The sequence below is a fragment of the Bactrocera neohumeralis genome, chromosome 2, assembly GCF_024586455.1.
Source record: "Bactrocera neohumeralis isolate Rockhampton chromosome 2, APGP_CSIRO_Bneo_wtdbg2-racon-allhic-juicebox.fasta_v2, whole genome shotgun sequence".
NCBI lineage: Eukaryota > Metazoa > Arthropoda > Insecta > Diptera > Tephritidae > Bactrocera > Bactrocera neohumeralis.
Genome location: NC_065919.1, coordinates 15,962,718 through 16,106,896, shown reverse-complemented (window position 1 = coordinate 16,106,896; position 144,179 = coordinate 15,962,718). Strand labels below are relative to the sequence as shown.

Below are 144,179 nucleotides of genomic sequence, written 5' to 3'. Positions count from 1 at the left end.
ATGAAATTATTATTTTTTTTTTTTCATTTTATTACTTATACCTTTGAAAATAACATATTAAAATTTCAAATCGATAACTCAAGTCTTTTTTGGACTACTGTCATTTAATAAGTAGCGACTCAGTTCAATCCGGTCCACCAGTTTATTTTTACATTTTTCGAATTTGCAGGGATAACTCGAAGACAAATGATCCAATCATCACGATCGAAATTTTCTGCCTGTTCTGTATATTATGCAACATACTGAATCGGTCTTTGGATCTGATCGAAAATCGTATTTTGCCAAGCCGAAAACTACCAAAATTTTGGGGTAAAATTCAACTTTTTTGTCAATTTTTTATCTTTTTGATTGTAGGTCATTGTAGCGAGAATATCTTCTAGTTTAACGGTTTTTATACCCTGAACAGGGCATATTAAGTTTGCCACGTTGTTTGTAACACCCAGAAGGAGCGTCGAAGACCCTATAAAATATATATCCAAATGATCAGTATGTTGAGCTGAGACGATTTAACCATGTCCGTCTGTCTGTCTGTCCGTCTGTCTGTATATATACGAATTAGTCCCTCAGTTTTTAAGATATCGTTTTGAAATTTTGCGAACATCATTTTCTCTTCAAGAAGCTGCTCATTTGTCGGAACTGCCGATATCGGATCACTATAACATATAGCTGCCATATAATCTGAACGATCGGAATCAAGTTCTTGTATGGAAAACTTTCACATTTGACGTGGTAACTTCACGAAATTTTACATGGATTACTGCTTAAGGTAATAATATAATCTCTGAAAAAATTGTTCAGATCGGATTACTATAGCATATAGCTTCCATACAAACTGAATACACATGTAGTTACTAAATGAAATGTTTCTGTGAGGGTTATATTAGCTTCGGTGTATCCGAAGTTAACGATTTTCCTTGTTTTTTTTTATTTTTAGGCCTCATCCATGAAAAAGGCCGGCGTCGCCGCAGCGTTGGAAAACCTGTTTTTCACCGCGTCGAAAATTTCGCATAACTCAGAAATATATTTTTTTTTTCATTATGATTTCCTAAAATATGAGTAAATAGTATGTATACATACATTAAAAAATTTAAAACAATCGATACAGCATTTTTTTAAAAAGTATGAAAGAGAAGTCTATCGAAATTATGTATTCCATGTTAAGACAGAATGAATACACATCCATATATGTACATACATATATTATGTGATACACTTTCACAGCACATAGCACCCTAGCAAGCGCCACGTGCTTGTTAGGCTTCATAAAATCAAAGTGCTCGTGATGGATAATTTAACGCTGATGTTGCTGGCAGCATTCGTAGCCTAAAAAAATACAAATATAAATCAAAATAGAAGCAAGCTATTGTGAAGTAGTATTGATCCCTTCATTCAGCCACTCGTGCCGCACAGTTTCGTACGACAAATCATTAGCCGTTAATGCTTGTGGCCAATTTTTGTGGGTCAACAGTTCAGAAAACAATTTCATTGTGCGCGAGCGCGTGACAGTTTGAGTGACATAACGAATAATCCCTGTTGTCTGATTTAGACTGACGCGAAGAAAAAAATAAGCGAAAGTGATAAAAGGCGGTTTGGCTTACACTCAATAGCCAGGGCTTTTTTAGATAGATAAATATGTACAAATGTGAATACAGCAAAGCCCAGCTCCCAATAACTGTCAGCTTGAAGGATGGTGGGTGCTGTTGTTAGGACGCATGCCTTGTGTGGTTTTTCAGTGATGTGAGTGTTGCTATGGAAGCATATATTCTGTTTCTGATAAACGATTTCCGTTTCTGTTGTAAACGATTTCAGTTATTTTTTATAATTTTCTGCATCAGTGATTTGCTAATCATTTACAAGACTAACTATATTCATTTGTTGTTTTTATTATGGGCTATTGTCTGATTATATTCTATGGTAAATATTTGTAAAGCGAAAAAATATTAAGCCGCTTTCCAACCATTCTTATGTATGGCTACAACGTCATTTCAGGCGCATTGAAATTCAGCGCTTTATTCACTTATCTTTCTTTTAAGCTGAACAAGTGCTAAAAGCTTAAGAATATGATATAAAGTTCCAGCTTAACTATAAGTTGCTAGCTGTTCATTAAACTGCACTTAATTATGGGCATTAGAGGAAACCTGTCTTTATAAATATACCGTTTCTTCTATTTTAAAACATACTATTGAGCATGATGTGTTAAAAAACTATTCCAACCAACCTAACTTTTCCTAACCCGATTGCTCAATTGATAAACGCCTTAAGGGGTGGGGAGGGGGATACTTAAAAAAAGTTTTATCGAAAAATAGCGAGGAATAACGGATTTATAGTCGATCTCTGCAGGCACCTCGAAAAAAAGTTTTTGTGCGGTGACCAGCCTACAGCATCACTGGATCATCCGAAACCAAAAAAATCAAAATGCTTTCTTTAGTTTAATAGTTTATCTTTCAACTGAAGTCGAGTTTTTTTTTAATTTTTCAATTTTTCAATTTTTGGTACCATTTACTTATCGACTTATGTGTTATTGTAAAATTCTTAGAAATTAAAATTTTTGAAAAAAACTCGACGTCATTCGAGAGCTATATATATGTAGAATATTTGTACAAAATTTCAAAACGATCGAACCGGTAGTTTTTTCTGTAGGCTGGTCGCCGACTTTAAAAATGACATATTTGGGAAAATCGATTCAAAGTTTTGTACACTCAGCGCAGGTAGCTGGAGGTACCGTTATTCAACCTGCTGTAACTTCGTTAGTTTTTCTCCGAATGACCTAAAACTTTAACACAATATTCTTGAGATGTTGATGGTTCAGAAAAAAAATTTAAAAAAATGTGAAAAAAAGTTGTCAAACCTTACCCCCCCCCCCTTAAACTTAAAGAATTTCACTTAACAAATATAATAAGTCAATCAAGTGAAGATGTAAAAAATCATAACAGCAGCCTGTTGATGGAGAAAAACCATTAAAGACACAATCAGTAAAAAATATTGCAACAATTCTGGCCGAGCGCTTTAAGCACGAATAAGGCTATTGACATAATGCCGCAACAAGTAAAAGAGCAAACTCAGGAAAAATGCGTAATAAAAGCGCTTTGAGCTTCCATTGAATGTGTAGATTTGTATATATGAATCAATATTTTTGCGCTACTCTGCTTATGGTTTAGCTACGTTCTAATCCCAAGCAATATGAGTACAAAACATTTTTGCCTTTTTCTCTTCACTTTCGTGTATATAAAGAAAATATATCTTTTTTATTGTGCCCTTATATGTTTTATTTAAAATATGCAGCTTTATGTAAGAAAAGGGCTTGTAGGAAAGATTACAATGTATAACCAAACCAAAAAATATCAAAATTTCTCCCGAACTACTCAACCGTTCTTAATAAAATTTCACCCATATCTTCAAGATACAACAACATTTACAAGATTTTAAACGCGGAATTATTTTGTTCAATTCCAATTATTTAAAAAATCAAAAACTTTGAGAAATACTCAACAACATTTTTTTCTTTCCGGGTACTCTCTCTCGCAACCTAAGTCTCTTGTTTTCGCCAATTCTCACTGGGTCTTCTCAATTTGTGCAAAATTTACATTTGTAATGCCATAAATTGTTGTTTGTTTGTACGCGAAATTGCCGCGTGTGATGTGTCTGTACCGACATCTATACTTAAGAGGGCGTACATTGCTCACTCAGTCGTGTAATTTTGGTTTTTTAATTTTCTTGGCAAAAGGAGATGGAGATTTTTTTGTACGAAAAAGTAAAAAATGCCGTGAACCGCAAACATGCCGTGGACTGATAAATCACGTTTTCACTTACAGCCTCGCGTTAGGCGCTTATTTATTTCCATAAATTTGACTTTTGACTTTAGGCCGCAGTTTTGAATGGCATTTCAGGCGAAAGCAAACGGTATTTTTGGAATGAATTTTTATGAATGAAAGTGAAATATGTAAATTACTTTTTTATGAAGTATGTTACTCAATCTTATGAGTATTTTTATATGTCTATATGGGCGTAAATATTTATTATGAACTTTTAAGATATTATTGCATAAATAAACAAAAAATTTTCAGTAACATAACCTCAAAGTAAACCTGTATTTCAATTTGAAGTAAGTAAAAAGGTATTTAAACGTTATTTAGTTTACGCAAAACTGTTTTGGATTTGTTAATATTCTGCGATTAATCCGAGCACCTGCTGTAGAATAATATTATTTATCTCCATACTCTTTACAGGTCAGTTGAAAAGTGCCCGGCTTGACACATAGAATGAAATCCATTTGATTTTTAGTTAGCCCTATCCTTCAACCGACGCTTATTTAAATTTAACAGCTGTCGGATCATTAGTTTGTGAATTATAATATTTTAAGTGAAGCAACTTTTGTTATTGTGAAGAAAAAAAGAAAAAATGTTAACTTCGGTTGCACCGAAGCTAAATACCCTTCACAGGTGCATTTCTGTTAGTAACTATGTGTTCAGTTTGTATGGCAGCTATATGTTATAGTGGTCCGATATCGGCCGTTCGGACAAATGAAAGGAAAATGAAAAATTTCAAAACGATATCAGTTTCGTATATATACAGACAAAACTTAAATCGGTTTAAAACGACAAACTTAATATACCCTGAGTTTTTAACGACGAGTTTCCGAACACTGCCTCAGGACAATCAACCATCAAGGATTGTTAATCTAAGTTTAGATGTGGTAAAATGAGCACCGAAGACGGTGAACGCAGTGGACGTCCAAAAAAGGTTCTTACCCAAGGAAACATCAAAAAAGTCCAGAAAATAATTTTGGATGATCGTAAAGTGAAGTTTTTCGAGATATGAGGCGCTCTAAAGATATTAACTGAACGTGTACATCATATCACTCGCGAATAATTGGGAATGAGAAAGCTCTGTGCAAAGTGTATGCCGCGCGAGCTCACTTTTGACCAAAAAACACGACGAATTGTTGATTCAGAGCATTGTTTGGAGAAGTTAAAGCGTAATAAATTCGAGTTTTTGCCTCGATATTTTAAAATGGTTGAAACATGGCTTCATTATTTCTAAACGAAGTCCAATGAACAATCATTCGAGTGGACTGCACACAATGAATCAGCTCCGAGGCGTGGAAAAACCTAACAATCGGCTAGAAAGGTTATAGCGTCTGTATTTTGGGATGCGCATGGATTTATTTTTATTGACAACCTTGAAAAAGAAACTACCTTCCATAGCGTTATTAAAGGTCGAAATGGCCGAAAAGCGAACTCATTCGAAAAAAAAAAAGAAATCGCTGTCTCTCTACGACAATGAACCGTGTCACGTTACAAGTCAGCGAAAATGATGGCAAAAACTCACGAATTGGGCTTCGAATTGCTCCCGCATCCACTGTATTCTCCAGATCTGGCATCAGTGACTCTTTCCTCTTCTCAGATGGCAAAAAATGCGCGCTGGGATGAAATTTTGGTCGAATGAAGAGGAGATCGCCGAAAGTGAGGCTTATATTGAAGTAAACAACAAATCATACTACAAACATGGCATTGAAAAGTTGGATGGTCGCTACAATCACTAAAACCCGAAATTTAAAAAAAAAATGTGTTTTACTATGATAGACCGGGGACTTTTCAATTGAACTGAATCTATTATTATACAGTAGGCAAGTATTTGTGTGAAACCTACACGCGCACATAGCCACGACTGTTATAAGCTATCGCATAGCTGGCAAAATTTAAAAGCAGCGAGTGAAAGCTTTCATAGAAAATTTAATGTGAAAAGCTGTCAGTGGCACTTGCAAATCCAGCGTAGGATATGCGGTCACGCATCTGCCAGCTTGCCAGCCAGCGGCTCAAAGTGTGCGCCGTCATCATAGCCCATAAATGTAGCGGTTTGTTTACATAAGCAGAAAATTCACATACCTGCATGTGCATATAGTATATGTATGTACAAAAGTATGTGCGTATGTGTTTTTAAATCATACTTTACCTTCGGAAGAAATTATGATAAGATTTTGTTGTAGCTTATGTAGAATTATGTTGATAGCTGGCAAAAATTGCTTAGTGATGCCCCAGATCGCAGTAACGTAAATGTAATTTTAACCATTCCAAAGAGTTACCTTATAGCTTATTTCACATTTTGTTTCTCATTTGGAGAGGAGGACATGCTATGACACATAAGTCAGTCATTGTAAGCGCGGCTATAACCGCGTCAGCGGTGTCTACGCCAATAAAGAAGAAGAATGCTATAAAATCAACAACCGCCTTAGAATTAATTTATGATACTTTGAGATATAAAGTATATTACTTGAATTACATTTTGACAAATCATTGATAAAACTCGTTTGGCCAACGGCAAACTCTTCTATGCAGAAAAGTTTGATTACCACTACACCCAAACATTAACAACAGAGTTGTATAAAAATTTACATAAAAATTATTTCACAGAATAGATGTTGTTCTGTTCAAATGAGTGAAGAAACATAGAGATCGCCACACATATTGACAAAAACATGTGTAGACTTGCCGATAGCTGCACAAATTATATGCTTGTCTCCAATTTGTTGCTTCGCTTCCAAGCTTTTGCCATAATTTTCTATCCTCCATACGTACTAATACATATGTTTTACAAATTTTGAATAACATGGTCACTTTACCCTCGTTGCGGCACGTCTTTCCATTATCCAATCGCCAAAATTTTTTGCAGAACATAATATTAGACTCTAATGCAACTTTTGGGGGGGTGTGATGCCCTGTACGCTATATTTTTTTTCTCCCGTATAGCTAAGGTGCACCCTAATATGTATACATACATACATAGTTTTGAGCACAGATATTTTACACGCTGCCACCAAGTTCACCTTTGTTTTGTGCAAGTTTGGTAGTATAAGCAATTGTGTGAGTGTCTTATATTATCTCTCTCATTAAATTTAATGAGGAAGTTTACCTTTTTTACGCGCCACTCAATTTACCCAAATTCCTTCGTACTCAACCGTTTTGTTCTCACAGATTTTCCATCATCCGGTGGCTAAATAAATGCTAACAAGTACGTTCGACGACGGAAATTATATTTATTGAAAAAACAGCAACAACAACAAATGCTGGAGCGTTGGTTTTAAGGAGATTACTTGGAAAGTTTTTGAATTATGAATTTAATAAATGATTTAGTGGATACATATATGTATATGTATATGGGCCATTCCATCAATTGGCGACATGGTTTTGTACCCGTGGTTTTCCGATTTTGACGAAGCTTTAGAATATCATAATATAGACCAAAATAAGAATATCTGTAGACTTTTTAGTGATCAAAGTTGCTCCATTGTTTTTAACGCGCAATTCAAATTGAGATCAAACAAAAAAATTACTATTTCTTTTATTTTTTAACGACCTCAAAATTGAGTGAAAAAAATTTTGCAGTTATCCAATTTTATGTAAAAAAATCTCAGCTTTCTGATAAAAATATTTTCAAAATCCAAAAAAAAATCCAAATTTTCAAAATCCATTTTTTTTTTTCAAAAATCTCGTTTTTTGTGCATTTCCCCCAATTTTTTTTCAAAATTGACTTTTTCATTCGATTCCTCGTTCAATTTTACATAAGAATCAGTGTTCAAAAATATGGGACTCTGATCCCATGAACAGCAAAAAAATGCAAAGTTGTCGCTATACGGCGCATATTTTTATGAATGAAGACACTGATTTCAAAACCATGTCGCGTCGCCAATTGATGGAATGGCCCATATGTATGTGTGTATAATCCGTGCTGAAACCAGCATTTTCAGTTCGTTCCCGGAAGTGATTGAAGTGGAAAAGTGTGAAGAGCATGGGTAGTGTAACAGATGGGTTCACAATAATTCTGCTATTCGGAGAATTTGTGGCACTGCTATTGCTTCTGAAGTCAGAGGTGTATGTGTGCTAAGCTAAGTTTGTATTACGGTAATTCAAGGAAAAATACTATTGAAAGTTTTCCGAAGTTTAAGCTTAATAATAGTATTCAGTTTAATTCTTTCATATTAAAATTGTTCAAACACATTCCACTCTAATAAGACAATATCATAAGCACAAATTTCCATTGATTTATTTGTCGATTGGGACTTATTGATATGGTTAAATACTTCTTACTACCTCTTGAATACTTGTTAATTACTAATCATACTAGGTAATTGTACATACACATATGTATGTGTGAATTTTCATGTATAAAACTATGCCATTACTTGGTAACCTACACAAGAAATTACCACAATGCACTACCAATAACGACCAATACCTATCGTACCACCCTGTTTACTTGTACATATTTGTATGTGAATATAGAAAATTATTTTATTTGTTTCCACTTAATAGCATAATAAATTTGCAATTTTTGGTAACAATTAGCATTTGATGATCCACTTATGGCAGTTAGCACCACATGGCGTATGAGCGACATTATTATAGTATGGCACACATGTTGTAACACTCACACTGATTGCGTTGCTGAATTTCATGGCTCGTTTATTCAAGGTCACAATTGTAGAAAATCACGTCAATAAATATATGCATGTAGGTATATATATTTGAAAAGCCATTTAATAAAAGTAAATTAATCAAGTTTATACGAAATTAGTGGCAATGGTTTCATAGTTCTGCAACGTGGTTAGTAAATGTTTCGAGGAAATTCTGTGAATAGAAACTAATAACCATAACATAACTAATGTATAATTAAATTATATTCTACGTATTCTACGTACAAAATAACAAAAAAATTTACATTAATTACAACTTTTTAAACAAAAAAAAACAAGTAAGGAGGGTTAAGTTTAGGTGCAACCAAATGTTTTATACTCTCGCAAGGTAAAGTGATATTTGAGATTTTCGCATATATTTTAACTAAAAGTAAAAGTAATTATTGACAACAACAGGCACCCAAATACACTGTTATTAAAAAGTATTATCTCAATTTCATTAATATTTCTTACACACTGACCGATAAAAGTCAACCGGAACTTCAAAAATATTTTCATTAAGACAAAAAAGCAATTGAAAACTGTTTTTCAATTCCCCGGGTAACTGATATTTCAAAAATGTATTTTGATAACTTGTTAAGACTGTCGTTCAATACTTTGCCAAATATGAGCGAGATCTGCCAACCCAGTTTGTTTACAGCAGCTGCTTAAGTCGGTACACCTCAGTAGTGCGTTGCTATTTTTACAATGGAAAAAATAGCGAAAAAAGATTTTATCTCAAATTTTGTATTTAAAACTAAATTTCGTGTGCGGAATGATTGCGAATATTGAAAAGAACTTACGGTTATTGAGTGTTATCAAACACAAGCCTACGAGTGGTAGAAAATCTTCAAAAACAATCGAGAGATCGTTGAAGACATGCCTCGTTCTGGACGACCTTCCACCTCTTCAACTGATGAAAATTTAAAAAAGTGAAGGATATGATGCTTGAAAATGGTCAGGCAAGTGTTAGAGAAATGGCAAGAGAGTTCGACATCTCTCACGAGTCCTTTCGAATAATTTTGGTGGATATTTTGAGTATGAAACGCATTCTTGGTCGACTCGTTCCAATAAATGCGATTTTTTTTTCAAAAAGAGTACTGTAAACTGGACTTTTTAGACATGGTTGATCGTACGTTGATTTCACATTGTTGATTTCACATTCATGGGTAGTATTATAACTACCAAAGAGACATGGGTTTATTAGTTCGACATGTAAAAAAGTAAACAAACATCGGAATGAAGAGAAAAAAGAGACAAAACCGAAAACCCACGTGAGAACATCTGTCGGAAACGGCCCATGATGTGGAAAAATAATTCATAGATTTTACACGATAATAATGCACCATTGCATCGAGGCACGATTGCGATCAACCACCATATTTCTTCTTGTACCGCAAACTGAAATCGCCGCTTCCACGGAGCCGTTTCAGTTGATAGAAGAGATACAAAAAAATTCGCTGAAGGAGCTGAAGGTCATCCCAAAAAGTGCTTATGAAAAGTATTTCAACGATTGGAAAACTGTTGGCATAAGTGTATTACATAACTAAATATTTTGCGTTTTATTTACAATTTCCGGGTACTTTTTTGTCTAAATCTATATTAGGTATATGGGCGCAAAGAAAGGCACAATTGCATGCCGTCATCACAAAAATGGACGCCACGAATTTCAACTCTAGAACTCACAGATTAACTGAACATAAAAAATCAACCAAATACACTGGGGTTCAGATATTTAGTGTCCGATTTTTGGCTATAAAATTATATATTATATGTGACCTGCTCTACAGAAAGGGGGCTTAGGTGTCAAAAAATCAATTTTCACTTTTTAGTTGATTCGGATGGAAGATGAGATGCTTTTTCACGTGATAGAATCCAAAAAGTCATAACTTGTTTGAAAGTTCCCTAAAAATGTAGAGAAAGAAGAGTAAAAATACGAAAAAATATAATTTTTTTTGTAATGAACAAAATACATTGAATTATAAGCTATAAAGACAAGATTATACACTAGAAAAACGTATTAAATATGAGCCAAAAATAATAATGCTGAGTAGTTTATGTATTTTTCTTTGTTGTCGTTTTCCTTGAGATCTTTTTACGTGTTGATCCTGAGGAAGATGGACCTGGTTCCTCGTCTGGTTTGAGAACATCTTCACTAGTTACTCATCTTCAATTCGTCATCACTGAGTGAAGAAATGTATTTTCGATAAATTGAAGACTTCGTCTCGCTGGATGGCAGTTTCATTATCCGAAAGTCCTTAAATTTTGGGAGTCGTCCGGGCAGTGGAAGAGCCATTAAATCGGCTATAGACTCGATGAATTTAACAGCTTTTTCGATGTCAGCCGGTTTAAATGACTTTGGATGTGTACTCGGTTTATTTGCCAGTCCGTGTTGGCGCACTGTTACACCCTGTGCGGCAAAATGACGTACTAAATGTTCGTAACGCTTCTTCCCACACGCATGTACAAAAAGGAAAAACGAACGACAAACAGGTACTCTGTAGAAGGTAAATGTAATTTTATGCCTCATAACTTCTGTATCCTGTCTCTGTCCATATTTCTTCCGCCCAGCGAGCTTTGCGTATACACTTTCTAGCTTTTCGTTACTCATAATTCCAGCTTCGATGTGACTTAGTATCACTAAATCAAGTTCATTTTTCGACATCTCTAAACAATTGTTCCGCGTACTCTCGATCATTTCCCGTGGTATCAGTGTATGACATTTATTATTACAACAATCTTTTGACAGAAATTTTGTTACCAGCTCCTCCTCCTTTACTTCAACAACAGACAGGTCAATCATCTTCTGCCTGAGATACACATACTTCGTCTTCATCATAATCGCTCTCTTCATTGTTTTCATCATCCTTTTCATGGAAATATTGTCCGTATACGGCACTGAACTCCTCATCAACACTCATGTTTCATTTCATGCGAAATGCGAAGACGATAATCAACAGAAACACTTACACAAATATGATAACAGAACATCCGGGAAGAGAGACGAATAAAAACAAGACAACAGCAGCTGCGCGGTATTAGAGTACACGATGAACTATAATAATATAATAATATTCCGACCAAAAACAACACTTACTGGACGTCCTTGAAGCCTCTGAAAAGGAGAACAATTAATGAGATAACGAGAAACTGACGAAACGAGTTGTTAATTTTTAACAGCTGTTTCCCAGAAAACTAGTTTTCGCACGTTAGCTCCCTTTTCGTAGACCAGGTCACATATAATTTACAATGGGGCTAGGGGAAGGTAGGCACTGCTTGCATTAACATTTGACTCAAGCATACGCGAGAACATATTTCCAAGCAATGTTGTGAGGATAACTCACACACTGACCGACATATTCGAAATAAAGTCTGCTAGAAGAACGTAAATCATTATATATGGTATAGTACTTATATATGGAAGTTGAGATAACTCGTAGACCGATTTCACACATTATCGGGCTTAAACTAGTCTAGCGTTATAACATTACTTAATTTTCCTAAGATGTCTTATATAATTAAATATAAGTGGTATAAATCCAAACAGAAGTTTGAAATTCAAGGCACATAGGCATTATAACCACTTTCGGCACCACAATGTATGTACATTTATCATGTTCTCTCCGAGGTTCATGAAGTCATATGCGCTATAAAGTCAATCAAAAGTGCGAATTTCGTTTTGTTGGGTGCTTTGGAGCTAGCAGTATAACCCGATTTTTACGCTAATGTAAACTATTACTAGAAAAAGATTCTATTTTGAGTTCAACAATATAGCTCATCGATTCGCCGATATTTTCGTTATAAATGTGATGCACATTGTGGGAGCTTGAAAATTTATGGTTAATTTTTGGATGTAGTTTGTGCAATGTCTTGTTTCGATAACGTTAGAGAATTTTGAATTATGATATTCTAAGATATAGGAACTTAAATAAAGTTTATACATATATATTTATGTACATAACACTATATTTATGCCGGTTATTTCTAGGTGTTACAACCGCTAGGTGAACAAAACTTGTACTCTGTAGCACCATGTTGCGAGCATATAAAACAGAATAGCTATCAACAGAAATGTTTACCTTCGGGCATAAATAAAGTAAACAAACTGAGTGTAATTTTGACTCAATCAGCTGTGACAGAAAGCGTAGTCGCCGCCAACCAATCACCTGTAGCTATTTTGTTACACCTACACATACGCAGTTACTAACTGAATGCCGATAAACGAAGTGCAGCTGTATGTATAGACATATATATAGTACCTACTATGTACTGGTATATATGGATATGTATGTATATACTATACATATGTATATCGAGTGAGGAGTTGCAAATTTGTTCAGCTTAACAAATGTGCGCACAAAGCCTTTCTATGAAAGCAATAAGCAAACCGCCAACCGCCAACCGCCTTCTGTGCATATTGCCAAAGTGTCTGTGAAATTCATAGTTAACGTAATATCCGCATACTCAAATATACATATATATGTATGTATGTATATGTATGTATTTACATTCATAAGTAGATGTACGCCATGCCTCGATGATGCGTCGGATCTTTATCGCTCCACCAGGTAAAATTGAGTTTTTGCTGACAAGCTGACCTTTTTTTTTTGAATATATTAATGTACTCTGTGTTTTTGCCTGTTCATATGAAAATCGCAATAGTAAGATACTTATATACGAGTCTATACGAGGGTAATGTTCACATGTTATTTGTATGAAAAAATTGTGCCTTATTTAAAAAACCTACAAGTATGATGGTAGAAATTATCCACAACTTCTTTTAGTTTCTTTTTTTTGATGCTATTTCTATGTGATAATATATTTTTCATCTTCTTTTTTAAAACTTTGTCTAAATTTTGTTGACTTGGATAGATAGGTTTTCCAAAATCAAATCGTCCTTTTATTTAAATGTTTTTTAGTAAACACAACTCTATATTTATCTCTTTTGATTGCAGTCATTTTAAATCAGTGTTAAGTGAACATACACATTTGACAGCTTATTATACCCTGAACAGGGTATATGTATTAAGTTTGTCACGAAGTTTGTAACACCCAGAAAGAAGCGTCGGAGACCCTATAAAGTATATATACATAAATGATCAGTATGTTGAGCTGAGTCGATTTAACCATGTCCGTCTGTCTGTCTGTCCGTCCGTCCGTCCGTCTGTATATATACGAACTAGTCCCTCAGTTTTCAAGATATCCTTTTGAAATTTTGCAGACGTCATTTTCTCTTCAAGAAGCTGCTCATTTGTCGGAAGGACCGATATCGGACCACTATAACATATAGCTGCCATATAAACTGAACGATCGGAATCAAGTTCTTGTATGGAAAACTTTCACATTTGACAATGTATCTTCACGAAATTTGGTATAGATTATTTTCTAAGGCAACAATGTAATCTCCGAAAAAATTGTTCAGATCGGATTACTATAGCATATAGCTTCCATACAAACTGAACACATAGTCACTAAAAGAAATGCACCTGTGAAGGGTATATTAGCTTCGGTGCAGCCTTTCTTATTTTAAGAATAATTAAGGTCTCATAGTTTTCAAAACCAATTAATTCTTACTGTCTTAAACCGGAGAAAGAGCGACTATGTTTTTCACAAGCTAACCTCCAGTAGTAGATTATCAAAGCAGAAAAACATCAATGAGTAGGGACGCTTATCAAACATTGAACTGGAGATTACTTTTTTCTAATTGAGAGGTCCCCCAGCTGTTATTTATTCTGCCAAATTTAATGATGGATGAACATGCGTCCACGGATGCATAGCCAGAAACATTCTTCATTGCCATATATGCAGTGATCTTCGATTAAAGATTTGTAGAAAATATGTGTGACACAATCAAAGCGACCAGTGAGCAAAGTTGTTGAAGCCGATAGCTTCACAGGAATTTAATAAAAATACGATTATTGTTATTTTAATTAAAAAAAGTTAAGCATCACTTTTGCTAAAATCGCAGGAATGAAATACGTTGTTGGAAAATCAAATTTATTTTCCCAAAGCAATCAATCAACAATACTACGACGTAGGGATATACTTATAGTCAAAACAATTACTTATATAAAATACATTCTGATTACTTGAGATTACGAGTACAAATTAATTATATTTCTAATAAAAACAATTACATCAATTACATTTTGATTACTTCAGATTAGGAGTACAAGTTGATTACTTGCATTACCATTACTATATTTCTAATCAAAACAATTATATATAATTACATTCTGATTACTTGAGATTACGATTATAAGTTAATTACTTGGATTACAATTACTATATTTCTAATCAAAATAAATTACATAAACTGTCTTTTGACTACTTCAAAATAGGAATACAATTTTATTACTTGATTTGCAATTACGCAAATTACATTTCAATTACTTCAGATTGCGATTATAATTGTATTACTTCCATTACAATTACTGTACTTTTAATCAAAATAATTGCATTAACTACATTTTTATTACTTCAGTTTACGATTACAATTTGATTACTTTCATTACCATTACCACATTTCTAATCAGAACAATTGCATCAATTACATTTTGATTACTTGATTTTACGATTATAAGTTAATTACTTGCATTACTATTACTATATTTCTAATCAAAATAGTTTCACTTACATTTCGATTACTAAAGTTTAGGAATAAAATTAGATTACTTGGATTACAATTACTATACTTCCAATCAGAATAATTGCATTAATTACATTTTGTTTACTTCAGATTACGATTACAATTTGATTACTTGATTACCACAACTATAATTGTAATAAAATTGAAAATTAGAATTCTTATAATGCAATCGCAGTAATTAATACAATTCAAAGTTTACAGTAATCATAAGCATGAATAGTTTGCAGTACACATAGTCAATAAGGAAAGAGTGGGAAATTCAATAAAAATGTAGTAATTCTTGTCCTTACTGTAAAAACTGTGAACTGCACGAATTCCTTTCCCTCATTTTGACGATTTTCACAAAATAAAGAGTTTTATACTGAGTTGATCTCAGATTCTACAGACAAACTTGAAGGCTGGATCCCTTAAATAATCGTTATTCCTTTATTTTAAGGGGTTACAAGTGTTTCCTCGGGTTAAAAAACAGACTTTTTTCAACAATTTTGTTCTCATGTAAAAAATTAAATATTTTAACAGAATTTTTTTAATGTTACAAATATACACTATTAACAAAAAAATTCTGAAATTTTTTGAAAAAAATATGTTCAACTCGGCCATTGCTACGCTATTTCCGGTGATCCCTCGGAAATAATATGCGCTCGCGTTGGCAGGATAACTCTTTACAGGATCATATAAAGTGAAAAAATACGAGTTTTAGTTAAAACATTAGAGCTTGGACAAAAGAAAAAAAAACTAAAAATTGGAAATTGACTTTAAAAAGACAATAAAAAATCGTTTTATGAAGCCCGTAAACCCATGTAACACTTTAAGCAAAAAATTTCGTCATCCATACTTCATCTGCTTTAATTTCATTTTCTCTAGTTCATACATACTTATGTATATCATTCTAACCTAACTCTTTCTATTGGTTTTGAATACATTATTATTGAAGTATATCAAATAATAAGTAAACATGATGTACTAACTTGAAATTGTATTGTATTTTAGGCAAAATATTCCAATATACAAATACACGTGTTCATATAAATCGCCGAAATAATGCTTTACTCCTATCACAACAATTCTCTGCATGCCTACTCCTCAATTTATGGTGTAGCAGCGGTTTTGTGTTTACATTCGCATATTACCGAAACGTGATACGGCAAAATGGCCTGCTAATACGCAATCTATAGAATGTATCAATTTGCGTACACTTGTTGTTATTGCTACTCACGCACAAACACCGACGAAAGCGTTATTCACGATCATGCCGACTACTTTTCGTTGCTATATGTACAAAGCCTTTATAATTGGAATCGCTCACATGTACATATGTGTATGTATGCATTGGCGCAACTGTAAATAGCGGGAAGGCTTTTAGTGCAGTAAACAAAATATTTCTGCTAAAGTAAGTATGTGTGAGTGTCTATCAGTATTTGTTTACATAGCCGGAGACAATATGCGCTTTTTGCACCATTCGGCTGAGCAATTAGAACGAGATTTGTTGTTGGCTCTATGGATGTGTGATTTCCTTACATTATTTGATTTGATTTTAATTTATCATATATGTATGTATTATATATATGTATATGTACATATTTTTATATGGCTTGCACTCGTGCATGCGTATTATTTACTTATGATAATTTCATTAGATAATAAATGGTTTGTGATAAGAGCAGCATTCGCCTCAATTGCCTAGGTTGGGCTGCATATTGAATGGTTGAATATGCAGGAGCATATTTGTTTCCGATTTGTTATGTATTTTATTTATTATTATAATTTTATTTGTTTACCAGATAAGTAGCTCAACACCAACAGTCGGTTTATTTACTCTTGCGAGCCATACAATTTCAAGCATAATAAAATGATAAATATGCCACACGCCACAGTTATTAGAATTGCAAATCTAATATAAGCGTAAATGCAGTTAATAATTTGAAATATGTCAACATTATGGTAAACTAGCGATTAATTAATGGACTAATCATAATTTTTTTTCTCTTGTTGCTACAGAGTATAATAGTTTTGCTCATTTAACGGTTGTCTGAGTCACCTAAAAATAATCGAGTGAGATATAGTGTTATACAAGATGCTTTCCAAAGTAAACAAGACTTTAAAAAAAAAACAGAATAAATTGTTTTTTCAGCAAAATCAATTTTTTTTTATTCAAAATAGTCTCCTTCTACTTCAATACAGCTTTTTGCACGGTCCAAAAGCATGTCGAACGAGTGTTTTGGCTCGTTGGCCGGTATGGCCGCCAGTATTCCGGTGCAAGCCTTGTGAATGGCGTCTACGTCTGCATATCGCTTTCCTTTCATGGGCAAATGCATTTTTCCGAAAAGGAAGAAGTCGCAAGGTGCCATATCAGGTGAATACGGGGAGTGATTAATGGAAAAATATACAAATCAAGAATAATTTTTTTTTGTACTTTTTGTAATTTTGTACAAATATTGCTTTTGAGCTAAGAAATCTTATAACTTAAAATTGCCCAAATCGAGCTATAACTATTCAAGCCCCAGCCTAATGTGTGAGATATACAAGTAATTTTATAAATTCGAAGAGAATTCTTTTCTAACAATAATAGGTATGCTTCTATGACAAAAATGCGTTGAATCAAATCAATAATTCTATTAATAGATTTTCGAACTTCCAGTTGGTTTAATGTATACCGTATATATCGGCAATATATGAATTATCTTAATAAAAATGAGAAAGCGTGTTTTTTTAATAACGGTTTTTCTTTGTGCCTGTAATGGATAAAATCGGGTGAAAACCTGTCCTAGACTCTGGCTCTGATCTGCGCAAGTTGCTAGAGTATAAAATGTTCCTTTCTACCCGAGCATAGCCCTTCTTTACTTGTTTGTTTTGGTTTTTGTTTATAGTGGAAATACCGTCTACCAATAGGGAACATAGATTTTGACATGCATATTTGTTTGCTTCTTTACTTGTTTGTTTTGGTTTTTGTTTATAGTGGAAATACAGCGTCTACCAATAGGGAACATATGATTTTGACAGTTCATGGCGGTCATATTTGTTTGCGGATTTGTGTCAAATTTTGTCATTTTAAACATTAAGTTTTGACATTTTGTCATGTCACGTTTCACTTGGATAATATCTAAGATTATTACGCAAATTCACTTGTCCGGTGGCTACTCTCTTTGATATTTTAATAGAAAAATCATTAACTCTGCTAACAGCCATTTCTGGCTTAATGGCTTCATAAACCAACAATATGGTCGTTATTAGGGTGGGTTCAATCCTCGTATGGTTCAGAAAACGCACTTTCATCCCCAAAAATTTAACGTTTGGCGCGGATTGTGATATGGCGGCATCAAGCTTATCTTATAATGCCTTATTTTTTTCGAAATGAAGCAGGAAATGTCGAGAAAATCGAGAATTAAAACTTGTTTTTGAGTGAATCTTTTACGGAATTTTATGAAAAGGATGCTGATGAATTAAATTTCCAAAAAATGGTCTGCCGCCACATGTTTGCGTCTAAACAAGGGCACATTCCGTGGAAAGTTTGGCAGCTCGTTAATTTCGAGAAATGGCCCAGTCAATTGGTCGCCAAGATCATGCGATTTAACGCCTTTAGATTATTTTCTCTGCGCGTATGTAATTAAAGGCTGACACCAATTGACCAGCCACGCTCGAAGAGCTGAAAGACAACATTCAGCGCTCTAAAGCCAAAATTCCAGCCGAAATGCTGCCCGGATCACCAAAAACTGGCGTAAACAGGTGAATATATGCAAACGGCGCCGTGGTGATTATTTGGCCAACATTTTGTTCAAATCGTAAATGGTATAAAATTATCTACATAACAAACAAACCAACAGAACCCATATTAACTAAATTTGAGTGTTTTTTTTTAATTTTTTCATTTTAGCTTCACGTTGTTTTTGGTGGTAGACCCCTTTTGTGTTCACATTGAGAGTAACCGTCAGTGCTCGTTAACTCAGTAAACTACCCAAAAACTTCAAGGTACTCTCTTAATATTTGAAGTATAAAAATATGCATATTCTGATAAAAAAAAACGAAAAAAGCTGGCTTATGCTGCACATCTAGTATGAAATTAAAAAACAAAAAGTAGATGTTTTTTTATTTCAATAGGTTATGTCTTTAAAAATAACAAGCCAGCATTTTAAATCGATATTTCGAATTGGTTTTGAGTAACAGCCTTCAAAAATATAGACGTTCAGTTCAATCAGCTCTACCAGCTTACCTTTAAACGCGTTTTTCTAAAAGCTCCATTTTACAAATAGCTTGAGTGACTACTCGGAGACAAATTAGCCGATCACTATCAACTTTTCTGCATGTTCCGAATATATGTAGTTCTCCATACCAGTTTTCTGCTCTAATCAAAAACCATTCAACATTTTTGGTAAAGAAGGCTGAAATCACTGCATCAGTGGAATTGGACTTCTTGGAAGCCTGATCTGTTGGTATGGACGTATAGGAGAGGTACTCAAGTTTAAAAAATTTATGTGGAAATCTATAACAACAACTAAGTGTCACTGATTTAAATCCCGATCGATGTAAAATTGAAATTATTGTGATAAATTTATATTATTTAGGAGATATTATATTTTTTAAAAAATTATCTTGATTACCTGATATGAGAAAGCTTACCAGAAAGACGCTCAGACTTCCGAAATCGGCTTCAAAATAAATTTTTTTGAATAATAAAACGTTTTTAAAGCTCCAAATTATCAATATTTCCATGAATTGAAAGCACAAAGCACAGAGATATGCCTATTGTTGGTATACTTAGTTTAAGTTGAACTCATTATGCCATTAGACTCCTTAGATTCCACCAATCCTTAATTTCAAACATTCTACTTCATATTTAAATCCTACAAAACCATTAATAATTCTTACTTCTAACCATTACTAAGAAAAACTTTCAGACCTCATAAATCAATTAAAGTTTGCGCAAAAATCCACAATTGCTACAAAAAAGTCTATTCCAACTCGGTTCATGACTTTTTCTTACAACAAATACTACAACATACATATATATGTATACTAGCTGCAACTCATATTTGGATAGCTTTTTTATTACTACAAAACATAACAATTAAACGAACAAAAATCAAATGTTGCACATGAAATATCTTATCTTACGCATGCAGTTCAGTGCTCAACATGGCGTATACGCAATATTTCACTTAACATGTGCGCGCATATCTTCGCAACGCTAGGCGTTAGACGTTGTGTAAAAATATTTAAGCTAACAATAACTTTCACATATTCGTGTATTATTTATCTTCATTTGCTTGGCGTGCGAAAAATATTATCATTACGTTCATTTACTCACATACACAAAACGCAATTGCCATAGGTCACATTTTCATCCTTAATGCAGGCGCGGAACTCTTCTCAGCCGCTGTATCACTACACTCCGCTCCAGTGGTGTTGCTTATTGGACACAAGCACTTTAATATTTAAAGATCTGGATCTGCTACGCTGGGTGTAGTGGAGCACATGTAAACTGTGAGTAGTGAAAGTCCTTTGGGTAGTATGCAGCCGCCAGCTATATTAGATTATATGTATAACTGATTGTTGTTTTCAGTTCTTTTTGTTTATGCTTTTCTTTCTTTTGCAATGTCTAGCTATGTTTTATGTATTACAATGTGTTTCTTATGACGCTCATTTATTTTGTTCGCACTTTAATTTTTTGCCTTGTCTTGGCTATTTATTTTATTATATTCTGTTTTACTTTATTTTCATTTTTGTTTATGCTGTAGTTTTTTGTTGTACCCAACTTAGAGAAAAAAACAGAGCCGGTTATTTGTTTTTGTTTTGAATGATGCGAAGAAAAAGTGGCATTCAACACATTTGACTTCTTTTCGAGTGTGTATGTGTGCGTATGCTTTTAGATGCGGACAATTAGACTACAGTAATTGTTGTTCGTGCTGGCTTTATGCACGTGACAAGAATTTAATTAAATGAAAAATAAGAAATTTTGTAACAGCAACGCATGAAATCTAGTAATTGAGACTTTTTTTCGTAAGAAGATGTGAAAATTAAGTAAATTTGAAATTATGTATTTTATTTTTTCTAAATTTTAAATTATGTGTTTTTAATTTTTTAATTATTAATTCGACTTCTTAATATTTATTTCATATTGTTAATTGTTTTATATTTATTTCTTCAATTTTTAAGTCAGTTGAATTTAATTTATTTATATTGTAAAATATTTTTCTTTTTCTTTTTAATCTTTTAATGGAAATTAACTACAGATTTTGAAATTTTCGCTTCTTTTTTATTATTGTTTTTGTTGTTTGTTTTAATTGAACAATTATTAAAGAAGAGTTGAATTTAATTTATTTATATTGTAAAATATTTTTCTTTTTCTTTTTAATCTTTTAATGGAAATTAACTACAGATTTTGAATTCTTCGCTTCTTTCTTATTATTTTTTTCTTGTTGTTTTTTTTTTTAATTAAACAATTATATTTCCTTACTTCATTCCCTAGTGGTCTATTTTATAGCTGTCACTTTATCAGTTTTATCTTAATCTTAATGCTTTATAAGTCATTTGATCTTAACATAATTTACTTTAAATTGCTGCATTTTCTTAAAAATGATTTATTAAATTCTTTTCTTATTGGTTTAATTTTATTTAAATTTTCTTTATTCGATTTAATTTTTTTTATTTTACTTCAGATAATTTTATTTTACATTATTTCATATTAATTGATTACATTTTATTTAATTTTCTTATATTTAAATTAATTTAATTTAATTTTATTATTATTTTTTACTTTTTATGGTTTTTTTTATTTTTAATTATTTTATTTTTTTTTATATTTTGTGGTAATAATCTATTTAATTTATTATGTTTTTAGTTTTGTCGTATATTCTCTTTAACTAAGCAATTATGTATGTTTTACTTTCTTTATTCCATAGTGATCTATTTTATTTCTGTCAATTTATAAAATTTTATCTTATACCTCTTGTTTTATAGAATATTAATTCTTAACACATTTTTTTTAATTACTCTATTCTTAAAATTGTTTTTACTAAATATAATTATTTTATTTTATTTTTTTTATTTTTATTTTATTTTATTTTATTTTATTTTATTTTATTTTATTTTATTTTATTTTATTTTATTTTATTTTATTTTATTTTATTTTATTTTATTTTATTTTATTTTATTTTATTTTATTTTATTTTATTTTATTTTATTTTATTTTATTTTATTTTATTTTATTTTATTTTATTCTATTTTATTTTATTTTATTTATTTTATTTTATTTTATTTTATTTTATTTTATTTTATTTTATTTTATTTTATTTTATTTTATTTTATTTTATTTTATTTTATTTTATTTTATTTTATTTTATTTTATTTTATTTTATTTTATTTTATTTTATTTTATTTTATTTTATTTTATTTTACTATTTTATTTTATTTTAATTCGTTTTATTTTTATATGAATTTAACGTTTTCAATCACTAATTAATTCCTTTCAAAATACTTTATTTCCATTTTACTAGAACCCATTTTTTTTTTATTTTTATCAAAAATTTTAACCGCATTGCAAATATTATAATATAACGCCTTAAAATATGCTTAAAATTCCACACCACAGCGCCTTAAAGTATGCTTCCACTTTCATTTTTACTAAGCTCAATTAACCGTCGATTATTTTCTTTCACACTTCAGCAACAAATTAAAGCGAGGGTATTTAATTAAAATACTTTTAAATTTGTTTGACAGACATATTGTGGAAGCGGATACGAGTGAAGCACTTAAGAAAGGTTAACTTTTCTTCGATTGCGCCACGACTTTGGCACTACCACTCACGGCGGAATCGCGCGTTCAATTAAACACCAAAGCGATGCTTAGCGAGCTGCCGACCCTTTGAGGCAAGTTGCATTACTTTCTGTGCGCATCAACCGCAGTTAGCTACTAACAAAAACACACCAGCGCACAGTTGTCAGCACAAAATCGAATTGTCTCTACTGATGCACATGCACTACATAGCTTAGAAGCTGCAGACGGAGCTTTGGTGAACCGCACACGAGCATCAACAGAAGTACACTGCAAGTGGTCTTCAGTTTTTGCCGTGGCATCAGCCGACACTGCTGCCACTGCTTGCTGATAACGTTTTTCGAATAAGGATCTTCGAAAAATAATTTTCGAAATCATCTGCTATGCGCGCACGCACACTGCCACACTTCGTGGCTGGCATAAACGGCAGTAAAAGCAAGAGCAGCAGCCAACTGTATGTAATGTGATGTAACTGTATTGATGGCGATAAAAGTGTATATGCCACCCCCAAATAAATATATGTATATGCATGTGTGTATGAGTGTAAGCATTTTCGTTGCCGTTAGAGTAGGAGGTAAGTCCACACGGCTTTGTTTGAGGCAAAGTGTTGACGCGAAAAATTTTATCACAACAAAATATGCAATAAAACGTAGATAGGTAAGAAAGCCAATGAGTAATGGGAATATTGGCATGTTGTTGCATTCATTAGAGAGTAGCTACAGCTTTTGGCATATTCACAGTGTTAAAGAATACTAAATACAGTCTAAATAATTTTTGTTTACATTTCGAAAGTTACCCTTTGTCCTGTCCTTCACAATAGGCCTCTGTTTTGGCGATTACCTCTTCATTCGACGAAAATGTCTTCGCAGAAAGCATTCTTCTGAGGTCTGGGAACAGTATATAGTCGCTGGGCGCCATATCCGGAGAATACGAGAGATTCCGAAGCAATTCGAAACCCCATTCATGGATTTTTCCAATCGTTTCCACTAATTGCGATGCGATGCATTGGCTTTGGAGCAGGTTCATCGTGCGCAGTCCACTCGGATGACAGTCGATTGGACTTCGGAGTGAAATTATGAAGCCATGTTTCATCCATTGTCGCATATCGATGCAACTCGGGTTTCTTAAACTTGAACATCTCCAAATACTGCTCCGAATCATCAACTCGTCGTTGGTTTTGGTCAACAGTGAGTTCGCGCAGCACTCACTTTCCACAGAGCTTTCACATACCCAAATATTCGTGAATGACATATGTACATGTTCAATTGATATCAATAGAGTGCTAGCTATCTTGAAAACTTCACTCACGGTCATCCAAAATTGTTTTGTGGACTTTTTTTGATATTTTTGTCGATAACAACCTCTCTTCGGCGTCCTCTGCGTTCGCCGTCTTCGGTGCTCATTTCACCATTTCTACAAATAGCATACCAATCCTTGATGGGTGATTTTCCTGTGGCAGTGTCTGGAAACTCGTCATCAAGCCAAGGTTTTGCTTCAATCGAACTTTTTGTCTTCCAAAAATAATATTTTATCAACACCCGAAATTCTATGTTATACTATGACTTATCATCTGAAAGATTGAGAGCTGGAAAACCAATTTTTTACCTCCAATATATCGAAAACTTTACAGAAAAGGTGTCATTATCGATCTTACGGGTAAAATATACATGTTAAAACATATAATGGACCTTACAAAAAAAAATCAACACTTGACTAATTTTTACAGCAAAATTGTTCACCGAAATAGGACAAATCTGTCGCCAAAAATTATTCACACAAATGGGACAAATTTTCAAATTATCCATCTTGAGGCCCAAAAGATCAGATGATGTAAGCTTTCCTAGAACAAAACATCCTTAGAAAATCTCGGCCTAAAAGCGCACATCAAGGATTATACTTATGTATGTTATTACATAAGCACGCCACAGAAACATTTCGCCGCCATATGCGCGTCAGACAGCAACAGCGTCTTTGCTGATGTTGCTTTAGTGGTTTTTATTGCCAAAGCTCGCTGGCGCAAGAGCAGACTGCTACTGAAAATCTCGCTGATAACAGCAAAATGTTAGGTATATTTGTTGCTCTTAATGTCTATTGCTTTTATTGCGAGTTACTTGAGGCGCAACAAATATGCGCACACATACAAACAGGCACACACACACACATGTGTATATGAAAATGGCGTAAAACTCCACTTGATATGCTTTCACTGACGGTGCGACAAACTTAGGAGATGTAAAAATAAACACCACGCTATCCAGCTAAATCCGAGAGTGCGGCAACAACAAAAACAAAAGCTGTGGCAGCATTAAGTTTATGTGGATCGTCAAAATATGTACATATTTCTCATGCCACTACTTCTTATTTTCATACTCTCGCAACATGCTGAGACTGAGTATAAAAGTTTTGTTCAACTAATGGTTATTTGAAAGACCTAAATTTAAATGAGAGAGATATAGAGTTACTTGTATATATATACTTATATACCATAAAATTGTTGAGTTTAGTTCTGAGTACCATAAATGACTGTCCGTCTATTGTCTGTACCCCCCATACACCATATAACAGGTCAACTGAAAAGTACCTAGCACATAGATGACGCTCTAGAATTAAATCCATACCATTTTTAGTGAAGCAACTTTTTGTTATTGTAAAAAAAGGATAAAAAGGAAAGATATAAATAAAATATTGATTTTTGAAAGGAGAAAATTCAGTTGAAGCAAAAACTTGGCTTGATAACGAGTTTTCGCACTCTGTCCCAAGAAAATCAACCATCAAGGATTGGTATGCTAAGTTTAGACGTAGTGAAATGAGCACCGAAAACGGTGCACCCAGTGGACGCCGACAGCATGTTGTTACGGACGAAAACATCAACAAAGTCCAACAAATAATTTTGAATAACCGTAAAGTCAAGTTATGTGAGATAGCAGGTACTCTAAAGATATCAACTTAATGTGTACATCATATCATTCACGAATATTTGGGTATAAGAAAGCTCTGTGCAAAGTGGCTGCCACGTGAGCTCACTTTTGATTAAAAATCAACGACGAGTTGATAATACGGAGCAATGTTTGGAGCAGTTCAAGCGTAAGAAACCGGAGTTCTTGCATCGATTTGATGAAATATGTCTCCATCATTTCACTCCGATGTCCAATTGACAGTCATCCGAGTGGACTGCATACGATAAGTCCGCTCCAAAGCTTGTAAAAACGCAACTGTCAGCTGTCAAGTTTATGGCGTGTTTAGGGATGCGCATGGAATAATTTTTATTCACTACCTTGAAAAAAGAGATACCGTCAACAACGACTATTACATAGTATTATTTGACCGAACGATGGCAAAGATCCATGAATGGTCTTCGAATTGCTTCCGTATCCACCGTATTCACCAGCAACTATTTAATATTCTCAGATCTCAAAAGAATACTCACCGAAACTGAGGTCTATTTTGAAGCAAAAATTAGTATCGAAATGCTGGAGGGTAGCAAGGGTAGCAATAATCAGTGTATCACCCTTTAAGAGAACTATTTTGAATGAAAAAACGATTTTTGCCAAAAAAATCTATTCTACTCTGGTAAGCCGGGGACTTTCCAATTGATCTCTTATGTATAATGATTTTCAAACATTCGGTTAGCTTTATACCGTATATACCTATCAATTCCTTACAAAATTAACTAAACCTATAGTATTTATTATAGCTTACCCCAGCCCCCACATACTACATATAATGAGTTTCATTACTCTAGCAGACTTTATGCCGAATATGTATATCGGTCACTGTTATCATAAAATTATGTGTATACATGTTCTCAAGTATACTTTAGTAATGTCAACAGTAATTACAATCAGTACAGACCTTCCGCTAGTCCCAACATACCCTATGTAGTATATTATAATATTATAATTATATTATTATAAAACGGCATTAAGCACTAGCATTATCTCCGTCGGATTAGTGATGGCCGCGTTGATGAATGGAAGTACCGGATTCGTTGGAATGATGAGCTGGCGAGCGGAAGAGGACTCCAAATCATATCTAAGGATGAAGTGGATGCAAACCTGGCGAAACTTGAAATCTCCGACTGGCGCTGTCGTGAAGAGACGATTGGCGAAGGCTTATCGACGCGGCAAAGACCAACACCGAGTTGTAGTGACGTCCTGATGAATATTATCATTAAATACTAATGAAACTAAGTGTTTCTTTGGCCCATAATATATTATAAACTTATATAAATAAGATACAATATTCGGCGAACAAAAAATTTTAAGTTCTTGCGCAACATTTTCTAATATAAATATGTATGTTAAAGCTTAACTCTTGAAAATTGCGAGAGTCAAAAATTGTCGGTTACACACAAACATAGCCCTTTCTTATTTTTTCCTTCTTTCCTTGCTAAGCAACAACACAACGTTAGTATTCTAGTAATGCCAGTGATTTGCATTGTTAGCACTTGTCACTCCCCGCCAACTGTCAACTATTGCCACTGTGGTTCTAGTCGCTTATTGTCGTCTCTCTTTCATACAACTTCTCCGTTTACCGTAAATAAATGTGCGTACGTATAGTGTGTCTATTTGTAATTCAATTTGTAGATAAAATGCAGTCACATTAATTTTCATTAGGCTGTGATGCATTGAGGAGTTGAGACGCTGACTTTCTTCACGAGAAACTAGATGAAAATATATTTATGTTAAACATATACCTATATATGTGTGTGTTGGTGATGCATCCTGCAAACAGGAGAACCACATCGTGTACTAGCACAGGACCACGCTACCTTGCCATCAACACTAGATATCAAAGTGGTCTAAAAATGTCATAGGATACCTTTAGTCTAACCCTGCAAAATATAGGTACTCCTACCACAGTACTTCGCTTAGTCCAACATATACTCAACTTATTTATTATTGTCTTTATCGAAGCTGAAATAACCTTCACAGTCTTTTGTGGGCCGAACTGAATCTGCCGGCTAACTCTATATAAATAAAGCAGGCATAGTGCCTGGCTAGTGATTAAGTGAATATCGCGCCGCGATGTGATGTGCTTTAAAGTCATGAGCTGAGCTCACGGAAAGCTGTCTGCCGGCTAACTCTATATAAATAAAGCAGGCATAGTGCCTGGCTAGTGATTAAGTGAATATCGCGCCGCGATGTGATGTGCTTTAAAGTCATGAGCTGAGCTCACGGAAAGCTGTCTGCCGGCTAACTCTATATAAATAAAGCAGGCATAGTGCCTGGCTAGTGATTAAGTGAATATCGCGCCGCGATGTGATGTGCTTTAAAGTCATGAGCTGAGCTCACGGAAAGCTGTCTGCCGGCTAACTCTATATAAATAAAGCAGGCATAGTGCCTGGCTAGTGATTAAGTGAATATCGCGCCGCGATGTGATGTGCTTTAAAGTCATGAGCTGAGCTCACGGAAAGCTGTCTGCCGGCTAATTCTATATAAATAAAGCAGGCATCGCGCCCGCGATGTGATGTGCTTTAAAGTCATGAGCTGAGCTCACGGAAAGCTGTCTGCCGGCTAACTCTATATAAATAAAGCAGGCATAGTGCCTGGCTAGTGATTAAGTGAATATCGCGCCGCGATGTGATGTGCTTTAAAGTCATGAGCTGAGCTCACGGAAAGCTGTCTGCCGGCTAACTCTATATAAATAAAGCAGGCATAGTGCCTGGCTAGTGATTAAGTGAATATCGCGCCGCGATGTGATGTGCTTTAAAGTCATGAGCTGAGCTCACGGAAAGCTGTCTGCCGGCTAACTCTATATAAATAAAGCAGGCATCATGCATAGCTAGTGCTTAAGTGAGGTTAGATTTGTAACCAGGTCTGCTTCCGGACCACCTGGTCCTTTAATTTTTGCAGTTCCTGTTTTCTTACCGGCATAAGCTTGTATTGTGCAAAAATATCGCACACCTTTTGATTGCATAATAAATTAGATTAAATTGTTTGTGAAAGTGTGTACCGTTGGCAAGTTGCTTTGCATAAAAATCGATTAACTTGTAGGAGTTGATGTGTGAGCAAGTTTCATACATATGTGGTGTTAGTCTCGCCGGCTTACGTTGAGCTTCTTCGACAATTTACTGTACGAGCCGTACCATGATGCAGTTTGGTTTTAAATAAAAAATACGGAAAAACCCAAAAAAGAAAAATCAAAAGCAAAAAAAAAATACACAAAAATTAATCAAGAATATACTTTTCAATTGCTGGAATGATCCGATAGAATGGATATAGATAATTAAAAAATATGTATGGCTACGATTCTCACTGCAATCAGGTCTACGCACCAGCAACAAACACGGAATTTTCTCTCTGAACTGTGATCCCTTCGTAAAATATCTCAGCGCACCTATTCTCCAACTCGTAAGGTATTTTTTAGTACAAGGTTACTGAACCGCAACTATAATCGTGATTGTATAGATACGCCATAGGGGTATGAGACAATTCTCCACTTCATGCTGGTTATATTCACTTGCATTATACCAAATATATACAGATTCCTTTATTCTATTATTGCTATAGAATTAGCAACAGGTTCTGTTCGGCTATCAAAATACGCATGTGTTGGATAACTCTATATATGTATGTATGTATATTCAAACATATATTTACTTAATCACTGCTCGCTGATCCAAATAAGATTCAATTGAATGCAACTTAGCATAATAAAGGAATACATATGTACACTTATATGTTTACACATGTACTTAATCATATATCAGTAGTCAAAATACTGATTTGTAGCGTTCAGTTAAAGGTCATTCAATTCAGAAAAGTACAGCGAGTAAATGTCCTTATCCTTATACGCAGATACATACATATATCTACTATCAGCTGTATGCTGTGCACATCCACGTAAATTGATTGTTAACAATGCGAGTTTACGAAAAATGAAATCTCTATGCTGATCATTTTTCTGCTTTCCGGTCATCTCTTAAAGGTACTTATAGCCAATAAGCCGCTTTCAACGAAAGCTCTTTAGTTGACCATTAGGCTTGTTCGAATTACCTACATACATATGTATGTATAACCAAATTGCTGTTGGTTTGAACAGAGCACGCGACAACATGAGCTGCTTTAACAAATACCCAATGACTAATTTGGATATCTCTCTTTAAAAGACCGTGTGATAGCCGTTTGGCTTTATTGTTGCTAAGAAATTTTGAGTTTGGCAAATTTCTCTTCACTATAACTATAAATCAGGTTGAAATTTAAATATGAAATAAACAATATTAAATTCGCATGTGAGGTGAATAAAGGACTACAGGACGAAGCTTATGATTAGTGAATAGAAAAAGAGCTTCCAAGAGTTTCAGTCTCAGTCTGTATAGTAGTCTGATCTAAATAATATGCTTATGGGTCATTGGCCCATAAAATGATAACAAAGGTTGTTGACTTGGCTTATTGGAGACAAAAGGATCAATGACCTCGGCAAAATGTAAACAAAAGGGTCATTGATCTCATAAAAAGTAAACAAAAGGGTCAATGACCCTTAATGGAAACAAAGGTTCTGGACTTGGCTAAATGTAAACAAACGTTGTGCACTTGGGTAAATGTAAGCAAAAGGGCCATTGACCTGATAATGTAAGCAAAGCGGTCATTGACCCCAAATATAAACAAAGGTGCTAGACTTGGCTAAATGTGAACAAAAGGATCATTAACCTAAAAAAATTTAAACAAGCAAAAGGGTCATTGACAACATAAAATGTAAACAAAGGGGTCAATGACCCTAAATACAAACAAGGATTCTGTATTTGGCCAAATGTAAACAAAGCTTCTTGACTTAGCTAAGTGTAGACAAAAGTTCTGGGCAAGCCTAAAGGAAACAAAGACGTCATTGACCATGGCAAGATATAAACAAAGGAGTTATTGACCTCAAATTGGAAACAAAGGATCGTTGACTCCCTATAATGTAATTTTGAAGAAAACTATCGATTTAATTTCAAGAAAATATCACACATTATGTAACATGGGAATGTCAGGGTAATGTCACCAATGAATTTGGATGAAATTGATTGAGTAGGTCCGAAAATATGTATTTTCACTTAAAGGTGAGCGGTTCCACGTATCTCTTCCAATTGTGATTCCAGCTTCTATTAAGCCCTCTTGTACCATTTTCGGTATAAAAATTTATGTTTGACCTATTTTCGCACTGTTACTTAACCTCATGACCATTATTGTGATGGTTATAAACTTGCATGACAAATAAAAATTGTAAGCGATGACCCTAATTATGTAACTAACCGCACGCTAGGTAGAAAAAACGGGGGTCAAAGAGAAAAGTTATATATACGTACATATGTATCGCTCATTTGCTGCAAGACCGGCATAAGTCAAAAAAATCGATTTGCCATATATTCTCTTCTCAAGCGGAGTATATAAGAGGTATTCATATGAATTTTACACTCAACATGAAGTATGATATAACGAACAATTATGCATCATTAACTCAAAAATCACGTTTTTTGATTTATGACGGTCTTGCAGCAAATGAGCGATATGTACATACATATGTACATATATATGTGCAGTTAGTGTATATGACAATATTTCATAACATTGGTCAAGAATAAAAAACATTTTTCGTGGCCGAATTTCGAAACATTGACCCTAATTACTCTCTTCTGTGCTGAATTTATTGCCAAAAGCAACGCACATCTCTTCCCATCAAAAATGTGGCAAAAATATTTTATTATTGACAATATAAGTATTTAATTTAATCGCGTGAATACACAAATACATACAGTCGTAAATATGTTTATATCGTGACAAACAAGTCGAGCAAGAACGCATTTCAAACCCAAAATATCCACCAAAGTCATTCAAAAGGACTCGCGAGAGATGTCGAGCTCTCTTATCATCTCTCTAACACTTGCCTGACGACTTTCAAGCAACATATCCTTCATTTATTTAATATTTTCATCAGTTGAAGAGGTCGGAGGTCGTTCAGAATAAGGCATGTCTTCCAACGATCTATCGACCGTCTTTGAAGGCTTTCTACCACTCGTATGTTTGTGGTTGTGATTAAACTGAATCATGAACTTAATCCTCAAATCAGATACTATGTATATGTATATTATTTCGTCCAGTAGCCAAAGGTGTCACATTGCTAAAGGGGCTGGATGCTGAGTTCACATTGGGTCCAGCTGTTCTGGAACAGATCACCAGCCGAGTGATTACTCGAAAAAATTGAGAATGGATTTATCCAGTTCCTAATTAACTTCCAAATCCACTTTCGGTAATATCTTTTTTTACCCTAAAAGGGTACATTAAGATTACCACCGTGTTTGTAAAACTCAGAAGAAAACGTCGGAGACCCTATAAGATATACATACATATGTCTAAATGATCAGCGTGACTCGTCTGCCTGTATATACGCGAACTAGTAATCTAGTTTCGAACCGAAATTTTGCAGACATTCTTCTCCCCTCAAGAAGCTGCTCATTTTTAGCACATAGCTGTCATATAAGCAGAACGTTTGGAATCAAGTTCTTGTAACGAATCTTTTGTAATTTGTGAAGGGTATTATAGCTTCGGTGCAACCGAAATTAAGGTTCTTTTCTTGTTTTATTTTTTTTTGTTCTGAGAAACCAAATGTATGTATAAGCTAAGTTAAAAGTGAAATTTAGAACTGAGATACCATTTTATAAAAAAAAAAAAAGTAATCACTGATAAGCAGTAATTAATAATAAAAATGCTAATCTATCAACCTTGTAGATTTTAATTTTTTAATTTCATAAAAAAATCTTCTTAAAAAAGTTAAACTTTAAGCTAAAATTACCTTAACCTATTGACAAAGTTTCTTGTTTCTTTTAAAGCAGTACCACAGAATAGAGCAAGCAGCACAGGAATGAGATAAATCTCACGTTTAACTACAACATCCAATCTTCTAAAGCTTCTGACTCAGGAAATAGAGTTACTACCGCCGGTACTTTCTGCGAAGTCGCCTGGTACTTGTTATCTCGTTGCACCTCTATGCATGTGGCCATGGCACGTACACTCAGTTGCGATATTTCATTGGGCATATAATAATCTGGCGATTTCGTAGGTGTTAGACAGTTCGTGGTGCGTTTGGTAGCGGCGTTTTGTACTAGCTGACGTGGACGCATTTTCAAAAAACTGGTGATCGAGGGCTGGAAATTGCGTTGCCTCTTTTTAAGGTTATCATATTTGTACCACTTTTCTGGTATCTTCGGTGTAATGCATGGATTACCCTGTCGCACGGGCACAGTACTGATCACCTCACGGGGCTTTAGATATGTTACAAATCGTTCCAACTCCGCATGACTCGAGTGTTCAGAGTACTCAATGCCTACGATATTTATTTCACCACGCAGTTGTGGTTTGCTATTCTTCTCCCAGCCGGATGGTCGAAATGCCAGCATAGCATCGTATTGCTGTTTAAATGGTCGAAAGTAATCGACCAGCGACTATTGAAAAAAGTACAAAAGTTGCATTAAAATCTTATATTCATAATGTTAGAAACATTGCTTATTTACCTGATAGCTGACTTTGGCAATCGATATCACATGCATTTCTGCTTTATTTGGATCATCAGACAGCAAATCACGCACTTCATCTAAATCCATTGATTGCAAAGCTTTCAAACGATTCTTCTCTGTCCATACTTTCAAATTAAACTCTTGCGCTATATTAGTCCAAAAACGCTCTTTTCCAATCACATATGAGCCGCAAACATACAAAACACGTGTTGTTGGACGCTTTTCGTGGAATTCTCTTATTATTCTCTTAGCGCGATCGATACTTTCATACTGTGAAGCAAAATTGTGTTTATGCGCTATATATGTGGTGTCCAGATATATTGTATCAATGTCATTATTCCAGAATGTCGGCTCGGACTCCATGTCAGGCGAGGCACGAAAGTCGCCAGTATGTAAAATACATCGGCCGGTGGACAATTTAAATATAAACATAACAGCACCTGGACAGCTAAATTAAAAAATGTCAAAATTATTCATATTTCATAATGAATGTAGATTTTACGCACTGATTTGCATCGATTGCAGTGACTTCAACATCATTTATCATCACAGGTTTGTTCAGTTCTATTTCGTTTATATACTTATTTTCCACTGATATCAACGCGCGGACCAAATTCGCTAAACATACATAAATGTTATAATACATTTGAAGTAAAGATATCAAATAACAATCTCACCAGTTATTGGGCTCACATACAATGGCATTTCGAATTTGCGCGTCAAACCTTGATAGTGGTCCGCATGAAAATGTGTAAGGAAATAGTGTGTAATGCCACTAATCTGTCCATACTGGAAAGCATCAACCGCAAAAGTAGTACCAGCTACTTTTTTATAGGGCGGACAAACGCGGAATTTCCGAACTCGTTTGCTTTTACTAGTGGAAGGTGTCTCAGTATGCGATATTTGTAAATCATTTTTTTCGTCAATTATAATAGTGTTTGAACAAGCTTTCTTATTAGTTAACTTTAAATTATTTATTTCTTTAGTTTGGTTTGATAAGGATGTCGAAGCAACAAGTTCTTCTGGTTCTTGCTTAACTTCTATTTGTTCAGATGCAACTATACTAATTTCCACTAACGACTTTGAAGACGTCTGGTCTGTGTTAATGAGTCTCCCATTTTCTTCTGTTTTTATATCCAAATTGCAGTCAGTACACTTTTGATGTGGTGTATTTACTTTTGTTTGCAACAATGTCTTACTAGTCGAACAAGTTGACGAATGCGAATCTCTGTGGTAAACTACATCCTCTTTCAAATTCGTTGTGGTGTTTTTATCGCATATTTCCTGTATTGGTATAGACACCATTGCTGCAAAGGGCATGTCGTTTTTAATACAATCACCAACTAAACGAGGAATCTCACATGTATCGGCAAACATTTCCTTATCAGCAGACTTATTTCGTTCACCGGATGCCACAAATGCTTTCTTAGTAACTGAGCAAGCAGCTAAGTCGTCATCAGAACATAAATCTATTAATTCCTCATATGAATAAGGCTTTGTTTTTCTTTTGGTCGGTTTGGTAGAGCTACGACTGGCATTCGTAGAAGAAGAGCGTTTGATAGCAGTTCTTTTTGAAGTATCGGCTGTTTTTGAAGCATCGATTTTCTTGGAAGTACTAATCGCAGTGGTAGAGCGTTTGGGATCGGTTGTTTCTGAAGTTGACATCATACCTGAGAAGCCACTGGGTGTTGAAACCGTTGTTGAGCTGCTATCGTCTTCCTCTATGAATAAACGTTTTCGACCTTTAATTTTCTTATTTCTGACTGTACGAACTTTTTGGGAAGTTTTAGTTATTTTGATTCCAGGCGCCGTTAAAAACAACTTCTCCTCCTTTACTGAAGGAGTTTCAATTTTGTATGATTTAGAGCAACTCTTGAAATAACTATCAATACGCAATTGACTTGCAGGTGGGTCTTTGAATTTTGTAGTCCTTTTCTTCGTTGTAGTTTTTATATTATCGGGAATAACTGTTACTTGAGTGATGTCCACTTTTGTTTCTTCTATGGGCTGCAATGCTCTTTTACCAATTGTTGTTGCAGCCTTCTTAGTTACTTTTCGTTGGGGACGATTTTGTGGTGTAATTATCGTGCTTTCAACCTTGCACTCAACTTTTCTTTCATCGTCAACAGAACTTTGGGAACTGCCATCCATTAAGTCTACAACCGCGTTATGCGTCATATTAATGTGTTTCAATGTGAATTATATTTTTATCATTTATGTATTTCACGGAGTGATAAAATTTAGTTTTGGAGCCCGCCTAATTTCACCTCTTGTTCTTACTTCAATATTATAAAACCATTCACAATAAAATGTTTATAAAAAGAGAAAATATCAAAAGGTTTCGTACTTGAGTATGTTACTGCACCAAATTAGCTTATTTACGTACAGATTAGTTATTTTTTTATATACTTATGTAAATTTTTCTTGTTTCATTGAAATACAATGGTGTAGAAAAACATTACACATCAATTAAACATATCTCAAAAAGTAGCAACCCTGCCTCTGACCTGTTAGTGGTAGTAAACAATCGACCGAAAGAAAAGAAAGAGCAAAGTTGCATTTCAGTTTTTCCGAGATTTTCAAAGCATTAAAAGGTGCATTCGGTTTGTAAGTTCGATTTCCTCATATATTCTGACTGGAATCGCATTTTCCAATATTTCCTAAACAGAAAGTGAAAATTTGCTTATTAGAATAAAACGTATCTAAAATATATCCATAATCAATGTGCATATATGTATGTAATTTGATTAAAAATGAGAAAATGAAAAAACTGGTATTCAAAGTTATAAATGAAACATGAAAAGAATAAATGAAAATGGAAAAATCTATAACACGAAGTGGAAATAAAGATGAAGTGTGAATGAAAATTGTGCTGCAAAGTGGAGTGTCGAGCGTGGTGGAGCGGAGTAGAACTGAAAAAGGAAATAAGCGGTGCGTGGAGTGAAACCGAAAGAACCGTGAAGTGATACTGCCTTGTAAAAGATAATTTTAATTTAAAAATAGGATATATAGATATGTAGACCATTAAAATATAGGGCGCATGTTAATATAAACAAAATTTAGATTTGAAAAATGTGAAGAAATCTGATTCTTTAGGTTCTGCTTCGTTGATTTGAATCCCTTTTGTCACTTGAGGAAGTACCTTCTATAATAAGAGTGGCTGAAAAAATAGATATGTATATAAATAAAATGCAACAAACAATGGAGTAGTAATGTAAGATGCTGTAAAACGTTTGTATTGTGTGGAAGTGAGGAGCATAGCGGCTGCAGTTACAACAATAAAAAAAGTTTACAAAGCAGAGCCACTACGTAAAAATAGGTGTGAGAGCAATAAAACGTTCAAGAAAAGAAGGGTCAACGTGTGTGGTGGTATATTACAAAGACGCTCAAAGCGAAATCTTCCGAGTGAGTATTGTGCAGATTGACCGGCTGACCGTGCCAGCAAATAACCGAAGACATACCTTGTCAATATAATAGCGAGTATATGCAGGGAAGAGGCTGCTAGATTACAAGTCTGCGAAAGCATTGAGTACCGCATAGTTGGTGATGGCGGCTGTAAAGACTTGAGCTTGTAACTGGGAGTAGAGCAGCGCACACGTAAAACCGGTGAGTTCAAGTAGAAAAGCACGCAAAAAACATAACATGTATAGTCGTTCCTACGTACGCAGACACATTCCGTGTATAAATAAATTAATTGACTACGCTGCAGCACATTCTTGTCTGTCATAATATGGAATTGGCGTACTGAGTTACAAAGATTTTTGTGTTCCATTTTATATATGTATGTATAATAAATATTAATATTTCACTATAGTAAAGTGAGTTACGAATTAAATTTTTAGTCAAGATGATAGAGATTGAAACACATTTTTGCACAGTACTTAGTTAAATCTCATTTACAAAACTTTAATTATATGTTGCTTGCATATATGTATGTACATATGTATGTGTGTGTGTATTAGTTCTCACAACAAGTTTAATTTAAATCGCTATTCATACATCCATGCGCACATAAATTATTTACCATATACTATGTGCCGAAATTTAACTCGTTGATTTAACATCACATCATTAGTAGTAATAGCTACAACGAAAGCTTCAGTATATAGTACGTCTACAACAACTCTATTAATGCTCACACGAACAATAAAATTTAATAATAAATTTTGATTTGGTTTTGTGTTATGATTTTGTACCTAACTTTATACCAGTTGTAACACTTGATGCTGTCAGCATTATTATAACAAAAAGTTAACTTTCTTAAGAATTGTTTTGATCTGAAAGCAGGAGCATTTAGTTATGTTTGTATATACATATGTAAATACGTACAATAATTTGCGTACATACATACATACATACATGCCTATTGGTGCGACGAGGACTTAACATCAGTGCTGGTGACGCCATGCTATACTAAGTTCAGCACAAATATTAAAACTTGTGTAGTTAAAGTGTTGTGTGCACGATAACTACGCTTAGGTGAGGTAATTTTATTGTAGTTTCTGAGGAAAAAAATTAGAAATTATATTTGTAAGCGTGAATGCATACTATTTACGAAAATATTTATAATATGAGGGGTCATTCATGTGATATTTGAGTATAGAAATTCTAAATATTGTTCTGAATAAAAGCTGACCTATGCGTCCGCTGAAATTTCAACTTAATACTCTTCTACGTTATGCCGATTGGGTTATATGAGTGTCGATTAAACTGAGCGTTCTAAAACTTGAACATTATTACCAAATAATATGGTTTATCATACCACTATTCTTTTAAAAATAAATATTTTAGAACAAATTTTTAATTATCATTTAATTTAAACATTTCAATTACTTGCTTCGAAATCTATGTATGTAAATGTTCTAAAAGCAAATATGTACACAAGTTAAACTAAATTATTAGAAGAAAATTTGTAGAGTGAAAATGTCTGAATTTAAATTTTTCTCTACCATCAAAAGTCACATATGTACATACATACATATGTACATAGGAAATATAAAAATATGCATGTATACAAATTTAAAATATGTTTCGCACATTTGCTTATACCCCAAAAGTTGGTGCCGCTGTTAATAAAACTTGTTTTTAGCCTCCAAAATAAAATGTGTAAACAATAAGTATTTCGGAATTTTGATTTTATATTCTCCAGAAGTTTTATGTATGTATGTATGTGTTTACATACATTAACTTCTATGTATGTATGTATGTAGCATAAGCCTAGTTGCTTTAAAAATAGTTTTTAGTACATATTTACGATTTTGTAATGTATGTATACTTATGTATATACATATATATGTATGTATGTATATGTGTACTGTAATTGTTCGAATCTATCATATTAATCAGCTCTCAATTATACTTTATATGTATATATGAATGCTTAATATTATTTTTTTTTACGCGAGTGTGGAAAAACGTGCTGCAATATTTGGCTTCTTGACCCCACCCATATTGCGCGCATCGCATTTCTCAATATTCAAACACTTGTTATTTATGTAATTTTTTATTGTCATTGCTGTTACTCGAGCAACTATCCCTCACTTGTTGTATTTGTAATTTTACAACAACGCCGCTTGATATATTATAGACAAATATGTATGTAAGTTATAAGGACAGATTTTTTAAAAATATACAGAATTTCCTGGTTTGACATGTACGAACATATGTATATACATATGTATATGTACATACATACATACATACATACTACTGAGCAAAACTGTCGTTTTTGAATTGTACATAATTCACAACTACTGTTGTTGTTGTAATATCTGGTCAAATAAAAAAAGTTTTCCATATAAGGACTTCGGTTTGACCGAAATCGGTTTCAAAAATTCAGAAAAAAAATTCGATGCAAAATTTCAGATCAATATCTTAAATACTGAACGTATACTTCCAGTATATACAGAAATAACGGCATGGCCTTTCTAAAAAATTATTTTACTGTTTTGCCGAGGAACTCAATTTTCGACCATTTTTGCAGCATTGGGGCCGAGGTCAATCCTCTCGAGCTTATCAGTGTAGACAAGCGCCTCATCTTAATCCAATAAAAAATAGGCCAAGCCAAAGGCGCTCGACGAGAGCTAATGCGCTCACCAAAAGCTGTCTTCAATAAATTGATTATTTCGTTGGCTTTATGGCATATAGCACCGTCTTATTGGAAACGAAGTTCGTCAACATCAACATCTTCCGATCCAGGCATTCAGGCATTCATCAAATCATGACTCCATCGCGACAGTGACTTTACGCCACACCAATAGCTTGGGGATAATCATCACTCCTACCATGTGAAACAAAAGTGAACTTTCTAGCGCTAAAAAAAATTTCTCGTGAAAATCGGGATCGGTGGCCATCACATTTTTGGTCTTTCTTTCTACCGCAAAATCTCCCAAAAAGTAGATGGGCACCACAGTTCCAATAGTCACGTCTAAAAACCGCACTGTACTTAACTTTCTTGTACACTTTTTAAGTAATAGAGATCTTGCGGCGATTTCGTACATTCGTGTATTTGTCTGCTTTGTATTTCACTTTCAATTTGCTGTCGGTCTTAATAGTGTTGTTGTTGCTTTTATTATTCCATCAAGAATTCCGCTTTAATAGCTTTTGATGTCTTTAATTTGGATTTATTCCAAATGCCGCAATTCCAGCGCTTGTACATACACTTGACCACCACAGCTGTTTGTTTTTATTGTTTGCTTCATTAGTATTTTCAAGCATAAGAAATCCAACGGTTAAAATCAGAAAGTATCACTGTAAAAACAAACATAGTATGAAAATACATATGTAATACTAGGGCGACCTAATAGATATCTAGACCTAACGCCCGTTGGCGCTACTTTGGTCAAATAAATTTACCATAGATTAGTATATTATAGTTGTTGTTGTTCATATTGATATTGCAGCGGCAGAAAGTTTTTTCCAACAATTTTAAAGGATACTGTTGAGTTGACAGCACATGGTCCTATTATCTAAGCCCAGCTGTGGTTTCGTAGATCCGACTTTCATTGGAACGGAGTGCATTCCCGCATGCAGCTGCTGTCAATTTAGCCGACTTACACTATGTTCAGACCGATTTCGGCTGTTGAGTGGTAATTTTATAGGATTAGTAGGATATCCTATAAATTTATCAAGTTTTCGCCATACAAAAATGACAGTTCAAAACCGCTCCATCGATGTGATTTGAAACTGATCCACTCTAAATATTTAAAAGAAGACGGCTTTTATTACAAAATACTATATGACAATGTTTTCTTTTAATAAATATTAAGCGATGTGAATTCTTGAATGGCAAAAACAGCTGTTTTATCATCTGTTCAACGGCAGTGAGAACGCGCTGATAAGTGAAGGGCTTAAATGTAATATAATCCATTTTTTTAATATTTTCCCATTTTTTGTTGGCTAAGTACCCAATGGACGGCCCTCATACATAGGGTGATCCATTTCAAGGTTCCCTACTTAAAAAATAAAATGTTGGCCGTGGTTACGTCTCAGATGGTCCATCCGTTGAGTCCAATTTTCGCTAACTCGTTCGAGTATTTCGACTAGTAACTAGTGAATGACTCCAGTCATGTTTTTCTCTAGGCCTTGGAAGCGAGATTGTCCGCATAGACTTTAGACTTTAATATACCCACAGGAAAAAACCTAACAGTATGATACTTCACGATCTTGGTGGCCAAATGACCGGCTCAAAACGTGAAAGTATCTGCTCACCGAAGTGTTCTCTCAATAAATTCATTGATTGATGTGTTGTGTGGAAGTGGCGCCGTCTTATTGAAAAAAAATGTCGCGTAACGGTTGCCATTGACGATTACGTTCTCAGCGGCACCATTGATCCAGAAATGGGACCGGTGAACAAAATCTGGCTCGAAAACGTCGAAACTGCCTGAGGTCTCTTGGGAAGGTCGCCCGGCGTCAGTTTTTGCAAAAGCTGTAAAATGCATGACTCTAACCACCGCTTTGCATGCTCAGCTAACGCTGGTCACATTTGACACTTCTCTCCCTATGGTCAGACCCCGTCGAAACAGCACGTTTCCTGGGTCTACCATTGGATGACCTCGGTGACAACTTATCTGAACCTTACCATCCTAACGGAGACTGGATAACCGTCGCAACAACAACAAAGTGATCTTAAAACGACATGAAGTGAAATAAAACCTTTAAATATGGTCAAAATATGTTATTTTTTTTTTTTTGTTTAATGAGGATAATTTTATGCCATTTATGATTTGAACAAAATGGCGGCCGTTTGCATATATACACCCCTTTGCGCAAATTTTTTATGACCACTCTGCAGTATTTCGGCTGGAGTTTCGGCTATATATCGCTGAATGTTGTCTTCGAGCTCCTCGAGCGTCGTTGTTCTATGGCGTAAACCTTTGATTTCTGACCCTGAATCTGAAGACGTTAAAGCGACCGGTGATCTTGGCGGTCAATGGGCCATTTCTCGAAATTAACGAGTCGCCAATATGGAATAGAGATCGTCCGCGTCGATTTCATCAAATTGTGAAAAAAGTCGGTCAGCATCGTTTTGGAAAGAAATAAGACCCGATTTGCCATACCACAATCCGCAACAAGCGGTATTTTTGAGGATGCAATTGCGTTTCCTGAATCACACGAGGATTGGACTCACCCCAATAGCGATAATTTTTTATACCCTGAACAGGGTATATAAAGTTTGTCACGAAGTTTGTAACACCCAGAAGGAATCGTCGGAGACCCTATAAAGTATATATATAAATGATCAGTATGTCGAGCTGAGTCGATTTAGCCATGTCCGTCCGTCTGTCCGTCTATCTGTATATATACGAACTAGTCCCTCAGTTTTTAAGATATCGTTTTGAAATTTTGCAAACGTCATTTTCTCTTCAAGAAGCTGCTCATTTGTCGGAACGGCCGATATGGGACCATTATAACATATAGCTGCCATACAAACTGAACGATCGGAATCAAATGCTTGTATGGAAAACTTTCACATTTGACAAGATATATTCACGAAATTTGGTATATGTATGTATATTATTTCCTAAAGCAACAATGTAATCTCCGAAGAAATTGATCAAATCGGTTAACTATAGCATATAGCTTCCATACAAAAACAGAAATGCACCTGTGAAGGGTATTTAGCTTCGGTGCAACCGAAGTTAACGTTTTTTCTTGTTTTGTTAGAAAAACGAAAATCATTATATGTACTATATGGGAGTTGGGGTATTATCGACCCGATTTTATCTATTTTTGCCAGTACCACATTCTATTAACATGCGACATACCAATAAAATGTTCCATGAAATTCATTAAGATACCTCACATATGTACATATAAATGTAAAGTAAGTCCCGGTAATAGTTATATGGGTAGACACAGAGATACATTGTTATGAGTAAAAAACCCTCATTTATCTTTCTGAGATAACTCACATGTTGGCCGATATATGCGGTAAAAATCACCCGGAAATTCAAAAAAAAAACTTTGTATTAGGTATAAGGGAGCTAAGAGAAGTATTGACCCGAATCAATACTTTTTTGACATACAGACATACCGTTGTCAGGAAAGGATTACCCCTCAATTTCAATTATAAATCAGCACTGGCGTATTTAGTCATTGATTTATCACAGTTTTAGTAGTTTTTAACGGTACCGTTATATGGTTAGAGGACGGGGCTATCTTCCAATTCCATTAATTTTTACCATGTCGGTAGGGATGCTTAAGAGACTTGTTCTGGGTGAATTTGGTTAATGTAGTTTAAGGGGTTACATGGATTTCCTCGGATAAAAAACAGATTTTTTCAACAAATTTTTTCTCATACAAAAAATGAAATATTTTATTAGACTATTAACAAAGAAATTCTGAAATTTTTAGAAAGACAAATTTTAATCTCGGCCATTGCGACGCCATTTCCGGTGACACCTCGGAAAAAAGATGGGCCCGCGTTGGCAGAATAACTCCTTACAGGACCATCTAACGTGAAAAAATACGTGTTTTAGCGAAACCTTAATTTAGAACTTGGACGAAGGAAAAAAACTGAAAATTAGAATTTTGGCAGACATTTTTTCAAAAAAATTAAAATTTCAGTGAAAATTTCGCGAATTTTTTTTTTCAAATAGTTGTCATCGAAAAAAATCCTTCATCCAAGTCTTTAAGAATAGTATTATATCTCAAAGTGCTGTGTAAAATTTCATGAAGATAGGTTGATTAGTTCGCAAAAAATCTTAACAGCCGACTTCAAAAACACAGTTTCGAGAAAAACGCGTTTAAAGACGGCGCACAAAGCCTAGCAAGCCTCGAGCGCACAAGTTCCCAAGGCTGTATCTCCGAAACTATTACTCGGATAAACTTGAAAATTTAGGACAATTTTCTAGAGGTGTTGTAGAATTCAATAAAACTATAAAAAATCGATTTTTTAAGCCCGTAATCCCATGTAACCGCTTAAATCATACATTTGTAACCTTGAAATTTTAATTCAAGTATACACAATAAAAAAAAATTGCTTAGCGCTATAAATGTCTATGGTCGAAAAGCAACCTCAAAGATTTGAAGAACACAATATTCCTAATTTAGCTTCCGAAAAGTTGCCCCAAGCTTAAATGAAGGGTAAGCAGCAACACATACATATGTACATTGCATATTTCTATAAATTAATAAATTAAATATTCGTTATATAATAAAGGCTTTCTTAATTTTACAGAATCAACGAATTTCACAATTCTAAATCCATGAAATCTACGCCCCAAAGCCAAAATTAATCATTCAATAACTATCGATGATGTAGCGAAATGCTGTAATAGAACATAATTTAACCGAAATCAACAAAGTCGACGACCCGCTGATAGCAGAAAAACTTTTACATCAACACATACAAACGCCAAAAAGTAGAGGCGAATAAACTCGTAAAGATTAGTGGATAAAAAAAATGTCAATGCTGCCACTAGCGGGCAGTGCCTCCGGTACACATCTACGTCCACTATCATTGACCGGCCCAGAGCGTGAACCTGTACAATTTACGGTTAATTTGGTTGGCGCACCGCCCGAAGTCGAGCAGCTGGTCGAACAAATCAAACACGTAGCCGAACAGTTTCTGTATCATTGGAAAACCTTCCCAATCGGTGAGTTTTGACACAAAATACATACACACACACACACTCACACTTATTTACGCTAAGCGTTGATGATCACACTGATTAACTTTATTGTTACTTTGTTTTGTTTTTCTTTTGCTGTTGCTGTTGCTGTTGCGACGATGTCATCGGTTTCGCAGTACTCCCGCAACCGCTATCCGCAACAACACTAGTACTGACCGTCAACAATGCAACGAACAGCGTCAGTAACCGCAACAAAACGCGACCGATTAATTTGCGCGACCTATTTATAGCGCCGCCCTTTGATGAGTTGGATGCCGTTGCATCGGATGGCAGCGGTGAACCGCGACGCCTCACCAATTCGCAGCTGAAGTCATTGCGCGAGTCTGGGTGAGCCACTTTATCGATTTTATAATCGCCTATAAGTTTGTGTTTTTTTCTCTTTCTTTCTTTTGTTATGTTTTTTCTTATTTCTGGTTTTTGTGTTTTTTGTTTTTGTTTTTGTCTTTTTTTATTTTTGTTTTTGTTATTTTCAATTGTGATTTTTGTTTGTTGTTGTGAAAAATATTTGTTTCCCTTTTTGTTTGCATTCTCTCGGTTATTATTGCTAACAATGCGGGTCAATTTATTTGTTTATGTGCTCATCTGCTAGCGCTTGGGTACTAAAGTTGAGCTAAAAACAATTATGTAATTTTATTTAAGAATATTTAATAATTTTCTATTACTCGCATTAAATTAATAATTAATTTGTATTTATTTTATCAATAAAATCACGGCTTAGCATACAGTCATCAAAGTCAGCTCACCGCTCAGGCTTGGCTTGGCAGAGATTTTCTCAAATAAACTCATAATTAGATCTTTCGCTATCAATTTGCATATTTCTTTTTATTTTACACTCTTTGCATTACACACCGTTCAGCGTTGCTGCAAATTACAAACATTTTTTCGAATCGAAATTTGGTTTTAATAAACAGCTGATTTTCGTATTTTTGCTTTTCTTCCTTAATTTATTATTCTAATTGTATGGCGCTTGATTTTTTCCTTAGTAATAATATCACTTTGCTATTTTATATTCGTTTTACAATTCTGTATTCAATATCACATCATGTTAATCTCTTTTCTGTATTTCCTAAAATCGAAAATAAAAAATTCAAAATATTTGCAATTGTTGTAAAATATACGCGTAAAGCTTGCAAAAGGATAAATACGGCAAGCCAAAGAAATTAACTTTGGCACAATTGGAAACAATACGTAAAAATGGGTAAATACCGTTCAAATAAACAAATTCAAAATATTCATACACACATACATGCATATATTTGCCTTTTTGTGTACATTTTCAATAATTTTTTTTTGTTTACAAAATAATTAATTTCGATTTCAATGTTTTGTTTATTGAGCTGCGTATCAAATACCTGCGTTACATATGTACATATGTAGAGGCCAGTTGTATGTATAGTCAAGATATACATAAATACTATCATACATATATTCATACAATTCCATATTTGCTTTTTTGTATGTGTTTATGTTAAAATGAATTTAAATTAATTCCATGTTTCAAACACTGACATTTATGGGCATCTTCAAAAATCGAGTTGTTTCAGAATGATGTGCACTTCCCCTAAAAGCTTATATTATTGTATTAAATGGCTATAATGCCGTAATTGCAAACGAGTTGTTAACGCAATATATTATATCCACTTGTGAATTTCAAAAAATTAAATATTTTTAATACTGAGTAGTCGAAAAAGTCTTTTTGTATTTCTAATCAAACTTCAACTTATTTTTTTATATTTATAATAATATATAAATAAACAAATATGTACCATTTTGGTCGACCACTTTTTGCCATTTTTCCGCTAGAGACATTATTCCATCAGTGTAAAACTTTCATGAGAGTAAGTCGAAATTTCGAAATTTCCAGTACGGAAGCGAACGAACCATTGTTGTGCTACACGAACTGATACAGCATCGTCTCCGTAAACTTCACAAATTTCATTGATGGTCGCCATAATCGCGTGATATTCTTCCCTTTTTTGTTCTCGTGCCAGTGGGACAAAAATTTCAAAATATAGCGCATTTCTTCTCTTATTTTCTCACCCATTTTTGAACAAAAATCTTGCTGACTAAGAATTTTTTGTGCTGCAACAACTTGAGCCGGATTTCCTTTGAAAAATCATTAATTTTTTGAATGGCTTAAATAAGAAAAATCTCATTGGTCAGGCTTTCCAAAAATAAATATATGGTTTATGACACAATAAGACTGGTAGCACTGAAGATATACGACTGCAACGACATCTCTAGACACAATACGAAAAGACTTTTTCGACTACTATACTATATTCTGTATATTTCGGCTATATAATCATTTTATAACTAAAACTCAAAATTTGTTTCAAGGTGACGATATACAGTATAAAAGAATTAAAATTAATCCCAAATACTGATTGAAAGATCCCAAAACTATAATTAAAAATAGAAGGTCTAATTTTTAATCTAAAATGTGGAAATTTAAAAATCGCTACCTTCACTGGAATACATTGCGATGCCTCAAAAAATTTGCTGCTTAATTCGTTCCAAACTCGTTGCTCCTCTTTTGTACAAAATAATTAAACTTGTTGAAATTTAAACCAAAATCTTGACGATTGTTTCGAAAGCTTTTCGAAAGTCCCCGTTATAATTTTGCCAAAATCACTCCATAGCATTGTCTACTTCTATTTATCTACCAATAAGCAAAATATTAGTTACTCACCAAATTCAAAAAGCACAAAAACGAAATAAAAACGCTCTTACAACAAAGCAATCGGCTCATCTGCTCCTCATCCTCACCCATTTGCTGAGCTGCCTGCTCGCTAGGCGTTTGACATTTCTTCGCTGACATTTTACGCATTCGCGGCACGCATTCCTCTTTAATTAATACGCATACAAACCACCGAACGAAATAAGAAAACAAAAGCAAACACAACAAAAATAAAAACGCAATTTCCTTTTTACCAGGAGCTGCGCAGCCACAAAGCAATTACTTAACATGTACATAGCTCGCATATGCATTTGCTTAGTAGTTTGTCAGCATGTCAAGGCACATTTCACATTGAAGCGCCGCTAACGCAATAGTACGCCCATAAACACCACACTTTAGTAGCGCACTTCGCCGGAACTGATTTGTTTTTATTGATTTCCGCATACTGCAGTTGCCCACCTTCCTTCTGCTTTGCATTTTTCCTTTTTCAAATTTCTCTTCTCTTGACTTTTTGACACAGTGAATTCGATGTGCCCAGCTTGCACTTTCCCGGCCAGGTGCACAAGTGGCGACTGTCGCAGCTGCTGCAGAAGGGCACATTGCGCGCCCATGATTCCTTCCTCAGCGACTTGGCGCTGGCCGCGCGTTTCATTGTTGTGACGGCGCGTGCGCGCATTTTTGGACATTTCTTTTCGGTAGTGCACGCCGCGCAAGCGCTGCTAGATGGTATTATCAAGCTGGTCGATATGTTTATCGGTATGTAAAGTATTACAAATAGCAAAATTAAAATAATAAATATTGCTTTTGTGTTATTTTGTAGGCGTGCCGGCATTGCTCGCGCATAACTTGGATTATAAAATCAAGGAGGAGCGCTGCCGCTTTCTAATCGCGGAGCTTGTGTGCCGCGTAAGTGTAGCAATAAATGCCAAAATACTCTTGTTACTTTGTACGTTAAATAACTTTCTTTTGAAATTTTAGCCCGAATTCGAGGACTGTCTGGATGGGCTGTGTTCGTACGTGCGCAAAATGCTGCGTCGCGCCACAATGGAAAAATTCGATTTCAATAGCTGTGAGGTAACGCAACCGGTTCCATATCTCTTTCTCACGCCCAAGGGTCAGGAGATTGATTTGCGCCTGTTCTGTCGTGACGTCATGCGCAAAGCATTGCCGGTGCTTATCGGCATATTGGAGCGCGAGACACGCGGCTGGTTTCTGCACTTTCGCGAGCGCCTCATTGCAGAGCTGCGCGCCAAAAAGCTCAGCGACAAGGAAATCGAGGAGGTGAGCAATTAATAAATTTTATTTTAATGTTAATATTAATGCTAAAAAATTTGTTGATAGGAAGTAAATGAGGCGGTTATGAAGGAATACCTGCAACGCGTCTACTCCTCCATACTATCGAATCCCAAATTGGCGGAGCTGGGTGATGGCATTCCCGAACTTCTAGTTCAACAGGCACAATCTGTTGTGTTCATGTACAAGGCGATGGATAAAGTGCAGAAGGATATTAAGCGCACTCGCGAAGATCATCAGAAATGTCTTGCCAACGATCATTCGGTTTTGTCGCGTGTCGCGCCTTGGCTACGCTCGAAATTGCGCAAAGCCGAGGAAAGCAAACTCAGCAAATCCGCCTGGTCGGCACATGAGGAGGCGCTAAAAATGTGCACCAAACATAATTTGCACCAAACTGCCTATTTTCTTAGTCGCGACTTGGCGTTCATGAAAGAGCGCGAACCAGTTCTACTCAAGGAGCTTAAGAATGCGAAAACGCCGACGCGCAGCTTCCAATGGGCTTGCCGTATATGGTCGCCGAGTGCTTGGATAATACGACGCAACTTTCAAGGTCAATCGGATGTGATACCTACAGTAATTAGTCAGCAGGCTACCTCGATCGTAACGCCACGCTCTGATCCCAGTCAGCCGGTATTCTTGGTGGAGAAGGAAATCATACGTACAACCAGCACGCGCTGGCCACTTTGGCGTCTACTAAATTTACTGCAGCGCACCTGGTGTTGGACATGGAACATGATGTTTCTGCTCGGCATATTGGTGCCCTGGTGCAGTCCATTAGGGTTGCGTGCGCTCTTCTGTGTGAAGCCGTTCATGCCGGACTTGGAGCTGTCGCAGATCAATGGCACTCTGTTTCCGCGCAAGACCAGCATTACGCAGACGATGGCCTCACGCTTGATCGAACTCTGGCGACACATATCAAAATCACGTACACACTTCGAAACGGAACCGGACACTGGTGAGTTTACACAATTCTGCATTGCTTTAGTTTACATGAAATTACCGTCCCTGTTCCTATCGATTCGTAGGCTTCATTGGCAAAGGACTGACGCGCAACTTAAATCGAGTGTGGAATTATTTCTTTAAGGGCTTTCTCGGCACTCTTATCATACTATTCGCATTTCCGTTGATTTGCTTAGCCACCAGTTTTCTCAGTATTGCATTAGCGCTGACCGCGCCGCTTTGGATTCCTATATTTACAATGCTTTTGCATCTCTATATGATACTCATTTACGATTTGGACTGTCCGGATAACTCGCGCAATCGTTACTGCATACTCTTGGAGGCTGTTATTTGGAACGTTATGATACAGGGGCTTTTACAACCGGTTGCAGCCGTTTTGGTCGCTACGTTCTGCTGTCCGCTGGCATCGAGCATAATTTTAGTTGGTAAGCGTCGCTAAGAGCGCTTGTAAATTAAATGATTTCCCGTTTTCATTCTCAAACTCTCTACATTTTTTGTTTAGTTGGTGTGGCCCGCTTCTCGCTCCGACTGCTATGGGATTCTTTGACGTTTCACTTGTTCATAAAAAAATGTGGCCGTGTACCGGCTTCCGATAGCATTGCTGTCAAGCGTATAGCTGGACCGGGCCTAGCGCTCGACTACTATTTTATCATCAAACCCGAACAAGCTTTGGCAGCGTTTGAGGCGAAAATGGAGTTGGACGAACTTCAGGCATATCAACACGCCATGGAGCGCATCATACTGCAGCCGCAAAAGGATTTCAGTCAATTCGTAGAAGCCTGCTTTGGTCCATTCTCGGCACAGCTGGCGAAGACAGGGCCGTATATGACACTGGATCGCGAGGCACACGATCTAATGAGCACCCTACACGAAAAGTTGGAAAAGCGGAGACGAGAACTGCAAACCTCGCTGACAACACAGGTGAAAACGCGCATAAAATTAAATACCAAGGAGTTAAAGGTTAGTGTGAATTAAAAAAAAAACTAAATCCGGGGCTTTCAAAGAAAGCACTTGCTGCTTTTCCAGATTGCCATACAACTGGCCGCCCATATATTAGAGAAATGTTATCCGTCACATGTTATTGCCAGGCTGTCCATTAGTGAAGATGACTTTTGGGATAATAAGGTAAATCGCAAGCAACTTTACTGCTAGTTAAACGCAAACTCACGATGTTCTTGCTTTCATTCCCATTCGCAGGGCCTTAGCGTAAACGATTGGCCCGGTCTGGCCGGTCTCATGTATACCGAAATATTTAGCTTAGATTTTCTAACGCCATTGACTGAGAACGATACACATTTTAAACTAGAACCGCATCCCTCGCTCGACTTAACACGTTACACAGAAATGGTACAAAACGCTACCGATGTGATAGGTTCCAAAGGTTTGGATTTGCTGGGTAACGTGTACGCGCCGCGTGGTAATGTGCAAGTGCATTTGCCATTCCTCGAAGTGACGGCCTTCAATCCGCGCTCCAGAATCACGCTCAACTTCAGGAAGCCAGAAAAGCGGTGAGTGTAGTTCAATTTTAATACATAAGTAATGCTAATTAAGATTACTGTAACTTATCACTTACATTACACCGTAACAGAGACATGTCCGTCGGCTTGACGACGCCACGTGTGCGCGCACACCGTTCGCAAAACGCGAAAGCGCCAGAGCCGCTGAAACCTTGGCGTCCGTGGAAAAAGAAAACGGACGAGAAGAGCGTCACGGAGAAGTTGCTTATACCGTTACCTGTGCCGCATCCTGTGCACATTGCCATCGCTATACACAATCGTGACTCCGAAAATCCTATACCGCTCGACTCGGAACTTGTGTGGGAAATACTCAAGTCAATCGAGGATTGTCAAGGCGGTGATGTGATGGTAAGCACACCAGCATCAACTTCTCTTTATATCAATTACACTGATTTATCTAATGTTTCGCTTATTGCAGGCTGTACAATCAGTTGCCCGCTATCGCGGTGTTGTAACAGAATCTAGTAACGACTCCTTAGCCACTAGTAGCAGCATTGGCAGCACACGTGATTCCGGTTCCGGCTCAGGCATTGTTGGCAACGGCACCGAAACATTGCCCTGCGTTAACCGTGAGGTGAGCCGAACGCACGTGCCTTCAAATGCACCCTAAATAACAGCGAATTATTTGTCTTTCAATAGGTTTGCACGCAGGTGAAAGTGTCCGAGGAGCCGGTACAAACGTCCGGCTTCCATTGGACGCTCAGCAATTGGGGTGCCGCGCAAACGGCGCGACGACGCACCAACTCGAATGTGCGCGTTGACTTAGCGAGCCCTGAAGATATATCACTGGACACAGACAGTTCGCGCGCCGTCTTCAACGCATACGGCACAACGGTTTAAGACGGCCGTCTAGTGTATAGGGCGGTACGTCTGCGCAAAGCAGCTAAAGTTAGCTAATAAATTATAAGAATGGTTTTTAATTTACATATAAATTGGCAAGTATTTTATATGCAGCATATGAATGCGCGTCAATGCGCGTGGTTTTGTATGTGAAGTAGTTGCAGCACTGACAGCAGACGTTCATACAACGAGTGTCATATGTTCATGCGCATACATTTCCATATGCATTCGTTCATATATAGTATATATAGACACATACATATGTATTGATGGAGCATTCATAGTAGTTATATACATACATATTAATCAACAGGCATATACATATATATTTGTATAACATAGCATATACACATACATTATAAATTTACAATGTGCAACGCGCATACATACAGCTAACTGCTGTATGACTATTTTATTGTACATCCATATAAGGCATCTAGTCGTGCGAACAAAAAGTAAATATTAAGTGAGCCATTTCAATATTTCCATATTGACATTGTAGTTGCACTTCTTGCATTGGTCAGTTGTTGCAACAGTTTTTTGCTTTACTTTTTTAGAAAACTTTTTTCTTTTTTTTTCTTTCTGCGTACATTTTTTACAAATTCGTTAGAGAAATAATCAAGTTCGGTAGCGTAGTCCATGAAACGATTTCATATAAATAAGTGCTTGCTTTAATATGCCATGCTGGCAATGAAAACTCATTTTCTACTTTATATAGTTACTATATAACATACATATTTACTCAAATTGAACTCGAATATCGCACTTATGTATATTACGTAATATTTTTTTTTTTTATAATTTTACTTGCAGCTCTCTTCTATAGCTCTAAGTCTATTTATTATAAGAGTATCCTTTAAAGCCATTTTGTTTATGGCAATGCCGTTAGAACTCTACTTTTTTACAAGTGTTAACACGAAGTACTATTTTTTTATTAGTTTTAATTTTTTTTTTTCATTTTTTATATTTTTTTTTATGTTTTTTTATTTTTTTATAATATTTTTTTTTTTATTTTTTTATTATTTTTATTTTTTTTTATTACCTTTTATTTATTTTGGTTTCACTTTAGTGCACCACAAAAGAATTTTTTGCAAATAAATGGTCTCGGTTTATGAATTATCCACTTTTAAATAAATTTAAATAAAGCGCGTATGGCTTTTTAATAAAGTTCTCATTTAAATCTTAGCAGCTTCTTTCGAGCGCACATTCATTAACAATTTCGCAAGAATTTTTTACGGTTTTATTTATACTTTCCGCATATTGCCATTATAATGTCATTTCAAGCAATCATAGATACTGCATTTCCTAAATCATTCGCTGCAAACTAGTTACGTCTGACGGAAAGTGGATGGTACAGCAAAAATCTATTATCTAGCCGTAGTCAAAACGCCCTTATAAGAACGCAACCAAAAATTTGAATGAGATTTACATTTTAAGTAGCAACAAAACTAACAAATTAATGTTAATTCTATATTATTAAATTATCAATACGAATTCTATGTACGAATATATTATATACATAAATGCAATTTGGTAACAAATGAAAAACAAAACAATACAGAAAATAATAATTATTATGAAAGTCAAAAGATGTTGATCAATAGCAAATATAAGTAATACGACATTTACAATTTATATACAAGCGATGAATAGTTATACAAATATTATACATAAAAATATTAATAGATATTTACATAAAACTATTAACCTTAACCCTAGTCCTTCCCCCGTCTGCGCTTATCAGCTAGCTTTGCTCTCCTTTCAGCGGTCTCCCCGGCACCTGAACCACGCGCTGTGGTAATAAAAAGCAAACAACTTAGCTTCACAAAAAACCGAATACAAACAAGCCTATGTCAAACATTAAATTATAATTACGAACTTTTAATTAACAGCAGATGTGAAGTATGAAGTTTAAGTGAACATTTTTGCAAATGATATTTATATTTAACGAAAAATATGCTAATTATATTTATATATATGTAAGTATGTTGTTAGCAGCAATACAAAAATGTATGCAGAGAACAGTTAATATGGGCGCATACATGTTTAAACGTTGGATAAAAATTATGAATAAATTATATATATTTATTGGCGCGGAAAGGCACAACACATATTAACACGAACAAAGGAAAAAACAACTTAATTACCATATAAACCACCTGTCAATCAGTCATTTGCAACACATGCGCTAATTCCCACAAACAATTCCACGTACTTCTATTAAAACATAAACCTGTGTACAAGTATTTTATTTATACAGACAACTAAATTTGCCATAGTTGTATGTATATTTATGTTTTTTTATAATATTTCACATTCGCTAGTATTACCTGAGTACAATGCAGACAACACACACACACACACACATAAGCGTAAAATTAAATAACAAATATTTTCACACAATTTTGCCCAGTGTTATCTTCTATTATACTTTTATGCATATTTATATATTATAAAATATTTTGTTTTTGTAAATAATTTAATATTTTACAAACCTCGAAATACGGCCACCACTATAAAATATATTTGTTTTTATTTACACATGTACATCATATAAAATATTTACATACATACTAAACATATTAAATTAAACATAAATTTACATTTAAGTGCATAATGACGAAGAATAAATATTATTACTGCAAAATGAACAAAAAGTTGATACAAATTTAATTCTGATAGCGATTTGCATTAATGTAAATGCGGCTGATTTAAATGTGAAATATGAACACGATTTCTAATAAATTGTAGTGTTATGAATATAATGTTGCAAACAATAATAAAAAACATATGTTTATTTAACTGTTTAAAGGAAAAAGCTGTAGAAACACTTTGGAGAAGAGATAGTAAGTAGTGTACGAATAAAAGAGTATTGTTATCAATGCAAATTTTACAACGACAATGTTTGCTAAAGGATTTAATAAGTGTAAAAGCATTAACACCTTTTTGGTTAAAAGAAAGGTCTGTGTGCATTTGGTTCCAACTGAATTAAAGGAACACCGAAAAATTGAACGGAGTTTGGTTGAAAATACGCATTGCTCACATCAAACACCTGTCATATTCGCCTAATCTAACACCATGTGTCTTCTTTCTATTTCCACAACTGGAAACCAATATAAAAGGAGAATTCTATGTTTTTATTCCAGCCACTTAAGCAGCAAAAAGATCTATGCAAGTGCTGGTTGAGCGTATTTTTACTAAATAATAACTTTCAAAGGTAATATGAAGTGCATTCTATCCAATATTCAAAAAGTTCGATTATTTTGATAACACTCCTTGTATACTAATAAACTTATCTGTTAGAATTTCAATCGGGATTTAGAAGTATGAGAACGCGACTTACCTTCTTAACGGAAATGCTACGGAATATTCCATGTCTCCAACTGACTAACCGAATTTGTTTGATTTGATGTATTAAAAAATTTGTCTTGAAGACCATTTTGGCGTTGCATTATATTTATATTATTTTATGAACACTACTTTTTCTTCCATTTAATAAATGCTTTTAGCCAATATTGCATCACGCCTTCCACCTGATAATCGGAGTTCTTCATTTCGCGATAATTTACTTGCTCTTTAAAACGAACATGTAAAAATTTGTTTTTATCATTTACATCCTTATTAACGTACACATTCTTATTAAAAAGCACTACAATTATTAGTTTTAATTTAAACTTGCTTTCGCTGAGCGCATGCCACTTCACCGAATCCCAAATTGAATCTGTTAATCTGTTAAAAATCGGGGGATTCTTCACGTTGCATTTAATCAACACATAATTGACACTTATTATTACACAGAAACACAATATATAAATAGATATCTTGAATACAAATTTTATTTGTAAATAAAAGCGGATATCGAAGACTTGCTTGCAAATTTCCTCTAGCACTTAAAAATTAAAACGCGCCATTTTGAGCAGCTGATACACAGGGTGACATCGATTTTTAAATATTGTACGAATCAACACAAAAGAGAGTTTCCGCTTAGAATATAAACAGAGAACGTATATTTAATACAATATACGTTCTCTGATATAAATACAACTTGGTATGTTTATGGTATATATATATATCGGTACACTGCTGTCTTACGCTGCCGCTTAATTAAATTTTACAGTTGAAATGATCTATATTAATCTAAGTAAAAAATTTATCATATTACCATTAACTAACTAAATGGCTACTTTACAATTTACAAGAAAAAAATTATGTGCGTCGGCCGGGAATCGAACCCGGATCAACTGCTTGGAAGGCAACTATGCTAACCATTACACCACCGACGCAACAAATTATTTTTCGCCAAAGGAGCTTTTTGATATTTAGGCAAATGTTTGCAACACAGCGTGAGTCAAAGGAATACTTCTAAAAATATTAAGGTTTACAGAGAAATTCAGAAGCAAGAATAATTATTTTTATTTATTTGTATGACAATTAGAAAATAAATAACGGCGCTATTTTACGCAAGTATTACAGAATTTTTTTTGAATATTTATTATTTGTATACCGAAATTGATAATTAGTGCAAACAAAATTTGCAGAACGTTCACAGTGTTCAAATATGTAATGGAAGAGAAGGTAGATAGGTGCGTCGGTGGTGTAATGGTTAGCATAGTTGCCTTCCAAGCAGTTGATCCGGGTTCGATTCCCGGCCGACGCACAACAAAGTTTTTGCTGTAACTCTTCATTTTCCTAAATTAAAAAAAAAAAACTTTACGATTTCATGCAGCAAATTGCTTTTTTATTGCAATAATTAATATATAAATTAGTTATAATAAAACAAATAAAAAATTATTGAATGGAGTCTAATAAACATGTGCGTATATATTGAACTTCAAATTGAGCGCTTTACAGCCAACCGCCGGAGCCAGCACCACCACCAGCCGATCCCTTGCCACCACTGCTCGCCCATGGACCTAACGACTGCACATTGGGTACGTGATTGGTGCCTGCCGTTATGGGACTGAATGCCACATCCTTGGTCAAGGTAAGATGATGTGCCGCGCCAGCATTACCGTTACGTGTATATTGTCCCAGTTTGGAGGCTTCATATTCGGTTTTCTGTATCTCAGCCGCTGCGGCATGTGCCGATCGTTGCAATGCCGATGCTGCTTCAGCTTCACGCGCCGCAGCAATACGTTGTTGATGCGCTACAGCGGCCTTCGAGGCGGCCAAACGTTGCTGCGCCAACACTACAGCTTGTGCGGCAGCCGCTGCTTCGGAGCGTTGAATAGCGGCTGCGGCCTCGGACTTCTGTGTAAGTATGGCGGCAGCTGTTTCCTTCTCCATAGCCATGCGTTGCTGATTGAGCACATTCTCTTTAGCGGCCTGCATTTGTTGTTGCGCAATTAGTACATTGGCTGAAGCTTGCTTTGCCGAAGCAATGGCATTAGCCACCTCGCTGGGTGACGGCGCCGAACTGTGACTGGCAGCACTGCAATATAAGCATATTGAGAATTCAAAATATTTATGATCAATTTTTATTTAATATTGTTATTGTTTTACAAGCTCTTCCAAGGATTCCAGCCACTGACTGCTAGGGCCCCAAAACCACCACCGAAATGTGCATCATTGCCGCCGCCCAACCAAGGACTGGCGCTGATAGCTACTGTATGCCCTGACTCGCTGCCAAATCCAGACAGGCTGCGACGATTCAAGGACTTCTCCGGTGTTAACGGCTTTACCTCCACATTTCCCTCACCTGCACTTATGGCAATGCAGCCGATGGCGTACAACAAGAAGACATGTGTAAACTGTGGAAGATAATTTTTTTAATGCCTCGTTTGCTACGAGCTTACCAAATTTTACTGACCATATTTTTAGTGGACATTTTCGTATTTGAATTCTTAATCCGTTAGTTAGCTGCTGGCTGAAAGTGGTATGGAGATCTCAAATTTTAGTTATATTCAAGCTTAACTGCTGAAACAAGTCGAAGACACAAACTGAATAATCTCTGGAAATGCGAAGCCTTTTTATACAGATTTTGCTTGGCTATGCCCATATCAGCCGCTTGCAAAACTAGCACAACAATAATAGCAAATCTTCCAATATCTCTGCACCCCTGGATAACTGCGTATGGACGAGCTGCTGTAATAAAGATGTGTGCGTCAAAGGGACTGCTGCAAACGGTCACGTAGAACAGTTTATTTTCTGCACCTTTCGCTTTCCTGCTAACGCCAATCAGCCGCTCTCTTCGCCGTGGTCTTCAGCGTTGCTTTAATATTTGAGTTAAGCTTTCGAATTACTACAAAGTAGATTAAATTAAATCGCCGAATTGACAGGAAACGAAATATTTTGATTAACTATACAAACTTAACCGGTTCAATACAAAGAGCGGTGCAGGCGCCAGTGGCAGCCCACTTTGCCGGAATTTCAATGAGTGTTAAGTGATGTTAGCATACTTATTGAGCGGTTTAACCCAATAACAGAATTACATGCATATATATAATTATAAGGTGGTATCATACTTGGCCCACTCTCTATTGAATAATCATCTTCCGCATTGCATAATGAAAAGTTTAATGCAAACTGATTACCTTATATAATATTATAGGCATTATAAATATTGTAAAGAATTAAAACTAAATTGTGATATATTATTTGAAGCCCTTCAAATGTTTATTGCTTAGGCCGAGCCAATTGGGATCTATTTGCTGAACTCATAAACTGAGAATTGGGGAAATGTTCAATTGAACATTGCCATCACGCGGTACAAAGATGGGATCCGAATTTAGTTGGTAGATCTCTAGACGAATCTCTTTGGTTACGTCTATCAGAAAAAGAGGGTTAGGACCATGAAGTTGAATCATTTAAACCCACACAAGGTAAATTATTTAAATAGGATATTACCAGTGATCATTCCTTAAAATGTCGCATTTACATTTGCATCCAGTAAGAAATTGATAAATAATTGGACTCGCCCAGTATCGCTAAGGTGCCTAAAGCCTCAACTTGAAAAATTAAGATAAGACAGCAGACATGCTTTAGAAATAGGCACTGACCGAGAGAAGTGTGAAGATGGCGAACAATTCCTACATAGTCCGGACGCCCCGATGCTCTGCAGCGATTTTTTCAGATTTTTTTCTCTCAATTGCCCAATTGCCCATCATAGATAGATCAGAGAGGCCATTCCCTCTGCGGCACTGGAAACAGGTTTCTACAATGCTGGAAAGTGCCAAAATAATGATCAACGCGGATAAGTTATTCTTAAATCTTATCGACTTACCGTAGGAGCAATATACATTAGTCGATGGTTTGGAAGAAAATGATTTGTTGGTCATATAAGTACCAGTGTAGTTGCCTGCAGTCATTAAGTGTAGTAAATTAAGAAGTATGGTTAAAGTAATTAACAATTCAGCGAAGCAGACAATACTCGTGTGAGCATTGAAAGTGTTGCCCAACGTTCGTCATAGCTAATTTCTGTTGTGGGTTACGTGAGATGGACCTTTTTTCGAAAAGGAAAGGAAATGTTCGATATAAACAACCATTTGATCGGAAAAATGTTACTTAAGACGAAGAAGAAGAAGATTTGTATCTTGATTTTGAACCGTCAATTTGAATGGCAGCTATATGATAGGCAGAAATCCCTTAGCTACATCCTCCACGCGAGTCCCTTATTATCTTCCATTTAGTTTTGCTTTGACATACGACACTGGGCAAAGGGATGTATAACTACCTCTGCCAATGAAGTACCTAACGGTACAATACCTCTGCTATGAATGGGACAGTTCACAGCGGCAAAAACCAACCAGAAGGGATTGAAGGGTAAAACAATATACAAAGAGTTGGTCAAAGTTCATTGGAGGTATACCCCATTGAAGCTTTGTATACAACTGTATCCGAAAAATCTATATTTTATAAATTGTGATAAAAAAGTACCCGGAAATTGTAATTTAATATAAAAAATACCCAGATATTATATTTGGCCTTTAATTACAATGCCAAATATCAGTGCAATTTGTCAACCAATTTGTTTCCAGCAGCTGCTTAAGTCGGTACACCTCAGTAGTGCGTTGGGATTTTTATAATGAATAAAAATATCGAACAAGGAAAATATTAAGTTGTAAAATATCTCCCTTCCACTTTGTTGCTCTTTATTCAATGCTTTATAAAAAGTGTTACAGTGATTGGATTTAGTTCAAATATGCGCCGTTTCGTTCGATAATCTGTTTCCATCTAGACGGCAACTTCATAATACCCCCCTTGTAGAAGCTCCCCTCCTTATTTGCGAAGAACTCGGACAGCCACTTTTCACAAGCCTCTTTTAAGTTCAACTTTACACAACAAGGGCGCTCGCCATGGATATGAACAGGTGGTAATCACTTGGCGCTATGTCCCGGCTATATGGCGGATGCAATAAAACCTCCCATCCGAGCTCCCGTAGCTTCTGACGAGTCATCAACGAAGTGTGTGGTGTGGCGTTGTCCTGTCGGAACACTAAACCTTTCCTGTTGGCCAATTCTGGACGCTTTTGGTCGATCGCCTGCTTCAAGCGGTTCGGTTGTTCGCAGTAGATGGTAGAATTAAGCGTCTGGCCATATGGGAGCAGCTCATGGTGGATGATACCCTTCCAATCCCACCAAACACACACCAAAACCTTCCTGGCCGTCAATCCCGGCTTGGCCACTGTTTGGGACAATTCACCGGCCTTCGACCACCACCGTTTTCGCTTGATATTGTCGTATGTGATCCATTTTTCGTCGTCAGTCACCATCCGCTTCAAAAATGGATCGAGTTCGTTCCGTTTCAGCAGCATATCGCAGGCGTTGATTCGGTCCAGAAGGTTTTTTTACGTCAAATTATGTGGCACCCAAACATCAAGCTTTTTTATATATCCAGCATTCTGCAGATGGTTTAAAAGGATTTGGTGACTAACTCCCATCTTCAGGGCGATATCACGAGATGCCACACGCCGGTTTTTCGTCGTCACAGGGCTTCCGCCGGCTGGCTTATCCATGATGTCATTTTCAACCGCTCTGAATCGTCGAAACCATTCCTCCCCAAAACACCATTAATCTCATGGAACGTTTCTCTAGCGGATTTGCTTTTAACGAAGGAAAACTTTAAAATAGCGTGAACTTCGGCGTTAGTGAACTCCATGTTAACACGTCTATAACTGTTGAGCGCAATATCCAAACTAATCATGCATAGCGTCGTTTTGTAGGTTATGTCAAGACCTTTCAAAGGTGTATAGTATTGTCAGATACGAGCTCTGTAGCGCTTTATACATAGCCGCGAGATTCAAAAGACAAAAACGTCAGGCAAGTGTTAGAGAGATGACAAACATCTCTCGCGAGTCCGTTCGAATGATTTTGGTGGATCTTTTGTGTATGAAACGCATTCTTGGTCGACTCGTTCCAATAAATGTGATTTTTTTTTCAAAACGATTACTGTAAACAGGTCTCTTTGCACATGCTTGATCGTGCAAATTCCGATCGCGTATGCATGATGAGCATTATAACTGCCGATGAGACATGTGTTTATGAATTTGACATGCAAAAAAGTCAACAATCAACGGAAAGGACGGAAAAAATGCGCCGAAACAAAAAAAAAAACGCCAAAGCCGCTCAAAAATCAAGGTGATTGTCATTCTTTTTTCGATATTCGTGGCTTGGTGCATCATGAATTTGTTCTGGAGCAACAGACGGTCAATTAAGAGTTCTATTGGCCGTATTGAGGTGTTTGCGTAAGAACATCTCCGAGAACGGCCGGAATTGTGGAAGAACCATTCATGGATTTTACACGATGATAATGCACTATCGCATTGAGCCACGATTGCGACCGAATTTAAAGCTAAAAACGCAATGACTACCATCGATCAACCAGTGTATTCACCAGATTTCACTCCCTGTGTTTTTTTCTTGTTCCCCAAACTGAAATTGCCGCTAAGTGGCGCCCGTTTTCAGTCGATCGAAGAGATGAAACTAAATTCGCTGAAAAGTGCTTATGAAAAGTGTTTCGAGGTCTGAAAAAATTGTTGGCAGAAATGTATTACATCTGTTGGAGATTACTTTGAAGGTGACAAAATAACTGTTGATGAATAATTAAATATTTTACGTTTTTTTACAATTTCCGGGTACTTTTTTGTCACAATTTATACTATTTTAGTAAAAGACCGCTTTGATTTTCATGTGATGGACTACAATTTTATTCAAGTTTTCAATAGAATTCCGTAACTGCATATTCATTATAATTCAATTTATATATATATATATATATATATATATATGTATGTAAGTGTGTTTATTACATTTTCAATATATTTAAGTATAATAATGAATACTATTAATAATAATTGAGCTAAAAATTAGTCTCTATAAGTTTACACTAAACTACAATTTTAGTTTATAATTAATTTTAATTAAAGTACTTCGAAAATTTGTCAAAACTACTAATATACCGGTATGTATATGTATGTATCATATTGTTTGTAAATAGAAATGTATTGTATGTAAATAAAAAAAGTACAATAGAGACCACAGCAGTTAGTTTGAATACACTTCAGTAGAGGTTGGGAAGGACACGTTGTGTAATAGTTTATGAATTTAAGTAAAAAGTCGAAAAGATCACATTTTAGTAGAGAGTTTTTACCTTAAAATATATACATATATATATAGTTGGTTATTGCAGAGATGAGATACGATGGTATCCCTAGTAATATTTTTGTTGTTTTTTTTTTGTGTTTTGACGATAGTTTATAACAGTTCAAGTTTAATGTATGTATGTATGTTTTATATGTCTGTATGTAGTGTTTTGATTATTGAACAAGAAAATGTGTATGTAGGTGTGCAACAAGTCAGCGTGCGCCCATAAAATATATGTATGTATATTACAAGTGTTTAGGTATAAAATCAAAAAAGTGTCAGTAAAAGTATAAATAATTCGAAAAACGATCGAGACCAAGGAGAATAAGTGGGCAATTGACGATAATAAATAAAAGAAATTTGTAAACATTATGCTTAAATGTAGTGCAGATCTAAGATTCGTATTCGTTTGCATGTATATATATACATACATACATACATGCATGTGATTCGAGGAGGTAATGTATGCACATTTTGGATTTTTGGAGAAAATGCCTAAGGAAGCCAAACATTTTACACTACTATTACACACACATACACACAACTATGAATAATACATAAAATTATTTATATATTTTACAAACATTTGTTTGCTTTCGAGTTAATATTATTTTCGAAACTTGTTTTTCATGTCTTACGCTTTCTAAACAGCTACGCTGATTGCTGCGCTTACACTTAATGACTACCACTAGAGCCGTCCCTCGAGAGATTTTGTGAAATACCAAAAATAAAAAATTAAAATCAAAAAGCGAAAAGCGAAACCTTAACAAATGCATACATTAACATTTCCACTTTGTTTGTTATTGCCTAAGCCGTTACACAACTCATACACCGCTAATTGTTGCTGACACAGATCAAGACAAACTATTCGCGTCGCGCAACTGATAACACGCCAATAGATTGCTCGGCGCTGTATTGAGCAATCCTAAGCGCTGCTTTTGTTTACGCTGCTCCGTCATGTGGTCCTTCAGTTCATGCAACTGCTGCGACAAGCTTGTTATGAGCAATTGCATCTCCGGCAGCTGAGCCTGCAAGCTGCGCAATTCGATTTGCTCACTGTCCGCATCGACGGCAGCCAGTGACATGGCACGCAAACGTGGGAACCAATCCAAAATGCCTGCTTTCACCATGGCGTATACGTAACTCTCGGGTCCGGTAAACTCTGTGGGATCCTTCACCTTCACCAACACTATAAAGTACAAATAATGCCACATATTGTGTTCGCTCTTGATGTGCTCCTCAAAACTGACGGTTTTGTTGTCGAATGCCGAGCGATTAAGGCCGCACACAAAGCAGGTGTTCTTAAGGATGAGTTCCTTTTGCTGCTTCTCACTTCTCAGATCGGCAAAAGTGTCGATGATGACGCCAAAAATTAAATTCAAAACAATAATAATGACGATGAAGAAGAAGAGCAAGTCGTAAATGACACGTGCAGCGAATAGACTTTCCTGCATGTTAAAAAAATGCCAATGAATATTAGCTCTGCTTTATGTATTTTTTTTATGAGCCACTCACCTTGCTGGACGGTGCGCGTAGTATATCGCCAATACCGCCACCATTTCGCAAACCCTGATTCAGTGTGGTAACAATACACATAACCAAAGAGTCACAAGAACGTTCCTTTGCATCGCCACCACAGCCGCCATTGGCAGCAGTGGCAGTAGCGCTAGCTTCAGCGGCACTATTGCCGGCTCCGGCACAAAATACGCCTTTATTAAAGGCATCTGGCGCGCCACAAGTGTTGTCAGCGCTATTCGACGCCATCGATACGGTAATATCTGGCACCGCTGGTGTCGTTGCACTCGTCTGACCGTCATCAGCATCCACCTCGACCAGAAAGTCGTCCTTAAAGAACATATAACCAATGATGGAAAATAGATAAACCAAAATCAGCGCTAAGACTGCTGTTAAAACGATTGAGCGTCCGTTGCGCGTGACGGAGCGTATGACATTCACCAGAGTTTCTTCACGATATACAACATCGAATAGCTAGAAAAGAAATGTTGTGTATTAAATATATTAAACAAATATTTTATTAATTTTGATTTTATTTTTTTTTTGTGCTTATACACACCAGCAGCGAGTAGAAGAAGGGATGAAAGATCAGTCCACAAAAACAGAACATTATGTATATGCAGTGATATAGTAGCTGCATATCGGTGATTATCTTGAAGAAATTCTTCTCCAGCGTGCCATTGTTGCCCATAATGCTCACGATATGCACACTCTTCAACGTCACCTGTAAGGAAAAGCAGCAAATGTATTTTGAAATTGAATTTCCGGCAAACTTGAGCTTACCGTCACAACTCCCAACAGGCAGAGCGTCGATTCTGGACCAATAAGAAAGATGGAACGTAATATCACGGAGCCAATTAACGTGCGAATGCCTGATTCACGTGGTAACGTCACCACAATAGCCAATGAGAACAACAGTATGGCCCAGAAAAGTAAAGAAATATGTGAGCTGAGCTCTGTGATGGAGAGAAAGTGGTAAATTTAGAAAATAAACGGCATTGGAGGTTTAGAAATAATATATTATATACCTACCCGGTACAGTGTTGTCGAATGGATAGAAAAATGCTACAATCAGATTGATAACAACAACACAATTGAAAAGTATATTGCTCCATAATGACATATAGCTGCTGACCCAGAACAGGAAGGGTTGTCCTTTTGAGAAAAAAATTGTATTATTAATAAATTACACTTATTTGAAATATTCAGTAAGTATTCCCTTGTGCACTGTGAGGCAAACGTATCGTGAACTCACCTCTCAACTTCTTTTGCCACTTCATTTCATTGAACATCTCCTCGGCCTTGTCAAAGAAATCCGCCACTTTTGAGCCCTGATCATCGCGTTCAGCTGTGTTCAAAATTTTGATTTTCGTGTCTGTCGTCAAATATTCGCATATTTCGGGTATCGGAAAAACGATTTGCTCCAAAGTGCGGTCGTTACGTACGATCTTCAAAGCAAGAACAGAAATTTAATAGAAACAATAAAAAAAGCATTTTCCCTTTTAGCACTCACCTCAATTTGTGCTGTATGCGTTGCATAATACATTAAGGCCTGACTCATTTTCGCATCAAAGCTGGTTGCTTGTGGATCTTCACATGCCTTTAGTAGCGCCGCCAGCTCCTTGTTGTGCTGCGCCAGCTGGTGGCACAGAATGTAAATGTTATGACCCACTTCACGTGGACTCACCGAAACCTCATCATCCGCTTCACCATCGCCGCCATCATGTTCATCACTCTCGTCGATCATCTCTTCCTGATGGTATGCCTTACAGGCTACCTCTACTAGTTGCTTGGGATTCATATTATACAAAATACGTTCGGCATTTTCACTGTCACCGCGACTTTCCATAATAGCCAACAACAGTTTGGAGGCATTATTCTTCAGCTCCAAGACGAGATCCATACGGTTTTCGCCGAGCGGATTGATATTGTTAAGTATGAGTGCTGTTATAATGTCGAGACCATTGGACTCGTGCGTGGCTATGCAATTTTGATTTTCGTGACAGGGACCCTGACAATATTCGGTAAGTGTTTCCAAAGTTTGATTGATCAGTGCGACATTGTTTTCGTTGATATATAGTCCCAGTAAACCCAATCCACCGGTCGTTGAGCCGCAAATGCAATCCAGGAACATTAGGGTTTCGGAGACGAGGTTATAGTTGGTTTTGTTGTTTTGATTGCGCAATAAATTTTGCAGATCAGGATTATGGTTCTCGCAGAGTAACTGCAGGAAGCGTAGAATCGGTTGCATCACCAACACTTTATTCGAAATCTTATTGCGATCGTCCTTGCTGTCTTTGTGCTTTTCCAACTTCTCGGCGAGTATGTCTTCCAATGGGCTATTAATGCTAATGGCAGAGTTTTCATCACCCGGATGAATACTACGTGCGTTGCCGTAGGCGCGCGCTGTTGCAAGACCCGCATTGTGCAATTCCTTCTTTAGCTCATCGGTGATGACAACACCATTACTTTTCACGCCATGTTTACGTGCAATTTTGTCCAGTTCCAGATTGACATCTTGCTTGTTTTCATGCGCCTTCGCCGCAATATCTGAGGTATTAACCGTCACCGTTGACTTTATTTCTTGTTGGGCGTCCTTCATTTTCTCGAAGAAAACTTTATAGAAAGCTTGATTGAAGTCGCCACTGAGAAATTTTTGATACATGCCCTTCTGTATGATGGGATTGCCACCCTCGAGTAACGCAATGCCCAGTTCAACGGCCTCCACGAAAATTGAGGGCGAGTGTACGGACTTTATCACGAGTTCAATGACCAAATCAGAGGCGCCCTCACGATCCAAATGATTTTGAACTTCATGTAGTGTTTTACCTGCGCGCTGAAGATACTTGGCACCCGGACCGTGAGTTACGAGATGAATACGCTTCTGTTGCTCAATTAAGATAGCGTCAGTGCCATCTGGCTTGGCTGGAATAGTTGAAATTCAATAAGTATTCAGAAAAATTTTGACTGAGAAATAAATTGCTGCAACAAACCTTCGATTGCCTTCGGTCCTACCCCAATGCCAGTTCCAGTGATTATACCACTAGCGCCACCTCCGCCAACACCGCTTATAATTCCACCACTTCCGCCGCCCCCCTTCCGATCAAAGTACCTCATTAGCAGTGTGTTGCGCAGCGCATCTCCTTTGTCACCGTAATTCACGTCGATTGCCATCATTTCGCGCAGCGTACGCAACACCTTTACACATAGCTTTTCTTCCTTCTCCTCCAGCAACTTCTCTGTGTGCTTGATAAGCTTTCTAATAAAACCGCCGCTTTCGCAACTTTTGCGCGCCTCGGTGCCGGGCGGAAAGAGTAACTCCGATCTGTACAGAATGTCGACTAACAACGACAACTCCGCCTCCACCACCGGCTTCAGTTGATCTTCCAACAGCGACACAATATCTTGCAAGCCCTCTATGATAGAACGGTCCAAACGCATTAAATTTGCCGAGAGCTGTGTCTCATATTTTGGCTGCTTCGAGGCCAATAGCCATTTGGTGGTCTGACGCGTTAGCAAGGCTGTTTTGCTAGACATCGACACCACCTGTTGCTCCAAGTCGAGCGGAATCGCAATATTACGCGTCTTCGCCGACTCAGCCAACGTACGAACGCAGTTCTCGACATTAAAGCGATCGGCCAGTGACAGCCACTTGCACTGTGTTAAGCGATAGGTGGCTTGCAGTATCTGAACGAAAATCATCTGACGCGTTTGCACGATGGTGCTCTGATCGGAGAAGGGACTGGAGAAGAAGGTATTCAACACATTCGTCACACCGCTCAATACATAATTGAGCAGCGTCTTATCGGCATTGGCGCCGATGGCAATCAATTGATTAATATCGACCAGAAAAGATTTCTCGAACAAATTCCACATGTGACTCGACGAATAAATCTCTTTAACCTCCACCTCGGTATCAATGTAACAATGATTGAGGAAATCAACATAGGCTTCCTTCACCTCCGGTATGCAAGCAGGATTGCAAATAATCGTTACTATATCGTCCAGTGAGAGCAAATTGTTGCATTTAATTTCCGTGTAGACATTCTTGCCCATGGTACAACAGGCAAGCAGCTTAACAAGTTCCACATGATAGCGCAGTGGACTAGAGTCGCTCAGTGGCGACTTTTCACTCTGCATCATGGCGACGAACTGATTAAAGGAGCTTTTGTCGTTGTAGAACACGAGCACATCTTCGCCGGCATTTATCAGCTCTTGCATGACCATATCTTGACATTTACGTATGAATTGGTTCTCAGCTTTGACGATCGTTTGAAGGAATTGCAAGTATACAACATGGCGGCCATGGATCTCAATGCAATGCACGAAATGTTGTACGACCTTGTCGGTGACCTCGTTGCAAAGTGCGAGGTTGTCCTTAAAGATGGCGCAGACAGTCTTGGCCTCTAAGATCTGGAATCGGAAGTACGAAACAGTTATTACAATTTATATTACAACAAAGTTTATGCTTAAGCGTCAGTTGGATGCTACTTACGCCTGGATTGAGGAATAAATCCAACTGATTATGCAACAAAACTTGATTTTGTTGGTTGCCCAAACAGAAATTCTGCAGGAACTCGTGCGCCAAACACATCAGCTCCTTCATTAGCACATCATCCTTTTCATCATATGGATTCTGCAGCAGATCGAGAATAACTGTGTGCACACCAACGTTGCGGAGCAGACGTTGTTCGTGTTTGCGCGGCTTGACGTTGGGGCCTTAGGTGGGGTAAAGAATAGTATAAGTAATATTATAAAAAATGTATTATAAAAAAGCGTTAATTAGTGTTATAAAAAGAAGAATAGAGGCAAATAACAGCATCACAACTCAATTGATCCAGATTGTGCAAAGGGTGGGCGAAAACAAGTCGACAAAAGTATTATTATAACAAATTTGTGCAGCAAAATTTGGCATTAAAGAGAAAGCTTGTTCGAGGGTTTTAGACTGTAATACATACCCGATGTAACGCAAAACTTATTCATGCGTATGAGTATCTCTTTAACCTTTTTATACTCATTTAACTGCTCATTCGACAAAGATGCACGATATTCATTGCTCAAGTTGGAGACATCAATGGCCGGGTCAGATGAGCGCTCTGCAGCTGCAAGTGGTGTTAGGATAAGAAATTAATACTGTCTATTAACAGCTTTGTGGTGTTGATACTTACTGGTATTGTACTCATCCGTGGTCTTCGGCTTATAGACCCACAGCTCGGACTTTTCAACGCTCTGCCGCAGAATATCCAAGTCCAATTTGATGCGCTTATAAGACTCTACGTCACTATCGGACACAAGCAATTGCACCTGTGGACAGTGTATAATTTAGCAATTTGTTTCAGGTCTGTGTTTGTAAACGATTTTAATAAATATGTATGTATAATAAATTTAAACAAAAAATGGTTAGTACTAACGATATGATCCCATTTTGGCTAGAGCACGGTTAGAGCGGATTGTGGATGGGGTTACGGGTGGTTATAAAACGGGTTAAAAATTATAAATCGTGGTATAGATTCAAAAGAAAAATTTTGGTTAGTCAATATTAGCGAAAAGTGTTGATACAATTAATTTTCAAATAACTAAACAAAAATTATAAAACAACAGTTATTTTTTGCTACTTACCTGTCTGAAAGCCTGCAATACCTCCTGCCGCTGACTGAAGTGTCTGAAGAGCAGATGCAGCGCGCCTGACACCAGCGGCGGATAGTCGTGCATGATGAGATGGAGCAGCACGCGCAGAAAAGTGCGCCCACCTTGACCATCCAAGTCTAAATTCGACGCATCGCCGCTATCACAGTCGAAAATGTCCTCCGCCTGCACACCAATTGACTCCAAATCGATATTCTTCTGACGTGTACTTAGCGCAGCAGCAGCCGCAGCCGCAGCCTCCATCAGCGCCGCATTCTTGCTACTTGTCTCACCACTACTAACGTTGCCATCGCTTGGCGTACCCTCCGCTGTGCCAGCATTCTGGGCTGCCGCAGCTGCTGCTGCTGCCGCCGCGGCTGCACTAATTTCGGTCTCATCAAATTCGCGCTTGAATATCGATAGGAGGCAACTGATTCTATAATCCAAACGTACGTCCAGTATGAATTGTAGAATCTCAATTATCTTCAACTTGGTATCCATGACCAGTGGATACTCCTTCAGCATCTGCGAAACCGATTTGCGATGTTGCAGCGCCAGCGAGGCGGGTGAGGCAATCGCTTGACCGACAGAACCGAGCGCCAGCGAAGTCATAACTGTGTTCATGTCACCGATGGAACGTAGTACGCCACCTTCCGCTGCGAGGGAAGGCAGTGGTTAGTAGTATTTCGTTAGTGCAGGCAAATTTAGTTTAGAAAAATTGTTTGAAAGTAACAGAGGAATAAAAAATTAAAGAAAAATGTTTTGAAAGTAACGGAGGAACAAAACTACTTATAGTAATAGGCGCTACTTGAGGCAAACTCACCCGTTTCCTCTTCTGTTGGCGCTAATATTTTAATTTTTAATATTTTTATGCATCAATTACATTTTGTTGCAAGAAAAGGAAAAATATAATGCAAACATATTAAGCGGGCGATAATAACAAGCCAGTAATTGGTGTAAAACGCACTTTCGATAACATAACTCAAGCAGAAATTCAGTTACTAATTAAACTTATGCCTAAAATATTCTCTCCCTGACATTATTTAAACGACTTACAATCAATATCCGTATTTACAAAGCGCCCGGGTGTTGCGCCGTCCATGCCAGTCTCCGACACACAATCCAAAATGCAGAGCAGAGTTTTGGTCAGGCGCAGCAAATCGCTGAAACTGTAGAAGCCGAAGTAGATTAGATCACGTGCCAATTTTACCACCTGAAATACCACAAATATGACCGGCATTAATGAGAAAAGCGTGAATTTAAAAATGCAAAACTTAACCTCAAAAGTTAGTTTATTTTGCTCCTGGTCGGTGAATAGCCACACCTTGGTGGCCACGTTACAGAGATAATTCTCCACGAAGGCGATTGTCGTGTTGAATTTGGCGCGCACAGCTTCTTTGTTTTGATCGGGTTGCTGGTTTTTGCCATCGTAGCTGCAGAAAAAAAAAACAATTAGTATATGCATCCACATATAAAAGATTTATACATAATTATTGCCGCTTACTCGAGTATCGACATTTTTGATGGTATTTCACTCCAGAGGCGCGCATATTTAACCGGCGTCACAGGCTCTTGTGGATCACGGTCGACATGCAAATGCAGCATTAGGCGACAGAATGAGGCGCGCAGCTCATACGGCATTGTCTCATCGGACATGCATCTGGAATATGCAAAAACCAGAATAATAACAATAATAAGCGTGCTATAAATCTAGCGCTCGTATATTTGTGTGTGTGTGTGTGTGTAAATTTACTTGAGTATCAAATCGATATCCAGATGTGGCGATAAAATGTTCAACGCCAAGTATTGGCGATTCAAACACATGTTCGAAAAGAGATTCAATTGATGGCGATAGTAATTCAGTATGGCAGCTTCCTCCTCTTTGCCTTGAGCAGCACAATCGGCCAGATCGCCCATGGAACGTGAATTCTACAAAACATAAGCAATTCATTTATATTACAATTACTTTTACTTCGCCTGAATATGAGTGGTTTTTATTTTTTGGCTGCACTTACCGGTTGGCCACGCCACTTCAAGTGTATCTCATACTTCTCCTCAATCTCGGGCGCATCATTTAAACTTGTCGTATCCCAACTGGTCGTTGTGGTTGAATTCGAGATCAAATCAGACTTCTCCTCGTCATCCAATACCTCCGTTAGTGTGCTCAGCGAATAAGAATCCTCGGCAGCGCTGCGATACACATCGCCCATAGGCGCTTTGAAATGCTTGATCTGTGTCTCGATTAGTATATCCGAATTCTTTGAGCTAAGCACACTCTTGCAAATGAGCTCTTGCGTCACAGCAATCGCTTTGCGATTCGAAACACACAAATCGGAGAGATAGTCGAGAAAGCGTGAGTCCCAGTTAAGCATATTCTTGCGCACAAGACCTACAAAGGTCTCAATCTCTGCCGCGGTTATGTGCTTCTCCAACAATTTGCGATTGTTGTGCAACAGTGCGGTGATCGTGTCCTCCGCTAGGATATCATAGCCGATTTGCTTTTGCATAAGACCAAAGTGCTTGGCTATATACTCCTGCGAAAGATTTGTAAATATTACAAAACGGATTTTTCATAGAATTTCCATCAAACTCCTTGAAACTCACCTGATTCTTACGATAGTCCTGTTGCGATAGACGCAGAATGCGATAGCACAAGCGAAATATATTCTTATAAGGACTATTTTTCGGATCGCTCAGCTCATCTAGACGTAGAAAGGGCGCCTCACCGCTCGGATGCTCCTGGAAGGGACCTTGCAGAATTTTAAACAACTGCTTAAGGATATATTGTTCGCGCAACAGTTTTTGACGATCGCGTATTGGATTCTTAATTGTTAATTCTAATGCCTTTGCTTTGTTCTGTTCATTCTCCATGCCAGCAATGAAGAAGACAATATCCTGCAGCAATGCTATCAACGAGCGACGCTCATTTATGGAAATGCTGCCGTTAACCAACTTGCTGGTAACGGTATCCAACACCTTGCACGCATCATTTGCAAAATCCAAATCGCGCACCTCCACGGGTGAGACTGGTATGAGCGCGAAAGCTTCCTTATCCTCTTTGATGGGCGAACAGCAAACCTGCGAATGTTTTCATAATTAATTGAGTTTTCAAGGTCTGCGTCAAAGTGCTTTGGTTTTGTAATTGTAATTGAATTGTCTAGTGCGATGTTTGTGTGTGCGTGTGTGTGGATACATATACCTACGTACCTTTGACATCACCGGCTTGTCATCGTCAATGTCGATGGGTATGGAGGTGGCATGCACCCAAGTGTTCGAGCACAAATGCCGCAAACGCACATAACTCGATTGCGGCACAAGACTGTCAGCGCGCGCCATCGTTGTTGGATCTAGTTCGAATACCGATGCGATTTCAGTGGAGTATGGGACTGGCACTAGGCGGTAACGTTCACATTTGCTTTTCTCTATGTAATTTTGTGGAAGGTGGAGGTGGAAATAAATTAAGATAATGGAAATAAATATTGAAAAGTAAAAACTTTGCTTTTATTAGCGCTACTCGCACATACCTGACTCTTTTAATGACGTGTCTAGTCCGTTTCCATCCAAGGAATGAATCAACGTCGTGCTGCCCACCGATTCCAGCTCGGCAGCGAGGTAATAGCCAGTGGCTAGATGCTTGAAACGGTACAAGGAGTTCCAGTGTCCAGCACCGCCGCGACATGAATCATGCTGCACAACCTCGACCTCCCAAAGAGCCTTGCTGCTTGTGGCCGCCGTAGCGCTTGTACGTCCCGTCGTGCGCAAAAAAACGTGCTGCTGCTTTTTATACTCGTCCATGGTGAGGAATTTCTCTTGTTCTGCATGAAACAGACGTACCACATCACCGCCTTTCAATATGTGTTCTTGATTCTCTTTGTGCTCCATGAATAGCGTGATCTTCCATGAGGTGGAGGAGTTGAGTACGTTTACCTCCTTACAGCCAGGATTGTCCGGTAATTCATAATTGGAGGCCACATGTAGATTTTGTTGCTCAGCATTTACGGGATTCAGTATGACTTTGTCACCAACCACAACATTATCGCCCGCGGAACGTAGCTTATAGAAAGGCATTATGTAGAACCAAGAACCCTCATTGCCATTGGCGTCCAGATAGACACGCATTGCATTCTTCTCCAACAATGAAGGCAATCGCTTGTTCATAGTCAAGTATTTGTTTGATTTGAGATGGAGTAGCTGCACGACGCTGCCATATTGCACTGCGGTACCCAGCAGTTTCTTGTTTTCGGTATCATTTTGCTTCTTTTCAATCTCCGCAGCATGCTATGAGAATATAGAAAGTGGTTAAATATGAATGAAGATACTAAAGGAGTTGTAAATCTAGTTCCGTTCGGACTACCTAGTACCACGGGCCCTGGAAATTTTAATAAAACATAAACTAACCTACAAGTAGTTTACAGCATGGAGAAGCATTGATAATGCCAAGTACTAGAGAAACCCATAGGCTTTTATTGCTAGAAATAGATATGTGTTTGTGAAAGTTTTAGATTTTCCGAATAAAATGTACCAAACATAAGCCGACGCTTCTTTATTGTGGTTTCTGTTTGAAGACAAGATACAGACACAATCACCCGGAACGCTATCGACTGGAGTCCACAAGGTAGCCAGCAGTACGGCCGACCCGCTCTAACCTTGAGAAGGAATTTGGTCATCGATATAATCCCAAAAACAGTTTCAGTCAAATCAATAGACTAGCACAAATTCGCCCCTTTATACGAGTATAAACAGAATATTGAATACTCACTTCCTTAGAACCCCAATTTAATACAAATAAATCACTTAATAAACAATGGATCACCCGAGTAGAGGTACTTTTTTCAATAGCCTTTTTTTGACAGATCACGAGTGAGTCGTGTCAAGCTGTCATATTATTTTTGCTCAGTATTGTTAATTGTTGTAATCGGCTTACTGAGCGTACCATTCGCAACACCATCACCCATATGGAGACCCAGCATTCGTTATTGCATAATATTCGACCGAATAGACCACGTCCAGCACGCATTGAAGAAAATATAGCAGCCGTAGCTAAGAGTGTACACGAAGACTGTGAAAAGTCGATTCGGCGCGCCGGTGGCTGCAACTCGGACTGACATTGGAACGACTTGGCGCATTTTACGTCGAGATCTTAAATTTAAATCGTACAAAATACGGCTTACACAAAAACTGAAGCTGATGGAACCTCCCAAACAACATCGCTTCGTTCTTGAAAAGTTCCAAGAAGATCCGACGTTTTCGAACCAAACTTTGTTCAGCGATGAGGCCATTTCTGGCTCAATGAGTATAAAAAAAGCAAAATTTCCACATTTGGGACGAAGAGCAACCTGCAGCATTTAGAAAACACAACGGTTTAGTGTGGTTTGTGGGCCGGTGGAACACATCGGTCCATATTTCTTCAAAAATGATGCCGATGAGAACGTAACCGTCAGTGGTGACCGTTAGCGCCCCATGATAACCGACTATTTGATGTCCTGAAATTGAAGCCAATGATCTCGGCGACATTTGTTTCAACAAGATCATATCAATCAATGGGTTTATTAAGAGAACACTTCGGTGAGCAGATAAGTTCCCTTTTGGGGACGGTCAATTGTTAGTTAGTTAGTTAGTTACCAATCGAAATGCTCGAACAAGTTATCAAAAATTGGACTCAACGGATGGACCTTCTGAGGCGTGGCCGCGGCCAACATTTGAAAGAAATAATCTTTACAAAATAAATTTAAAAAAATCTTCTTTCGAATGACAATAAACATTTCCCATTAAATTTGAAGTTTTTATGTTTTTTCCTAAAAAAGAAATTAGGGAACCTCGAAACGGATCTTCTTTTAATTTATAATGGACCCGAAGCATGGCTGGACTTTGAGTCAATGTTCGATGATAATTTTTTTACTTACACTCCAACACTGTTACAAACTTAGGTAGGTATAAAAATTAATAAAACCAAAATATTGCAAAAATAGCTACTCACATGTAAACGCTTCAAGAGATTCGTATCTGTGTTGGAGCTGGCTGACTGCTTGGCGGCTTTCCAGAACTGCTTTTGTGCAGAGTAACGGTTCATAGGACAAACCTTTATGAGACAATCTGCAAAGATGCCATAAAACAATGAGTGAAAGCATACAACGACGCGGACAAATTGAAAAAGTGCCAAAGTGAGAGAGGGGCATACCGCCCACCTCCCATCAGATGAGCGATATAGGCGTAAATCTAAAACAAAGACTTAAAATTACCACTCACCTCTGAACTTCTTAGGCGGATAATTCAAATCGCCCGCCTCCGGGCAAACCACCGTGCGATCATCGACCAGGCTGACGCGGGCAATTAGCAGTAATGCAGTGTAGGTCATTGGGTTTGTTGTGAGAGCGGGCGTTGAAGACAATATCACGGGCAGGCGGAGCGCACACACAGGGACACAAAACAGGCGGTTTCATTTGATGGTCGGTTGGTTGATTGGTTGGTTTGAGGGGATGTAGCGGTGGCATGGTATGGTAAAGTAAATATGAAATTAGTTAATAGCCAAATACAAAGTGTTTGCAGCGCTTTATCACATAACACGACGGGCGTACAACAATCATAATTAGTGAATTAGAGAAGGTAATACAAATTCATAAGCACATTAGCTGCGGTGGGAGGTAAAATCGTACAAATACAAAAGCCACTTTAATGGTCGCATGAGCCTAAGCAGAAAGAAAAATTCCTTTCGGGCCAACACGCGAACCATTAGCTGTGTACTGGGCTTTCTTTGTTTTGCTAACAATCACAACAAAAACCAGTAGGCATAAACTGACTTATAATATGAATATTAATCAGTAAATATATATATAACAGGTTATTTGAAAAGTTCCCGGCCTGGCACATAGATGGCGCTACTAGAATTAAATCAATATGATCTATAACATCAAAAAACTCCACAAAATAATTTTGAATGACCGTAAGGTGAGTCTTTTCCAGATAGCAGGCACTCTAAAGATATTATCGGAACGTGTACATCATACAGAGTTTGTTCAGAAAGTAATAGGACTGAATCGATTAAAAAAAAAAAAATATTGAACTTATCTTTACAATTCTTTAAAAACTTTCAAAATAGCCTCCAACTGCGTCGATGCAGCGCTGCTAGCGCGATTTCCAAGCATTGAAGGCGTCACGGAAGGCATTCCCTGAAATAGTCTTCAAAACCGAGGTGCATGCTGCTTGGATTCCCTCTGTCGTCTCAAAATGCTTGCCTTTCATCGGTCTTTTGAGGCAAGGAAACAAAAAAAGTACAGGGGCCACATCTGGACTGTAGGGCGGCTGCGAAAGCGTTGGAATACCGGCCTTGGTTAGGTAGCTGTTCAGAAGAAAGGCGATGTGAGCCGGGGCGTTGTCGTGGTGCAACTTCCAATCGGCTGCGATGTCTTGTCGGAGCCAATTGACCCTTCGTTTGAGTCTCTTGAGGATTTTCACGTAAAACTTGGCGTTGACGGTTTGTCCAGGAGGAACAAATTTATGGTGGACGATGACTTTGAGGCCAAAAAAGAGGTCTCCCAGCACGGTCTTCATCCAACCTTTTCCCGGGCCTCCAAAAAGGCCTGGTGCTACCGAAACACACCACTTATTGCTAAAGCAACATCTGGGTAAGTCTCCTTGATCATATCAAACGTCTCCGTCGTAGATTTACCGAGTTATACAGAATTTAATCCCGTACCCCCGCTCTAACGAACACTGCATTTTCGGCTTGCAACTCACAGACTCACAGTCGCATGAAAATGTTTGTCCTGACTCTCCAGGTGCTCGGAGACAACTAACCAGCCGCTCGTTTGTTAGCTAGGAACGCCCTCTACCAAATCCAGTCGGTGCGCGCAAGCTCCTAAGTATAGTCGCGGCGAAAGAAAGTCAGTCCTATTACTTTCCAGACAAACCCTGTGTCAAGAATCCATGAATGGGGCTTCGAATTGCTTCCGTATCCACCATATTCCCCAGCGACTATTTCCTGTTCTCAGATCTCAAAAGAATGCAAGCTACTACAAAAATGATATCGAAAAGTTGGAGAGCCACTCTCGATGGGAACTATATTAAATAAACAAAAAATGAGTTTTGCCAAAACAAATGTGTTTTTCTATGGCAGACCGGAGACTTTTCAATTGCCCTGTTGGTAATGTATTAGCGAATAGCATGTACATAAATATGTTAGTTTAATAAACGTGGAGGATATAAAAATTAATTATTCATTAACTTACCCGAGTGTGCTGAGAAAGCCACAAACACTGCCCTCCGCATACAGCGACACGATATCGCCCAAATGCAGGAAGCTCGCCGAGCCAATTATATTGTCACCCATTGTGTTGAAAGTGGGCGTGCCGGTGGGGTAGCTGCTAATGACAGTGCTTGGAGCTCACTATGCCTCGCAAGCAAATGGAAATTACTATGCTCGAATATCCTGTCGCTTCTTCTTATTCTTCTTCTCGTAAAATATCACATATGAGTTCGCTAGCTTGTTGGTGTGTCTGTGTATGGGTATGTGGGCCCAACGAAGGCACAGAAAATGTGACAGAAACAATGATAGGCGGAGAAGCAAGTAATTAGACGATAGTTGTAGTGGAAGATATAGTTGATGCTGTAGCTGAGTTTTGATTGTAGTTGAAGAGTTGTCTACTATTATTTGCTTATGAATATGTGTATGTTTTGAGCTTGTGTGTCTTTCACAGTAGCAATATTGCTTACAAGCAGCAGAATTCCTCGAGTTATGGCAATAACTGTTGCTGCAGTCGGTTCAGCGTACTAAATATGTAAACTTTACTTTGAAAATTCAACTGTAAAGAGAGATAAATACCAAAGGTATCTTAAATTGGTGTTTGTGATAGTAGAAAATGTATATGTGTATGAAAGTGCAATTAAGGTCTGTGAATCATAAGGGAATTATACTAGAAAGTTTCATATTACAAGAAAAAAATGTAATTTTTAAAAGAGATGGAAACTTGGAAAAGGCAAAGTAGGTTTCATGAAAAATATTAAACATTTTTGTTTTTGTTTTTTTCTTTATTTTTATTCTTCAATACTTTTCCTCAAAGAGTTTTCATATTTTCAAATTTCAAGATTTTTTTTGTTTATATTAAATGGGTCCGGGAGGGGCAAGAGAGAATATCTCTTGTCATCAAACAAACAGTCATCGCACTCGTGACTTGGCTCACACGTCACTGTTGACAACCCAACTTCGAAGTCGTAGATAATGTCGTCTATCTTGGAACCAGTATTAACAGCAACAACAATACCAGCCTCGAAATTCAATTCCAAATAACTCTTGCCAACAGGTGCTCCTTCGGACAGAGTAAATAATTGTGAAGTAAAGTCCTCTCTCGACGAACAAAGACCAAACTCTATAAGTCACTTATTATTCCCAACCTGCTATATGGTGCAGAGGCATGGGCGATGACAACATGAGTCGACGTTGCGAGTTTTCGAGGGAAAGGTTCTAGGAAGATTTTTTTTGGTCCTTTGGCAACGGTGAATACCGCAGATGACAACATGAGTCGACGTTGCAAGTTTTCGAGGGAAAGGTCCTAGGAAGATTTCTGGTCCTTTGGCAACGGTGAATACCACAGACGATGGAACGATGAGCTGTACGAGATATTCGACAAAATTGACATAGTTCAGCGATTTAAGAGAGAGCAGCTACGCTGAATAGGTCATGTTGTCCGAATGCATGAAAACACTCCAGCTCTGACAGTATTCAACGCAGTATCCATCGGGGGAGGCAGAGGAAGACCTCCACTCCGTTCGAAAGACCAGATGGAAAAGGATCTAGCTATACTTGGAATCTCCAATTGGCGGAAAACAACGAAAAGGAAGAACGAGCGGTGGGTTGACAAGGTCAAGTCAACAAGCCGGTATTACTTCTATCAATTCTTGTATCAGCATATCATGAGTTGACCTCAGCTCAGTTCCTAACATCGAGAGAATGAGGGATAAGTATGTATATATGTATTTGTATTTACAAATGAAATTATTTTTGAAACTTTCACTTGTCTGTCAAGCAAATGACACGTGCTCTTTTCTTAATGGATATACACACCTTCACACATGCATAAGGTGTATTTATGTAGGATTTTTCGCACAGATGCGGCAAAGTTCTTGCAACTAAAAGTAGGAGGTGGGAAAATTTAATTTTGCGTATGTCAATCAAATTGGTGTTGAGAAAGGCAGAAGTCAGCAAGGTCATTTGTAGCAAGCACATTACCATTATGAGGAGAACTACGATGACAGGCTGTATGTAGGATATACCTTCTGAATACACACTTATGCCATAGATGGGCTAACAAACATAATTAACTACCATTAGTTATGCATTAAAGTATATTAAGTATGCACTTAATTATATTATTTTAATAAAGTCGGTCAAGAGGGTAAATAGAATACACATTTATATGACCTCATTCGCCACAAAGCGAAATAGTTTTATTATAAAAAAAATTAAAAAATAAAACTATCACGTTTTTACCATTTTTTCCACTTGCCACAAACCTCAGCCTCGCTAGCATAAACATAAAATATTTGTAAAATATTAAAACTCACAAAGACACATGAGTGTAGGATTGTTTTTAGGTCAAAGTGTAAGTATGTATGTTGGAATTTTAAATGAAAGTAACGAAAGAGCGGCGAAAGCAGACTGCTGAAGGATGCCTGGCAGACTTGCAGGAAGCAAACATAAAAAGGGGGCATGTGCGGCGGTGCTCGAGCTCGACTATACATATAAATATTTAGGGAGAATGATGAGCGGCTAAAAGAACGCTGCCACACGCCAAACTGGATAATTTTAGGGGCTGGTCGGCGATGTGAGCAAAGGAGACATACAGTCTGGGCAGCCTATCAAGCAGGCGTAGATACACTAACAACTGCTGCTGTCGGTTACCACCCCATATATACAAAAAATACAATGTTAAACTGTAATGTCATTGTTAAAAGAATAAAAACAACATTAACGACAACAACGATGAGTAAACGGAGTGGTGCCGAGTAACCAAATTCCATGCAGCATCTGAATAAGTGACAGTCAACGTGAAAATATGTAACAACCGAAGAAAAAAAATATTGCTATTTTATGGAACATTTAAACATATACATATTGGGTAGTCGAAAGTATTTTCGTATTTTGTCAATAGATGTTGTTGCAGTCGTATATCTCCAGTGCTATTAATCACATTGTGTCATACCATATAGTTTTGGAAAGGTGAAATTTTAAGCTTCGTTTGACCTAAAAAATATTAAATTCGGGGAAGTTGAAAAAAAGTTATAGCTGTTCAAAAATGAGTGAAAATAATGAAGAAATTCGCTCTATTTTGAAATTTTTGTATAAAAAAGTGAATAATGCCACGCAAGCCACCAATGAAATTTGTGACGTTTACGGGGACGATGCTGTATCAGTTGGTGTAGCACAACAATGGTTCGCTCGCTTCCTTCATGGAAATTTCGATGTGAAAGATGCACCTCGCTCTGGTCGACCTATCGTTGAAAAAGTCGATGAAATTATGGAAAAGATTGACCAGGACCGTCACATAAGCAGCCATGACATCGCTAAGGAACTTAACATTAATCATCAAATGGGTTTGAATCATTTAAAAAAGCCTGGCTACAAAAAGCAGCACGATGTTTGGGTACCACATGAATTGTCTGTGAAAAATTAATTGGACCGAATTAACATCTGCGATTCTCTGCTGAAATGAAATCGAACCATTTCTGAAGCGAATGGTAAGAGAAGACGAATAGTGGATCAAATATGACAATAATGTGCGAAAAAGATCATGATACAAGCGTGGTGAAGCTCAACAAATGGTCGCAAAGCCAAATGGATTGACGCCTCGATATGTTATGCTGAGTGTTTGGTGGGATTGGAAAGAAATCATCCACTATAAGCTGCTCCAGCCTGGTCGAACGATTGATTCTACATTTTACTGTCAACAATTGATGAGATTGAGGTAAGAAATCGAAAAAAACGGCCAGAACTGATCAACAGAAAGGCCCTCGTCTTCCATCAGGACAACGCTGGACCACACACAACTTTGATGACTCGGCAAAAACTGCGAGAGCTTGGTTGGAAAGTTTTGATGCATCCACCATAGCCCTAACCTTACACCATTGGACTACCATTTGTTTCGGTCAATGCAAAACTCCCTTAATGGAGTAAAGTTGGCTTCAAGAGAAACCCATTGAAAATTACTTGTCGCAGTTTTGCGCCGAGAAACCAGAAAAGTTTTACACTGATGGAATAATCTTTCTAGCGGAAAAATGGCAAAAAGTGGTCGACCAAAATGGTACATATTTGGTTCATTAAAATTCATTATAAATATAAAAAAAAACTAAGTTGAAGTTTTATTAGAAATACGAAAAGACTTTTTCGACTGTCAATATTTTTAAGGTATCAAAATTTGTTTTGTTTCATTATCACTAAGGTATTTGTTTTTAACGTGGTCTGTCCGTTTGCATATACACGAACTCAGACTATCAGTTTTTGAGATATCGAATTTAGCATTCGTCCTTTTCGCTCCAAGAAGCTGCTCATTTGTCGGAACCACCGATCACGATCTTTGTATGAAAAGCTTTTTTTTTAAATTATCTTCACGAAATTTCGTACAGATCATTGTTCAAGACAGCGTTACAATTTTCGAAAAAATTGTTACATCGTATTACTGTAGCTGCCATACAAACTGACCTATCAAAATCAAGTTCTTGTAGGAAAAACCTTTTGCTTTGACGAGATATCTCCAAGAAATTTGGCAAAAATTATTGTAAAAGGCAATGGTGCAATTTCCGAAGAAATTGTTCAGATCGGATGACTATAGCATATAGCTGCGATACAAACTGGCCGTTTAAAATTAAGTTCTTGAACCTTTTTTTTTATTTATGAAGAATATTACAGCTTTAGTTCAACTGAAGTTAACGTTTTTTTTTTGTTATTTGTGCGTTGTTCGGTTTGGTTCCATCGTGATGTTCCTTTACTTATTACTTCGAAGATTCGCAATAAAATGTATATTCTCATTTCGTTACTGAGTATGCATTTATGTAGTAAGTGTGGCTAATTCTAAAACAAACATATGCCAGGGAAATCAAATATTTGCATTAAAAAGTCATAAAATAAATTTATTTCCAATTCAATTAAATTTGATTAACCATAAATTGGCTTATAGTTTCAACACATATTTCTTGCTCAATTATACAAATATTATACTTCACTACGTATACACATATTTACACAGATGCGTTTTAAACATTGTACAACATCAAAATTTGACGAGCTGCATACGATTTTAGTGAGCCACGAACATTTTTCACACATGCATACATATGTATATACGCTCACACCCTCACATATGCAAACCGATTTCACCTTTGATCATGAACGTGAATTTCATGGGTATAATTTTTTTATTGGAAATTAATTGCTACTGATTGATTTATAGCACTTAACACGCTCGGAGATGCCATTTAGGACAGAATTTGATTTGGGATTGCTCCACACATACACATATACACTTATAAAATAATATATTCGAAGCACAGCCTCATAAATTCGAGTTATACGCTTTTACATTAACCCATCATGTACTCAAGGGCATACATATTTGTATGTACATATGTATGAGTATATGTAACACTAGCTGACTTCCTGCAGAGCCTTAACTGTCTCATCATGCTTCTTGTTACCACATTTCACATCTTTTATGATTTTTTGTTGTAATTTTTCAAAATTTAATTATTGTAATTACATTGCTTTTTGTGGAAATTTTAAAATCCATATTTACAATCGAATTTTTATATCATCACTCAAATTGGATTGTGAAAAATTTACCAGGTATATTAAATGATGCTGCTGTGTTGCTGCTCCACACGTTTGGCCCGACACGACGTTCGTTTCGGTTTGTGGAGCGTTGCGTTGAAATAAACAAATCTTCGACCGCAGAATCACAGTGGCAGCGGCCGAAAAATCTGACGCACTCATCAAAAGTAAGCAAGCAAACGATGCGCGAAAAAATTGTTTAATTGTGTTGTTTAAAAGAAAAAAATCATCGTTACGCTACGTCTATACGCCGAACATTGAACTGACCCACTCACTGGCGCGCGAGCACCCTCTTAAGGTGTTGCAGTGTGTGTGCTTGCCTGTGAATGCGTGTGTGTGTGTGTGTATTTGTCTCGGCGAGTGCGATAGGTGACGCGCGTCCGCTTCCGACTCGAACTGAAATGAAAATGAGAGCCCACAATCGAGCAACACAATTCGTTTGAAAACCAGCCAACTAAAGCCACAGGAAAAGCTATGAAAAAGCGTTACGCGTGCACTTATTGAGCGCAACTCGTTTAGAATTTCACTCAAAAGTTCGCAAAGGCGCAGGAGCACTATGCGCTTTTGCCACACTGACTTCCTGGCTGTATTTACCTTTAATGCAGTAAAAGCCTCGTAGCTTAGGGAATTGTTGGCTTATGTTGGCTTGTAGGGAGTTTAGTGTGCACTCAGTCGCCGGCGGGCGCATTTGCGCGCAAGAGTGAAAGCTCTTCGGGCCACTCCACTTAATCTAAGTAAACACTCTCACTCTCATTTTCATAAGTATGCGCATATCTCTGTATGTATGCGTATCTGTTTGAATTTGGCACTGCTTTCGGCTGCTTTTTGGAAGTCCAGAAATTGCGTTCATACACACATACATCTGTGTAGCAACGTTTTCGATACAAACATACATTTAGCTAATAATTAGCGGTCAATACTGTTGTGATTTCCTATTGTGTTTGTTCTGTATTCTTTTTCCTTCCTTCTTTCATTTTTTATTTTGGGTTTTTTTGTTGTTCTTGAGGAATTTTAATGACTTCTATTTATTTACGAAAATGACCTAAAGTGTAGTTGTTGCTTGTTTTTGTTGTGGCCTATGTGGCAGAGCATAAAGTGAGCTAATTTATTGCGGTTTCACACGTACTTGTGGTTTACCATGCAAACACAAACAATTTGATAATATAAATATTTTAACAAATTACGATTTTCATTTGAATTTCGGCGTCACAGAATTTTTTATAGAAGTCTTACATATATAGCAATTAGCATCTTTAAAGAATAATAAAAATAATAAATTTAAGCACTTACATATATACATGCATACATACATACTTGTATAGCCGGACTTATTAGTTGAAAAAACAAAGAAAAAAACTATATAGACTACACAGTATCTATAATACTCTTTTCAGGTGAATTTCTTCTAGCAACTACAAGGGTTGCCTTTATATTTCGGCATTACAGAAGAAAGATAAATAATAACCATTTTAAATCGCTTGAACGTTTTTTAAAATATTCTTCATTAAATTCTATAAATTGCGACCAAAAAGTACCTGGAAATTGTAAACAAAACGCAAAATATTTAATTATTCATCAATATTATTTTGTCGCCTTCAAAGTAATCCCATTAGATGTAATAAACTTATGTTAACGATTTTCCCAGTGCTCGAAACACTTTTCATAAGCACTCTTTGTGATGGCGGTCAGCTTCTTCAGCGATCGACTGAAAACGAGTTCCACGGAGCGGCAATTTCAGTTTGGAGAACAAGAAAAAATCACCAGCTGAAGAGGTCGAACAAAGCATGTCTTCAACGACTACTCGACCGTCATCGAAGACTTTGTACCACTCGTAGGCTTGATCACCATAAGTTTTCCAGAATTTAATTATAATTTCCGGGTGCCTTTTTGTCGCAATGTACACTTTTTTTTGAGAAATTGAAAAAATGTGAGGAATGAAAAGCGAACAATTTTTTTACAATCAAATGTTTATGCAATATTGACTAAGGCCTATAGTTGTCTCAATCTCACGATACCTAACATGTCGAACTTACAATATCAGTTTCCGGTACAACAGCTGATTTTGAACGACCTTCGATGGATGAACACGAAATTCCTCTTGGAATTTTCTACGAACTCGATTGAATTCATCATACCATCGATGTGGTCCTTGACGGTGTTTCATCACTAAAAATTTAAATAAGTTCATCGATGCACTTTTTCTGAGATAATCCACATCTAAAGTTGTAAAGAATAATCGCGGGAAAATGTTCGCTATATACTTCTAACTTTTGGGCAAAATTAATATTTTAACTGTAAATAACATAAATAGCGCTAATATGTCAAAAAGTTCTTAGTAAAAGTTATAAGAACAAGAACTTTATTTCTATCGTTCAGTTTATATGGCAGCTTTTTGCTTTCATGGGCCGATACCGGCAGTTGCGACAAATGTTGAGCTTGCAAAATTTCAAATCGATATCTGAAAAATTCTAGTTTCTAATTGATTAAGTTAGGTTAGGGCGCATATCAAAAATCATCTTTTAATATCAATACCAGCCTCTTCGCTAGGTTCTCCAAAGTTGTGTCTACTCAGATATTTTAGTATCAGTCTGGCAAAAGCCAGGCAGTAAAGGAGAAACGTACTAGATGATTCCACCTCGCTTTCCTACATACAGTTTGGTAAATAGCGTCAGTCAAAATATTTAGTCGTACCGCATGAGTACCTATTGGACAGTGTTCAGTCAGAACCGCTAGAATAGCTGCGGGATTGACTCTGCTAAGTTCAAAATAGCTTTAAGCAGTTTAAAACCAGTATAGCCGCTCGGTTGTCAGTGTACAGACCTTTTTGAAGGAGACTGTACTTGGAAGTAGTATATCTACCACTGCTTTGATGGCAACCACCTCCGCGTGAAAGACGGAAGTTGAAACTAGAGTTGATGGGGAGCTTCCGACAGAAGCCTTTACCTCCTACTCTCCTTCTTAACTTCGATCCATCCGCGAAGAATCTCAATTTATCTCTTCTCCAAAGATTTCGCATTGTCCAAAAATTTTTTTTAAACGCCCTGATTAAAAGTTGCTCAAGTTCTTCGCTGATCCAAGTAGAGGTACTTTTTTCAATTGCCTTTTTTTTGTACGATCCCGCGTGAGTCGTGTCAACTTGTCATGTTAACTTGTCATGTTAACTTGTCATGTACACAGTATTTTTTGGCATATCATCATGGAAAGACTTGTGCCTGAACAACATTTACAAATTGTTCAACTTTATTACGAAAATTCACGCTCGGTATGAAGAAGAAGAATGTGTTTCGCGCGTTTCGCTCAACTTATGGTCAACATAATCGCAACACCATCACCCATCTTGATACCCAGCATTCATTATTGAATAATATCCGACCGAATAGATCACGTCCAGCAAGCCGTGAAGAAAATATAGCAGCCGTAACTGTGAGTGTAGACGAAGATCGTGGAGAGTCGATTCGGCGCCCTTCGCAGCAACTCGGACTGACGTATGGAACGACTTGGCGCATTTTACGTCGAGATTGAAAGCATACAGAATAAAGCCTTTGCAAGAACTGAAGCCGCTCGACCTTCCCAAGCGACATCGCTTCGCTCTATGGGCTCTTGAAAAGTTCCAAGAATATCTGACGTTTTCGACCCAAATTTTATTCAGCAATGAGGCCAATCAATGAGGGACGAAAAGCAACCCCAAGACATTAACGAGCTGCCAATTAAAAAAAAAACGGTTTGGTGTGGTTTGGGGCCGTAGAATCATCGCTACATTTTTCTTCAAAAATGATGCCGGCGAGGACGTAACCGTCAATGGCGACCGTTATGGCGCCATGATAACCGATTTAATGCTTGAAATTAGACCTCGTGATCTTGACGACATTTGGTTTCAACAAGGCGACATCACTTCTCACACATCGCATCAATCAATGGATTTATTGCCACTTCGGTGGCAGATAATTGCACGTTTTGGGCCAGTCGATTGGCCACCAAGATCGTGTGATATCACACCGTTAGACTTTTTTAGGTAAAGTCTAAAGTCTATGAGGACAAAACCGGTTCGATTCAGGCCTTGGAGCAAAACAGCAACCCTGTCATACGTCAGTTACCAGTCGAAATGCTCGAACGACTCATAGAAAATTGGATTTATGACGTAGGCGCGGCCAACATTTAAAAGAGCTAATCCTAAAAAAATAAAGGCAAAAGAATGTTCTTTGGAATGATAATAAACATTCAAAAATTTTTCTTTAAAAAAGTAGGTAACTCAATAAATTTATTTCTTACTATAACCCTAGTACTTTGAAAATATAATGTGAAGCTCGTGCCACAACGAGTCACGTCACATTATATATGTAAATAGCCATATTTATGTATACGTGCTTTCATGAACAAACTCTTTCACATACATATACATATGTATATGAAATCATTAAAAAGCTCAAATGTTGCCGGCACAATGTAAACAATAAACAAATAAACAACGGAAACGTAACACAACGTTGTCTTTATCCATCACACTTGTAGATACTTAGGCACAGCACGCTTATCAGCAGAAAGAGAAGCACGTGTGCGAGAAATAACCACATGGGACTGACTAAACAGCTGATAGACGGTCGAGTGATAAGTGATACGAAGGCGTTGAACAGCTGTTGCCACAAAACACAATTTCTGATAAAAGCGAAAGTAATTGAAGAAACAAAAATGTAGAGAGCTGTCAAGTTTGGAGAAAAAAGCATTAAATTTAGCAGAAAGCACGAAAAGCTGCTCAAATTCTGAGAGCTTTTCAGTTAACAAAAGCTAACAAGCACATAAAGCACAAGCTCTTGCAGGATGTTAAGGATTTTTAGGCGCACATTGATGGCATGTAAGGAATTCACTTCAGTGGCATAGCAAAGTTGTTGGCGTAAACGTGAGCGGATGCGTAAGTGTTATATGGTTGAAAAAGTGCTTTGAAAATTCCATCGTTTTGCAAATATTATCTACTCATGATGGTGGTTGGTGTGTGAATGCATGTATGTATGTATATATAATGATACATATTCGAAAAAGTTGTGAAAATCAGGTGTAGAGCAAATTTGGAATAATTTGCATTAAGAATATGTAATAATTGTAATACATTTAAGAAACGAAAGTGAAGTGAAGTGCAGCGAAATGGCTATGAAAGCAAATCTTTTTCAATAAATAAGTATGTAAGTATTTGGTGTAGCTACCAAGCTTCATGTCTACACAAGTGCTACTAATCTCAAATAGAAAAAATATTGTTGCAGCAAGTGAAAGGGCGATCAATTGAAAAATCCCATTTTTCTTTATAAAATAACAAAAATTAAACACACCACTTAAATCTATTTATATTTGTGGGTTAGTATATATGACTGCGAAAAATAAGTGATAACGCAAGTTTGAAAAAGCTAAAAGAGCAATTGATTTCAAATAAAGTGAAAGTTTTATCTAGCACAGAGTAACACACCCAAAAATATTTTCTATACCAAGCGACAGCGACTTACAACTGTCACTGTCTCCAAACATGCTGATACATATGTATGTATGTATGTATTTAACTATTACTTATTGGGATGCTGGAGTACGATGCTCTTAATGCCCACACATGCACAGACAAACCCATATGTACGTACGTACATACATACATATATAACCTACATACATATACCTTACTGCATGGGGGTGTGAACCAAAAACAAAGTGTTCATAAATCTAAAATCTATTTGTGATAATAGCGTGTGACCCGAATGGAACACTGTCGGTAAATTACAATCGGGCGCCTGTTAATGCCAGTTTTTGCAGAAAAATGTATGGATATACATAAGTTACAGGTTTGCTATTCTAACAAATTTTAAAATTTAAGAGATTTTATCACCGAAATTGGAAAAAAAAACTTTTCCACTGTAACTTTTGTTAAACGGTAAGTCAAATATTTAATGAAAATACGTTGTGGCAAAGAAACACCCAGAAATTGTCATTAAATTCCACGGGTAAAAATTATTTAAAAAAAAATTTCGTAGAACTGTCCTCAATTACTATGCCGAATATGTGCGCGATCTGTCAACCAGTTTGTTTACAGGTGCTCTTTAAGTCAGTACGGCTCCGTAGTCCAAAATACCATTGATCAGCCACCGTATTCATCAGATTTGGCTCTATGTGATTTTTGCTTGTTCCCCAAGCTAAAATTGCCGCTCCGTGAGAACCCGTTTTCACTCGATCGAAGAGACAAAACAAAATTCGCTAAAGGAACTGAAAAGGACATCCCAAAAAGTGCTTATGAAAAGTGTTTCGGCGACTGGAAAAATCGTTGGCATAAGTTTATTATCACCAATGAGGATTACTTTGAAGGCAACAAAATAAATATTGATGAATAATTAAATATTTTGCGTTTTATTTACAATTTCCGGCTACTTTTTTGTCACAATATATAACGAAGCATAATGCGCCGCTTCTGCACCCACTTTAATCGCAAAATACATCCTTTCTTCAAACATAGCCTAGGAATTCTTTGTAGATGAAGAAACGACATTCAGCATATAATATTTCAATGTGCTTATAGAAGCGACAGTTTCTTAAAAGTTCATTGTTTATTCAACGCTTTCAATAAGTACGTGCGAAAATAATTCAAAATATGTGTGCATGTGTTTGTGTGTGTCTGCTGTTCCAGCAACTCTTGCTTGCCAACAGCCTATAATTAAACGTCAACATTCCTGAGAACCGTCCACAGCAAATTGTGTGACAAAGGACACAGCCCACAGCCAGCGCAACACATACATACATACGTTCATACTATAGCTATGTCAATATCTACTAACAATCTGCGCAAATTATAGTATAGTTGAATTGTGCTCAATCCAGGCACAACCGGCGATGACAGAGTCCTTAAAATAACTACAGACAGGAGCAGACAAAGAGTTTGCCTGTAAGAATAGAATTACCGGGGAGATGGAATGTGAGAAAGGAATTTGTTAGAAACAGTGTCAGTAGGGGCCTGTTTTGGTCTATGCGGTTTTAGTGGAAGCGTTGAAGATCTGGAGCGCACAGCCATTAGGGGGACAGCAGAAGTAGTGAATGAAAGGAATTTTTGTTTGCATAATTGAGTCTAGAAGAAATAAGTTTGGTTGTACACTCGTGGCCACGCAAACCTTACCACTTAAAATTTTCAAGTATTGTGCATATTTGACTACACTTTATAGCGGTATTTTTACGGTATAGAAATTTTTTATTTAGAAATAAATTAATGACAAATAATAATATATTTTATTTATTCTTCTTCTTCTTCTTAATTGGCGTAGCCACCACTTACGAGTAACAACAGCGCGCCAGTCGTTTCTTCTTTTCGCTACGTGGCGCCAATTGGATATTCCAAGCGAAGCCAGGTCCTTCTCCACTTGGTCCTTCCAACAGAGTGTAGGTCTTCCTCTTCCTCTGCTTTCCCCGGCGGGTACTGCGTCGAATACTTTCAGAGCTGGAGAGTTTTCGTCCATCCGGACAACATGACCTAACCAGCGTAGCCGCTGTCTTTTAATTCGCTGAACTATGTCAATGTCGTCGTATATCTCGTACAGCTCATCGTTCCATCGAATGCGATATTCGCCGTGGCCAACGCGCAAAGGACCATGAATCTTTCGCAGAACCTTTCTCTCGATAACTCGTAACACCGACTCATCAGCTGTTGTCATCGTCCAAGCCTCTGCACCATACAGCAGGACGGGAATTATGAGCGACTTATAGAGTTTGGCTTTTGTTCGTCGAGAGAGGACTTTACTTTTCAATTGCCTACTCAATCCGAAGCAGCACCTGTTGGCAAGAGCAATCCTGCGGTGGATTTATGTATTATATTTATTTATGCTTACTTAAAAAAAAAAATGAAGAAAATCCCGAATGAAAGTCCGAAAAAAGGTAAGGTTTGCGTGGCCACGAGTTTACTTTGCGAATAATAGTTTTCGCCAGTGTGTTATATGTCGAGGAAGATAAATATGGTTATTTTAGATAGGTAACATGAACGCGTCAGTTAATTTGTGCAATATTTATGGAAAATGATTAATAATAAAATCATGGAGGAGTCTCTACAAATTGTGATTAAAAATTCTAGTTACGTTTTCTTGATTGAACACATTCCGTGCAAAGTTTGGCGACTCGTTTCTTTTAAGAAATGTTCCAGTCAAATGGCCGATAAGATCATGCGATTTAACGCCTCTGGATATTTTCTAGCCTCCCCAGGGCTGTGCGCTGGGTTTGGGACCCGCCACGTAAAAAACTCTACCAATGAAAAGGAAATAACAGCCTGGAATAAGTGACGGTTGTGTAACTGATGCTGAGCAATACCAAAAGCTCCATCAGGATCGGGAAGGACATCTTCGAGCCGTTCGATACCAAACGAAGTTTCAGACAGAGCGACTACCTATCGTGCGACTTCTTCAATCTACCTTTAGAACTTTATGGTCGCAACGGTGAATATCGCATTCGACGGAACGATGAGTTGTACGAGTTATACGACGACATAGACATTCATTCATAGTTCATAGTTCAGCGGCTGCGCTGGCTAGGTCATGTCGTCCGTATGGATGAAAACACTCCAGCTCTGAAAGTATTCGACGCAATACCCGCCTGAGGAAGCAGAGGAAGAGAAAGGGCCCCACTCTGTTGGAGATCAGGTGGAGAAGGACCTGGCTGCACTTTGGTATCTCGAATTGGTGCCAAATTGCTAAAAGAAGAAACGATTGGTGCGCTGTTGTTAACTCGGCTATAACCGCAGTAGAAGAAGAAGAAGATTATTTTCTCTTGGGGTATGTTAACTCAAAGGTTTTAAGAGCTCAAAGGCAACATTCAGCGCTCCAAAGCAAAAATTCCAGCGAAATCCTGCACCGGGTCATCGAAAACTGGCGTAAGCGGGTGGAGATACGCAAAACGGAGTGCAACCGTGGTGGCCATTTGGCCAACATTTTGTTTAAATGACATAAAATTATCCTCATAACAAAAGAAAACGAAACCCATTTTGACCAAATTTAAGAGTTTTATTTCATTTTAACATCGACCTTTTATAAAGGGTGTCCCAAAATTAAAGACACCATAGGATATAACAGGTATACGATCAAAATTAAGTCTTTGTATAGAAAATACTTTTATTTGGCAAGATATCTGCACGAAATTTGGCATATATTATTGTCCCAGACAACAATGTAATCTCCAAACAAATTGTTCAGATCGGACCACTATATGTTATATGTTGCCATTCAAACCTTCAATTCAACTGAAGCATAAATTCGTTTCTCTTTTATTGAATGTTTTTCTTTCAAAATAAGAGCATAAGTCAATTAACCTCAAAATAATCATTTAGTTGCCTTCTCTGAATTGGGATATACATATACATATATGTGTATGTATATATGGATATAAAAATTGTAATAAATCTCCATATTCCGACACACATGCACAGTTGCTCGCACACAGTTATTTGTAATTGTAAACTTAATTGAGCTAAATATAGTCACAAAATCTGTACGATCATTAACAATACTAATTGATACTCGTGTCTAGAAATTAAACAAAGCTATGCGCCAGCACAACAACAACAAAACTGAAATTCTAATGCAACAAACACTATGGCAGTAACAACACAAAAAAAAAAAAAAAAAAAAATAATAAATAATAATAATGCTCCTCCCCACACTAATTTAACAATATGAATATGCATGCTTTAATTAAAGCCCCGTGGTACACCCTGTGGGGAGATAGGTGAAAATGGTAATAAAATTTTATTAGAAATAAAAAAAAAATACTTTTGACTATTGTTAATGTATATTTACTTTTAAATTCTTAATTAAAAAACAAAATCTACATAATCCTTGAAGGGGTATATCTTGTGTGACTGCATAAAAAAGGCGATTTTTGGGAATAAAAAAAGAGCCAAATCATCAATTGTTTCAAAATGTTAATAATATTTGTGCACATTTAAAAAAAAACACACCAAATTCTTTGAAAAGCAAAAATTACTTATTTTTCAAGACGGCGCTTAAAATTATCCAGGACTGCTGCACTGTTTCCGGCCCTCTCCATAAATGAAACTTAAAAACATACATAAGCTCTACTACAAGTTCTTTCAAAATTTGTTGAAATCACGTCGTTGAAAAAAAGTTGAATTTTAACTAAAATTTTGGTCGTTTTTTGACTGCCAAAAATCGATTTCAGAATTTGCTAGGAAAAGTGGTAGGTGGTTGTATGAAGTATTATATGCAGAACATGCAGAAAACCCGAAGAGAAGAAAAATTGCAAATCGGATCACATATTTCCAGTAATCACTCAAGCAAATTTTAACACGCGCTAAGTTCGAGTATAACCGAGCATTTTATACTCTTGCAACTTGCAAGGATCTAAGCCGAAATACCGATATACACGATATAAATTCAACTGGATGTTCGAAAATCTTTATATTGGGTATAGGGAGGCCAAGGAAGGTATTGAGCCAACTCAACAAGGATTTGTTATTTTCCCAGAATTTCAATAATACTATATACCACGCAAATTGACCGATATTTTCGGCGTGTAAATGGGGTCAATGTATTTGCCATCTGGGTTCTAAAAAGTTATATGTGTATCTTATAGTCCGATTTCGACAAATTTTGGAAGCAATACTGCTTTGAGGGCTTTATTTTTGCAAAGTTTTTTTCCGAATACATTGATTGGTTCTTGTTTTATATGTATACTTGAAGATGGAATTTTAAATTGTGTTATAAGGAAAGTAGGCCTAGTTTCGCAAGTTTTCACACTGTAGCATAAGAATGTCAGGATAATATCACAGATTGAATTGGTTGAAAACGTTTAAGTAGGTCCCGAGATCGGGATTTTCTTCGGAATGTGGGCGGTGCTACGCCCGTCATCCAAATTTGACAACGGTTGCTTTAAAGCCCCCCCTTGTCCATCTTGTGTGTCAAGTTTAAAGTCTATGGTGTATTATCTGGTATAAAGGCATCGTCTTCATTTTAGTTCCTCTGGCACCTTGTTGAGCATAGTACATAAGCATAATTTATTGAAATATGAAAAACTACGATTTTTTATTTTATAAAAATTTCATACTAAATATGTCCCATAATTGGAGCGCCAAAGCGGATAAATAAAGCCGTGCTACTACACCAGCTGCGTTTGCCGATATTTCAATTTATTGCCCATTAACAAACCGAGCTGAGCTGAGTTGAGCTGTGAGCTGTGAGATACCGTACCGGCATTTGTATATATGTACATATACAAGTATATTGCTTTATGTGTTCATGTGCAAATTGATATGAATGCACATACATATGTACAATAAAAAAAACATCTACGGCTGTATAGATTATCATTTGCTGCATTTCAATGCTAAAAAGGAGTAGCTGTGTATGTGTTAGTCCGCTATCTGATGCACTTACGAGCACGCAAGCTGTGCATCAACACTGAAATTAACATTACACACGAACGCGAACGAATATACCATACATATGTACATAAGTAAGCTTTGTATGTGCTGTTGAAAGCGGGTGGCGCACTTCAAATTGTCCCCTTATGGGAGAGACTAAGATATGACAATGCTAGGAAATGCCCTATAATCTTCGCGTGTTTCACGCCATGCGCCTACAATATTTTCAATTCTCGAAATTCGAACAAATCTCAGCAAGCTAAGGAGTAATGTTAAAGCTAACATTCATACTGATGTATATGTACATTTTGAATAGCTTGCTGACTACTGACATTTTTTATAGACAAATGGAAATAATTAAAAATATCTAACGTATTACATCTGAAAACAAGTAAGGAAGGGCTAAGTTCGGGTGTCACCGAACATTTTATACTCTCGCATGATAAAGTGATAATCGAGATTTCATTATACGTCATTTACATGTTTTTCAAATACCGTATTTTTGTAAAGTTTTATTCCGCTATCATCATTGGTTCCTAATGTATGTATATATATTATACAGAGAAGGCATCAGATGGAATTCAAAATAGCGTTATATTGGAAGAAGGCGTGGTTGTGAACCGATTTCACCTATATTTCGTACATGTCATCAGGGTGTTAAGAAAATATTATATACCGAATTTCATTGAAATCGGTCTAGTAGTTCCTGAGATATGGTTTTTGGTCCATAAGTGGGCGAGGCCACGCCCATTTTCAATTTTTAAAAAAAGCCTGGATGCAGCTTCCTGCTGCAATTTCTTCCGTAAAATTTAGTGTTTCTGACGTTTTTTGTTAGTCGGTTAACGCACTTTTAGTGATTTTCAACATAACCTTTGTATGGGAGGTGGGCGTGGTTATTATCCGATTTCTTCCATTTTTGAACTGTATATGGAAATGCCTGAAGAAAACGACTGTGTAGAGTTTGGTTGACATAGCTATAGTAGTTTCCGAGATATGTACAAAAAACTTAGTAGGGGGCGGGGCCACGCCCACTTTTCCAAAAAAATTGCGTCCAAACATGCCCCTCCCTAATGCGATCCTTTGTTTCAAATTTCGCTTTAATATCTTTGTTTATGGCTTAGTTATGACACTTTATAGGTTTTCGGTTTCCGCCATTTTGTGGGCGTGGCAGTAGGCCGATTTTGCCCATCTTCGAACTTAACCTTCTTATGGAGCCAAGAAATACGTGTACCAAGTTTCATCAAGATATCTCAATTTTTACTCAAGTTACAGCTTGCACGGACGGACGGACAGACGGACGGACGGACGGACAGACGGACGGACAGACAGACATCCGGATTTCGACTCTACTCGTCACCCTGATCACTTTGGTATATATAACCCTATATCTGACTCTTTTAGTTTTAGGACTTACAAACAACCGTTATGTGAACAAAACTATAATACTCTCCTTAGCAACATTGTTGCGAGAGTATAATAATATGAATAGGCAATCAGTGTGGTGACACCAAGATAAACTGAAATAACTGTAGTTGACTTTCCTATAAAGTATATATAGTATGTATAAAAATGATCAGCATGACGAGCTAAATCAATTTAGTCTTGTCCGCCTGCATACACGCGAAATAGATCTTCTGTTTTTGAGATATCGATATGAAATTTTACACACGTTCTTTTCTCCCCAAGAAGCTCATTTTATCGGAATAATCAATACCGGACCAATATACAAGGAGCGTTCCAAAGTAAACAGGACTTTTTGAATCTAGCGCCCCCTGATGGCGCCATCTATTTGTCGACTGATGCGTTAGAATCTGCTATCTTTATTGATTGTCCAGTGAGACATTCAGACATTTCATTGATTGGAAGTGAAGTTATTGCGTTTTAAGTGTCAGTATGTTTGTGTTATCGGTGCGAAAATGAGCTTCGAATAAAGAGCCAACATTAAATTTTGTTTTAAAATTGGCAAAACTTTTACCGAAAGTGCACGAGTGGTTTCAACGTTTTCAAAGTGGTCGTGAAAACATAAATGACGATCAACATGTGGGCCAATCAAAATCCGTGATCAGCGGAAATTTCATCGAAACTGTGCGTGAATTCATCAAAAATCAGCCGAAATCATTAATGAAATTCATGGAAATGGAATTGAACATCTCCAAAACATTGATTTATCGCATTTTGACCGAACATTTGGGCTTACGAAAGGTGTGTGCACGGTTTGTTCTCCACAAATTGACTGACGACCAAAAATTGCTCAGAATTCAACTTTCGATTCGACGCTTGTGACCGATTATTTGACCAAAAATCACATTTTAACCATTAACCCCTACCCGTTTTCACCTGATATGGCACCGTGCGGACTTCTTCCTTTTCGGAAAAATGTATTTGCCCATGAAAGGAAAGCGTTATGGAGACGTAGAGGCCATTCAAAAAGCTTGCACCGGCATGCTGGCGGCCATACCGGCCTAACACTCGTTCGACATGTTTTTGGACGGTGCAAAAGACTGTATTGAAGCAGAAGGAGACTATTTTGAATAAAATAAATTTATTTTGACCTCTTGGCTTCAATACACTTTTGACAACGTTTCTTCCAATTCTCGAAACAGTAGTTAAAGTCAATTTCCGGAATTAGCTTCAATACGCGCAGAGATTCACGTTTAATTATTGACTTAAAACGGTTTCCCCGGAGCGGTCGGAAGGGTCGGAGCTTGTTGAATGGCCAGAAGTCGAAATTTTGGCGAAAAACTCACGAAGAATCAATGCAGTATGCGACGGTGCATTATCGTGTTGCAAAAACAAAGAGTTGTCGGCCTACAATTCCGGGATTTTTTTTACGAATAGCTGCGCAAAAACGACGCATAGCACTTAAAGTAATAGTTAGTAATGACAGTTTGGCCGGTCGGAAGGATTTCAGAGTGCACCACACCTCGATAATCGAAGAAAAGATTTAAAGGGTATTTTTCGGCTTTGGCTCACTTTTGCCACGATATTCGGCCGACTGATCGTCTGTTTCCGACTCATCGCCAGCAATAATACGTTCCATGACATCCTGGTAGTCGGAAAGCATTGTTTCACAGACGTTAACGCGACGCTGTTTTTCGAAAAAAATTTAATGATTTTAGAACCAATCGTGCTTTCACTTTCCTTAGATTCAAATGATGTTTCGAAATGGTTTTCACTGATCTTTCCAATATTCCAACGATTCCAGTAAGAACTCTGAACGATAATTGTCGATTCTCAAGCCCAATTCCTTTATTTTGTTGACGTGTTGATTAGTTGATGTTGGTGGCCGTTTTGGACGTGGTTCGACCTCAACCAAATGCCTTTAACAACATTTTTAATGTTTCGGCAAGAGAAATTTTCTCCGCACACAAAATTTATTCGAACTTCTTTATTGAATAAATTCACTCATCGTAAAAATCGCCGAATGTACTTCAGAAAGACAAGCGAAATTTAAATTAAAAAGTCTTCCTATTTTTACCCACACTGGTAGCTTTCATACAAACTGACCGATCAAACTCAAATCCTTATCTGGACAATTGACAAGGCATCTTCAAATCACTTAGTTTCACCTAAAGCAGGGATGGGCACATTTTTAGCCCGCAAAGTTAGCAAAGTGCGCACGAAGGCTAGATGAGGGGAATGTCAGTTTACGGAGGGGAAGGGTATTAAAAAACCAATTACATTCCTTTAGATTCTAAAGCATCGCTACAATTTCCTAACAAATTTTCTAAATCGGACTACTATAGCATTGAGGTGCCATACAAACTGAACGATCAAGAGCAAGTTTAGGTATGGAAGCTACTTTATTTGGGAGGCGTATTTATATTTATATATTTATTTTTGTTTTTACTTTTTTGAACGTTTTGAGCTTGCCCAATATTTCATACCTTTAGAGCTTTAAGTTTAGAGATCTTCCGAAAGGTTAATCGTATGAAAAAATTGTTCAAAGATTTTTTATAGAGCTTTAAATTTCCTGCGAGAATACTGTTTCAAGCCATTTTTACAATGTTAAAAATATATATTTTAATATCATTTACAATATGGAATTAGGAATTTGAAAATGGGCACCTCTATATCTTAACAGCCTTCTTTTCTTACTGACTTGAAAGTTTTTAACCCGTTTTTGGTTGAAAAGTAAAAGTTTCCTAAAAATAACGCAACCTAATGTACACACATACATATGTAAGTAATATATGCCTTTATTCGGGGTCTATTGATTATGACAATTTTTTGTTTCGTAACTCCTCAAGTTTTTAATCAGGGAAAATTAGACAATGCTAAAGCTGTTGTTGTATAATTAAAGCAATACTACACGTTAGGCTTGCGTAGGCGCAGGCAAAGAAAATAAATAAAAAGCAAACTGATTAAATTGAATGATTAATTTTAATAAAAATCAAAAAGTGTTAAAGTTGAGACTTTTCACATTTGCATTTAAATACATACAAGCAGCAGATCAGTTAGAACAATGAAAGCAGTTACCATAATAATATGCATGATTTATTCCTTAGAAGTACTGGCATTGGCTGTACTATGCATGTCTATTAGGGTGCTCCTTATATATTAAAGGACTAATTGGACCGTGGAAAAAATAACGTTATTCCCCAAATGCATCCTGTTTTCGGAACAGCAACAACCGCTCCGAGAAGCCAAGAGTCGGTTGAGACCACAAATTTTAAATGGTCATTTCGGCTAAGACCCAATATCCCTTGGATTATCCCAAATAACACAATATCGAATCCAAATCGGTCTATGGCTTTACTCAACTAAAATAAGGATGTGCTAAGAGATACATATCTGTGATATCTTGCCCTGATTACGAATTTGAGTTCCAAAATTTTTCATAACTCACAGCTCCTTTTGTCATTATAGTAAAGATTTGTGATATGATCTCTATACTCGCAGACTACAACACAAAAATTCTTTTTAGTCATTATGGTAAAGATTTATGATATGATCTCTATACAAATTTTTTTACCACTCACAATGTAATAATCTAATAATAATGAAAAATATTAATTTTTACAACAATCAAAATATCTTTTGGCTTATCCTACATGTTAGGAAACTTTTACCATCATTTTCGGTTTTAGCAACCAAAGATAAGCAAGAAACAGCATCTAACATCAAAGTCACAAAATAACTGTAAACTAGTGTAATTATTAAAGATTCCAAAAATAATGTGATTTTATTACCGCCTAATAATTTACATATAATAATAGTTTTGTTCACCTATACATACATACACACAGTAGTTGAATTCCCAATGACTGTCACATGACGAACATGCAAGCAATGACTTGTAATCGTACTATAGCCACGCCCACAAATTCTCATTAGGTTAAAAACAATAAAGCGCTAACATAAAAAAATTGTATTAGGTACCGACATAAATTTTTAGGAAGATATCGTAACCTTTCAAGCTCGCAGGTAAAAAATATGTTTACTTTTTACCGAAAATTGCGGCCAATCTGTCAATATATTATTGAAATTAGAAGGTTCTCTTCTCCTGAAAATGAGTTCAATCGGATTTATACCTCTCCTAGCCACAGATTTTCAAAAACCCAGTTGATCTTATACTAGTAATTCATAGATCGGTCAAATTGTGACATATTTTAATAAAAAAAATAACAATTTATTTCTAATAACAGTTTGTCTTTGTTTTTGTGTAAATTGAATAAGATCGGGTGAAATTTGAAAATTCTCCATACCAAACATAGAACTCAAAAGAAAAATGTTTCGCGCTATTTCGTTTACCCACGGCAATAATAAAGGCTAACTATGCTAACTTTGTTTAACAAATAAGAAAAAAGTGTTTTAAAACAGACACACGCTATGAAAAAAACAGCCGGTATTTATGTATATGAGAATATGTATATAATCTGAGAAATTTATGATCACATACAATTGCACTTACAACAACTTCTTTTATTTAAGGCTTCTGGCAATTTTCGCGCTTGATTTGGAATGTTTATGGAATGCTTGTATTTCACTTATCACACTTTAGATACTTTTTACTTAATATTATGCATTTACATAACAGTTATTTAACTTGAAAACTTTAACGTATGTTATTCACCGGACAGATCTCACGAACCACTTTTGCTATTTCATTTTCGCATTTGACGCATAGAAGCTACGATAACAAAACCAAACAATGCAATTGATCAATGTTGTATTTGTTTTGACTTTAAAAATAAACGCTCAACGAAAGAATGGCGAAAAAACAACGCGGCAAATGACGAACGTGTGGCACATAAACAAAATAACAAATCTAGTTAGAGAAAAATAATTCCGTGAATATGTGGTTGTCGTCGCCACATTATGGCTATGTCGAAAAGTGGCCCGGTTACGTTCCAGCTGACTTGCCGCTAACACACCCACCGCGCACTCAGTAAACGTTTTTCACTACGCTTTACAGCATACATATGCATATGTATGTAAGTGTTCATTTATAGCTTTATGCGGTATTTCACAAAATATTTTCTATATAAATACATACATATTACATATTATATATATATATGCATATTATATATTTGTATCTCTGATCGCCCTTTGAGGCTTGTTTAACACTTGTAGATTTTCTTTTACTTATTTACTTATTTGTATTTATATACACATGTATGTACATATAATATATGTACATATATGTATGTGTGCCAGTACCGTGCGAGCTGGCTTTTACGTATTCACTATATCACACACACACGCCCGCACGACTGCTATATAACTACTATGAATTTCATAGTTTAACTGTCGTTTTCACCACAAATTTCAATTCACGCAATGAATTTCCGTAATCAACTAGCAAATAAGCATATTTTTACCGCGAAAAACGCGGAATTTTACCGGAAAATATCGAAATGAAAATTGTGCCGAGACGGAACAGCAAAATCCAACAAGTGGTTTAATGACGACGGAAAAGCAATTTGTCCAATCAGAATGTCACAGAATGGGTGAATTGTCAAAAACATATGATCGCAACAGTGCTCAATTTGTGTACTGAGAGCGCATACGTGAGTGGATCAGATGAGTTAATTGCAAAGCTGCTCTCTTTATAATGCGGCGCCGTTGAAATACAGTATTGCTTATAAAATTGGGACGCTTGTGTTGTGTATGAATGTTTGTTGTGAACGATAAAAATTGTGGTATAAAGGGGCAACCCAATGTATTTATTTATATGTATACATATGTACATATGTACTTGAACGGAAATAACGATAAAAATATGTATAATGTAATTATGTATATAAATTATTGTATGTATTAAAATTTATAAAAAAGGAATTAAAAATATATGACAAAAAAAAAGATGTTCAATTCACAACCTGTCGGAAAGCATCGTAAAATCCTAAAATTATAAATTTGTACACTTGTTTTTTTATAAACGATTTTACGAAAAAATGTTTTACAACATTATAAAATAAAAATTAAAATATTGTGAGGAAAAAACTAATAAATAATATTGTAATCGTAATTAAGCAAAGTTGCAAATACATACATATATGTACGGTATATGTATATGAAGCTGTAAAAGTGCATATGTGATTAATTGTATAATAAAAGAAATTCAAAGAATTTATTGAAAAATATTTTGTTTTTTTAAAGTACTTCTAGTACAGTTATTTACAATGCTTTCTTTTTTACAGTACTACCAGAAATGATTAAAAATTAAAATACTTGACTATACTCATACGCGCAGCAACTTTCATCAAACATGCCTGTACTCAACGGAATAAATGTGGTGTATCTACTTTTTTGTGGTATACATTTAGGAGTTATAGCGCAAAAGCACAGTCAACACGCGGATAATCCCTCAACGTACAACATTGGCGGAGTGTTGGCAGATCCAGAAAGCGAGTCACACTTTCGCACAATAATATCGGTAAGTGGAGCCAAGTGGACGCGCAAATGTCGCAAGACACTTGTATAAACAAAGTTATTAAGCCGAAAAATTGTCTAAAAAATCAACATATTTTGTATAAATTCTCACAGAATCTGAATTTCGACCAGCAATATGTGCCACGCAAGGTCACCTACTACGACAAGACAATACGCATGGATAAGAATCCAATAAAAACAGTATTTAATGTTTGCGATAAGCTAATCGAGAAGCGTGTAAGTAGAATCGTCTTGCGTAGTTTGAATTTTACATTTAATGCTATATATTTTTATTATAAAAAGTAGTAAGTGTGGCATATATCACATTCTTTATTAATTAAAGTTCCGGTTCGATGGCCTGATCCATTCTGTGATCGGTGCCATATGGATGTATCACTTCAAATTCACCAAGAATATTATATAAGAAAAAACAGCAATACATAATTATAACATAAACACCGAAACTGGGGCGAAAATAGAAGTCTGTGGTGAGAGCACCCAGTAAAATGGCAAACAAGCCTATTATAAGGAATATAGTGCAATTCTCGCCCATCACACCTTCACCAAATTCCTAAAAATAGCACAAATATTTACACAATTTATAAATTAAAAATATTCTTGCGTAAATATTACATAAATATTTTTTAGATTACCTTAATCATAAAGTCCTCATATGTTAGCGTTTTATATAGCAAAGTTGAGCCAACCGCCAGTAGAGAATCTTGAAAATGTTACCAAACAAACACATTTCTAAATAGATATACATATGTATGTATGTATGTATTGAACTCACTGAATAGAGGTCCACCGAAGCAAGCGGCGAGTGCCATATTTTGATAGCCTTGTCGAGCCAAATATTGATTAGCAATCAAGTCACCAATGCTATTTGCCCAAGATAAGAGCGTGACGCCAAAAAAGGAACTACTCAAACCAGTAAAGATGCTGAGAACAGCGAGCACATTGACGATCTCTGCACAGCAAATGCGCACAACGAATAGCGAACCGGCCACGCTGAGAATGGAGAAATACTGCGGGAAGAAATTGAGAGCATACGGATATGTTGCATTGGATATATAAATACGTTCATAACCTATTAAATTATATAGTTATACAATCAACACTCGCTGCATTTGATATTAATCAGAACCTGCTGGCCTGATTAAGTTATATGCTAAGCAATAAACAAGCCATATACGTGAGAAGGTATAATAATCTCTGCTCTTTAAGATGCAGAGCTATTGTACTCCTGAGCTCCGTCAAATATCTTGGAGTTATTTTAGATAAAAAAAAAACTAAGCTGAAGAAATCACATTAACGGCAGAGCTTTCAAAGTCTCTCGCATCTTGAACTCCTGCAGAAAAATCAGTGCCCACATGCTCTATCGGCTCTACACAAGCATCATCCGTTCCATAATATCATACGTTGCGGTGGTATGGTGGATGGCATTATCGAAAAAGTGCCGTATTCAATTTCTATAAAAAGTGCATCGGACTTGCTTGCTGGGGATTACGGATGTCAACAAAGAATCTGAGGTTATCCTCAACATCCGTCCAATACTTATACTATAGACATGGTATCGTACACGAGCTTGTTAATGAACTTCAGCTAAATTTGCAAAGCGACCGAGTAAAAGGAACCCTTTAGGTATTAAACACAATCGAGAAGGATGAACTAATGGTCCTGTGATCGACAGCTCGAACGGCGAAATGCGCATATTCACCGACGGATCAAAGGATGAAAACTAAAAAAAGCGGCCTGCTTAAATTACCACAATTAAGTATTTCAGGCCGAAATTTTTGAGCATAAGAAGCATAAGTGGGGTTCTGCTCTAACCATGAAGTCCATAAAACTTCTAGTGGATAGCCAAGCGATAATTAATGCTATTCGTAGCACCGATACGAACTTCACTGCGTTATGTTATGCAAGAAGGCAATAACTAGCGTCTTAGTAGGTAACTCGGTTAATATCATCTGATTAGCCAATAATATAGGAGTGGAAGGAAATGAAAAGGCAGACGAGCTGACCTATCCTAAACCATTCAGCGTTTTCGAGGTTTGTTTGAAGCAATGGATAATAGAGGAACACCTCAGGTCTTGGAACCCGGACACAAGTGGCATTACTTTGGAGTGGTGTTGATGGGGGACAGTTCAAAAGGCTTCTTAGGCAGAAAGTAACTTAGTAATGTTGACCCCTATGTCACTTGGCATCTACACTTAACCATTCATACCACAGAAAATCCTGCAGATGCTACAATCGTATGCGAGTTACCTCGATCCCGCCACAATAACGTGTATTTCGAAAATCTTGTTACCAATAAAGTCTAACAGAAGTATTTATCTTTCTAATAATGCAATAAGTTACCTGATGATAAAGTGGTGTACGATTCGTGGTCGATTTAACAAACACTATACATGCTATTGGAAATGCTATCAACATGGACCATACGAAAATGGGTAAATCAAATAGAGAATACTTGCTCACTAAAAAGAAAGTCAAATGTTCACATCAAAGCAAGTCGAAAAATAATAGATCGCTTACGGGTAGCATAGCAAATAAACGATGGCAATAAGACTATTTGTGCGCAATTCAAGAGCCGGGACCAGCCGTGTCCTTCTTCGCCTTGATCGGTGATTGGTATGAATATCTTGAGTATAGCCAATATCGGCAAACGCAATATAATGAAGCCTTTCGTCGGCAGTTTGGCTCCTTCCCATTCGCTTTCATCATATGGCTTGAGGCTTAAATAGAATTGTTGCCAAAGTGTTGGTAAGGTCGAATGCATTGAATCTGTATATATGACACTTGGTTCACGACGATCCAAAAAAGACAACCGCTTTTGCTGCCGAATCACACCCTGTGTACGCAGGTCATTGAGACGAATAAGTTCTGTACAAAAATCGTATAAATTATTCAATTTTCATAGTATTTAGTGTGGCAGATGCTTTTAAAGTGCCGAGTTTTGTGGAGACTACAACTATCCCATTATGGATGACAATCAAAACCTAAACCACGTGAATGTCCAACCTTCTAAAGACACTAGGAACCAATCTAACGTTTCAAATAAAAATTGTGTGCTCCATGATTGCTTTTATATTAGCTATCTCATTTGAACGGTATGTGAGCCCATTATGCTCAACCGTAAATGAATGTCTCAATGCGCATTTTGATATTACGGGATTAAAGAAAATATTTACTGAACATTACGACGTGGAAAGTCAGTCTGCTCTAACACAGTATAATAAGAGTACGGAAATAGTGATGGGACACAACAAAGTGAGTGAATTTTAGCACCGGTGGTTTCACAATAAGCCTCCTGAAGGACTATGTGCGTCCTCAGACAGCCACTCTACCTACGTACCTACATACCTAGATGCTTATGTAATAAGTTTTTTATTCCCTGAACAGAGTGTATTAAGTGCCACGAAGTTTTTAACATCTTGGAGACGTCGTGGAGCATATTAAGTGTGTATATATACGATTCGGCCTCACATTAGACTCAACCTTACGGAAGGCATATGGATTTAACACTGCCAAAGCCTCCAAGACACTCATGATATGCAGATGCCTAGTCGGCAGATCCAGGGGCTGCAATGCAGGTATCATAAGATGGCTGTATACCATGATCGTAAGGCCTATTGCCACTTATGGAGCGATTGCTTGAGTATCTGAGGCAACGCAGTCTGCGGTAGGCTTTCAAGTATCGAAGCTGCAAAGACTCGCCTGTGTCCACTTGTTTCACCGCAGCGCTTCAAGTCATGTTGGAGCTCACACCGCTGCCTCTAGTGATCAAACAGATGCTAATGGTAGCAGAAGGTTTCGGCAAAGGGAAGATAATGTCGTCTCAACAAATGAAGGCTTCAGGGGAAGACACACCACAGACCCTTCTTACAAGGGACGTAGTTACGAAGAAGATTAACTTTACAAAGGATTGTATAGTTATTCTCGGCAGTAAGGCGGAGTGGCATGACTCCACGCTCGACATACTGCTCAGGGCAGCACTATCCAGTGATACACTGACTCGAAAACACCGGAAAGCATTGAAGCAGGCATGTCCAATGGGATATTTTCCGAGCATCTTTCAAGCAGAAGTCTTTGCTACAAGTCAGTGTGCAGAACTCAATCTCCACCGCAACTATCGCAATCAGCGTATCGTACTTAGCGATAGTCAAGCGGCACTAAAGGCGATCTCAACTTTGGAGGTGATCGGAAGGCTGAACCGACTATCAGTGTGCAAGCGCGTACCCTTCAATTTGAGCAGCGGAATTAAGGCGTAGCCGGCAATGAGCTGGCCAACGAACTAGCCTGCTTTGCGGCAGCGTCCAGAATGATGGGGCCACAACCATGCATTGCAGTAGGGTCCCGCACTTTTAAAGAGCTACTCCACATGCAGGAGAGAGTGGGGAGAAAACAGCATTGGCAGCGGACAGCAGGAATGCGCCATGCCAAGCTGCTTCTGGGAGGATACAACCTTATAATATTTAATGAAATGATTAATCTTCCCCCGAGACAAAAACTCTATACCCGGCACTGCTCAGGGCTCAGGAACCTTATAATATTTAATGAAATGATTAATCTGCCCCCGAGACAAAAACTCTATACACGGCACCTCTCAGGGCTCAGGAAGCACTTGTCAAACATGGGCATAGTCTCTTGCGCAAACTACCGGTTCTGCGACATGGAACTGGAAACTCTAGAACACTTGATTCTGGATCTTCGGTGGAGTTCGAAATAATGGTTTTTCTTGTTTTTGTTTCTACTTGGTAAGCGATAGCCTACTAATAGTAATCTACTTCATCAGCCCCATATATATGATAATGTATTATTTGAATTAGTTACCCATATTGGAGAGTCTCTTCAAGGTATTCCTTCTGTATTGCAATACTACAAAGAAAAATAGTAAAATACAATAACATATAAACGGTGCTGACTTCTTCTTAAAAACTTACTCTTTGTGGCGCGTCGCACTAGATACTGATCAAATATGACCACAAATAAGTAACAAAAGTAAATGCAAAGTGTGACTAAAATACAAAAACAATACATAAATAAAATATATAAACATATGTAGATAATTACATAACGATACTCACTCACACTATCAAGCAAGGATAGAGCATTATCTTTCTTAATTATAAAATCGATAACACAAATATCGAGTAGAAGGAAGAGCACATCGCGTAACAGTAAATAGGGTTGTGCCACAAATGGAAAACCATAAAAGATAACGCCAGCCACAATGAGGACCACAAAGAGTGCGGAAGCGAAAATATCTGCGTACAAACGATGCGTATTGCTTTCGAGATAAGCTAGGCTGCTGAATATATCTGGTGCGCCATTACCAAAAGCGACCAATGTGACGCCAGCGACATTCTCACTCATCCTTAACATGCGCGCGAGTACCGCCAAAGCAGGACAAAAGCTGCTGGAAAAACGAAAAGATTTATTGTGATTGAATTTTAAATATTTTCCGTAAACTTAAATGCGAAAACGTTTTTCTCTGCCATTTCAATTGCAATAAAAGGAATGTCGATTAAGACATTCAACATTTGTTACTGCAGTTTTTTTGAATTTGTATCTATTGAGCCAATATTTCATGTCTTTTTTCTAACTTGAAAATATTTTGTATAAAAACCCATGCAGACAAATCACAAAAACATGCTTTGCTCTATGAAAACTTAATACAAAAGCTAAAAGCTTAATTGTGACACACCGTGGCGTATACGCAACTTTTATAACAATTTCATGCTAGCCTGTATGGCATATAAATACTTTTTTGTTGCACATAAACTTACAAAACATCTGCAGCAACACCGAAAATGATGAAATAAAGGCAGATAATCATGAGTAGTACGATCGATGTAACTGCAGCGCCCAAAGTGGTGGATATTCGCAATTTGCAAAAGATGATGTGTATGTAGTTGATCAAGTAGACATTAGTGCTGCAGGCAGTGGAATGGTCAATGTAGGCGCATCGCTCCTCCAGCGGCAATGTAAGCAGTGCGCTGCAACTTTGCTAAGGCGGAAAAAGAGAGAAAAAGTAGACAAATTAGCAACGTGTGTAAAGTTGAGAGGCAGTTCTGTGTGTACATTAGGCGTCTCCATCGCGAAGTGCTCGTGTCGCTCAAAATGCGGCGAAGTTTGATTGCTGGTGTTGAAGTTCTCATATAAAATCATGCTGCTGTTGTAATGACAAGTGAGAAATGTTTTGTTTATAGCTTTATTTATTATTATTATTTTTATTATTTTTATATTATTTTTATTATTATTTTTATTATTATTTTTTATTTATTATTTTTATTATTTCAAACTGAGAAAAGATATTAGTTTATGAACATTTCGGAAATTGGCATGTCAAAAAATGAACGAAAATACTCAGTGATGCACACCGATCAAATGTAGTTTTGTTCGTTTCATTTAAGAGTTTCCTCGGGTAAAAAAAAGACCTTTTTCAACATTTTTTTCATATAAAATTATTAAATATTTTATTAGAATTTTTATTGTTACAAATATATTTGTACACTATTAATAAAGAAATTCTGAAATTTTTGGGAAAAAATATTTTAAATTCGGCCTTTGCGACGCCATATCCGGTGATCACTCCGAAAAAAGATGCGCCCGCGTTGGCAGAATAACTCCTTACAGGATCATCTAAAATGAAAAATTACGTATTTTAGTTAAAACCTTAACTTAGAATTTGAACGAAGAAAAAAACTGAAAATTGGATTTTTGCTAGACATTTTTACGAAAAAGTGAAAATTTTGCGAATTTTTTTTTCAAATTCCTTCGTTCCAAATCTTTAAGAATTGTATTTCAAAGACCTGTGTAAAATTTTATGAAGATCGGTTGAGTATTTCTCGAGAAATCTTGCCAACCGACGGCGTACTTAGCCTAGCTAGCCTCGAGCGCACAAGTTCTCAAGGCTGTATCTCCTTCCTATTACTCGGATCAACTTGAAAATTTAGGACAATATTCTAGAGATGTTATAGAATTTACTTAGGCAATGAAAAAATCGATTTTTTTTTTTTAGAAAACCGTAAACCTATGTAACCCCTTAAAAACAGAGATTTTTTCTTAAACATATTTTTGAAAGTAATTTTTCACTACTTAGAGCCAAATATTTCTTACCAACATAGCTGTTCCAGACACCCATATTTCAGACTTTGCTTTCTCAATTGTCTATATGGTAGATAGGTAGGAGTGCAGCACTGTTGTCTATCGAGCTCTATTAGCACTTTATGTGCCATATTGATACACTATTCGTAGAACCTCCTGTATCTGCGAATACGTTTCGCCTTCTCTCTCAAACCATTTTGAGGTTTCGATGAAACTACTGATATGCCAAGGTTTGGTGCTTGATGGATTCCAAGTGTTTTGTGTCGGATCTGTGCTAGAGCTGGGCATTCACAGAGAAAGTGGAAAATTGTTTCCTTGTTCCCTGCTACTCCGCAGCCTCGGCAGATGTCGTTGTAGGGCATACCCATTTTGGACGCATGTTCCCCAAATGGCCAGTACCCGGTTGTGGTAGCTGCTACTCTGTAGATACTTTTTCTTGACCTATTTAATAAGACGTTGGTTCTTTTTCTGTCATATGTTGGCCATAATTGTTTTGTTATGATGCATTTTGTAATGTTTTTCCATCCGATATTTGCAACTTGTCAAAATTGTCTATTGATCTTTCTTTTGATCGATCCTAGCGGGCTTGGTATTAGCTCCGCCTCGGATTCGTTGAGGAGAGCTCCTGCCTTTGCCAACTCGTCTGCTTTTTCGTTACCGAAAATGTTCCTGTGACCGGGAACCCAGATCAAGTCTAGTTGGAGCTTGTCTTTTATTGAGTTTAGTGCTTTCTTGCAGTTGTGAACTGTACTTGATTTTGTCTTGGGTGAAGACAAGGCCAGGAGCGCCGCCTGGCTGTCCATAAATATAGTTGCTTTATGTATATTCTCGTGGTTTTCTAATAGAACTTCGCAGGCTTTTTCTATGCCCAGTACTTCTGCTTGGAAGATGCTGGCCGAGTTCGGTAGACGTATAGAGGGAGATATGCCTAGATCAGCTGAGAATACCCCCGTGCCTACTCCGCAGATTTTGGACCCGTCGGTATAGACTGAGATGGTATCCTCCTCTCCTATTGAACCTCTTCTCCATTCTCGTCTAGGTATTTCACTTATCCTGTATTAGCAAAGAATACACTTACATTTAGTTCTATATGTTGGAACGCAAAGCTACTTACAGTTATTTGTCTATTTCTGTTACCTGAAACATAGTATAGCATTTGGCTTATAACCATATTCTTGCGTTTTTTTTTTCAAAATTTGAAAGTATTTTTATAAAAAACATACTATTTAAAGTATTGTCCATTTGTTGCTATAAAACCTTCCCATCTTTCTTGCAAGTTTTCGATTCAATTCCAAAAGAACTGCACCAAGAATGAGTTTTGCCAATTTTTGATGGCTTGTTCTTATATGAACCATATTTCAGTGATGGCATTCTGCATTGACCTGAACAAGTGGTGGTCAGAAGTGGTAAGATCTGAGTAGTAAGGCCGATAATACAAAACTTCCCAGCCGCTGTTTTCCAAATAATGTTTAACCGATTTTGCTACATGAGGTCTTGTCGTAACGAAAAATTATTGCCTCGTGTCTAGTCGTAACTGCCCGGCTTCCTTTGGCAAACGGTCGCTTCAATTTGATGAGTCGTTGTTGGTAGTGTTCAACAATAATATTTTCACCCGATTTTGGGCACTCATAATACAGCACTCCACGATAAGGAGCCACATAATACAAAGCATTCCTTTGGCGATTCGAATTTGACTGTTGGTCCGGTTTCAAATATGATTTTTTTGCGGTTAGGCTTGTCGTAATGGAACCTTTTTTCTACAACTGTCACAATACGTTGAAAAATGTCTTCAGTTTTAGCATTCCAGCAGCATTTCCGACCTGCAAAATCGTCTTTCAACGTATCTCGACTTCGATTCATTTGGCACCCTATCTCTATGGTTTGGAATATTTCTGGCTGCTTTTAAACTTGAAATGGCTGCTTGAGTGACTCCAAAGATTCTGCGAACACTACATGGCCAAAATGCTTCACTTGGTATTTCCACTTCTTTTCGTTCTTGCCAAATCGGCCAATAATTGTCTTGAAAACGCTGAAATAGCAAAGGATTCACTTCCATCTTCTTGTATGTGAAAAGCACAGCATTGTTTTCTGAAACTATCTGGCCATTCTTGTTACCTCATATCAGTGTAAAGGAGGCTTAAGAAGACTAAATGTGTTTTAATGTTGTCGTTCTACTTATTCAAGAAGAACTGACTCGAAGTGTTTTTCGGTTGCTTAATCAACTCGCGCCTTACGCTTTAATTATAAAAAGTGCAACTGCAAAAGACAGTTTGGAAATTTCTATCTATTCGACTCTTGCATCTTCCAGTTCAACGAAAAAAACCTACTTTACACTACTGTTTCCCTGTCATCTGTACTTAACAGGTCTACGCCGTCGTTGTGTCGCACGAGCAAACCTCCGGTGACTTATCACCGGCAGCCGTCAGTTATACGAGTGGATTCTACCAGATTCCCGTTATTGGCATATCCTCCCGTGATGCTGCTTTTTCCGATAAAAATATACACGTTTCCTTTTTGCGCACGGTGCCGCCGTATTACCACCAAGCGGATGTCTGGCTGGAAATCATGTTCCACTTCGGCTATACCAAGGTAAGTGTGCGCGACACAAAATGCCATTGCACATAAATGCTAGTACAAAGTAAAAAATATGAATTATTTTCGACCTGCCAGGTAATCATAATACACAGTTCGGATACGGATGGGCGTGCGATACTCGGTCGCTTCCAGACCACCTCACAGACGAATTACGATGACATCGATGTGCGTGCCACCGTTGAAATGATTGTGGAATTCGAGCCGAAATTGGACAGCTTTACGGAGCATTTGATTGACATGAAAACCGCACAGTCGCGAGTATATCTCTTGTATGCGAGGTAAGACATTGTTGACTTGACTGGCGGCTGCACCTCCACATTTTCTTTATTTTATAATTCAACACATGCACATCTGCCCCTACCCAGCACTGAGGATGCACAGGTTATTTTCCGTGACGCTGCAATCAACAACATGACCGAAGCCGGACACGCTTGGATTGTCACCGAACAGGCGTTGCATGCCAACAACACGCCGGTTGGCGTCCTGGGCTTGGTGTTGGAGCACGCCAACAGCGACAAAGAACACATAAGGGTAAGCATGAAAGGGCATAATTAAGTGCAACTGCATTTACGAATTGAAAAACACATGTGTGTCGTGACACACGAAGCCTGTGCTTCTTATAGAACACTTTTCCATCCAGCAGCTGCCATTCAGTTTGTTGATACGCGCATTAAAGCAGCACTCTCATAGCTCTGTTTACATACGTGTACATTTGTACACACAGGTGCATACTAAGTGTGTCTCGCAAAGTGGCTTCTTAACATTATTAAAATTGTATGACTCACATGTTGACCCAGCACACAAAATGGACCATCCACATCTACATAAATACATAGTGATTTAGGCATCGATCAACATCTGGTTCAAAGATACCGGTCTGCGAATATCGGACAGCGTGACTGATATAGGTTAATGTTTTTTAAGAATAGGCGAAGTTCTGGTCTATCCTAAAAAATCGTCTCACCAAAGTTTACAAGTTTTTGTCAGTCTCTAACTAAGAAAGTAGATAAATAATATTCATCTTTAAACAATCGAAATACAAGTCTTGCTGATTATCTTTTTATTGCGTTATGCTTTTTAAGCGATTTTATCCGAATTCTCAATTCTGTCGTAGTTTTGACCAATTGCGAACACCAAATGTCTCAGTCCTTTCCTTGCACAGGAAAACAGAAGACATCTACATTTTCACCAGCAAAAAGCAGTGTTGAGTAAATAGAGAAGATGACATACGAAGTGTACAAAGTCAATATATTTATACCTGAACAAGATATACTAAGTTCACCACGAATTTTGTAACACCCGGGAAAAAATGTCAGTTTACTATATATAAAGGGTGATGCGTTTCGAGATTTCCTACTGTTTTAAAGAAAAAACGCAGAAACTTCAAATTTAATGCGGATTTTTTTTATTACTATTCGAAAGAACATTCATTGACCGCTGCTACGTCTCAGATGGTCCATCCGTCCAATTTTCGATGACTGGTTCGAGCCTTTCGACTGGTGACCGGCGAATGATACGCATGAAGTTTTGTGGCCTGAATCGAAGCAGGATTATCCGCATATACTTTAGACTTTGCATATCCCCACAGAAAAAAGTCTAACGGTGTGTTATCACACGATATTGGTGGCCAATCGACCGGCCCAAAACGTGAAATTAACTGCTCACCGAAGTGTTCTCTCAATAAATCCATTACTTGATGCGATGTGTGCGAAGTGGCGCCGTCTTGTTGAAACCAAGTGTCGTCAAGATTACAAGTTTCAATTTCAGGCATCAAATACTCGGTTATCATGGCGCCATAACGGTCGCTATTGACAGTTACGTCCTCGGCGGAATCATTTTTGAAAGAATATGGACCGATGATGACACAAATCACACCAAACTGTTGTTTTTTCTGGATAAAATGGCAGCTTTTAAATGTCTTCAGGTTGCTCTTCGTCCCAAAAGCAGCAATTTTGCTTGTATACATACCCATTGAGCCAGAAATGGGCTTCATCGCTGAACTTTTCAAGAGTCCATAGAGAGCAGCGATGTCGCTTGGGAAGGTCGAGCGGCTTCAGTTGTATTTTGTACTCTTTCAATTTAAAATCTCGTCCTAAAATGCGCCAAGTCGTTCCATATGTCAGTCCGAATTGCTGCGAACGGCGCCGAGTCGACTCTCCACGGTCTTCGTGTACAATCTCAGCTACGGCTGCTATATTTTCTGCACGTGGTCTATTCGATAGAATATTATCCAATAATGAGTGCTGGGTCTCAAGATGTGTGATGGTCTTGCGAATAGTACGCTCAGTAGCACGCGAAACTCAATCTTTCCAGTACATGAATTTTCGTAAAACGATTTGTAATTTTTCAGAAGTAAGTCTTTCCATGATGAAATGCCAACCAATACTGACCAAAAATAACAGGACAGCTTGACACGACTTACAGGTGATCCGTCAAAAAAGGCTATAGAAAAAAGTCCCTATACTTGGATCGCCCGTTATAAATCATCAGCTCAGCTGACGAGCTGAGTCGATTTAGCCTTCTTTGCCTGTCCGTCTGTATATATGCGAACTTGGCTCTCAGTTTTTGAGATATCGATCCAAAATTTTGTACACGTTCGTTTCTCCTTAAGTTTATTTGTCGGAACTGCTGACATCGAACCACTATCGCATATAGCTGTCATACAAACTGAACGATCAAAATCCAGTGGTTGTGTAGCAAACTTTTTTATTTTATAAAAATCACAAAATTTGGCATAAATTACAAGACAACATCATAATACCCACACAAATTGTTCAGTTTGAACTACATATATTACTAAACTAAATCAAGTTCTTGTTTGGAATGACTAGATGCTGTAACCTCTCACATAATATATGTATTTCTCAAGCACATTCTCATTACAATCCTATGTGCGATCAACCATTTCTAGAGTAGTTAGTTACTCAACTAGTCTTTTACAGACTAGTCTAAAAACATTGTCACAAAATAGATTTCTGCAAGCAGTGCCAGCAAAATAACATATGCTCATATACCTATAAAGAAGTAAAGACTATGTTTACACTAGACTGTCCATAATCCGGCAGGATACATGCTCTGTATATAAAACATGCTCACATAAGTATAATATTCTCATGCTTTTAATGTCTCATTTGCCACTTCGCGGCTGTTTAGGATAGCGTTTACGTGCTCGCGTCGGCAATTAAGGAGATGATGTCCAATGAAACGATTACAGAGGCGCCAAAGGATTGCGGTGATTCGGGCGTTAATTGGGAGTCCGGTGAGACAGACTATGTTTGCTTTAAATGAATTATTAACTCACTTAAATGCTCATACACACACACACACACTTATACTCGTGTTTATCCTGTGGCGTACTGTCTTCTATGCGCTTGTGTAGGTAAGCGACTTTTTCAGTACCTGAAGACGCGCAACATAACGGGCAAAACGGGCCAGGTGGCGTTTGATGACAATGGCGATCGCATTTACGCCGGCTATGATGTGATTAACATACATGAGAAGCAGAAGAAGCATGTCGTCGGCAAGTTCTATTATGATCCTGTGAGTAAATATGATATGAGAAGGATTTAAGAAAAAGATTTTTATTCTTTACATTCCGATATTCTACAACTTTCAAATTGAAATAAAAAATACAATGTTATATATTTTTAGGAAAAGGCGAAAATGCGGTTACGCATCAATGATAGCGAGATTCTATGGCCTGGCAAGCAAAAGAAGAAACCGGAGGGCATCATGATACCCACACACCTGAAAATCTTAACCATCGAAGAGAAACCATTCGTCTATACGCGTCGTTTGACAGACGATGAAGTCAACTGTGATGAGGACTTCAGACGATGAAGTCAACTGTGATGAGGACGAAATACCCTGTCCATTATTTAATGCCACCGATGGCAGCGGTTGGTAGAAATTTTACTCAACAACTTTCCTCCACTCACTTTTCCACACTAATCCTTTACGGTACAATCTGGTGTCTGAAACCACTTCGACTCTTCGGTGTGGGCATGACACATTTGAAATTGGTTATAGAATGATTTGCAGTTTTGTGAAACTACTTCAGCTTTAATGAAATAATTGAAATTTTTAGGCATCTCATCATTATTGACTTGAAGTTCTTTAAACTAACCCCAAAAAGGAAAATCTCAGCTAATGAATAATTCACGTCTCTTCGGCGACTTCTGCCTGACGCATAGTAAGAACGGAAAAGTGTGTCCTGCACACCCAAGCTTGAATTATTTTCAATATATTAAGAAAGTCAAAAATATTCTGATATTACTGAATGATCCAGTGGAAGATTCCTCAATGACATAATAATTATATGGAGCTATCCATCTTGATATGTTATGGTTTTGCTTTGTTTTTGACAAATCTCTGAACTCATTAGTTCTTTAGAGAACCCACAGTTTGTACTAAACAAAACTGAGCGCCGTCTTTCAAAAGTTTTAACTTTTCGTTTCACCCTTCATATTATATTATTCTCTGTCAATTTTTACTAACCTCATTTAATAATTTCGAAATTCTCTACAGAGAACGAGAACTGCTGTCGCGGCTATTGCGTCGATCTTTTAAACGCTCTTTCGCATCGCATTAATTTCACCTTCGCTCTGGCACTCTCACCGGACGGACAATTCGGTCATTTCACTTTAAAGAATGTGAGTTCGTCGAGTTCGGGCGCGATAACGTCGCGTAAAGAATGGAGCGGTCTAATTGGGGAATTGGTGAATGAACGTGCCGACATGGCGATGCCACTCACCATTAATCCAGAGCGTGCCGAATTTATTGAGTTCTCGAAACCGTTCAAATATCAAGGCATCACAATACTCGAAAAGAAACCATCACGTTCAAGTACTTTGGTGTCGTTCCTGCAGCCATTTAGCAACACGTTATGGATATTGGTAATGGTATCTGTACATGTAGTCGCGCTGGTCCTATATCTACTAGATAGGTAAGTAGGGTTGTACAACCCCGATCCTATCATGAGATCAGTAATCTGTATAAAAACCACTGAGAGCTGATCTCTCGACCATGCACCCTTTCCCCAAACAACAATAACAAACTCAATTAAATAAAAGACAAGCTCATAAAATGCTATCAGTAACACAAAAACCAAATATTGATCGTCGCTCATCGATCGCATGCCGAAGCACTTTAAGCATTTCATCTTTCCAATACCCACTATCGTAGCTTTCTTTTAGTGCCCCTACCACAAACAGGTAAATAACAGCACTGCAACCACGCTTTTCTTGGCGATTTTTCGTTTTCTTGTTTTCACTCAGATTCTCACCGTTCGGACGTTTCAAACTTTCACACACGGATAGCAATGAGGAAAAGGCATTGAACCTGAGCTCGGCCGTTTGGTTTGCCTGGGGTGTGCTCTTAAATAGTGGCATCGGTGAGGGAACGCCACGCAGTTTTTCGGCACGTGTGCTCGGCATGTTCTGGGCGGGTTTTGCGATGATCATTGTCGCCTCGTACACTGCCAACCTGGCGGCTTTTCTCGTGTTGGAGCGACCGAAAACTAAACTTAGTGGTATTAACGATGCCCGTCTACGGAATACAATGGAGAATTTGACTTGTGCGACGGTGAAGGGTTCGTCGGTAGATATGTATTTTCGACGCCAGGTAGAGTTGTCAAATATGTACCGAACAATGGAGGCAAACAACTATGACACGGCAGAGCAGGCAATACAGGATGTGAAGAAAGGGTAAGCGGATAGCATTAACAATCAATTCGCATTGTAAAAGTTTCTTTGTACACAGAAAACTAATGGCCTTTATTTGGGACTCCTCGCGGCTTGAATATGAGGCGTCTAAAGATTGTGAGCTAGTTACCGCTGGTGAATTATTCGGACGTAGCGGTTATGGCATCGGTTTGCAGAAAGGTTCGCCATGGACGGATGCGGTAACGCTTGCTATTTTAGAGTTTCACGAGAGTAAGTTGAATCTAAAGAAAGCTGTGGAACAGCTAAACATTTATTTATACTATTTCTATGTGTTAAGGTGGTTTCATGGAAGCGCTCGATAAACACTGGATTTTCCATGGGAACGCGCAACAATGCGAGCTCTTCGAGAAAACGCCCAACACGCTCGGACTCCAAAACATGGCTGGCGTTTTCATTTTGGTTGCAGCTGGTGTTGCCGGCGGTGTCGGCCTCATTATAGTCGAAGTGATCTATAAGAAACATCAAGTGAAAAAACAAAAGCGCTTGGACATAGCACGGCATGCAGCAGACAAGTGGCGTGGCACTATAGAAGTACTTATGATGCACGCATGTTTGTGAAACGAAAGAAATTAATGTCAAACTTGTATTAACTCTTTTCAGAAACGTAAGACCTTACGTGCTTCGCTCGCCATGCAGCGGCAATACAATGTGGGTCTGAACGCTACTCCGGGTACCATTAGCTTCGCCGTGGATAAACGTCGTTATCCCCGCATGGGTCCACGCGCACCCGAGCAGGCCTGGAAGAGCGATGCTGACATTTTACGAAATCGTCGCTATCTGGATGATGCTACCAAAGGTGGCCACTCACCTGCCGTGCACATGCCGATTTTGGGCAAAATGCGTCCACCAACCAATATGTTACCGCCACGTTACTCACCAGCCTACACTAGTAACGTCTCACATCTGGTGGTCTAAAGAAAACAAAAATAAAAACAATTCAAAAACTTACTGCTCAAAATCTATATGTTTTGCTAGTTTTAAGAACTATGAACGGCTAAAATTAAAAGTCGAAAAGCTTTTGTAATTTACGTTAACAAAATGTGCCAAATAGTAAAGTTCATCATCATTATAAACTTCAGACATATAACCAGATCCGAAGAATGTATTGTGGGAAAGAAAGAATTGATGTCGAGCATATTGTTGGCAACCCAGATTTTCAAAATAGAGACATGATTAGGATTAAATTGGATTTTGTATACCTAGCGGTCCACTGGGACTAATGTTTGAAGCAAAGGTAACTCTTAGATCTCATTTATCAAAACACATTCCACAAATTAGAAAGCAAGCAGAGTTGCCATCAACTAGAATAAATATTTTCAAACATAACCAAGTGAAAATTTACTTAAGCTCAAATTATAAAAGCAAATATGTATTATAATTAAACATAATTAGACATATTTGCTTAAGAGCCGAAAAAAAGCAACTTTTGAAATTGAATAAATATGCTTTGAGTGTTAAACAATTGTTCAAATATTTTTCTTACGAGTGTCAAATTAATTTACGAATAGCAACCGTCAAAGCTCTCTGTAATTCCAACAAGGCGTAACAACCCTTTTGGTGAATTTTCTAATCTTAAGCCAAGGTCAAAACAGTATGGGAGGTCTAAGTTCAGGTGTAACGGAACATTACATACCCTTGCAACTTGCAGGCAAGGAAATGCCTTCAGATGTTGGCACAAAAAGTTGCGAAAGAATTCAACATTAATTGTTTGATGAAATCGTGAATGGATTATACACAAATTTGGAGTCTTATTAACTTGTATTAAAGGTCATAGCTTAATTGGTGATATAACTACATATCTTTTACTTCTCTTCAGCGAAAATTATATCCCATCCTCGAATAACACATATTTGACATAAACTTAATCAAAGATGCTAAATTTAATATATTATATAGGACTGCAGGGTTTTCAAATAAGAGTGATATGATTTTTTTTTATCAAAAACCACTCAGCTGAAAGTGGGCCTTGTCGGAGAAGATGACTTTCTTAAAAACATGGTTATCGTTTTCAAGTTGTTCCAAGGCAAAATCAGCAAATTCACGAAGTTTATGGTAGTTCAATGGCGTTAGTTATTGAGTGAGAACAATTTTATACTGGGCAAGCCCAAATTCTTTATCAAAATCGGCCAGGTTTAAGATAGTCTCAATTCTTGAGAACCTCTTGAAATGGACAATTTGGCGTCTTCAGCAACACTTGCCTGAACGGCAGCAATATTTTCATTACTTCGAGCGGTTTTTTGTCTTATTGACACTTTGACACTTTCATGTAAAGACAAGGCTCCTCGAGATTTCCAATAATTCGACGAATAGCGAGCACAAGAGTACGGTTATTACGACCATAAAATGGCAAAAGCGCACAAAATGTTGCAATTGGAGAGCGATTATTTTGAAAACAAAATTGAATAATTTTTTTTTGAAAATCGTATATTAGGTATATGGGAGAAAGTGGTAGTATTGACCTGATTTTATCTATTTTCGACATTACTACATATTATTAACAAAAACAATTAAGGAAGGACCTAGTACGGGTGTAACAGAATATTTAATACTCTTTCCACCAGTATCAAGTCAAGATAAATACCTTCAGGCGTAGCAAAAATGTACATCCGTTTATGGGATGAGTGAGCTCTTTCCTTACATTTTATGCGTTCAACGACCCAATTGTTTACATTTAGCCAAGTCAACAACCTTTTATTTACATTTTAAGTAAATTATCCCTTCGTTTATATAATGAGGTCAATGACCCTTTTTCTTTCATTTTATGAAGTCATAAAATATATAATTTATGGGGTCAATAACCTTTTTGTTTACATTTAGAAAAAGCAACAATCTTTATTTACATTGGGGGTCAATGACCCTTCTGTCATTTTATGACATCAATGACCTTTTTGTTTACATCAATAATAACCCTTTGTTTACATATATTTAACCAAGTCCACAACCTTTCTTTACACATAGCCAATTCAACCACCCATCTTTACTTTTGATTTCAAATACCCTTATGTTTACATTTAATGGTGTCAATGAAAATGTTTAACATTTGTTGCACGGAAGCTATAATACCCCTCACATATATAAAATACTCCTTGTACGAGGTTGATTTTGATCGGTTAAACTGTTTGGCAGCTATATGACGCGGTATACCGATCAGAAAAATTTATATACATATCTCTGATACAATTTTTTATTAATTTTTGGGGGGATTTAAATATGAGTGATAAAGCTTGAATTTTTCGGGAAATACATATATACATTGAATTTATAAGAGAGCGTGGCCAGGCCCACTTTTTATGTACTTCAGAGATGCCTCTCATTAATGCCATTCGTTGCACCATATAACAGTTTTATATCTTAATTTGTGGTTTACTTATGGCTTCCGATTATTGGTGTTTTGAGAGCGTGGCAGTGGCCCAGTTACAATAATATTTCATCAAGACACTCAAGGTACAGCTTGCACGGACAGACCAACTGAGGGAGAGACAGTCACCCAGATTTCAACTCATTTCCGCACACTTACTTATCATTTATATATAGAATACATAACCCTTTATCTATATCGATTAGTATTAGATGATACAAACAACCGTTAGCTGCACAAAACTATTATAATATTATAATGTATAGCAACATGGTGCTAGAGTATAAAAACATTGGAAATTCCAACCTCAAGTACTTTCCGATATTATTTTGACAGAATTAGATTTAAATGAATGTTTCCCAAACTTAATATAGCATTAAAGTCTCCTTTGTGGTGATCGACTACGCTACAGAGAAGAAGATTGACAGGAATAGTGGTCACAATAGGTTCACAAATTATTTTCTTCAATAGAGTTAGTACTGTACATTAACCTATCTGAAGTCGGTAACCGCACCTGGTTACTCATTAAGAATGCAAAAACAAAATCCTAAAAAATAAATTAGTAATCATTATTATCCGAAAAGTTTTTAATTACTTCCTTTCATCAAAATTAGTTTAAAGCGGTTTTGTAATCACATGAGTAAATTTATGTTCCATCCATTGTTTAATAATTTGAAATTAATTTCACTTTCCTCGCTCGCTCGTTTTTCAATTATTTGTTTACAAAATGTTTACTTACGCGTTGGAATTAAGAAATTAAGCACAGATGTTCATTAAAATAAGAAAACAACGTGCAGCGGCTGAGACGAAGTGAAGCAAAGTTGAGAAAATAAATTCCAACTGCAAAAATGCAAATTTTGCTAGCTCACCGCAACCATTTAATGCACCCACACAAGCATACGAGTCCAACCGAAGTATCAGAGTATGACTCTGAGTGTAAGAACCAAAGAAAAATTAATAATACGCATTTTAATTATGTACAGTATCCTCTACAAGCATATTTCCTTACATTCAATATACTTTATTTTTATTTTTTTTATTATTTTTCCCCACTTAACAAGTCTGACAACCCACTGTGCACATGTGTGTACTCTGAATAAGTGTATTGCAGAAAAGCAGTCATTGACGAGCAATTTCCCTCGAAGTGGAGTAGAATGAGCGATGGGTAACCCGTACGCCGCAATAAGCGCCGCTCAGCAGGAATAACCGCTGCCGGCCGCTGGATGCCGGTTACATCCAAAATGAATGGCGGAGTATGTGCAACACTTGCGCATAACGCAAATTACGCTCGACTGACACTCAATTCAATTTCAATTAATCGAATCGAGTCGTTTTTATCACATTCAACCGCGCGCCCGCCAGCGCTCTGCCCTACTTGTTGATCGAAACAGTGGATGCTTGACTTGTCTAAGGGGCATATGAGGCCAAATAAAAAGTTAAAATATGCTGTGGAATTTCAAATAGAGAGATCTATGTGCGCTTCTGATAGTTAAGATGTTAATGATTAGGGTGCATAGGGGCAATACAAAACATTTCAAGAAAAGTATTATATTCAGGTTTTTGAAAGGTTCTTGTGTTTGTTTTGGCCGTTTCGAAGCAAGCAGCCACAAATTGCATGCTAAACATTTTCAATACTAATAATTATATAAAATTTGAAGATCGTAAAATTTCATATGTTTCAATCATAATACTCTCTTACTTCACCATCAAGTCTCTGTTTCATGACACGCAGAGGGAACCGCGACCTAGTCTATTTATTCAAATATCTGACACACGTTTTTATTATACCCCAGACTTTCTCGACGATCTTAGCGATCCTTTAGAGTTCACTCTCACTTGTATGGAATTATGCAAAGTAATTAAGCACAACACTCATGAAGAAAATTGATCTCTTTAACACAGTTTCTGAAGCTTTCGATCACAAGTACTATCTATTACTGCTCCACACTTGAACTAAACTTGTTTCCCTGCTTTAAAATATTACGAAACTGGTGTTTATATGGTAATAACTCGCTCTACGTTACCGGAATTGACTCGGATTTTATCCAGCCAAGGACTGTTATTAAAAAATAGATAATAAGTCAGCATCTAAAAAGTCTACAGAAAAGAGATAGGTCTTCGTTTCATAACATTCTTGAGGGCGTTACCAAGTTGGCCAACTTTAACGTGGTTTTACGACAAGATGCCTAAAGTACTCTTACCTTACTCGGGTGATAAGTGCGACATCTCAAACATCTTCATTCTATCGATTCTTCTACTGTCATACAAGACCAGATGCTTTTCGGATTCAAGCTGAATAACATCCAACAGATTACTCACTCTTTCTTGCTCTGTCTCGAAAATTCACGGCGTATATCTAAGTTCGAAAAAAAAAATGTAATATTTTATAGTCAAACTAGCACATCACTCCATTCCACTTTGGGTAAGAGGACCTCATATAGACGTGAACACCGAACTTATAGTATTATTTAAATTCAATTACGCACGCGACCACTTCGTAAGGAACCAACTGCACGACTGAGCCGCTTTACACTGTTTTTGTTGACATTGGCTCCCCTCCTGTGGTCCTTAATCTTTAATCGCATATTATGTTGCAGCCTAGCCGGACGGATCGGCGTTTACCACATTTTTTCTAATATTAACATTTTTAAATTCGTGATGCCTTTTCAATGGACCGTCAACAAACTGATTGGACCTTATCAGTGTGGCTTTATGTCCGGAAAATCAACAACTGGCCGGATATTCACCATGCGCCAAATCTTGGAAAATACCTGTGGGAAAAGGATCGAAACACATCACCTCTTCCTCGATTTTAAAGCTGCTTTTGACAGTACGAAGAGAGGATGCCTTCATGCCGCGATGTCTGAATTTGGTATCCCCGCAAAATTAATACGACTGTGTAAACTGAAGTTGAGAAATACCAAAAGATCTGTCAGAACCGAGAAGATACCAAACAAGGTTTCAGACTAGGCGACTCCCTACCGTGTGACTTCTTCAATCTACTCTTGCAGAAAATAATTCGATTCGCCGATGATATTAATATCATTAACCTCAACATTCGCGCCGTTAGACCTGCTTTCTCCAGAATGGAAAAGGATTTTCTAAAGGTACTACGAGTATTTAAATGACTGCAGAAAGGGTTTATACAAACGGTAACTCCCATGAATTAATTAGCCATACGTGGCTGCTTAAAAATTTTACTTTTCTTTTAGATGAGGGTATTTTTAAATACCACTTCCTAGAGTACCCAAAAGTACACCAAACGCTACAACAAACTTCACTGAGTGCGATCGCTTTCCACATTTACTTAGCTCAGACACTTTTCATATATACGAGTATACTTGTATATGGTATATACCGAAAGCATAATCAACCAGCAAAGCAGTCATTAAATACCATACATACAAACCACCAGCCCCACTTCGCAACCGAGCAAGTCTTCACTGTATGAGTAATTACTATTATGGCGTTCATGCAATTCTTATTAGCCGATATGCTGGACTCCTGAACTGGCTTTCAATCGACAATAAACAGCTGGACGCGCCGGCCATATACACAGCACACACACACAATCAAACGATTCATGACATATGACAAGAAAAAGGTGGAGAAAACAGTGGAATATATACTCACAGGACTCATTCGCGAGACAATTTATGTATTCAATTCAACGCAAATGTGCGAATGCGAGCAACAAGTATAAAGCTAAGGACATCGCAAATGTCGCGCAAAAGGAACTGTGTGAATATGTATGTATATAAATTTGTGCCGCTATAAGTGCGTGGCATGAAAAATTTATTGTAATATGAGTTGAGTTGGTGATGCACACGACAAGCCACACAGATACTTGTCTAGTGAATAATACGCGTATGCGGTAGCAATTGGTGTCCATGAAAGAATCTACGGGGCAACTACATATAGTCAGCGGGCAGGTGCGCGGGGCGGTGGCATGTTGTTTGTTGGCTAACAACGGCGCTATCAATTGTCCACGGGGAGCATATACTACACATTTATGAATATATCTATATATATAAGTACTTATGTATACACATGCACACACTTAGGGGTATGCGTTTGGCTGAATCCTTTTGTTATTGCGAATTCAGTCTTACCACAGGTCTGCTGGCGAGCGCGCGCACAATCTGCTGCCGGTGTTACGTATAGGACAAGGTGGACACGCCAAGTGCGAGTCACGAGTACACGAAGTGTCGTTTGCGATCGAAGTGCGTGGATTCATCAATTTGATGAAGATTAATTGGAAATATACATATATACGGGATAAAATATCGCATTAAGTAAAAAATAAATCAAATCTAATTAGACGCATCTGTTTGTGTGTGTAATCGCTAGCGTCTGCGGTTTATTTTGTATACATTTACTAACGTCAAAAATGTGTAAATAGTAAAATACATAAATTAGAATTGAGATAAAGTTCGTGCATGGGGCTCTTGCGGTTAATGTGTGTGTAGTTTGTATAAACAGTCGTGGAAGATGTGTGTTGGCAAAGTGGTTTAAACATAACATTCTTTACAAATTAATAATAATTTATTTATATTTTTAGTATATCAATTTACAACAAGTAAGGAAGGGCTAAGTTCGGGTGTCACCGAACATTTTATACTCTCGCATGATAAAGTGATAATCGAGATTTCATTATCCGTCATTTACATATTTTTCAAATACCGTATTTGTGTAAAATTTTATTCCGCTATCATCATTGGTTCAAGGGAATTCAAAATAGCGTTATATTGGAAGAAGGCGTGGTTGTGAACCGATTTCACCCATATTTCGTACATGTCATCAGGGTGTTAAGAAAATATTATGCACCGAATTTCATTGAAATCGGTCCAGGAGTTCCTGAGATATGGTTTTTGGTCCATAAGTGGGCGACGCCACGCCCATTTTCAATTTTTAAAAAAAAGCCGTAAAATTTAGTGTTTCTGACGTTTTTTGTTAGTCGGTTAACGCACTTTTCGTGATTTTCAACATAACCTTTGTATGGGAGGTGAGCGAGGTTATTACCCGATTTCTTCCATTTTTGAACTGTATATGGAAATGCCTGAAGGAAACGACTCTATAGAGTTTGGTTGACATAGCTATAGTAGTTTCCGAGATATGTACAAAAAACTTAGTAGGGGGCGGGACCACGCCCACTTTTCCAAAAAAATTACGTCCAAATATGCCCCTCCTTAATGCGATCCTTTGTGCCAAATTTCACTTTATTATCTTTATTTATGGCTTAGTTATGACACTTTATAGGTTTTCGGTTTTCGCCATTTTGTGGGCGTGGCAGTGGGCCGATTTTGCCCATCTTCGAACTTAACCTTCTTATGGAGCCATATTATGGAGAAATACGTGTACCAAGTTTCATTATGATATCTCAATTTTTACTCAAGTTACAGCTTGCACGGACGGACGGACAGACAGACATCCGGATTTCAACTCTACTCATCACCCTGATCACTTTGGTATATATAACCCTATATCTGACTCTTTTAGTTTTAGGACTTACAAACAACCGTTATGTGAACAAAACTATAATACTCTCCTTAGCAACTTTGTTGCGAGAGTATAAAAATCTATACATACACATACGTACATACACATGTACACGATAATAATAGAGGGTAATCCATTTGGAAGCTCCCTACTTAAAAATAAAAAACACAGAAACTTCAAATTAAATCTCTTTCAAATGTTGGCCGCGACTACGCCTCAGATGGTCTATCCGTTGTACCAATTTTCCATGACTCGTTCGATCATTTCGAATCCATAGTCTGAATCGAACCGGTATTGTCCTCATAGACTTTAGACTTTACATATCCACACAGAAAAAAGTCTAACGGTATGATAGCACACGATCTTGGTAGCCAATCAACCGGCCCAAAATGTGAAATTATCTGCTCACCGAAATGTTCTCTCAATAAATCCATTAATTGATGCGATGTGTGAGAAGTGGCGCCGTCTTGTTAAAACCAAATGTCGTCGAGATCACGAGCTTCAAATAGTCGGTTATCATGACGCGATAACAGTCTCACCGGCATCATTTTTGAAAAAATATGTACCGATGATTCCACTGGCACACAGACCACACCAAAGTTGTTTTTTCTAGATGAAATGGAAAGTTGTACAGGCTAAGTGCATACAGACTGACTACGCATTTGGTCCTTCCATGGGATGCGTGAGCGTGTGATATGGTGGACTTACCAGGTCTAAAGCCACACTGATAAGATCCCATCAGCTTATTTAAAAAGGGCTTAAGTCGTTCGCACAATACTTTCGAAAGAACCTTATATGAGATATTAAGAAGACTGATTCCGCGATAGTTAGCGCAGACGGCGACATCTCTCCTTGGGGGTTTGTTAATCTAGAGCTGTTTTCACCTCGTCTTGGTCGAGCGGCGAGACGTCATTTTTGTCGCGGTAAATTGTTGTTGCGGGTTCTTCTTCGTCCGTCTCAGCACTGCTTCCGCCATTTAGCAGGTTCGAGAAGTGTTCCCCCTACATTTCGAGTGTACTCTGCGTGTCTGTTATCAGGTTTGCAAATATTAGTTCAAAATTTTCTATTACGTACAGATTATTTAGTAAATAGTGGTGGTTTCACCACTACACTTATTGACTATTTACAATAAAAAAAACTCTACGTGTTTGGTTTAGCAACCCACATATTATATATCAAGAAACAGCAACATGACAGTAGCAAAACGACTGTAAACTAGTGGTATTATTTAATAAAAAGAACTTTGTGAGTTAAAGAAGCCAAAGCATTTCCTCGAAGCAGGTATTGTAGTTTCTTGAACAAGAAAAGCCATAGAAAACCAAATCTTGGTAACACTTCTTAATTCCACTTCTTAAGGGGTCGTTGACTTTCATTCCTTCTTTCTCTACTGAATATAGTTTTTGCAAAACATTTGGCGCCAAATCAAAAATACCCAAAACATCGACTAAAACACGGTGAACCTTACTCCTATTAAGATATGTATATTGAGAGTCTCCGTAACCACTTTTATAGTTTTTGGTTAACACCAAATATTGACAATTTTGAAAATTGTATGCACCCTCTCCAGTTTGTATTCTATATAAGCAATTTACACATTTGCAATAATTATAAAAGTAATTTTGTTTGTTTTTCAAAACTTCAGCCAAGTTAAATAATAACAGATAAGAAAAAACAACAAAAACACCACGTGGTATATTTTCACAAGGTACTTCAACTAATAGCCATTCACACTTACACGAAATTCAAGTGAGTTGGTTACAAAGCCCTTAAATCTGAAGCGCGAAGTTTGGTTGAGCGCTGTTACATACATATGTATGTGTATGTAAATTTACATACATATGTGTTCGCTGTAACGGCAGCAAAAAGCAGCCAAACTAGTCATTTTTATTAACACTATCGTCAATATGAGCATTACAATGAGAATCCCGTTGGAACATGAAATAATAGCGCTTCTACTTGACACGCTCTCCGAACCATACCCAACTTTGCCCATCATGTTCCCATTAGCGTCATTAGAATCATCAGCGCTGTCGCCTTTATTAGCACCACTTAAACAGGTATTAACCGCTTTTATGCGGTAATGACTTACTGAAAAATCTCGACTGATCAGCAAAACTAACGAAAAAAAAACCTATAATTAAATGAGCCTAAATACAAATATACTCGTGCATGTAATTAAATACAATTTTTCCACATTTGCTCTCTAAAATTTTGTTTTTGCTTTACAAATTTTAATTACAAAATACATGCAATACAAACTGGCAATTTAAGAATTAATTATGAAACCGTGTCACCGGTTATTTTCATTATTATAATTAATTTTATTTTAATATATTTGCACTTCGATAGTTGGTTTTATAAATCTGGCAATGCTTTAGAGTTTGGCGTTAGCATTGTGAAGCCAAATGAAATGGTCTCAACTGCATTTAGTCCTTCTAACTCAGATTAGTTCACCGTTGAGCCACCGCAAGCAGAGAAACCGCATGCATATTATTTGTCGTAGTAAAGAAGCGTGAAGCGTAAGGAATTTTCATAGATTTTTTATTACATACCGTCTATGAAAATTCTATAATGCCTTACTTAAAAAGCCGAATATCTCGAGAAGTATTAATGATAGCGATTTTGACTTTGGACCTTTTTTGTAGCAAATAAAATTTCCTACAAGTTTGTGATGTACATTTTTTCTATAGCTCTTGTCATTTACGAGATATATACATACAAAAAATGCGAATTTCGTGAAATTTCAGTTTTAGAGCCCCGTACTACCTCGCCAATGTGAGTTTCAACTTTGTCGCAATGGGCACTTTTGTAGAGTGTTCAATTGTGAGGAATATGTGTCTAAAGTCAAAGCGATGTCATAAAATGCCTCTGAGCTATAGAAATTTAAAGATAAAAAATCACGATCTTCGTGTATTTTCTATGGAAAATTTTTACATGCCTTGGCCCAGTCCTTAATGTTAATATTGAGGGCTCAAATTTTCAGGGAATTTTTTAGGGTATTTCCAAGGAAATTACATGATGGGATTGAAAAAAATGAATAGTTCAAAAAACAAAAAAAAACACACTAATATACGTATACTATATATTACCTTACTGACATATTCGGCATAAGGTTTGTTGTTCTTCATCTTTACTAGCGTAGATACCGCTTATGCGGTTATAGCCGAGTTAACAACAGCGCGCCAGTCGTTTCTTCTTTTCGCAATGTGGCGCCAATTGGTGATTCCAAGCGAAAGCAGGTCCTTCTCCAACTGGTCCTTTCAACGGAGTGGAGGTCTTCCTCTTCCTCTGCTTCCCCCGGCGGGTATAGCGTCGAATACTTTCAGAACTGGAGCATTTTCGACATGACCTAGCCAGCGCACCCGCTCTCTCTCGAATGCGATATTCGCCGTGGCCAATGCGCAAAGGACCATAAATCTTCCACAGAACCTTTCTCTCGAAAACTCGTAACGTCGACTCATCATATGTTTTCATCGTCCATACTTCTGCGCCATATAGGCGGACGGGAATAATGAGTGACTTATATTGTTTGGTTTTTGTTCGTCGAGATCTCTCTCTTTACTTCTTAATTGTTTACTCAGTCCAAAGTAACACTTGTTGGCAAGAGTTATTCTGCGTTAGATTGCGAGGCTGAGATTGTTGTTGCTGTTAATACTGGTTCCAAGATAGACGAAATTATCTACGACTTCGAAGTTATGACTTTCAACAGTAACGTAGGAGCCAAGTCGCGAGTGCGACGACTGTTTGTTTGATATTTCGTCTTCCCTCCTTCACTACCAGACCCATTTGCTTCGCTTCTTTATCCAGTTTGGAGAAAGCAGAACTAACGGCGCGCATCGGTTTACATTAAACTTATTAGAGGGTGGTGTCTTGCCCACTTTTTCAAAACTTTACGCTCACAGGTGCCTCTTGCTACTGCCCTATAACAAATTAGAGTTTTATATCTTAATTTAGTGCTTAGTTATGAGTTGGCGTTTTGTGGGCGTGGCAGTGGTCCGATTACGCTCATCTACGAAATCGTACTTTTTTTAGTAAGGAACGCGCACACCAAGTTTCATCGATATAACTCAATTCTTACTCAAGTTACAGCTTGCACGGACGGTCGGACGACGGACAGACAGTCAACTCGTCGTTTCAACTCGTCTCGTCATTCTGATCATTTACAAGTGGATAATCATATATCTCTCTCGATTACCATTAGGTTAACAAAACCATTATACTCTGTAGCAACATTATGCAAGAGTATAAAAAAATATTCTTAATCTAGAATAATGTCGCAATGTCTGGAACTACGAAAAAGTCGAAAAGTTTTCACAATATGGTGACTGCCCGAAAAAAAAAAAATTTTAACTCATCTTTTTTTTTATTGTTCCGAATTTTTTAAAAATAGTAAAAGTTTAAATTTGGCAATATAGATAATTTCAGACCTAGACAAATTCATTAAGAAGACTCTTTAAAAATTTCAGATAAATCGGTAAATTATAACCTAAGTAATAGTGGGTAACGTTTTGACAGTTTGGTGAAAAACGCGTTTAAAGTTTCGGTGCCGACTGAACCAATGTAGATGCCAGATATCTCCGAAAATTCTTTAAATTTTGAAAAATTAGTCTTGAATAGTTAAACTTCAAAAATTAAAAAAACAAATTATATCTAGACTAGTATACCCCTTACTATATGACAAACAAAAATGACGACCTGCTCAAAGGGTTCCAAGCTTACAGTACAAAAACAAATTATTCCAAGTTTTTTATATATGTATATAAATGTATAAATATCTTAATCTAAGCACACACTTCAACATTCCGAATATAATTTAAACCGCAAATTATAAATATACATTTATTGTACAGGAATATCTCTTAGTCACCAGCCGCAGACTAAAATATTTTGTTTTCACCACCTTTGACTGCCGGAAATTGTGGAAATCCCACAAAACAAAAATAAATATAAATATATATATATATATATATATATGTATATCTGATTTATATATTTATATATAAGTATGTGTGTGTACGAGTGATGAAATATTAAATAATATACGATATTATAATTTCCGAACTTCCGAAATTTTTGTAAAATTTTTCAGAAATGCTTAAGCACACTATGAAGAGATTGGCGCTTTCAAACCTACACAAGTACATATCAGGTATATATATGAATGTGCATGTGTATGCAAACAATTCTAGTCATTTTGAAGTCTCTAAGAATATATTTTGAATAACATTAACAATGTGCCCTGCAGACATATTCAATTGGCATATGATTTGTATGTATGTATGTGTGACGTAAAGAAGCATATTGTATAAACACATCCAGGGGAGCGTACAAGTGTGTGTGGTGAGTGCATTCGCACTTGATTATGATCTTGCTATATATTTTGTGTATTCGAGCAGAAATTTATATTATTTATTTTATAAATTTCTGTTCAACATTTTGGGCTGCATGTTCTCGAAAATGGCAATTCAAATTCAAGTATTATTTATAAAATATTACAACATTTCGATAAAAAATATTTTCAACCATACATATGTATGCATATGTAAATGTATTCAAGCATTAACTTGTCTCGCAGTTTTTGACATTTCATTCAGAAATTTTGCATGTATGTTCTTTTGTTCTCGAGCAGCTGCTTATTTGTTAGTAACGTCGATATCGTACCATTATAGCTTATGGCTATCATATAAACTGACCTTTTAGTGTCCAGGTCTTGTATGGAAAACTTTTGTTAAGATATCTTCACGAAATATAACACAGATTATTTTCCAGGATAGCCTCACATTCTCTGAACATGTTGTTCGAATCGAACTACTATAACATATAGCTGCCATACAAACTGCCCGATCAAAATCAGCATAAATTTCTTTTTATATCCCTTTTATGGCATAAGAAATTCATCTGCGTAGGGTATTAAAACTTCGGTGCATTCTTTGTTTTCTTACTTAATACCGGAATTATTGCAGAAAAATAAAACCAAATTTACCAATATTTTCTGCAAAAATACGATAATAAGCCAAACACTATAACAATATATTTAAAACATAATATTGGGTAGTCGAAAAAGACTTTTCGTATTTCTAATCAAACTTCAACATATTTCTTTTATATTTATAATGAACTTTAATGAACCATATACATATGTACCATTTTAGTCGATCACTTTTTGCCATTTTTCCCCAGGGTTCTCTTGAAGCCAACTTTACTCCATTAAGGGAGTTCTACATTGACCGAAACAAATGGTAGATGGTGTAAGGTCAGGGGCTATATGGTGGGCGCATCAAAACTTACCAGCCAAGCTCTTCCAGTTTTTGTCGAGTCGTCAAAAATGTGTGTGGTCTAGAGTTGTCCTGGTCGAAGATGAAGCCCTTTGTGTTGATCAGTTTTGGCCGTTTTTTTCGATTGCTTGCTTCAATCTCATCAGTTGTTGACAGTAAAATGTAGAATCAATCGTTCGACCAGGCTGGAGCAGCTCATAGTGGATGATTCCTTTCCAATCCCACCAAACACTCAGCATAACCTTTCGAGGCGTCAATCCTGGCTTTGATCTACAATGATCTTTTTCGGACATTATTGTCGTGTTTGATCCACTTTTCGTCTCCGGTTACGTTTCGCTTCAGCAATGGTTCGATTTCATTTCGTTTCAGGAAAGAATCGCAGATGTTAATTCGGTCCATTAAATTTTTCACAGACAACTCATGTGGCACCCAAACATCGAGCTTCTTTTTGTAGCCAGCCTTTTTTAATTGGTTGAAAACCGTTTGATGAGATGAATGTAAAGTTCCTTAGTGATGTCAGGGCTGCTGATGTGCTCAATCTTTTCAATAATTTCATCGACTTTTTCAACGATAGGTCGACCAGAGCAAGGTGCATCTTTCACATCGAAATTTCCAGTACGGAAGCGAAGGAACCATTGTTGTGCTACACCAACTGTTACAGCATCGTCTCTGTAAACTTCAAAAATTTCATTGGTGACTTGCGTGGCATTCTTCCCTTTTTTATACAAAAATTTCAAAATATAGCGAATTTCTTCATTATTTTTACTCATTTTTGAACAGCTGTAACTTTTTTTCAACTTTCCCGAATTTAATTTTTTTTTTTTGGTTAAATGAAGCTTAGCTCACCTTTCCAACACTATATGGTATGACACAATGTGATTGGTAACATAGACTGCAACGACATCTATTGACAAAATACTAAAAGACTTTTTCGACTACCCAATATATGATTATCCAAATAAATACTATTTTTCATTTTGGAAATAATTTCATTAGAATTTTTCAGCTAACTTTGGAAAAAAGAAACTTTGTGTTATTTTAGGAAAAACCTACCAAAGTGTACTAAAATAAATAATTAACACTATAGAAGGGCAAAACACTTTAGAAATACATACTTTCATCGCGAATTTAATTAGTGGATAATATTGCGCTTTTAAGTACCATTTTTAATTAGCAGGCAGCCACACAGCGTAAGCTACAAAGTTATCCGGTTTTCTCGACACCCGGCGCCACCAGCATTCCACTTACATACATACATGTTTACGGGTATAATACTCGTATATGTGTGTATAAGCACATTCTTGTGTACCCCTACGTGGAAAACTAAACATGAAACAATACAAACCTACTCATTCTAGCAATTTTTTTGAGTTAATAAAGACTTTTATTGAGATATTTTTTTGCGGCAAACTTAAAGCATACTATCCTATATATATATGTATATATATGTATGTATGTATATATGTAAGTGTATTAGAATGCCACGCTAAGCATTAACAATCAATTTGCGAACGGGTGGTAAGTGGTACCAAATGAAAGCGCATGCATGTATGTACATGTATTGGCTACGTTTGGTCACCATATCCACCAATGATAATTAGATGATAATAGAGATGACATTGCTTTTGTCTTTTGCCAATGACTTTATTAGTTAGTGGCTGTCTTTAGATGCGGTCACTGGTTGGTTTTGCTACCTTTAATAACGGGGTTTCCAATAAGCGTGATATGAATTCTGAAAAAAAACACACTAATTTTAAGTAAATTCAAATGTTTTTTTATTTAATGGAAAGTACAATCTATATAAATATGTTCTGTATATAGCATCATTCAAGTTTCCTCCGACTTCTTTTGCAGGAGCGATTTCGATGAACCCAATTTTCGCGTACTTTTTTCACCAAATCAAGTCGTATGTCGTGGACGCGTTAAATATTGACTTTTAAAGTTTGTATAGAGTTGTTCTTGTTGTTGCGGCAGAATTATGCCGAGTTGACAGTCCAATCCAATCCGAGTCCGTTCTGGTTACGTAGACTGACTGTCGTTGGAACGGGCTTGTATAGAGTATGGTTTATTGCTAAAGACCATTGACTTCATTGGTTTAAGTTTGAAGACCATTGACTTCAAATAACCACACAAGAAGTATTCTAATGGTATTAAATCACAACTTCTTGGAGGACATTCAATGCCACAATAGCTGAAAATAATCGAATCTCCAAACTTTTCTTGCAATAAATCGGTTGTTGCAAGCGCTGTGCCTTGTTGGAAACAGATATTGTCAAGGTTAACTTCTTTCAAAAGCGGTCATAAAAAGTTCATTATCAACAATCTATACCGCTCCCCATTAACAGTAACGGTGTCACCAGCTCCATTTCGAAAGAAGTATGATTCCCCCAGACTAAAAACCACACCAAACTGTCAATTTACGTAATTGTAATCGTTGTTCAGGAATAATTTTTGGATTTTGTTCACAGCAGAATCGGCAATCATAACACCACTATGAGAAAACCCAATATTTTTCAATAGGAACGCTACAAAAGTAAACAAATAGGCACAGCAAACGACGCCATATTTTTCCCACTCCTTTCACATTTCTCCTCAGTTAAGCTTGCTATTTTATCGTACGATCCAACAATTAGTCGAAATTATTAAAATTTACTATCGAAATTCGGAGTCAGTGGCCTCAACTTTAAGAGCGCTACGTCCAATTTATGGTCGTCTTAATCGTCCTGTCAGATCAACAATTGAGCGTCTCGTGGAAAATTTTGAATCCACAGGCACAGTACAAAATGTTGAAATGTCCGTGAGACAAAGAAGTGCCCGTAGTGTCGAGAACATTGCTGCCGCTAGCGCATCGATTTAGGAAGACCCAAATCAGTCCCTCACACGTCATTTTCAAGCGTTGAGCATCTCTGTGACGTCCTTGTGGCGAATTTTGCGAAAAGATATTGGCCTAAATCATTACAAAATCAAACTGACACAAGAACTGAAGTCGCTTGACCACCAGAATTGTCGTATGTTCGTGAATTGGGCTGAGTAACAACTTGAAATTGATCCGCATCTTCATCAAAAAATCATCTTTAGCGATGAGGCTTATTTCTGGCTGAATGGCTTCATCAATAAGCAAAATATGCGTTATTGGTCAGGCAGCAATCCACACGTACTCCATAAGTCACCATTGCATCCCGAAAAAATAACGGCTTGGTACGGTTTATGGGCCAGCAGCGTTATTGGGCCATACTTCATCCGTGATGATCAAGACCGGCACGTTACTGGGAATGAGAATCGCTACCGCTCAATGATAACCAAATATTTTTGGCCCGAATTGGATGATATGGACTTGGACAATATGTGGTTCCAACAGGATCGCGCCACAAGCCATACAGCGAATATCACCATCGATTTATTGAAACCCAAGTTTGGTATAAGTGTTATCTCACGTGTTATCCCGTGGTGGCCATGCAAAATAATCGAGTTCGATACATAATGGCATCGAATGTACTTTCACAGGAATAAAGAACTTTTCTAGCGCTCTTATTGAAAACCCCGATATGTATATAGAGGAATTTCTAAATATGAGTCTCACGTAGATAAGTGTGTGGTAACATTTTCATCAGCTTATGGCCACACCGGTCACGCGTGTGAACGTGAGTCTCTCAACTAATTAACACAATTTTGAAAATAAGTATTATTACATTTAGCACATTTGTCATTTAATATTAAATTTAACAGCCGCCACAGAAGCAGCAATAAACAAATCGTTTAACAATTGAAGTTATTCAAGTTTGAGAAGAACGCAATGATCAGTTCGTTCATCGAACAATTACACGCCAATTTTTTTTACAATGGAATAACTATAGAACCCTGGAATATTAGATACTCGTATAAAGTCAGCAGAAATATAAAAAAAAGTCAACTTCGGTTGCACCGAAGCTATAATATCCTTCACAGTTGCAAAATATTCATTACATGAACGATTGATCAGTCAGTTTGTATAGCAGCTATATGCTATAGTGATCCGATCTGAACAATTTCTTTAGAGACTACACCATTGCCTCACTCAATAACTCATACCGAATCACTTGAAGATATCTCGTCAAAGTAACAGATTTCCATACAAGCACTTTATTCCAATCGTTCAGTTTGTATGGCGAGAGAGGACTTTACTTTTCAATGCAATAGTGGTCCAATATCGGCGATTTCGAAAAATAGAGAAATTATCATCTTCATGGTGAGAAAGAGAACGACTGTTTGTTTGATGACAAAATTTTCGTTTTGCTCGTTCACTATCTGTGCTTCCTTGTCCAGCCTGGAGATAACGGCGCGGGTGTTGAAGATATCAATATCGACTAGTTCGCTTATATACAGACGAACGAACAGACGGACATGACTAAATGAACTCAGCTCGTCAAGCTGATCAATTTGTTTTGAAGGATCTCTGACCTTTACTTCTGTGTGTTTCAAACTTCATGGTAAACATAATATAATATTCCTTGTTCAGGGTGTAAAAACGGTGAATAAACACGAGACTTATAATGTTTTAAAAAGTGGTAATCTCATCCTGAAGTCAATAATTATAATTCCTAAATCTATTATATATTACATAGCAGCTGATCAAATAGCACCTGTATTGACAAAAAAACTAAATTTTCATTTTAATACAAATCCATCCAGAGCCAATAAAAGTTTACCAACGCTTGAACCAACTTTCCATACACTTGGCATAAGTGCCGGCTGGGTTGGCCTTGAACGAATTTTAATTTGTTCGGTTTCGACTAATTTTTGGGTACCATTCGCTAAATTGTTTGATAGTTCCAACGCAATGCTTATAAACCCAGATCTTGTAAGCTCTAATGTTGCGTTTGGTTAATGTAGAGCCCTCAGCTACGTTGTCAAGCATTTCTTTTGCAACCTCAATTCGACGCCCTTTTTGCAGGTTTCAGATCTTTTGGTACGAGTCCAGCATTGATACGCTTCATACCTAAAACTTTAGCCAAAGATGTTGAGATTCCATACTATCTCTTTAATGCGAACTTGACGATTTTCAAGCACTGGTTTCTTAAATCCTTTGATGTTACAGTCATCGCAGGTTGACGACTCGCATGAGACAAGTTATCGATGACTTCACGAACTTCAGTGAATGCTTTTTGCTCCTCAAGTACCAGTGTTCGTGATAAAGTAGACTTCCCAAAACAGTTCTACAAAAACTTTCAACGATTCCGTAGCCATGATTCCATTGGAAACACAACTATTCAAGCAATTTCATTGTTAATTTTTTTATCCATGGTAAAAATCGCTCGACAAACTTTTTGCATCGTAAAAAAACAGCTGCCAAACGCACACTATAAAAGAAATTTGGGAATTTTTTATTGATTCGGTTTGTGCGCAATGTTTGAGTGCACCAATCCGGTTCAAATTTGATCGGTTGATAAGTGTATTTATAATTACTTCATATTTTCTGTTATTTAATACTACAAGTATTTAGTCTTTCAGAATGAGTCCAGTTATTTTTTTTTTTTTTTGCGTTTCCAAGAAACGCTCGAAGTTTTGAAGTTCAAACCCGGCGGATACTGTGTTGCGGGAATTAAGAAAATACTGCGAAAAAGTAATTAACAGAAAACCTCACTTGCGTAAATTCTTAGAGGATATGAAGCACTTGGTTGTGATAATGCCAGCGGACCACACCTAATTCCGAATCAGTCATTAATGTACGGCTTTTTCAAACACACACCTGGATTTTTTGTGAATTTTGTCATGACGATGTGCACTCGTATCCGAAGTTATGTAAATGAGACATATAGAAAAGTTTAGAGAGGAAAGGAGTGTTGACAGCTGATATTTTTCTGGAATATTCATAACATATGATGAACATACACTTTGTTGTTATTGTTGTGCATGTTTTCCCTACAGGGTAAATTAGTAAAAGTGAATTCTATTACAACATTGCCGTACGTGTAAGTACTCGCGCACTTAAGCCCAGACGATAACTGATGTAACTGTCAACCTCACATTCCCCGCACATGAATAAATTCATACATAGCCTCAACTAAAATGCAAAAGTGCATATCATCAAAAATTACGAATTATTTTTTTTGTACCGATTATTATTCAATGCATCATTTTACATATGTATGTGTACGAAGTTTTAGGTTGCTGCTATCAGTTATAACCAAGTTATAACAAAGACTCAAAGTAACGTATCGTATTCGTGCGCTCGCTTTTCTTGCTTTTCCTGTAAATTTGTTAAAAGTAATGTTACGTTATTTTGCATTTTAAGAGTTGGGAGTTATATAAATAATATGTATATTATGTATATATTTGACACTTAATATACACTTGTAATATTAGCGTGTAGATAACAATTAGCCGGCGCGTTTCGTTATTACCACAAAAGGGCGTGTATAAGGTGGCTAAATATGTATGTAAATATGATATATATCACACATACGGCAATTTAAACATGGCACGGTATTGTTCACTTAAATCAAGTGTAAAATAGTTTTATGTTAATTACTACTTAAAATGTGAATTTTTAAGACTCTAACTGCGCATTTTGTTATCGTAAAAGTCTGTTCCTGCTTCCATATACAATAAATTATACATTTTAAGACAACAGAAAACGTTACGGTAGTGGATGGACGAGGTAGAATCATAAATTTCACTTATATCAATCGATGCCAAAGCAGAGATCACTTAAAGTACTTTGCGCCAACTTGATGATGCGCTATTACGAGTTTTCTACATAATATATGTATATCTAATAAGCCATATCAACTGATCAAATTTGACTCAGATTGGTCCAAACGCCATCGTTAAAGGAATACTTTTGGATTGGTAGGATCTATTTTATATTCGTGTAAAGTTTGATCTCCATATGTCAATTAGTATGTATTTGGCAGCTTTTTTTTTAAGAAGAGAAAAGTTTGTCTAGCTATTTTTATCATGGGAAAACTAGAAATTGAATAACGTGTTTTCTTGAAATTTATGTTTCCAATAAACTCACGGCTACAGAAATGCAGAAATGTTTTGGAAGTCTACTTTATCACAAACAAAAATATTTAAGTGACGCTAGGCATTCAGTGAAGGTAGTGAAGTTAACGAAAACTTGCCTCAAGAAAGTCTGTTAATAGCGAAACATCGAAAACCTTAAAAAAAAAGTGCTTCCAAATCGTCGTGTTGGCATTAGAAATATAGCAGAGTATCTCAACATCTGTTATGGATCGACTCAATACATTTTGGTTAATGTTTTGGGTATAAAGCGTGATAATGCTTTACTCATACCCAAAGACCTGCGTGCGCCGTTACACTTTCACATAATTTTGTCGGCCTTTTTAGCCATACACGAAACGAGATTCATGGCTCAATATCAATAATAGTCACACTAACCTCCCTCTGAGCTTTTTCTGCTTTCGAAACAGAAAAATATGCTTCGTGGCATGCGCCATGACTCCTTTGAAGTGCTAAAGACACCGAACGACATCCCAGCCAAGGCTTATAACATTAACAACAATATTTTTGCAGATAATTATGTACTGAAAGCCTAATACCTGTTAAAGAAAAAAGTACACAAAATTTTCTAAAATAATAGTAGGCTTAAATCAAGCAGTAAGCAAAAATTATGACAGGAGTATGGAATTTGGTTTAGACATTGGCATGTAGTGGCTCAAAAAGCGCCTGTTTGAAAAACGCTAACAAATATTGTATTAAAACATGTCGAAATGTTGATTTTTTTTTTTTTTGAAAAAAAAAACCGATGATTATAACTAACTCTTTAACATGGACGCAAGTACTCTGTCAACTATTATTTCAGAGAAAGTAGTAACCTTCTTAAAAAAATTTATTAAAAAGTCAGTCGCAGAGCGATCCGTGAGCTATGAAAGAGAACTTCTTACACACCACCTAGATAATATTCGGACAATTATGCAATTCATTCCACATCGGTTTTACAGGATCTATCTTGCCAAGTGTGCGGTAATGAGAAGCTATGAAGTCAGAGCCTTTCGTAAAATTGTTTTATTTGTCTAGTAGGGAGGTGAGAGTAAAAGCTTATGCAAAAGCATGAAACATAAAAATTAAAAAGGTTTATCTAACAAACTCCCACGGCTACTGTTAGTGGCCATTATTATGTTTTTTAACTAATAATTTTCGCTTTGCAACAATAATATTATTACATATGCCTATTAATATCTGCAAATAACATTAATGCAACTTGCAGCCATTACAAAGTTTATTTAAAATGTAATCAAGTGTGAGGGTTCTCTTCTAACATACCTTTGTATAAACTATATATGCATATACATATGTATGTAGTTTGTATATGGCACACATAGTTGGTATATGCCATTAACTCTGTCCCAGACATAAATTTGCAACTTTACATTGTTATACTACATGCAATGAAGACGTGAGAGGGAAAGGAAATCAGACTAAAAACTACCGTAATTGCAACAAAGAGCCAAGTTCAACAGCACACACACACATATATGTATGTATGTATGGGTCATGCCATACAGTTTTCTGTCGGAGACTCTTAACGCAAAATATCAGAAATATAGCATAATATCAAGAAGGAGAGGGATAACAAAACCCGGTGCAAAGGTCAGTTAGAGAAAGTGGACAGAAAGCGCGATGACTGCAAAAAGCACACATAAATTTTCTGGCATAAAAGTAGGCTTAAATCAACCATAAGGGAAATAATGTGTATTACACAACTACCGACTACTGTCGTGGATGATAACAGCACCAATGCGGTAACTTGAAGAGCCTCTTTTAGGTATTTGGTTTATGATACACATATATAAGAACGCATGTTGCTTTGTTGAATAATAGTGAAGTGCATGCAGCAGGCAACAACTCCAAGTTTAATTAATTTCACAAAAATGAGTCTAAGCTGGTTTCTACTAGTAAAATCTTAGAACCTTCAGCACCTAATCACTTTTTCGCAGCGCGGAAATTTGCAGCTAAACAAATAAATAGAGTGCTTCAAGTTTGAATTTAATATAGTTTACATGTAGTTATATAACCAAACCACCTGTATGCTTCCGGCTCTATATACACAGACATATATATATGTAGATACACATACTTATATAAATACGTACACATAAATAGTGCGTATAGCTTACGCAAATTTTGGCGCATTAAGAGGCCTCAACTGTACAATGCCATACGACGGTTGCGGCATTAGCTCGGCACAATTCACAAATTCAAACTTATATGAGAATATATGTATAAAATACATTTTTAAGCAAAAATCTACGAAATGCGTGCATTGTGATGTCAGCTGTTGAATTTTATTCGAAAACAAAAAAAAAAAAAACGAAGGTTCGCAACTGACCTACCCGAACGCGCTGTGTATAGCAAGAGTATACTTTATAACTATATCAGTTAGAGCTGTGTGGCTGCATAGCTTAATTTGCATATGAGAAGGTGTTTTGTATTTTACCCACACCCATTTGCATATACATATATGAGAGACACATACGTGATACCCGAAAAACTGTAGCATGTTTATTATTGAAATTTGTTTGCACATACATATTATTACTATGAGCAAAAATTAGTAAGACTTTGTTCATAATTTTAAAACTCTTAATTTATTCTTCGAAATCCATGGCGTTCTCCTCAAGGGGTTGCATGGGTTTCTTCAGGTAAAAAACAGTCATTTTTCAACATTTTTTTTCATATAAAAAATTAAATATTTTATTAGAGTTTATTATTGTTACAAACATACACTATTAACAAAGAAATTCTGAAATTTTTGGAAAAAAAATTTTAAACTCGGCCATTGCAACGTCATTTCCGACGACCCCTCAGAAAGGAATGCGCACGTGTTGGCAGAACACAGAATCATCTAAAGTGAAAAATACGTGTTTTAGTTAAAACCTTAACGTAGAACTTGGACGAAGGAAAAAATAAACTGAAAATTGGATTTTTGGCAGACATTTTTATAAAATAATTAAAATGTCAGTGAAAATTTCGCGACATTTTTGTCAAATAGTTGTAATCAAAACAAATTGGTTGAGTAGTTCTCGAGAAATCTTGCCCACCGACACCAAAACAAAGTTTCGAGAAAAACGCGTTTAAAGACGGCGCATTTAGCCTAGCTAGCCTCGAGCGCACAAGTTCTCAAGGCTGTATCTCCGAAACTATTACTTGTATCAACTTGAAAATTTAGGATAATGTTCTGGAGTATTGTTGAATTTAATAACACAATAAAAAAAAAATTGAAACCCGTAAGCCCATGTAACCCCTCAAAGTAATTCGAACGTTCGAACGTTTTTTCCTATTCTCTAAATAGTTTTTAAAGTCAGTTTCCGGAATAGCCTTCAATGCAGGTAGCGATTCACCTTTAATGTCTTCAATTGACTCAAAATCTTTTCCCCGGAGCGGTCGTGGTGGTGCAAAAACCCAGAGTTGTCGGCCCATAATTCCGGCCTCTTTTTACGTATAGCTTCGCGCAAGCGACGCATAGCACGCAAATGGTACTCCTTGTTTACAGTTTGGCCGATAATCGAAGAAAACTGACAACATAACCTTGGTTTTCGACCTGCTTTGACGTAGCTTTTTCGGCTTCGGCTCAACTTTTCCACGATATTTGGCCGATTGATCGTCTGTTTCCAGGTCGTAAGCATAGATTCAAGTTTCATTGCCAGTAATAGTACATTCTATGATATCCTGGTAGTCCAAAGCATTATTTCACAGACGTTAACATGACACACAGATGTCAATAAAAACCAAACCATAGAAAAAAAATATTTCGACCAACGGATTAAAATTAAAATGTCTTAGTATTTTCTGTCCACAGTAGTATATATATGTATATATGTATGTTATTTCAGCAGCAACTGAGCAAGCACAAAGAGCCTGGTGTAGAGTGATCCGTCTCGGCAGTTGGTGCTCTTCATTTCTGCGTTGTTCTAGTAGTATGCTTGCGACATGTTAACATTTCACTCGACCAATCGACACGAGCCTTTTTTCGAGCGATTGACAAATTGTGTGGGATCCAAAGTTAAAAATTTTTGGCGTTAAATGTACATGCAATAT

The 144,179-nt window shown here is 36.9% G+C and overlaps 6 protein-coding genes and 2 non-coding genes across 13 annotated transcripts; 3 read left to right on the top strand and 5 right to left on the bottom strand.

Moving 5' to 3' along the window:
- Nucleotides 1-32,558: 32,558 nt before the first annotated feature.
- LOC126751583 (uncharacterized) lies at nt 32,559-35,653 on the bottom strand. Its single transcript, XM_050461964.1, has 4 exons — nt 34,035-35,653; nt 33,864-33,975; nt 33,355-33,805; nt 32,559-33,285 (listed from the first exon to the last, which is right to left on the bottom strand). The coding sequence occupies exons 1-4, from the start codon at nt 35,533-35,535 to the stop codon at nt 32,728-32,730; spliced, it is 2,622 nt and encodes an 873-aa protein (XP_050317921.1). The 5' UTR covers nt 35,536-35,653; the 3' UTR covers nt 32,559-32,727.
- A 262-nt stretch (nt 35,654-35,915) lies between these two features.
- Nucleotides 35,916-54,717, top strand: LOC126751581 (uncharacterized). 5 transcript variants are annotated; one of them, XM_050461960.1, is made up of 16 exons: nt 35,916-36,288; nt 36,454-36,963; nt 44,039-44,456; nt 44,609-44,819; nt 45,619-45,690; nt 47,693-47,928; nt 47,993-48,078; nt 48,151-48,453; nt 48,514-49,420; nt 49,491-49,850; nt 49,928-50,385; nt 50,452-50,550; nt 50,623-50,933; nt 51,014-51,290; nt 51,361-51,516; nt 51,582-54,717. In XM_050461960.1, the coding sequence occupies exons 3-16, from the start codon at nt 44,264-44,266 to the stop codon at nt 51,780-51,782; spliced, it is 3,870 nt and encodes a 1,289-aa protein (XP_050317917.1). In that variant the 5' UTR covers nt 35,916-36,288; nt 36,454-36,963; nt 44,039-44,263; the 3' UTR covers nt 51,783-54,717. The 5 variants fall into 5 exon arrangements, with proteins under 5 accessions (XP_050317917.1, XP_050317916.1, XP_050317918.1 ...); XM_050461959.1 differs by having other exon boundaries at nt 35,916-36,332; XM_050461961.1 differs by having other exon boundaries at nt 35,916-36,762; nt 36,835-36,963.
- A 1,276-nt stretch (nt 54,718-55,993) lies between these two features.
- Trnag-ucc (transfer RNA glycine (anticodon UCC)) lies at nt 55,994-56,065 on the bottom strand. The gene has a single exon. It is a non-coding gene; the product is annotated as a tRNA-Gly (tRNA).
- Nucleotides 56,066-56,367: 302 nt separating this feature from the next.
- Trnag-ucc (transfer RNA glycine (anticodon UCC)) lies at nt 56,368-56,439 on the top strand. The gene has a single exon. It is a non-coding gene; the product is annotated as a tRNA-Gly (tRNA).
- Nucleotides 56,440-56,592: 153 nt separating this feature from the next.
- On the bottom strand, nt 56,593-57,810 carry LOC126751584 (uncharacterized). Its single transcript, XM_050461965.1, has 3 exons — nt 57,592-57,810; nt 57,285-57,532; nt 56,593-57,213 (listed from the first exon to the last, which is right to left on the bottom strand). Exons 1-3 carry the CDS (start codon nt 57,607-57,609, stop codon nt 56,628-56,630), a joined length of 852 nt encoding a protein of 283 aa, XP_050317922.1. The 5' UTR covers nt 57,610-57,810; the 3' UTR covers nt 56,593-56,627.
- Nucleotides 57,811-62,438: 4,628 nt separating this feature from the next.
- Nucleotides 62,439-101,596, bottom strand: LOC126751146 (inositol 1,4,5-trisphosphate receptor). The gene is made up of 25 exons (XM_050461155.1): nt 100,613-101,596; nt 77,728-78,300; nt 75,749-75,819; nt 75,480-75,595; nt 73,027-73,780; nt 72,710-72,924; nt 72,107-72,580; nt 71,518-72,036; nt 71,256-71,431; nt 71,007-71,162; nt 70,782-70,935; nt 70,559-70,715; nt 70,326-70,346; nt 69,497-70,158; nt 69,046-69,181; nt 68,836-68,979; nt 68,373-68,596; nt 66,871-68,290; nt 65,391-66,802; nt 65,133-65,325; nt 64,910-65,032; nt 64,661-64,833; nt 64,437-64,601; nt 63,878-64,351; nt 62,439-63,810 (listed from the first exon to the last, which is right to left on the bottom strand). The coding sequence occupies exons 2-25, from the start codon at nt 77,826-77,828 to the stop codon at nt 63,217-63,219; spliced, it is 8,634 nt and encodes a 2,877-aa protein (XP_050317112.1). The 5' UTR covers nt 77,829-78,300; nt 100,613-101,596; the 3' UTR covers nt 62,439-63,216.
- LOC126751147 (glutamate [NMDA] receptor subunit 1) lies at nt 88,170-119,469 on the top strand. Of its 2 annotated transcripts, none has more exons than XM_050461158.1 (15): nt 88,170-88,224; nt 102,345-102,580; nt 102,691-102,813; nt 112,054-112,278; nt 112,360-112,562; nt 112,650-112,815; nt 115,438-115,543; nt 115,664-115,824; nt 115,936-116,112; nt 116,144-116,183; nt 116,812-117,229; nt 117,561-117,989; nt 118,045-118,217; nt 118,285-118,538; nt 118,608-119,469. In XM_050461158.1, exons 2-15 carry the CDS (start codon nt 102,413-102,415, stop codon nt 118,920-118,922), a joined length of 2,958 nt encoding a protein of 985 aa, XP_050317115.1. In that variant the 5' UTR covers nt 88,170-88,224; nt 102,345-102,412; the 3' UTR covers nt 118,923-119,469. The 2 variants fall into 2 exon arrangements, with proteins under 2 accessions (XP_050317115.1, XP_050317113.1); XM_050461156.1 differs by lacking the exon at nt 88,170-88,224 and adding an exon at nt 88,366-88,492.
- Nucleotides 102,914-107,988, bottom strand: LOC126751148 (mitochondrial sodium/calcium exchanger protein-like). The gene is made up of 7 exons (XM_050461159.1): nt 107,523-107,988; nt 107,413-107,457; nt 105,115-105,462; nt 104,938-105,056; nt 103,370-103,604; nt 103,230-103,297; nt 102,914-103,147 (listed from the first exon to the last, which is right to left on the bottom strand). The coding sequence occupies exons 1-7, from the start codon at nt 107,962-107,964 to the stop codon at nt 102,914-102,916; spliced, it is 1,491 nt and encodes a 496-aa protein (XP_050317116.1). The 5' UTR covers nt 107,965-107,988.
- Nucleotides 119,470-144,179: the final 24,710 nt, after the last annotated feature.

What these genes read in the sequence shown, in the direction of transcription:
- LOC126751583 (XM_050461964.1), bottom strand. Translation starts at nt 35,535, where the DNA reads ATGACGCATAACGCGGTTGTAGACTTAATGGATGGCAGTTCCCAAAGT. An exon ending in ACTGCAATCGATGCAAATCA is followed by an intron (nt 33,806 to 33,863) that starts GTGCGTAAAATC and finishes TTTTTAATTTAG; the next exon opens with CTGTCCAGGTGCTGTTATGT. An exon ending in TTGCCAAAGTCAGCTATCAG is followed by an intron (nt 33,286 to 33,354) that starts GTAAATAAGCAA and finishes TTTTTTCAATAG; the next exon opens with TCGCTGGTCGATTACTTTCG.
- LOC126751581 (XM_050461960.1), top strand. Translation starts at nt 44,264, where the DNA reads ATGTCAATGCTGCCACTAGCGGGCAGTGCCTCCGGTACACATCTACGT. An exon ending in TCGCGGAGCTTGTGTGCCGC is followed by an intron (nt 48,079 to 48,150) that starts GTAAGTGTAGCA and finishes TTGAAATTTTAG; the next exon opens with CCCGAATTCGAGGACTGTCT. An exon ending in TTCAGGAAGCCAGAAAAGCG is followed by an intron (nt 50,934 to 51,013) that starts GTGAGTGTAGTT and finishes ACACCGTAACAG; the next exon opens with AGACATGTCCGTCGGCTTGA.
- LOC126751584 (XM_050461965.1), bottom strand. An exon ending in TGGAATCCTTGGAAGAGCTT is followed by an intron (nt 57,214 to 57,284) that starts GTAAAACAATAA and finishes CTTATATTGCAG; the next exon opens with TGCTGCCAGTCACAGTTCGG.
- LOC126751146 (XM_050461155.1), bottom strand. Translation starts at nt 77,828, where the DNA reads ATGGGTGACAATATAATTGGCTCGGCGAGCTTCCTGCATTTGGGCGAT. An exon ending in AGGACCGAAGGCAATCGAAG is followed by an intron (nt 66,803 to 66,870) that starts GTTTGTTGCAGC and finishes CAACTATTCCAG; the next exon opens with CCAAGCCAGATGGCACTGAC. An exon ending in GCCTGTTGGGAGTTGTGACG is followed by an intron (nt 64,602 to 64,660) that starts GTAAGCTCAAGT and finishes TTTTCCTTACAG; the next exon opens with GTGACGTTGAAGAGTGTGCA.
- LOC126751147 (XM_050461158.1), top strand. Translation starts at nt 102,413, where the DNA reads ATGCCTGTACTCAACGGAATAAATGTGGTGTATCTACTTTTTTGTGGT. An exon ending in GTCCTATATCTACTAGATAG is followed by an intron (nt 117,230 to 117,560) that starts GTAAGTAGGGTT and finishes GTTTTCACTCAG; the next exon opens with ATTCTCACCGTTCGGACGTT. An exon ending in ATACAGGATGTGAAGAAAGG is followed by an intron (nt 117,990 to 118,044) that starts GTAAGCGGATAG and finishes CTTTGTACACAG; the next exon opens with AAAACTAATGGCCTTTATTT.
- LOC126751148 (XM_050461159.1), bottom strand. Translation starts at nt 107,964, where the DNA reads ATGTTAAGGATGAGTGAGAATGTCGCTGGCGTCACATTGGTCGCTTTT. An exon ending in GTACACCACTTTATCATCAG is followed by an intron (nt 103,605 to 104,937) that starts GTAACTTATTGC and finishes TTCTTCCCGCAG; the next exon opens with TATTTCTCCATTCTCAGCGT. An exon ending in ATGAGGACTTTATGATTAAG is followed by an intron (nt 103,148 to 103,229) that starts GTAATCTAAAAA and finishes TGCTATTTTTAG; the next exon opens with GAATTTGGTGAAGGTGTGAT.